The sequence below is a fragment of the Dama dama genome, chromosome 27, assembly GCF_033118175.1.
Source record: "Dama dama isolate Ldn47 chromosome 27, ASM3311817v1, whole genome shotgun sequence".
Lineage (NCBI taxonomy): Eukaryota > Metazoa > Chordata > Mammalia > Artiodactyla > Cervidae > Dama > Dama dama.
The window spans coordinates 24,040,133-24,172,784 of NC_083707.1; the positions used below are offsets into that span (position 1 = coordinate 24,040,133).

At 39.5% G+C, this 132,652-nt stretch overlaps 1 pseudogene; it reads left to right on the forward strand.

Annotated features, from left to right (window-relative positions):
* The first annotated feature begins 21,189 nt into the window (after positions 1 to 21,189).
* LOC133047614 (protein maestro-like) lies at positions 21,190 to 118,942 on the forward strand (annotated as a pseudogene).
* The last annotated feature ends 13,710 nt before the right edge of the window (positions 118,943 to 132,652 follow it).

The window sequence follows — 132,652 nt, forward strand, 5'->3', positions numbered from 1 at the left end:
ATGATGAAGGAGTCTATGGCATACATTTTTGATAATTTTGAAAATTAATTTTGGACTACAAATTATCCATATTTTTCTTAGTCACATCTATATGTTCTGCTTTATAGCCTAATATCAGAGGCTGGTTTAGTAATCATGTCACTGTGATTCATCCTGGGATACTTCTGTCACAGCACTTACTATCAGTACACTGTATCTTAATTTTTCACTTATTTGTTTATTCCACTGGGTTTGAAGTAGGAAGTCTTCCCTTTCAATTTCCCCCCAGTCTAAGAATAATTCACATTCCCTACCTTGTGGCCTATCCTCTGGTCTATTTAGAAATCTATTATAGCATCCATAGTAGATTGTGGTAGTTAACTTATTTACAAGTTTCAAGATTTGGTTGCTAGATCATAAGCCAGTTGATGATTTGGACCGCTATTTATTGACCTTATGTTCCCAGCGCTTGACATTTTTGTCAACAGTTGTTGAATGTTAGAATCCACAAATTGCCTGCTTCTTCAATTTCATCACCCCAACTTGTCTTAACAAGCTACACTAAAGTAGTTCCCTACATATGTTTTATACCTCCATTCCTGTAACATAGCTCCCATCCTTGCTTCTTGGGCACACGGACTACTACTTTTTCATACTCCGTAATAACTCTGTGCCTCTTGCTTGCCTCATCACTAATTCACTGTTTCATCATATTATTCATTCAGCTCACAGCATCAATTGCCTACTACCAGACATGGAACAGAAGCTCACCTGAATGGGCTTTTCTGCATTGATCTCTGCTTTGGGTATCTGCAATACTGAAAGTCTTAGAGAATCTGTACATTTGGGCAGCATTTATGATATCTGAAATAAATACACAGCTACATCCACCTGGAACATCCACAAGCTATTCTGTGTATAATTATATCATTTTCCTTGTCTCTCTAATAGTAGTGAAGATTAGGACTAAATTAAAAAACATCTAAAGGTAATGTAACAGCCACAGTGTATCTTTGATTTAAAAAATTGAATGTACAAAATAATCATTGCATTTCATCATATCAAAGTTAATTATAAAGTCAAAGGTAGCATTGACTATAAGATTATGTCCAAGGAACCTGAATGGATAATTTTTTTCTTCAGTGAGACTTGCTCATTTTTGTTCCTTCAATATTCATTATCTGCTGCATCCCAGATGTTGTTTTAGCAATCAAGCATTTTTCTTGCCCTCCTGGAGTTCACAGTATGGATGGCTAAACATACTATGTATAAAACTCATTATATACAGTGCAATAATGGCCATGATATTTATTCATGTATTCATTCAAAATATATTGTTTGAACCTGTAGTATGTGCCAAACCCTGTCATGATTTTAATGAATTATGATTTTTCTACTTAGAAGTTATGTGGGCTTTAAATATTTGATTAGTCATCCCTGTTAAATCTCTTCATTCTTTTTTATTAATAGCTTCAAAAATAATTAAAAATTCACTGAAATGGTGAAGTCTTAGTAAATAATAGCGAGTTTAAAAGATGGGTTATATTTCATTAAGAGAAATTAGCTCTTCATCCATTTTGTAAGGGGGAAAATGGTCACACTGAAGAATTTTAATTCTGCTGTCTAAAAGGGGACCACAATAGCATTGTCCTTGAGTCCTAGAAAAAGAAAATTATTTTAAGTGGATCCTTTGAAATATTAAAAAAAAAAGTGGTTTACTTGCTTAAATGAGGTATTATTGCAGTGGACTTCAGAAGAATTAGCTAGTCTGACATTAGGAGAAATGTTTAAATTACATTATTTTCCAATAAAGATTATAATTTGCCATGCTCTCAGCATGAAAGTATTTGAGTGGCACAAACAAAATTAAGGATGATTTCAAGTCAGGTGAAGATTGTGCATGGGTATGGCTATGAACTGTTATTTCTTATGGAACAAAATAAAAAAGCTTCTATGTTCATCAGTACATATACACCATGGAATATTACTCAGCCATTAAAAAGAATTCATTTGAACCAGTCCTAATGAGATGGATGAAGCTGGAGCCCCTTATACAGAGTGAAGTAAGCCAGAAAGATAAAGAACATTACAGCATACTAACACATATATATGGAATTTAGAAAGATGGTAACGATAACCCTATATGCAAAACAGAAAAAGAGACACAGAAATACACAACAGACTTTTGAACTCTGTGGGAGAAGGCGAGGGTGGGATGTTTCGAGAGGAATCGGGTGGAGAGGGAGGTGGGAGCGGGGATTGGGATGGGGAAGACGTGTAAATCCATGGCTGATTCATATCAATGTATGACAAAACCCAATGAAATGTTGTGAAGTAAATGGCCTCCAACTAATAAAAAAATTAAAAAAAAAATAAATAAAGCCTCCTCAACCATTAAAAAAAAAAAAAAAGCTTAGTATCTTTTTGATGTATATACTTACTTCCTGCATCAAAAGAGTATTCTGGTAGGAAAATAATGGCTATTTTTGCTTCTAGTAACAAAGGACAGCTTTCAAGTAGAGAAATGAAAATTGGCTTGATAACTCAGAATCAAAAAGAATTACCTTTGCCTAAAATATCCAGAGGCTCAGAATTGGAAACCTAGAAGCTTCTGCTAGCATTGTCTGGTGAAGCTAGAGGCATCTGAGCCTTAAAGCAGGGGAGACATCTAATGGTATTTCTCACTGCAGACCAAGAAAAAAAGAGCAAGTCAAACATCATGTGCAATATTTATTTTTGATTAAATAAGTTATTGGAAAATTGAAACTTCTCTCAAGTTTGAAGTCATAAGATTTGTGAGAGTACCATATTCAGGAAGATGATTTCCTAGACATGTAAGAAAATAGACCATTACTTCTATTGTGTGTTAGTCACTTAGTCTTGTCCTACTCTTTGCAACGCCATGGTCTATAGCCTGCCAGGCTTCTCTGTCCATGGGATTTCTCAGGCAAGAATACTGGAGTGGGTTGCCATGCCTTCCTCCAGCGGATCTTCCCAGCCCAGATATTGAACTTACGTCTCCTGCATTGCAGGCAGATTCTTTACCATCTGAGCCACCAGGGAAACATTAAGCATTTTGACCTACTTGATTTCAGAAACCAAAGAATAGAGTTGCTTTTTAATTCTTTTGGATTTATGCATAATATTATATTAATTTCTGCCTTCTTGGCTGCTTCAGTTTCATTACCTCTGGGTATATTAACTGAAAAGATTAAAAACATAAATTATCATAACTAATAAAATGATTCCACAGGCAGTGTAAGAGAAAAACTATATTTTTTTAGGGATGTGGTTTATACTGACCATGCTAATTACTACTCTGTCCAAAATTACATTTTCCTTTGGTGGGTGTTTATTTTGTAGCATAAGGAAAATAGTAACAAGTCTTTGTCCTTACCCACTATTTAATTATTCATAGCCATTGTAATAGCTTATATATTTTTCTTTTTCCAGTTATGTGAATCAGGATTTAAATAGATTATATTTGGGGAATTGGTTGACATTTCTCTCTAGACTTTCCTGTAGTCTGGATTGTGTAGATTATGTCCTTGTAGAATTGTTTTAACATATTTCTCTGTATTATGAATTTCCTATAAATTAAAGGTAGCTCTAGAGGTTTGATCAGATTCTGGTTGAATTGCCTTGGCAAGACAATGAATTCTCCCATCAGGAATTACTAATGTCTGGCTGTTTCTCTTTTGGTGATGTCAGTAATCATTAATACTTACTGCATAAGTCCAATTGGGGGCTTAGAAAATGGTGACATTCCAGAAATATTGAACTATCATTTCTTCTGATCTTTTGTACTTGGAATACTTTTATACGGATTTATTCTTGCCCTCTTTTATTTGGTTTTGCCCAGTGGTAAAGTTCCGTAGCATGCACAGAATAAATGCTTGGTGTGCTCCCTTTACCTTTCAATGTTCAAGATAATGAATTGATTTTTCATCGTTCTCCAAAGGTGACCGGTTAGGGTTTTGTTTTTGTTTTAACCCCCTTATGAACTTAACTATACCTGATTTCTCCATTCACAGTAACTATCATTTTTAAAGCTAAACATAGCCCATATTTAGCCAGTTTGCACCTCCTTAAGCTGAACCCTAAGTTCTATTGACATGACTTTAGTATCTGTTAATAGCTTCCTTGTTAACTGATACTGGCGAGATGGTTCAGATTTATATTTTGCTTATTGCAAGTCTGGAATTAGCATATCTCTAAGGATGTGTTTTCTTTTAGTGAGGGATGTACTTGGAGACCACAATCTGGGTGCTAAAGGTGCTCGTTGCTATTGGGTTCGTCATTGTTTTCAACTGTTTTAAGTAATAAAGTGAAGAAATGCATATACACACAAAACTATATATACAAGTGTAGATAGATATTAATATGAACAAGTATGTATATGTAATCATGAATTCTATTGATACATTTAATTCAATATCAGGATTACTATGTTTTTTATTTTTTAATTTTTATTTTATTTTTGCCTAATGTCTTCTATATGCACCTCTTTTGTTCCTCTCCCCCAACAAGAATTAAGAATTCTGGTTCATAACAACATCATGAATATAACTAGAATGTCATATAATTACTCAATTAGTTTATTCCACAATCCATATATAACTGTTCCAGGGTAACAATATAGCCTGCCAACTACCAACACTACTGCCAGAAGTATGATTAATGGAGAGAGTTTAATATCCTGGCTTTTTTTTTTTTTTTAACATTTTTTATCCTTAAATTATATCTCAATCGGCAATGAAATTACTGTGAGCAGTTTCCATGTGATTATGCCACAAACAGGATACACATTTATTTTCTTTTCTGTTTTTAAGGACTTAAAATTTTTACATTTTATTTTCTAAGGGCTAAATTTAATTTTCACAGGTTTTTTCAGGGGAGGAGCAAGTTAAAGAAAGAAAGCAGGGGAAAGAAAACTCTAGGTTCAGAGAAATCTAATAAATCATCCAAGTCAAACTGCTAGAATTTAAACCTACATTTCTGGAGAAGTTCAATGTTTTAAGTTCAATGTTTAATGACTTTGAATAAATTTCATGTTAGTCTAAGTAAACTATCAAATTATAATCAGTAAATTATTTTCTGATTTTGAGTATAGCTTTAGCTGAATATTTAAAGAAAAATTAATTTTTGCTTTCAGTCTAGTGACAAAATTTTTTGTAAAATTATACACATTTTATATATTTGTTATTTTAATTTTACATTTATAGCAGACATGTTTGTAGGCATATGTCTTTACTGTCAGTCTCTTTATCTGTAAAGAGGTACCAGCCTTAATTCGTATACTTATTTAGCAACTATTTATTGCATTCATACTGTTCTAGGTAACATGCTAATTATTGATGTGCTGTGCTTCGTCTCTCAGTTGTGTCAACTCTTTGCAACCCCTTGGACTGCAGCCTGCCAGGCTCCTCTGCTCATGGGGATGCTCCAGGCAAGAATATTGAAGTGGGTTGCCATGCCCTCCTCCAGGGAATCTTCCTAACCCAGGTATCCAACCCAGGTCTTCCCATATTGCAGGCAAATTCTTTACCATCTGAGCCGAGAATAATAAATAAGATGTCCTCTACTTTCAAGGAGATTGCACTCTAGAACTGCAAACAAGCAGTTCAGTGGGGATTAATATATAACAACAGCACTTAGTAATTATATATATAACAACAACACTTTGGTGTTGTTCAGTCTCCCAGTCGTGTCCACCTCTTTGCGACCCCGTGGACTGAGGCACGCCAGCCCTCACCGACCCTCTCCATTTCCCGAAGTTTGCCCAAGTCCATGCCCATTGCATTGGTGATGCCATCCAGCCAGCTCATCCTCTGATGCCCTCTTCTCCTTCTACCTTCACTCTTTCCCAGTTTCAGGGAATTTTCCAGTGAGTTAGCTGTTCACATCAGAAGACCAAAATACTGGAGTTTCAGCTTCAGCATCCGTCCTTCCAATGAGTATTCAGGTTTTATTTCCCTTAAGATTGACTAGTTTGATCTCCTTGCTGTCTAGGGGACTCTCAGGAGTCTTCTCCATCACCACAGTTCGAAGGCATTGATTCTTTGGCAGAGTGCCAAAGAATTGATATACACAATACTATATATAAAATAAATAACAAGGACCTACTCATAGTATATGGAATTATATTCAATATCTTATAATAACCTATAATGGAAAATAATTTTTAAAATAACTACATATATATATAGCTGAGTCACTTTGCTATATACCTGAAATTACCACAAAATTGTAAATTAATTACATGTCAATTTAAAAAAATGGTTAAAGTTAAGGAAAATTCACCAGGTTGGAGGATGAGAAGAATGAGATATTTTCTGTGTAAAAATGTATAGAGGGTTAATATTGTAAAATATCATCTAATGTACGTTTCTGTCTCTGTGATTTCTTTCCCCCTGAAGCCTTTCTAACATTAAAAATCAGATTTTGAAATAATAAAAAACTCCATATATTAATGCTCTTAAAATTAATGTTAAAATGGGTTTTCCTAACTTATTAGAATTAAATTATTGTAAAGAAAAGTATTACTGTCCTACTTTTTTTTTAAAGAGGTAGACAGAGAAAAGCAGGATTTGTTCATAAAGCACAAAATAAGGTTTTGGAAATATTTATTTAATTTCATCATTTCTGACAAAGCTGAACAAACCACTGTGATAAAATTTACTCTGTAATACTGTATCATTCTTGGTGTCATTATATAAGAAAGACACATTTGTTTTACTATCTTTTTTATATCCTGTTCATTTTCTATCACTGTACAAAAGTTCTTATTGAAAGTCTAAAATCATAATTATCTGTTGCCATGAATATCTGTTCAGTTCAGTTACTCAGTCATGCCCGACTCTTTGCGACCCCATGGATTGCAGTTCGCCAGGCCTCCCTGTCCATCACCAACTCCTGGAGTTTACTCAAATTCATGTCCATTGAGTCAGTGATGCCATCCAACCATCTTATCCTCTGTCAGCCCCTTCTCCTCCTGCCTTCAATCTTTCCCAGCATCAGGGCCTTTTCTAATGAGTCAGCTCTTTGCACAAGGTGGTCAAAGTATTGGAGTTTCAGCTTCAGCATCAGTCCTTCCAATGAATATCCAGGGCTGATTTCCTTTAGGATGGATTGCTGGATCTTCTTGCAGTCCAAGGGACTCTCAAGAGTCTTCTCCAACACCACAGTTCAAAAGCCTCAATTTTTTGGTGCTCAGCTTTCTTTATAGTCCAACTCTCACATCCATACATGACTACTGGAAAAACCATAGCTTTGACTAGACAGACCTTTGTTGGCAAAGTAATGTCTCTGATCTTTAATATGCTGTCTAGATTGGTCATAGCTTTTCTTCCAAGGAGCAAGTGTCTTTTAATTTCATTGCTGCAGTCACCATCTGCAGTGACTTTGGAGCCCAAAAAAATAAAGTCTGTCACTGTTTCCATTTTTTCCCCATCTATTTGCCATGAAGTGATGCGACCGATGCCATGATCTTAGTTTTCTGAATGTTGAGCTTTAAGCCAGGTTTTTCACTCTCCTTTTTCACTTTCATCAAGAGGCTCTTTAGTTCCTTTTCGATTTCTATCATAAGAGTAGTGTCAGCTGCATATTGGAAATTATTGGTATTTCTCCTGGCAATCTTGATTCCAGTTTGTGCTTCATCCAGCCTGGCATTTCACATGATATACTCTGCATATAAGTTAAATAAGCAGGGTGACAATATACAGCCTTGTCGTAATTCTTTCCTGATTTTAAACATGTCCGTTGCTTCATGTCCAGTTCTAACTGTTGCTTCTTGACCTGCATACAGATTTCTCAGGAGACAGGTAAGGTGGTCTGGTATTCCCATCTCTTAAATAATTTTCCTTAGTTTGCTGTGATCCACACAGTCAAAGGCTTTAGCATAGTCAATGAAGCAGAAGTAGATGCTTTTTCTGGAACTCTCTTGCTTTTTCGATGATCCAACAGATGTTGGCAATTTGATCACTGGTTCCTCTGCGTTTTCTAAATCCAGCTTAAACATCTGGAAATTCTCAGTTCATGTACTATTGAAGCCTGGCTTGGAGCATTTTGAGCATTGGAGTAATTTTGAGCATTACTTTACTAGCATGTGAGATGTGTGCAACTGTGTGGTAGTTTGAGCATTCTTTGGCATTGCCTTTTTTTGGGATTGGAATGAAAACTGACCTTTTGCAGTCCTGTGGCCACTGCTGAGTTTTCCAAATTTGCTGGCATATTGAGTGCAGCACTTTCACAGCAACATCTTTTAGGATTTGAAATAGCTCTGACTCAATGGACATGAGTTTGAGTAAACTCCTGGAGTTGGTATTGGACAGGGAGCCCTGGTGTGCTGCAGTCCATGGGGTCGCAAATAGTCTGACACGATTGAACAACTGAACTGAACTAATAGCTCAACTGGAATTCCATCACCTCCACTAGCTTTGTTCATAGTGATGCTACCTAAGGTCCCCTTGACTTCGCATTCTAGGATGTCTGGCTCTAGGTGAGTGATCACACCATCATGATTATCTGGGTCATGAAGATCTTTTGTGTATAGTTCTTCTGTGTATTCTTGTCACCTCTTCTTAATATCTTCTGCTTCTGTTAGGTCCATACCATTTCTGTCCTTTATTGTGCCCATCTTTGCATAAAATGTCCCCTTGGTATCTCTAATTTTCTTGAAGAGATCTCTAGTTTTTCCCCTTCTAATGTTTTCCTCTATTTCTTTGCACTGATCACTAAGGAAGGCTTTCTTGTCTCTCCTTGCTATTCTTTGGAACTCTGCATTCAAATGGGTGTATCTTTCCTTTTCTCCTTTGCCTTTCACTTTTCTTTTCACAGCTATTGGTAAGGCCTCCTCAGACTACCATTTTGCCTTTTTGCATTTCTTTTCCTTGGGGATGGTCTTGAGCCTTAAGTATGTGACTGTCAAAATGAACCTGTCTCAGTAAATGACTCAATCTATGTTCTAGGTAAGTAACATTTGTTCATATGCTTGTGCATGCCTGCATAGTCAGTTGCTTCAGTATATCCAACCCTATGCAACTCTATGGACTCTAAGCCTACCAGGCTCCTCAGTCCTTTGGATTCACCAGGCAGGAATATTGAAGTAGGTTTCCATGCCTTCCTCCAGGGGATCTTTCCAACCCAGGGACTGAATCCACTTCTTCTGAGTCTCCTGCATTGCAGGCAAATTCTATACCCACTGGAATCTTAAAATTTTATAGAATGTAAAATGGATTCTAACATATTTTGCTTTGGACATTTTGAATTACTGTAAATATATGTAGTCTTTTTAAAAAGACTTTAGAATTATTACCCAATAAGGAGAGGAAAAGAATCCAAGAAGAATGAAGAACCAGTGTTTTTGACTTTCATTATGTATTTTTTTGATAAGGCCATAGCAGGCAGTATCTTAAAAGCGACTCTAAATGGAAAGAGGTAAGCACTTGAGAAGAAAAAGTGCTTTGGAATGTTAAGGGCTTTTCTTTGCATGTCAAGTATAAAGTCTGGCTGAATCAGGGCATTGCGTTCCATATCTAATATCTCAGAAAAGAGAATAACGTGTAACAACAAAACATAGTTTTCCACTATTCAGGGAGCACATTCTGAATTGGGGTGAGATCTGAAGAACACTGCTAAGGATAAAAAGAACATTTTAGATCAGTGTAAGAGCTCTGATACCATTCTCTGGCCTCTTAGAAGGGGAAGCTTGTAGAAAGAGGGTCAATAGCAGTTCTAGGTAGATTTGGAGACGGGAATTCTGGTGAGAGGCAATATTGCAACCTGACCTCATTCTAGCAGAATAGAGGTGGTAAGGATGGCGAGATAAAGTACCTCCTCAAGTCTTTGATTCCTGTGGGACAGAATAGAGAGCAACAAATTTCACTAGAGACTTCCCTGGTGGTCCAGTGGCTAAGACTGTGCTCTCAATGCAGGTGACCCAGGTTCAGTCCCTGGTCAGGGAACTAGATCCCACATGCCATATACTAAAAGATTCCACATGCCAAAATGAAGGTGGAAGATTCTGCATGCTGCAACAAAGACCTGGTGCTGACAAATGAATACATATTTTTTTTAATTCCACTGGGCCAATGCAGGGTTCAGAAGATAGTTGAAGATAGCTGAGAATTAAGAGCCACTCTGCCTCTTGGGGTTTCCCCTAACCCAGAGAAATAGTAATAAGATATGAGATATGAACTGAATCAGTAGGAAAGATCATTAAGTGCTCGTTTCCAACTCAGTGACCACCCATAATTTGCGCAGAGAAAACAAAAGTTCTTAGAGTAGTTAGGGTCATCAGGAGAGCAAGCTGAGGGCAACCACAGAGATGAGACAGGATAATCTTCCCATCTCCAGAGGTGAGGCATAGAGGAGCTCACTGGAACCCGGTGTCCCTCTCTAAATAGGAGGAGGGCATATATCACTATGCTGACAAGAGAAACACGGTGATTGAGAATTCTAGAAGTTTGCTTAAGCCTGAAGTCTCCTTCCCAAGACTCATTCCTTAAAAGTATGTACTTTCCAGGGTCCTGACCCTACCCCTTGTCTCCTTAATTATGAACTCCTCCTGGGTCATCACATTTAGGCCCATCCTGCACGCTCATCCTTCGTGCACTAATGATACCCAAATCTCCCTCTCTAGACTAGAGAGGTTTTCAGTTCAGACCCATGTATGAACTTGACCTGTCCAAAAGGAAACTCATCTTTGCCTCTAAGCCTCTAAAGTTTCTCATTTCAGTGAGGACCCTCCTTATACTGATGTGTCCAGACTGCTTGCTTTATACCCTCTCTCACTGCATCATCCATCATTCAATCACTACCCTTAACAACCTCAAATGTTCCCACTCTTGCCCACCCCTCTTTGTCCCTACCTCAGTTCAGACCAGATCTAAGGTCTCATCCATGTGTTAAACAGTCCAATTATAATCCAAAACAATCCTGTTTTAAGCATTGCTTTTACTCAGTATGCCTTAAACCAAAATCAGAGTGATATTTTGCAAATTCAATTCTGATTAAATTGCTTGTGACTTAACCTCTCTCCATTTTCAACAACTCCAATTGCTCTCAGGAGAAACTTTTAAGCTCTTTGGCTTGATAAGTCTGTGTGTGTTATGATCCCAAGTAACTTTCCATTCCTATTTTCCTATTCACCACCTTAAACTGTGAGCCCCCAGTATATGGACTGTCTTTTGTATTTCAGAATCCCTTGGCTTTCTGCACATGCTATTTCAGTCACCTGAAGGATTCCCTAATCACCCTTCCCCACACGGACAAATAAGTGCCACAGTTTCCCATCTTGATGTTTCACATGAATGATTTTGCTGTTTTGTTTCTTGTTGGCAGTCTGTACTTCCTCATTTGAACACATCAATCTGAATAACCATCTTTGGGACATAATCTGGGACTTATGTGTATTTATATATATATAACTACATATATTAATAATATATGATATATATATATTTATATTTATATAGTTTTCCTAAGTGATAGAAGAAAAGGGAAAAGGTTTAGCCCTTGTCTTGGTTAATGGCACCATAAATCATCCTGAAAGCAAATCAGAAGCTAAGGTCTCCTCTTCCTTTCACCCTTTATATTGAGATCATCATGACACTTTATTAGTTCTCCATATAGGTGTGGCTGATACCTGACATATATTTACACATAATCCAATATTAGTTAGGTAAATATTACTCCAGAGTGGGTGGATATTTTATTTCATTGATGAAGATAATAAACCTGGAAAAAGGAGAAGGTGTTTTTCTACATTGCCTTGGGTCTTTATTTAAATCATCTTTTTATAAGCTGTAGAGAAAAATCAGTGTTCTTCAGTGGGTTGCTTCATCTTTACACCTGAATTTTCTTTACATGGTTGACCCTCAGTAACTTTGGTTCTTCAATGTTATCACCACCATATGAAAAATAACTAATTATGTCAGGAGATGTGCTATGCTGTATAGTCATTCAGTCATTCCCGACTCTTTGCAACCCGCTAGGCTCCTCTGTCCATGGGGATTCTCCAGGCAAGAATATTGGAGTGGGTTGCCATGCCCTCCTCCAGGGGATCTTCCCAACCCAGGGATTAAACCCAGGTCTCCCACATTGCAGGCGGATTCTTTACCATCTGTGTCATCAGGGAAGCCCATGTCAGGTGATAGCTGATATTAGATAACCAAACATTCCCCTTTGATTCTACTATAATTGTTTTAGCTCAGACCCTCACCATCACAGCACTGGCCATCTAACAGTTCCCTTTGTTTCTAGTTTTGTTCTCCAAACTACCTAAGTGGAAATCCAACATTGTTGCTATACTCTTTAAAACTTTCCTGTTTCACTGGCTCTTCATCACCTATTGTCCACATTCATGCTATCAAGAAAGGAAAACCCTCATTATTTCTCTTGCTTCTCTTGTGTCTCACTACTTCCTCCAGACTTTCTGCTCAAGTCTCATAAAGGAAGCCATGGCACACTTTCTCTAAAGAACCAGATAGTAAATATTTTAGGCTCTGTGGACAAAAGGGCTTTGTCCCAACTATTCAGCTCTGCCATTGTAGCACAAAAACAGCCAATGACAATACACAGAGGAACTGGCATGGATGTATTCCCATAAAACTTTATTTATGGACACTGAAATTTTAATTTCGTGTAATTTTCATCTGCTCTTATTATTCTTTTGATTTTTCCCCCAGCATTTAAAATTTTAAAGCACATTCTTAGCTTACAGGCTGTATGAAAACAGGTGGCAGATTTGGCCTGTGAACTATAATTTGCCCACCCTTTCACTAAGAGCACTGAAAATACCGTGAGTTTTCAGGCACAGGTATTCTTTGCCTAACACAGCCCTATTGTTTAGACAGGAAAACTTTAACCTAAGTGGAGCTCAAGGAGAAGGTAAGCTTCCTCAGCATCTCGTGTGCGGTGTTCCCTAATCTTTATACCCCAAGATGGGGACAGGTTGATTACATCTTTCATATTCTTTAAATATCTTGTAGATACTTCTACTGTATAGTTCTTTTCATGCTTTAGTGAAGCTATTTGTGTGTCTCCACCACTCACTGAGAGTAATAGGTTATGCTTAATCTATTTTCTTTCTTTTTTTATCTATTTTCAAATTTCTGGCTCCTTGGCATATAAAGCCACTTAACAGTTTTGTTTTATGGGGTCATCAGGGAAAAGGACAGCTGGAGACTAAGTCCTATTTTGTAGATAATCATCTCATGAGCAGGAAAATTTCAGTATGTGCCGTGAGAAAAGTGTTGGGATGAGGATAGAAAATAATCCAAATGAGAGTTAAAATTAGTGCCTGGGTGAGTGGTATCTAACATAAAGTTGACTAGAATGTACATTAAAATAACATTCCTTTTAAATGGAAAAATGCCTTGGAAGTTAAAAGCAAAAGTTCTCTTCAATTGTGCAAAATTAAACAAGATGTGTCTCTTTCTGCCTTACCTTTTCTTGCATTTTATAGTTCATCAAAAACACATCAGTTTTTGAAACTTTTTTAGGTAACAGAAATAATAAAGTACATCTAACCTCTTTAGTCTAGAGTTAAATTTTCATATTGTCAAGTTAGAAAAGTCATTTCTCTTGTGATGTATTATTTTAAATGAAATTGATAAGGAAGATAAAGGTGCAGAGACTTTCATGTAACTTTTCCATCGAGATATTTTTCAACATATAATTTGTAATATAATATATGTAATTATGTATGGAATTTTGCAGCCTGTCAGGCAGATTGTCAAAAACTTTGTAAAAATATATATTCTCATGGTAGATAGCTGTTATTATACCAACAAGCAGAGGGCCATGAGTAAATGAGCACCAGCCCAATGAAATTATTTATAAGTAAAACATCTGAAAGATTTTTTACTTCTTCACAACATGTGTCTAATGTGACACTCAAACTTTTTCCTTATTTATAGTTTTTCACTTCTCCCCCCAATTTTAGTGGAAGGAATGGAATTTTCAAAAATAAAATGGATTGGGGCTTCCCTAGCTGTCCAGTGGTTAAGACTCCATGCTTCCACTGCAGAGGACATGGGTTCGATTCCCACATGCCTGTGATGTGACCAAAAAGTAAAACAAACAAACAAAAAAATGGTCTTTGACTGAGGGTAGACACTGAGGTCACTGAGACCTTATTTTGATTTGAATGTATTAGACTGATGTTGCCTCACCTAGAGAACTAACTTACAAAATGTCTTCCTCTCCCTAATTTATGAGTTTTTGAGGGCACTAATTGGGTCTTTTAAAACCCTTTCTCCTCTGTGCCAAATATCTAACATGGTAGACTGGAATCTCCTTATAAAAGATAGGTCAGTAGCAAGTTGGTGTGGAGGTGAGTGTTTATAGGGCTTCCCAGGTGGTGCTAGTGGTAAAGAAGCTGCCTGCCAATGCAGGAGACACAAGAGATGCTGGTTTGATCCCTGGGTCAGGAAGATCCCATGGAGGAGGGCCTGGCAACCCACTGTAGTACTCTTTCTTGGAAACATCCCAAGGACAGTGGGACCTGGAGGGCTATAGTCCATAGGGTTGCAAAGAGAGCTGGATATAACTGAGCACTCAAGCATGGACATGTGACCTTGTACATAATAGGGGCTCAATGATTATTTGTTGAATAATTGATGGATTGGGGAAATTAAAATGTTACTTTTTTTTCTAGAAGATAACAGTTAAGTATTGTACAAAATTTCCCTGATACTTTTGTCAGTCTTCTCTCTGGTATAGGGAATTTATGATAAGTTCAGCTCATGCTCTTTATCAAAAAGGTTGAGGCATTTGTTTGGAAGCATGGTATTATTCTGCAACTCAGGGAAACTAGGCATCCAGTCCCCTGAAGCTCTGACTGTTAATGTCAGCTACAGACATGACTTCAATTTTACTGGCAGATTTACAGTTGAGGAACCACTAAATGTGCATACTTACTCTGGCCAAATCCCATAGATTATTTCAGCCTTTGGGGAAGTGAGGTTTTTGCAACTTTGCTAAGATGTCCATGCCCATCATCAGGTGCCAGACCTACACTTGTCCTTTTATTTTTTCTTTTTAATATTTACTTTTATAGATTTATCTATTTGGCTGTGGGGCTTCCCTGATAGCTCAGTTGGTAAAGAATCCGCCTGCAATGCAGGAGACCATGGTTCAGTTCCTGGGTTGGGAAGATCCACTGGAGAAGGGAAAAAGCTACCCACTCCAGTATTTTGGCCTGGAGAACTCCACGGACTGTATAGTACATGAGATCACAAAGAGTCAAACTGGACTGAGCAACTTTCACTTTCATTTTGGGGCTTCCCTGATAGCTCAGTTGGTAAAGAATTTGCCTGCAGTGCAGGAGACCCTGGTTAGATTCCAGGGTCGGGAAGATCTGCTTGTGAAGAGATAGGCTACCCACTCCAGTATTCTTGGCCTTCCCTTGTGGCTCAGCTGGTAAAGAATCTGCCTGCAATGCAGGAGACCTGGGTTCAATTTGGCTGCACCAGGTATTAGCTGTGGCACACAGGATCTTCAGTCTTTGTTATAGCATGCAGGACCTTTACTTGCAGCATATGAACTTTTAGTTGCAGCAAGTAGGATCTAGTTTCCTGACCAGGGATCAAACCCAGACCCACTGAATTGAGAGCATGTATTCTTAGCCACTGAACCCCAGGGAAGTCCTTCACTTGTTAATAATGCTTGGAAAATCTGATATTTTCAGAATCCAGTGCAACGCGGTTGGCATTATTCCATAACCCGAAGTCTTGTTAAAGAAATCCAGAAACGGGACTTCCCTGGCAGTCTAGTGGTTAAGACTCCACCTTCCAATGCAGGGGGTACAAGTTTGATCCCTGGTCAGGGAACTAAGATCCCACATGCTACATGCTGCAGCCAATAAATAAATAAACATAATATTTTTTTAAAAAAGAAAAGAAATCCAGAAACATAATTTGAAATATTAAGAGAAATACCAGTGCTATTAATTTTTCTTTGTTATTATTCTGTAATAGAGTTCCCAAACTCATTGAGTTTATTAAGAAAGTGACTGCCCTCATATGAATATTAAGGAAATGTGATTTATTATTTTATGGGGAAGAGATGAACAAGGACAAGCATTGAAGACAGGTATCTCTGAAAAACTTACTATCAAGGAAGCCCATAGATTTTTCTCCCTAATGTAAAAATCAAACAAAACTCTGAGCCACAGTCATCAAGACAGTATGGTACTGGCACAAAGACAGAAATATAGATCAATGGAACAGAATAGAAAGCCCAGAGATAAATCCACGAACCTATGGACACCTTATCTTTGACAAAGGAGGCAAGGATATACAATGGAAAAAAGACAACCTCTTTAACAAGTGGTGCTGGGAAAACTGGTCAACCACTTGTAAAAGAATGAAACTAGAACACTTTCTAACACCATACACAAAAATAAACTCAAAATGGATTAAAGATCTAAATGTAAGACCAGAAACTATAAAACTCCTAGAGGAGAACATAGGCAAAACACTCTCCGACATAAATCAAAGCAAGATCCTCTATGACCCACCTCCCAGAATATTGGAAATAAAAGCAAAACTAAACAAATGGGACCTAATGAAACTTAAAAGCTTTTGCACTACAAAGGAAACTATAAGTAAGGTGAAAAGACAGCCCTCAGATTGGGAGAAAATAATAGCAAATGAAGAAACAGACAAAGGATTAATCTCAAAAATATACAAGCAACTCCTGCAGCTCAATTCCAGAAAAATAAATGACCCAATCAAAAAATGGGCCAAAGAACTAAACAGACACTTCTCCAAAGAAGACATACAGATGGCTAACAAACACATGAAAAGATGCTCAACATCACTCATTATTAGAGAAATGCAAATCAAAACCACAATGAGGTACCATTACACGCCAGTCAGGATGGCTGCTATCCAAAAGTCTACAAGCAATAAATGCTGGAGAGGGTGTGGAGAAAAGGGAACCCTCTTACACTGTTGGTGGGAATGCAAACTAGTACAGCCGCTATGGAAAACAGTGTGGAGATTTCTTAAAAAACTGGACATAGAACTGCCATATGACCCAGCAATCCCACTTCTGGGCATACACACTGAGGAAACCAGATCTGAAAGAGACACGTGCACCCCAATGTTCATTGCAGCACTGTTTATAATAGCCAGGACATGGAAGCAACCTAGATGCCCATCAGCAGATGAATGGATAAGGAAGCTGTGGTACATATACACCATGGAATATTACTCAGCCATTAAAAAGAATTCATTTGAACCAGTCCTAATGAGATGGATGAAGCTGGAGCCCATTATACAGAGTGAAGTAAGCCAGAAAGATAAAGAACATTACAGCATACTGACACATGTATATGGAATTTAGAAAGGTGATAACGATAACCCTATATTCAGAACAGAAAAAGAGACACAGAAATACAGAACAGACTTTTGAACTTTGTGGGAGAATGTGAGGGTGGGATATTTCAAAAGAACAGCATGTATACTATCTATGGTGAAACAGATCACCAGCCCAGGAGGGATGCACGAGACAAGTGCTCCGGCCTGGTGCACTGGGAAGACCCAGAGGAATCGGGTGGAGAGGGAGGTGGGAGGGGGGATCGGGATGAGGAATACATGTAAATCCATGGCTGATTCATATCAATGTATGACAAAACCCACTGGAAAAAAAATAATAATAATAATAAAAAAAAAATTAAAAAAAAAAAAAAATCAAACAAAACTCTGAACATAACCTGTAGTAAAAGACAGTAGTAGGATTATTGGTAATGTTTTTTAAAGAATGTATTGGAGTAGAGTTGATTGACAATGTTGTGTTAGTTTCAAGCATACACTAATGTGAATCAGTTATACATATCTCTACTCTTTTTTAGGTTCTTTTCCCAATATAGTCATTACGTAGTTTTGAACAGAGTTCCCTGTGCCATACAGTTGGTTCTTACTAGTTATCTATTTGGTATATAGCAGTGTGTACATGTCAATCCCCATCTCCCAATTTACCCCTCCTCCCCTCCTTTTCCCCTCTGGTAACCATAAGTTTGTTTTCTGTGTCTGTGACTCTATTTCTGTTTCATAAATAAATTCATTTGTACCATTGCTTTGGCATTCACATAAAAGTGATACAATATAATGTTTGTCCTTGTCTAACTTCACTCAGCATCACAGTCTCTAAGTCCAGTCATGTTGCTGCAAATGGCATTATTCTTTTTTATGGCTGAGTAATATTCCATTGTATATATGTACTGTATCTTCTTTATCCACTTGTACGGGCATTTAGGTTACTTCCATGTCTTGGCTATTATAAATAGTGCTTTAGTGAACATTGGGGTGTGTGTATCTTTTCAAATTATGGTTTCCTCCAGAAATATGCCCAGGAGTGAAATTGCTGGATCATATGGTAGTTCTATGTTTAGTTTCTTAAGTAACTTCTATACTGTTCTCCATAATTGTACCTATTTGCATTCCTACCAGCAGTGTAGGAGGATTCCCTTTTCTCCAGACCCCCTCCAGTATTTACTGTTCATAGATTTTCTGATGATGGCCATACTGACTGATGTGAGGTGATGCCTCATTGTATTTTTATTTGCATTTCTCTAATTAGTGATGTTGAGCATTTTTTCATGTGCTTTTTGGCCATCTGTATGATTTCTTTGGAAAAATGTCTATTTAAATCTTCCAGCCATTTTTTTTTTCTATTGGGTTGATCTTTTTTTTTTAATTGAGCTGCTTGAGCTGTTTGTATGTTTTGGAAATTAATCCCTTGTCTGTTGATTAATTTGCAAATATTTTCTTCGATTCTATAGGTTGTCTTTTTGTGTTGTTTACAGCTTCCTTTGCTGTGTAAAAGTTTTAAAGTTTGATTAGGTTCCATTTGTTTCTTTTTGTTTTTATTTTAATTACTCTAGGAGGTGAATCAAAAAAGACATTGCTGTGATTTATGTCAGAGGGTATTCTGCCTATGTTTTCCTCTTAGAGTTTTATAGTATCTGGCCTTACAGTTAGGTCTTTAATCTACTTTGACTTTATTTTTGTGTATGGTGTTAGAGAGTATTCTAATTTCATTCTTTTACATGAAGCTGTCCCATTTTCACAGGACCACTTATTGAAGAGACGATCTCTTTTTTGATGTATATTCTTACCTCCTTTGTCATAGATTAGTTGACCATAGGTGGGTGGGTTTATCTCCAGACTTTCTGTCTTGCTCCATTGGTCTGTGTTTCTGTTTTAGTGCCAGTACTTAATGGCAATTTTAAAAAGAACATTTTGCCATGAAAAGCTTGCTTTTCCATTCTTGAGAGGCTCAATGTTCATTTAAAAAGAATGTTGGCTACAAAAACCTGCTTTCTCAATTATCATAATGGATTTACAAATATAAAGACCATGAACACCTAGTCCACTCTTTAGAGAAAAAATAAATCACCATGATAAATAGGAAACTGTCATTTTCTTTTTGGTAGTTAGTATCTTAGTCATGAAGCATTTTTTTTTTGTCTTGTGTGAAATCTTTCATAAACCTAAATGGATTTTTTGTGATGGAGATAGTTTTTGAAACTGTCATTAACTTTGAAACAAGATGATAACAATTTATGTTCTGTCTGCCTTCAGATAGGTTGATTTTTATTAATTCAGAGACAAAACTACTCAAAAAATTCAGCAGAAAAATATTTTATAGCCAGATGAAGTTGTTATTTTGTGTTGCATAAAAGACAAACTCAGATAAGGAAAAAGAAATCTTGTGTTTGGGTTGTTTTTTCTTTTGGACAGATTGATTTCTGGTTAGGGAAATATATCTGCCACATTTAGGTACTTTTGCTTGAGTTTCATGCAACTAATTTCCATAAAAATAAAAATTTCACTCATATAATGGGAGAAACAGAGAGATACATGCAATAAATGTCATTCCCTTAATTTTTCAGTGTTATTTATTTTGGAATGGAGAATACAAAATACGGGAAACACCTAAAAATACTGTATAAATCATAAAGTCATTTCTACAGCTTGCATGAATCCCTTGAATGTGTATTTCTTTTAGTATATAAAAAGATCATTTGGAAAATCAAGATAAGTGTTTGCTAAACAAATTATAGAATCAATCACCTAGTAATAATAAACATTTCATATTTATATAGTGCTTTACAAGTTACAATGTACTTGCATATATGTCATCATTGTTTTAAGCAATATCTTTCCTTTAAAAATAAACATTTATATCAAAAGTTATCCAGGTACCACAGGTGAAAGAAATTGAAAAGAGAAAAGCCAAAGAAAGATGACGAATGTATTAACCAGAAGATTGATGTTTTAAAAACCAACCTGGAGGATTTCAAAGCACAGATGGTCAATGATATCCGTTATCAGTTACAGGGGAGAAGTCAAGTAAGACTCAGACTTATCCACTAGATTTGACAATTGGAGAGCAAATAGGGGGAGCGGTTAGAGAGAAATTGTGGGCAAAGGAGGATTTACTATGAGGGAAGGGAGTTTCAGCACCAGGTCCACTCAAATGCAAATTCTCTTTCATATTCCTAAACTAACAGTCATATTTTGTAATCTGTTTTCTTAAAGTTAGCCTCAAAACTATATAAGCTTTTGGTCCTGCAATGCCTGATCCACTTCTGATTTTGAAGATGGAAACCTGATGCAATGGTTTGAGATATAAATGGGAGAGGAGAAGAGTAGATAGGGAGTATGAGTTATTCTTTCAAGAAACTTGCCTAGGGACTTCCCTGGTGGTCCAGTGGTTAAGACTCTGTGCTTCCACTGCAGGAGGCATGGGTTTGACCCCTGGTTGGGGCCACATGCCGTGCAGCTAGATCGAAAATAAATAAATAAATAAAATAAGGACCTTGCCTGTGGTCAAGTGAGTCATGTGTGTGCGAAGAACCAGGGTAAGTGTCCAGCACATTAACACAGAGGCCCATGCTCAGAAGGGCAGCACACTTGGGGTTTAATGCTCTCCCATTGCTGTCTTGATTTTCTTAACTCTTTCAACTTACGTTTTATGAATGATGTCTGATCAGACAGTGAAAGAGCACAGAGCCCCATCTCCTCACACCTCCCTCCCCCAGGAGAGGTTCTCTGCCACTTGCCCGCCAACCCCCTGGGTCTCCAGGCCCACTTGGCCTCTGTCTCCCTGCTGCCACCCCACCACCCCACAAGGGTTGTGTCCCTGCCCCTAGAAGGAGCCTGAACATGGGCGCAGGAAGGGTCAGGGGTGGAGATGTTCATCCTGCCACACCTTGGGGCTGGGAATGGTGACAGCCGGCACATCCAGGCTGGCAGCATCATGGGGTGTTGGGTGGATGGCCGGTCAGAGGCCATCTGTCAGCGGAGACCAGCATGCAGTCCACCTGGGACCCAGGTACTTACTGCTCTCGGCGTGAGGTTTAAGGATCACTGGGTTTGCATATGTTAATCCCATCCTCCTGGTCTGTCCCTCCTGTTTTCTGTGTTTGTGGATCACTACTAGGAAAGATTGAGAGCAGGAAGAGAAGGGGGAGACGGAGGATGAGCTGGTTGGATGGCATCACTGACTAAATGGACATGAGTCTGAGCAAATTCCAAGAGATAGTGAAGGACAGGGAAGCCTGGCATGCTGCAGTCCATGGGATCACAGAGTAGGACATGACTTAATGATTGAACAACAACCTCTGTATATACAATGGATGAACAGCAAGGACCTACTATAGAGCATAGTCATGAACTACTATTGAACTATACTTGGTAGTTTGTAATAACCTATAAGGAAAAACAATCTGGAAAACAACATATATTACTAAATTGCTGTGCTGTACATCTGAAACTAACAAGACATTGTAAATCAAGTATGTTTCAATTTAAAAAATCATTGAGCTTCATCTATTTGTGTGGCTTGTGGTGACAGGCCTGTGGGAAGGGAAGATGACAGGCTAGCCTGTCCCAGGCCATACTCCTCTCTGGGCTGCAGTGTGTGGATTGAGGGTGATGCAAGGGGATCCTGGCAGTCCTAAGGCTGGGCAGAATGCAAATACCTCACATGGTAAGACAGGACCCCTGGGTGCCTCTGAGGGTCTTCATGTCAAGGCTCTGTGACTGGAGGGAGCCTCTCTTCCTCCCAACAAATTCCCTGATTCTGGCATGGACTTGTCTCTCTGGGCCAGCTCAAGGCACCCTCTGGGGATGAGCCACAGAATACAAATTTTATCATTTTGGTGATGTTACATACAAGGTAAATACTGTGCCATTTGTACTTAAAACTAGCATGACACAATATAAATATGAATGGTAAAATTTATGCTAAAATTTAGTATTTTAATTTGATGGTATTTAGAATGACATTAAATAGCAAAGACAAAACAGCATGCAAGTCGAGAGAAGGAGAAAGAGAGGACAGAAGACAGTAAAAATGTTTTACATGTACCTTTAAGAGCACTTTTCTCTAGTTTTTGAACATAAGGCTATATTTTCACCTTGCACTGGCAGATACAAATTTTGTAGCTAGCCTTGTGTGTATATGTTCAGCAGAAAAGGTAGGAGAAAGAAGACACTTGGGAAAACCATCTGCTTGATGTGAAATTTGATTTGGATTAATCAGTACCATTACCTCTGATTGAATGAGAGAGTTTTACTGAGCTTCTTGCTTAAATTATTCAAGTGTGTCTGATTGCTAGAGCCTGGTTCATACCCTGAGCCCTAGCTGCAAGGGAAATGGGCATTTCACATTCTGGTTCTATATTACTGGGTACTTTCTGTTTCCTGCCATGAGGGATTATCCAAACCTAGGAGGTAGTTTAGATGCTGTAGGAAAAAATGTAAACACCTCATTCATCACTCATATCCCTTGAGCCTTACCCTTTCACTATGCTCTGACTGACCGTGACATCCAGTTGCCACTGTCTGTGTTATTATTGTTTAGGGGCTAAGTTGTGTCTGACTTTTTACAACCTCATAGACTGAAGCCCGCCAGGCTCCTCTGTCCATGGGATTTCCCAGGCCAGAACACTGGAATGGGTTGCCATATCCATCTCTGGGGGATCTTCCCGACCCAGGGACTGAACCTGCATCTCCTGCAGGTGAATTCTTTACCACTGAGCCGCCAGGGAAGCCCCGCCACTGTCTTTGTTTGAAGCCATTTCCAAAGCCAGTAAAAAAGGTTCTGCTCATTTCATAGGGCTGGCTGGAAGTGCTGAGGGGAATTGGGTGTCTTGGGTGAAGAACTCTCAGCCAGTGACTGATTGGAGCTCCCTCCAATCTTCCGTCTGTGCGTAGGAGGTGACAATGAGAAGTGGTGTTAGTATTCAGTAGCTAAGTCATGTCTGACTCTTTGCAACCCCATGAACTGCAGCACGCCAGGCTTCCCTGTCTTTTACTGTCTCCCAGAGTTTGCTTAAGCTCATGTCCATTGAGTTGGAGAGATGTATTTGATACCATTGCCTAGAATTTCCAAGTGGGATTATGCTTTCATGTCTCACTGTAGGAGCTGGCTTTATAACATCACATTTGTTGACTGCCTTCCTTTCTCTGATCCAACTCCCCTCCCCTAGTCATGTTTCCTTTACTTCCTATATAATCGCCTTGCCCTTGAATCATTTCCTAAAGGTCAGTGTCTAAAGGAACTCAAACTAATACAGACACTGGACAGCAGAAAGAGTAACAGATGTCTAGCTTTCCTCATGACATAAGTTTGTGCTTCTCTGCTTCCATAATGACTATCTGGGCACATTTCTGTAATAATACTTACCTCTCTGTAATGTAAAATTTCTCTGTCCCCTGATTAGACTCACAAGATCTAGGACCATGTACCTGTGACTGTGTATCCCTGGAATTCATTGCAGAGGCTACATGTAATGGTGCTCCATTGCTATCTACCAGTACACAGGTGAACAAACTCATAAATGGTTATGTGTTTATCCCAACATAACAGCTCATGAAATATTTACATGCAAATGTTCACTTTATTACTGTTATCTGAGATCCTGATTGAAATGATTGTGGTTATCTTTATATTTTTCAATGTGCCCAATTTTATTTTTGGCTTGGTTGCTGTGTAGATGTAGGCATGTGATCCCATTAATCTGTGCATGTGAGGGTGTGCAAAGAACAATGCCTTATTGTGGCTTTATTTTTCGCTTGAAAATTACAGAGAAATGTCTCCCAAATCTGTCTTCAACCTGGCAAACAACATTAAGCAGACCCAAAATGGGTGGCAAACCTAGTTTCTCATCCCTAATGCCTGAAAATTTTTGAGAAATCCAGGAGAATGGGGGAGAAATCTAGGATGATTCTGATAAGAATGAGTATGTCTTATCAGAGACTCAGCCCATACTGTTCTATCCCATGAATTTGGTTCTAGCATTTTCCACAGAGGTGTCCTTTAACATTTTCTTACTGCATTTTTGTGTTGAATTTAAAGTCAATGAAATATGCCAGCTCAGGGCTTCTCAAATCTGAGGATCTCTGTTTCCTAGAGAATAGATTTGGCTCACCAAAGCTAATGCCACCCACATTCTAGAACCCGACCAGAACATGGCTCCAAGCCAACTTCTTTGCCTCCCTTTCACCTTCCATGAAGAACAGCTTTGAAAGTTTGTCAGTGTGGAGGTCAAATCTCCTTTCTTTATCTTTTCGCTATTAATGTCACAATTATTCTTTTCCTTCTCTTTCTTAAAACAATGAACAGGAAATCATACAGATGGCAGAATGTGTTAAAGGCTTTGAGCAAGTGTGTGTTAATAGCAGAGGAAGCAGCAATAAGTTTTCCAGGCACTTCCATACAGAAAAATTTGCTAAAGCAATGAAAGAAAAATATGCTTTTCAGTGTTCCAAGTTAGAGATTGTTGCTACTTTGAATAATGGAACATGAAAATGTGAATGGATAGATGGGGCAATAAAATCTCTAGGATAATCAACCCTCTTTTTTTTTCCAAGTTACTGGCAAGATTTTTTTATTAAACTTTTTATTGTATATTGTGTATTTTATTGAGTATAACTGATTATACTGCAGCCATGAAATTAAAAGACACTTGCTCATTGAAAGGAAGATTCTGACAAACCTAGATAGCATGTTAAAAAGCAGAGACATTACTTTGCTGACAAAGATCCATATAGTCAAAACTATGGTTTTTCCAGTAGTCATGTACAGATATGAGAGTTGGACCATAAAGAAGGCTGAGCATCAGGGAATTGATGCTTTCAAATTGTGGTGCTGGAGAAGACTCTTGAGAGTCCCTTGGACTGCAAGGAGATCAAAGTAGTCAATCCTAAAGGAAATCAACACTGAATATTCAATGGAAGGACTGATGCTGAAGCTCCAATACTTTGTCCGTCTGATGCAAAGAGTGGATTCACTGGAAAACATCCTGATGCTGGAAAAGATTGAGAGCAAGAGGGGAAGGGGGAGACAGAGGATGAGATGGTTAGATAGCATCACTGACTCAATGGACATGAATTTGAGCAAGCTTCAGGAGATGGTGGAGGACAGAAGAGCTGGGCATGCTGCAGTCTATGGGGTTGCAAAGAGTTGAACACAACTTAGGGACTGAGCAGCAACAAATCGATGATTGGCAATGTTGTGAGTTTCAGGGGGACAGCAAAGGGACTCGGCCACACATATATGTGTATCCATTCTCTCCCAAACTGCCCTCCCATCCAGGCTGCCACAGAACATTGAGCAGAGTTCCCTGTGCTATACAGGAGGTCCTTATTTGTTATCCATTTTAAATATAAGTGAATAAATGACGAGCTGAAATTTCAGTTCTGAAGCAATTTTGGAATTTCCTATTCTGATTTCCTAAAGGAAATCAGTCCTGAATGTTCTTTGGAAGGACTGATGTTGAAGCTGAAACTCCAATATTTTGGCCACCTGATACGAATAACTGACTCACTGGAAAAGTCCCAGATGCTGGGAAAGATTGAAGGCAGGAGGAGAAGGGGACGACAGAGGATGAGATGGTTGGATGGCATCACCGACTCAATGGACATGAGTTTGAATAAGCTTTGGCAGTTGGTGATGGACAGGGAGGCCTGGCGTGCTGGAGTCCATGAGGTCACAAAGAGTCAGACACGACTGAGTGACTGAACTGAACTGATTCTGATTTAATTTGAACTTAGACATACGCTGTTAGCATATTTTTTGACCATTTTCAGTGAATTTTTGTTTATACTTTTATTTCAAAATCATCAAGTTCCCCAAATGTTTTAATATTATATTAGTTTCCCATGACTATTGTAATAAATTACCAAAAACTTAGTGGCTTAAAAACAATACAATTTTATTTTATTGTCTTAAAATCCTACAGGTCAGAAATCTGGTATGCGCTTCATTGGTCTTAAGTTAGGGTGTCAGCAAGGTTTTATTCCTTCTGGAGCCTGGAGAGGAAGATCTTTTTGTTTTTGTTTTTTTTTTTCTAGTTTCTTGAGGCTGTCAGCATTCCTTGAACTCATGGCCTCTATCCTCCACCTCCCAAGTCAGCAAAGATAGGTTGAGTTTCCACATTAAATCACTCTGATTCTTATACTCTTCCCACTGTCTTTCTTTCTCAGAGACCCTTCTGATTACATTGGGCTGACCTACATAATCCAAAATAAAGTTCCTAGCTCATGGTCAGCTGATTAGCAACCCTAAATCCATCTACAACCTCAAAACTCCCCTTGCCATAAGCATAACATATTCACAGATTCCAGGGATTGTGATGTGGACATCATTGTACACTCTTATTTTACCTACTATAAGGTGATTTTTAAAAACACATAAAACTAGCCAAAGAACATAAATCACAACTGAGAATGATACAATAAAGAAATAATTGATAGGGACGTAGAATGGTGCAGATGGAGTAGAAATATTGGAGTGGGTTACTATTTCTTTTTCAAGGGATCTTCCTGAACTAGGGATCAACTGGGTATCCTGCTTTGGCAGGTGAATTATTTGTCACTGAGTTACCTGAGACGCCTGTGTTTAAGCATAGGTATTGCTTAAATAGAACTGTTTGCTGCTTATACCTAATTCTCCTATGAAATAATGAGGCTAAGGTCTTGTGTGTTCTAGAAAATCTTCCTTTTCATGTGAACCTAATTTTTCTTTATGCCTCTCTCATCTTAGGACAGCATGATGAACCCCAGTGTATATTCTATTGAATGATTTGCTCAGTACAGTGTTCCACTTGGTAAACATTTCCATGACAACAGGTATATTCAACTATAATACAAGAAAAATCTCAGTGCTGATCAACATATAGTATACATCCATGCCATACCAGAAGATCAAAGAATACCAGTCCTAAGGTCTCTGTCATTAAATACAAACATAGATATATATGCCGTGTGCATTTGATCTGTAACATAATTCATAACATGTGTAGGGAAAAAAACAGAATAAATTCATAACAGAAAGCCAACTACTCCTGATAATAGTTAATATTCCTCTTCAACTTGCTTTCTGTCCGATATGCCTGACCCTTTTCTAAGTGCCTTCATATGAGGAATAGGGTACTGTGTCCTAACTTGCTTTAGTCATGTCCAAGTCTTTGTGACACTATGGACTGTAGCCCTCCAGGCCCCTCTGTCCATGGGATTCTCCAGGCAAGAATGCCAGAGTGGGCTGCCGTACTCTCTTCAGGGGATCTTCCTGACCCAGGGGTCGAAGCCATGCCTCTTAGTCTCCTGCATTGACAGGTGAATTCTTTACCACGGAAGATACCTATGTACTTTAACTGATTCAATCTGTATATGAGTGGCTTCTGTTTCTATTTCCATTTTTCAAATGAAGGCATCGAGAGGCTGACTGACCTCTCCAAGGTCAACTAATAAGTAGCTAATGTGTGATAATTTGGGATTTGAATCTACTTCGTCTGGCTTCAACTCTGGGCTTTTACCATATAGTATTGCTCCTAAAACAAAACCAAAAAATGTATCCTCACATTCCTCCAAAAGAAGACAGTGTGTCAGGTTTTCTATGAAACTTACTGCTTTGCATAACTTGGTCAATTGGATATTTTTACCGGTGAAATGTTGAGGAGAAAAATGATACCTTTATCATTGAAGGAGATGTTATATTCTTCTAGAAATCCCCTTTGCTAGAATGTGCTCCTCTTTTCTTCCTCCCCTCTTCATTGGTTAACTCTTTCTAATGCAGATCGTACAAGGAGTGTTATTATTATTTATTATTTTTCATTGAAGTTTATTTGTAATATTATGTTCATTTTAGGTGTACAACACAGTGATTCAATATCATACTCTCTTTAAAGTTATTACCAAATAATGACCATATTTTCCTGAATTGTATATTATTTCTTTGTTGCTTATCTATTTTGAACATAGTGGTTTATATCCCTTTTTAATCCCATATCTCTATCTTGCGTCTTCCCTCTTCTCTCTTCCCTGCCCCATAACACTATTTTGCTGTATATGTTTGTTTGTTTTACTTTTAGACTCCACATGTAAGTGTTAACATAGAGTACTTGTCTTTCTTTGAATTATTTCACTTAGCATAATACTCTCTAGGTCCATGCCCATTGTGGCAAATGGCAGGATGTCATTCTTTTTTATGGCTGAGTAATATTCCATTGTGTACTGCATCTTCTTTATTCAATCATCTGTTGATGGACATTTAGGTTGCTTCCATATCTTGACTGTTTTATATAGTGCTGCTATGAACATTTGGTTTTATAAATCTTTTCTATTTAATGTTTTCCTTTTTATTCAGATATATGCTCAGAATTGAAATTTTTGGATCATGTAGCAGTCGTATTTTTAGTCTTTTAAAGAACCTTGGTATTAGTAGCAGCATGAATTTATTAATGCATTCCCACCAACAGTGTACAAGTATTCCATTTTCTCCATATCCTTTCCAACATCTGTTATTTGTGGTCTTTTTTATGATAGCCTTTCTGACAAGTGTGACAATATTTTATTTCTGAAACTTTATATTTATTAAATTTCCCCAAACATAATTTTTACATAGATACAGGATGAAGTAGTGTTGATCACACTACTATTCACTGTTCCTTGCACATACGCTCAAGTCCCATGCATCTCACTTACTTGCTTAGCTAAATCAAAGTCCACCTAAATCCAATACTTTGCCTCCACCGTGCCTTCACCTGAAGCCCTGACCAATGCTGAACAGAAGCACAACCATGGCAACTGGTGATATCTTATTTCTATGATTCCTGACTGTAAGTGCCTGACTATTTCTGGCAATTATACCATAGTCTGTCATCCCTTCACTCACATTCTTCTAAAAGACTATTTCTCCTCTCTATGTGAACATTGAACACTGCTTCACTTTTCCTCAATTTAACTGATGTGTCGGTTCTTATTTTGCTGAAGGAAAATTCCCTCAAGGTCACATGACCACCTCTGTCCACCTACACGTGTCTGTGCTTGTAACTCTCTGCCTTCCCTCCCGCTACACCAGTAAAGTATCTTACTCTTCCACTAGATCGTGAAAATTCAAGCTGAGTCCTCCAGCGAGTCTTCCTTTTCCCCCCAAAACTTCAGTTATTTCCCCTTCTACTGAAGCATCATCCTTCCAGTCTTTGCTCAAACATCACTTTCCATTTGAGGACTTTTTCCACAACTTCGTGTCCAATTGCATACCAGATTTCCTATTCCCCTTTTCTACTTTATTTACCTTTATTGTAATTATCACTATTTAACAGGCTGTATAGTTTACTGATTTGATTATTGCCTGCTTGTCCCCTCCCCCACCACTTCCAAATTAAGTTGCTCAAGATGGGGATATTTTATGCTTTACTCACTGCTGTATGCTAGTACCTAGAACAGTGTGGAGCAGAAGTAAGTGTTCAATATATACTTGGTGCATGAATGGCTGAAGGAAGGCAATGATACTTTGTATAATTTACAGGCTGTTTTCATAGCCATTCTCTCAGTAATCACAACCACTCAGTCCCTGGTGGTTCCATGGTAAGGGATCCACCTGCCAATGCAGGAGACATGGGTTTGATCCCTGGGTGGGGAAGATCCCCTGAAGAAGGAAATGGTAACCCACTCTAATATTCTTGCTTGGGAAATCCCCTGGACAGAGGAAGATGGTGGCCTCTAGTCCATGGGGTCCTAAAGAGTTGGACATGACTTAGTGACTCAAACAACAACAATTCAGTAAATATAAAATGACTGATATCATTAGTTCCACTTTATAAAAATAAAAATTGAACCTTAGAGAGTTGGAGAAAAACTAGCATTGGATCCTTGGTATCCAGCTCCTAATTTATTGTACTTCCTACCATTCACTTATTCAATAAATAAATATTGAATGCCTGCTGTGTAGCAGACACTGTGCTGTGTGCTGGGGGTATGGAGATGGACAAAACACAGTCTCTACCTTCCAGGGTGGGCTTCCCAGGTGGCTCAGATGATCAAGAATCCACCTTCAATGCATGAAAGTGGGGTTCAATCCCTGGGTCAGGAAGATCCCCTGGAGTAGGAAATGGCAACCCACTCCAGTAGTCTTGCCTGGAGAATTCCATGGACAGAGGAGACTGGCAGACTAAAGTCCATGGGGTTGCAAAGAGTCAGACACTACTGAACGATTAATACTTTCACTTTCACATTCCAGGAGCCCAGAGTCTGTAAAGCTCCCCAGATACTCAGGTTCTAGGAAAGTCTGAATGAGGGTAGGATGAGGATGGCGGAAGAAACACATGGGGAGTGGTGGCCAATTCTACCTGGTGGATCAAGAAAGGTTATACTTATGCTGAGTCTTGAAAATGGAGGCCCAGTTTGCCAGGTAAGTAGAGAACAGAAAAAAAAAAAATCTAGACAAAGGTATAAATGAGAATAAAGACATCATCATTCTGCTTATTATATTAACGGTGACATTTAAAGTTCACTGCAATGAATGAAATCTCTTTGGTCTGGGTATAAAAAATTTGTAAAGAATGGGAATTAAAAAGACTGACTGTGTAATGAATATTTTAGTAACTACTCTGGGGAAAGAAAGCCCTTATGGGGATATGCAGAGTTCTGATTTTTTAAAAAAATCAAAACTTTTTATTGGAATTTACAGGTGAATAGGCTCTGAGCAAGGAATTAAGTAGCCCAAGCAGAAACTTTAAGCAGGTTGATCTCCAAGGGGATATTGATTTGAGTACAAATGTGAAATCAACTTTTCTGTCAATTTGTCAAAACCCAACTTTAGCTGGAAGAGGGTAGTTGTGATTGTGCTAAGGCTTTAACAGACACATGCTGTACTCTGTACACTGTGGACCCTGTGGGTGGAAATACCTACCTCAAGATGCATCCAATATCTAACTCTTTACTAGCAAAATCCTTCCCTGAATTTGGCCCCTTGATGATAAATGAGCTTTTCTTGCATGAGCTTTTTTTTGGTAGTATGGTTAGAATCACCCAGAAGGAGGCAAGAGAGACCTAACCTTGGGTGAGGATATAGGAAAAGTGAATGAAGACCTCAAAAAAGTTGAAAGTTTTGATCACCAAAATTTGAAATTGAATTTGAAATTGAAATTCTAATGTACTTAGAATTCAAAACTGAGTGAGTTTCTTAGTGTTTCTTTATAAAATTTAAATTTATTTTTATCAAGGTCATACATATTCAAAAAAGTTTTTAAAACAAGTTTATGAATAACAGTAGTTTGCCTGCTTGTCTCCTCCTCACTCCTCATTCAGACATTCTAGAGGCAGCCACTTTGAACTCTTTGATCTGTTTCTTCTGTTATTTTCTTCTGTATTTCTAAATAATACACTCATATTGTTCTTTCTTTATTTTTCAACTTCAAACATGTTTTATTGACTCCTACTCGAAGAGAGAAACAATTAACCCTCCAACCACTGCACTCCCCACCAACATGCAACTTTGCTTTTTCCCATTTTCCAAATTCAGTTATTCTGCAATTGGGGCTGAGGTCAATATTGCACTGTTTACATTTTAAGATTGTGGGTGGGCATTTTGTGTATGTTCATAATAGAAATCTGTGTACATTTAAAACAATATCTGTTTTTTTTATTTGGGATTTCTTAATGTTATAAATTTTAAATATTTACTTTAAGCTTTTGAATTCAAGTTACAAATTTTATTATTCTGTCTCTAATCAATTACTATTAATAGTTATTTATAAGAGAGACTTTTACTGATGTTTGGCATGTTTACATATTTAGCTCATTTAAATCCTATAAACAGCTTTAAACTTTACTTTCTATTTAGTATTTTCAAGTGTTTCATTTTGCTGACTAGGAAACCAAACCAATAATTTAAACAATCTGAATAAACTAGCAAGTACTGCAGTGGACTGCCATTCTCTCCTCCAGAGGATCTTCCCAACCCAGGAATCAAACCCAGGTCTCCTGCATTGCAACTGAGCTACCAGGGAAGCCCAATCAATTAGTATTAATAGTTATTTATAAGAGAGCCTTTTACTAATGTTTGTCATATCTACAAATTTAGCTCATTTAAATCTTGCAAACAGATTTAAACTTTACTTTCTATTTAGTGTTTTCAAGTGTTTCATTTTGCTGACTAGGAAACCAAACCAATAATTTAAACAATCTGAATAAACCTAGCCCAGTAAACTTATAAATATTGTGACACTCCACTTATCCTAAACATTTTAACATGGTTGATATACTTTCTAAAATTCTGTTATACTTTCCAACTGAAAGCCTCAAGATAAAATCAGATACCCTAGAATATTAGGACTAATCTGTTGGATTAACTAATTGGTTGGAATGCCAAATTCTCAAATTCCAAATTAAAACAGAGATGTTACTGTGTCTGTCACGGGCTAAAATGAGTATATTATAAGTAAGTAAGTGTTAGTCACTCTTTCATGCCCGACTCTTTGCAACCCCATGAACTGCAGCCCACCAGGCTCCGCTGTCCATGAAATTTTCCAGGCCAAGGATACTGGAGTGGGTTGCCATTTCCTTCTCCAGGGGATCTTCCCAACCCAGGGATTGAATCTGGGTCTCCTGCACTGCAGGCAGATTCTTTACCAACTGAGATACAAGGGAAACCCTTAGTATATTATAATTTACCCTAAATTTCCCAGAGTTAAAGACACTTACACAAGAAAATTACCTTTTTTTCTGAGCAAAGTGGAATTCCTATATTGGTTGACAGTACTGGCGTAAGCTAAAACCTAAAATTACTACTTTTTAAAGGTAAATTTAAAAAAAAATTGATCTTGGTCCATGTGCCTGGGACTCTAGTAACTGATTAATTTTTGTTTAATTTGACTCTGAATCTCTCCATCCAGGCCACCAAAATCAGGTTGTTTCATCATGTGATTGGATTATTCTGGTTGATAATATTCTGAATTCTTTTAATAGTCTCCACTTTTGGTAAGGTCACAACATCTACAGATGTTAAATAACATCTAATTTTACTTTATATACTTCTCTTGTATATAAGAGGTTGTCATTCTAAATAACAATCACTATAGAAATATTACTCCAGGTGAACTGCATCATGTTCTATTATTAGATTTCTTAACCTAAAAATATTATTTTTCATTGTTTTTACATTTGCTTTGTGATTTTGTTTCTACTATAGTTTATGGAACTAAGACATGCTCGTTTTTTTTTAACAATATAATATATCTGAAATTAAAACTCCAAAAATAAAAGTTTACAAAGACTTTGATCAGTTTGTATTTTCTCTTTACATATAGTGTAATAGAAATCCATGTCTATATATTATTAAGTCTAAAGTTCAATAAATATAGAAGAAAACAGAGTTATATTTAATTGGTTATCTTTCTTTTCTTAGTAGTATATAAAATAATGGATGATAAGTTTTATTCTTAAAATGTATTTTATTGAAGTATAGTTGATTTACAATGTTGTGTTAATTTCTGCTATACAGCAAAGTGATTCATTTTCATATAAATATATAAATATGCATTCTTTTTCATATTCTTTTCCATTACAGTTTATCATAGGATATTGAATATAGTTTCCTATGTTAAATATCAGGCCTTTGCTGTTTATCTATTCTAGATATAATAGTTTGTATCTGCTAAGACCAAACTACCAATCCATCCCTTCCCCTCCCCTTTGGCAAGCATAAGTATGTTCTCTGTGTTTGTGAGTCTGTTTCTGTTTCATAGATAAGTTCATTTGTGTCACATTATAAATTACACATATAAATGATATTATATGGTATTTGTCTTTCTGTTCTTGACTTACTTCACTTAGTACAATAATCTCTAGGGCCATCTGTGTTGCTGCAAATGGCATTATTTCATTCTTTTTAGGTCTGAGCAGTATTCCATTGTGTATAGGTACCATTTCTTCTTTATCCATTCATTTGTTGATGAATGTTTAGGTTGCTTCTGTGTCTTGGCTATTGGAATAGTGCTGCTTATGAATGGTGCATTTTAGAATCTATGATATCTTCAGTTGAGTTCAGTTCAGTCACTCAGCTGTTTCCAACTCTTTGTGACCCCATGGACTGCAGCACATCAGGCCTCCCTGTCCATCATCAACTCCCGGAGCTTGCTCAAACTCATGTCCATAGAGTCGGTGATGCTATCCAACCATCTCATCCTCTGTTGTCCCCTTCTCCTGCCTTCAACATTTCCCAGCATCAGAGTCTTTTCCAATAAGTCAGTTCTTCACATCAGGTGGCCAAAGTATTGGAGCTTCAGTTTCAGCATCAGTCCTTCAAATGAACACCCAGGACTGATCTCCTTTAGGATGGACTGGTTGGATCTCCTTGCAGTCCAAGGGACTCTCAAGAGTCCTCTCCAACACCACAGTTCAAAAGCATCAATTCTTCAGCACTCAGCTTTCTTTATAGTCCAACTCTCACATCTATACTTGACTACTGTAAAAACCATATCTTTGACTAGACAGACCTTTGTTGACAAAGTAATGTCTCTGCTTTTTAATATGCTGTCTAAGTTGGTCACAACTTTTCTTCCAAGGGGCAAGCATCTTTTAATTTCATGGCTGCAGTCACCATCTGCAGTGATTTTGGAGCCCCCAAAAGTAAAGTCTCTCACTGTTTCTATTGTTTCCCCATCTATTTGCCATGAAGTTATGGAACCAGATGCCATGATCTTAGTTTTCTGAATGTTGAGTTTTAAGCCAGATTTTTTACTCTCCTCTTTCACTTTCATCAAGAGGCTCTTTAGCTCATTAGATTTGGTAAAATCCACTGTCACTTAATTTACTGTAAAACTCTCTGAAAGAAATGAAAATTTTCTTTCAATATTTTCAAGCACATGGATCCTACCTTGACATCTCTCTCTGTTCTAGTCTGTTCTGATTGTTCTGAGTCTGCTCCCCAGCTGTTGTGGATCTGCCTTTCACTATTATCACTGGAAGTTCCTTCTCCCTCCTTCCTTGAATTCTCTATTCCTGGAATCACACATTTCCTTCTTCCTTGGTTTATCCCATCATTTGGGAGAGCTCATCTTTGAGATCTTGAATTTCTAGAAAAATTTTAGTCTAGTCTCCTTCTTACTATTATTATAATTATTGATAATTTCCTCTTCCCTGTATTCCCTTTTGAAAAATGTTTTATTCTTTATTATTTGAGGAAATATTTATCATTTAGATGATAAACCCTAGATTGACCCTCTCTTTTTCTTCTCTTGTTTCCTATTTTCTGTTTTTTTTATATTCCTCCTATTTTCTGATTGATTTTTCCCATATTTATCTTCCAAATATTTGAATTTTTTCTTTCTGCTCTTCTGTTTAACTTCTGAGCTTTTTAAAACTATTTTTCAAAGATTCTTAAAAAAATTGTATTACTTTTTTGTTCTCTTTTACAATGTTAAATTTATTACATTGTAAACATTACTTTTGCTGCCTGGTTGTTCCTATTTCATTCAAGTTCCTTTATTTGTTTGTTTGTTTTGCTCTCTCTCTCACATTAAATGCTTTCTTCAAAGATCAGGATCATAAGCCAGTAGTTTGCCCAGATAGGAATCCTCCAACCTTTGTCTGTAGGCTACAAGCCCATTGCTAGTGATCAGTGAGCTAGTGTGGGAAGGGTGATGGAGAGAGGGATCAGTTAATCTCACTGTCCCATCATGGTGCCATACCTCACCCCAGTCATATCTCTGGGTCTCAGGTAGAGCCTATCAGTTCAGTCTATCCAGAGAGAAAGCCTCTGTCTTTAGTCTAGATCCTGGGAACAATATGGCTTGAGTTAATGGGTGAGGACCTCATGCTTCTGATGGGGTATTTGGATAGAGGAGAAATGTACAAAATACATTTTATTAACTAAGTAGAAACGTTAAAGACAAATAACACCAGAGGAAAGACAAGATCCAGTCATGCAAATCTCCTTTCTTTTCCTCTTTTATTCACAAGTATTTACTTAGTATTTACTTTGACTTAGAAAAGATAGCAGGAAGACACCCTGAAGCCATTCAAATCAGGTGGCCAAAGTATCAGAACTTCAGCTTCAGCATCAGTCCTTCCATTGAATATAACCCTTGAGAAAAAAACCAAAGGTCCTTGACTTTGTTTCATGACTAAACTCTTATTATTTTGTCTTGCTTAACTGTGTTCCTTTGTTTCTGCATTTTCTAACTTCTCTGAACTAAATTTTCTGTTTAGGACTCAGGGAAGGCCCAGGAGGCTAAAGCTTTTCTACAAACAGGAGATGTGTGAGTGTGTCGGGGGTGGGGATGGGGGGTCCATCCCTAGGAAGGCCTCCAGGGTCCTGCTGGGTTTCAGTTTCACGTGATAGGCATGGATCGACCACATCAGAAACAGCTCTAAAGACTATAAATCTCAAAGACAGAAGTTGCGAGTTACTGATGTGTTGCATAAAATATTCACAGGCTTGCTTGGGGAGCAGGTTGTTCTATTCCCTGAAAGACTTAGAGCTGAGAAAAGGAAGAAGCAGCCTGAGAGAAGAAGCAGATGGCAGGAAGGAACTAAAAGACCTCAATCCTTGGGAGAAAAATAGAGCCTTCATTTGCAAGTACCAAGCAAGTCTTATTGGCGCCATATTTCCAAAGGCATTTTATGTGGAAAATGAGTAGACACTGACTCAAGGCCAAGCAGTTCTCTCCTTGATAATTCAGGAGTTATACTTGCTTAGTGCCCCAGGGCATCTGCTCCCATCCAGCTAGTACCTACTGACAGTTCACTAACTGATGGTCTGGAAACCTGTAGGGGATTGAGATGTTCAGCAAGATTCTGTCTAGAATAGACTCAGTGGATCAACAGCTTCTCCTGTTACAGGAGCATAGAAATAAAGGAGAAGAAATATAGCTAAACCTTGGAGATATTGTGAGTTTGGTTCCAGACCACCACAATGAAGCAAAAATATCAACAAAGCAAGTCACATAATTTTTTTGGTTTCCCAGTGCATATAAAAGTTAATGCTTATGTTATGCTACAGTCTATTAAGTGTGCAGTAGCATTATGTTTAAAAAATAATTTAAAAATTCTTCATTGCTAAAAAATGCTATCATCTGAGTATTCAAGAGTCATAATCTTTTTGCTGATGGAAAGACTTGCTTCTGTGTTGATGGCTGCTGACTGATCAAGATGGTAATTGCTGAAGGTTGGGTGGCTTTGGCAATTTCTTTAGAATAAGACAATGAAGTTTGTCACATTTATTAACTTTCCTTTCACTTGAATGCTTATTGGAGAAGGAAATGACAACCCACTCCAGTGTTCTTGCCTGGAGAATCCCAGGGACAGGGGAGCCTGGTAGGCTGCCGTCTATGGGGTCGCACAGGGTCGGACACGACTGAAGCGACTTAGCAGCAGCAGCAGCAGCACTTGAATGCTTAGAGGTCATAGCAGTGTTATTCATTGACCTAATTTCAGTACTGTTGTGTCTCAGGGAATAGGGAGGCCTGAGATTAGGAGAAAGATAGGTGAATTGCCAGTTGGTGGAGCGATCAGAACACACACATTTGTCATTAAGTTCCCTGTCTTACATGGGCTTGGCTTGTGGCACCCCAGAACACTTACAACAGTAACATCAAAGATCAGTGATCACCATAACAAGTATAAAAATAATTTTTTTAAAAGTTCGAAATATTGCAAGGATTACCAAAATGTGATGCAGAGACAGAAAATGAGTAAGTTCTATTAGAATATTGGTGCCAATAGACTTGCCTGGGGGCTTCCCCAATGGTTGAGTGGGTAAAAAATCCACCTGCAGTGCAGGAGACATGGGTTTGATTCCTGGGTGGGGAAGATCCCCTGGAGAAGGAAATGGCAACCCACTCCAGTATTCTTGCCTGGAAATCCCCACGGCCAGAAGGAGCCTGGCAGGCTACAGTTCATGGGGTTGCAAAGAGTTGGACACGACTGAGAACAACAACAACAAGATTTGCCTGGCACTTGAGTTACCACAAACTTTCAATTTGTATAAAATATAATACCCATTTTTTTAAAAAAGCACAATAAAATGAGATATGCCTTGCAGAAAACTGTCAGCCATGCTCACACATTGCTGGTAATCTTATTTTCTTCCTTTACTTATTTGTATTTTCAAAATAGTCTATGATGTATAATAATTCTAATCAGAAAAAAATTTAAAATGAAGGCAAAAAAAAAATTAACTATCTTCATCGGGGTTTTGTGCCTGATATTTGGCAACTCTATCTCCATGTTGGGTTGGGCCAAGAGAGTACCTATGCCAGTGCCAAGACTTTTCTTTGAAAGTCCACCTGAGTTCAATACAGTTTACAAGCAGAATTTTAGATTGGACACCCAAAGGCATAGTCTAGAAAGAGGGGAGCAGTCTGAGGGGTCTTAACTTCAAAGAGAAGATGAATTTAAAATTCTTCCTGTGTTGTCCTCTGTACTGGTGACCTGAATTATGGTCCATAATCTCTTCTGAAGACCTTTCTCCAGAATAGTTATTCCAGTTGTGCTTAGAGTTATTCATGTGATAATTCCTTCAGTTGACTTTAAACTCCACAAGAGCAGAAACACCATCATCTTCTTTCTTTTTTCTCTTTTTTACCGTTGAAAACCCAACCCAGAGACTATACTTGGTACATCGTTGTTGCTCAGTAAACAATGGTTGACAGGCTGAAACCCCAGAGCCCATTCACATATAGGTAAAGGGAGGTTTCCCCATGGTATTTTAGAGATCAGTGACGTTAAATCTAACTCTGAAAGCTTCTGATTGGTGATCATGTTACATGCAGACGTATTGCTAGGCAGGACACTGCTTCATTCTCTCTGGTATAGGTCCCAGGAGACTTCCTGGAGGCCCTGGAGCCTAAAGTGAGTCTAAACAGATAAAGAAGAATTAGTCAGTTAGAGCACAGTGGACTTAGTATGTTTAAAGCCTTGTAGTGAGGGTGAGAGATTTAGGGACTAATCAAGGAAACAGGTTTGACGATGAGGTTGCAGTAGCACATAAAATCTTTATGGATGACACTACCTGGAGGTATAGAAGAAAAGTCTCTCACAGTAGGAACCTGCCCAAAGGTGACTCAGAAGGGGACTTAGAGGGAGACCATTAGCCCATTTAGATCTGGCCTAAATCAAATCGTTTAATGATTATAGAGTGGAAGTGACAAATAGATTCAAGGAATTAGATTCACTAGACAGAGTGCCTAAAGAACTATGGACAGAAGTTCCTAACTTTGTACAGGAGGTAGTGATCAAAACTATCCCCAAGAAAAAGACATGCAAAAAAGGCAAAACCGTTGTCTGAGGAGGCCTTAGAAATAGCTGAGAAGAGAAGCAAAAGGCAAAGGAGAAAAGGAAAGATATACCCATCTAAATGCATAGTTCCAAAGAATAGCAGGAGAGATAAGCAAGCCTTCCTAAGTGAACAATACAAAAAAAAAAAAAAAAAGAAAAAAAAAAAAACCAGAGGAAAACAATAGAATGGAAAGATTAGAGATCTCTTTAAGAAAATTAGACATACCAAGGGAACATTTCATGCAAAGATGGGTATAATAAAGGACAGAAATGGTATGGACCTAAAAGAAGCAGAAGATATTAAAATGAGGTGGCAAGAATACACATAAGAACTATGCAAAAAAGATCTTAATGACCCAGATAACCACAATGGTGTGATCACTCACCTAGAGCCAGACATCTTGGAGTGTAAAGATAAGTAGGCCTTAGGAAGCATCACTACTAACAAAGCTAGTGGAGGTGATGGAACTCCAACTGAGCTATTTCAAATCCTAAATGATGATGCTATTAAAGTCTCCACTCAATATGCCAGCAAATTTGGAAAACTCAGCAGTGGCCACAGGACTGGAAAAGGTCAGTTTTCATTCCAATCCCAAAGAAAGGCAGTGCCAAAGAATGTTCAAACTACTGCACAATTGCACTCATTTCACATGCTAGCAAAATAATGGTCAAAATTTGCCAAGCTAGGGTCCATAGTACATGAACTGGGAACTTCCAGATGTTCAAGCTGGATTTGGAAAAGGCAGAGGAACCAGAGATCAAATTGTCAACATCCATTGGATCATAGAAAACCCAAGACGATTCCAGAAAAACATCTACTTCTGCTTCATTGACTACACTAAAGCCTTTGACTGTGTGGATCACAGCAAACTGAGGAAAATTTATTTAAGAGATGGGAATACCAGACTACCTTACTTGCATTCTGAGAAATCTGTATGCAGGTCAAGAGGCAACAGTCAGAACCGGACATGGAGCAATGGACTGGTTTAAAATCGGGGAAGAATTATGACAAGGCTGTATATTGTCACCTTGCTTATTTAACTTATATATGTAGAGTACATCATGTGAAATACCAGGCTGGATGAAACACAAGCTGGAATCAAGACAGCCAGTAGGAATACCAATAACTTCTGATATGCAGATGACACCACCCTTATGGTAGAAATTGAAGAGAAAATAGAGAGCCTCTTGATGAAAGTGAAAGAGGAGAGTGAAATAGCTGGCTTAAAATTCAACAATCAAAACACAAAGATCATGGCATGTGGTCCGATCACTTCTTGGTAAATAGATGGGGAAACAACAGAAACAGTGAGAGACTTTATTTTCTTGGACTCCAAAGTCACTGCAGATGGTGACTGAAGCCATGAAATTAAAAGACGCTTGCTCCTTGGAAGAAAAACTGTGACCAACCTAGACAACATATTAAAAAGCAGAGACATTACATTGCTGACAAAGGTCCGTATGGTCAAAGCTATGGTTTTTCCAGTAGTCATGCATGGATGTGAGAGTTGGACCATAAGAAAGCTGAGTGCTGAAGAATTAATGCTTTTGAACTATGGTTTTGGAGAAGATGCTTGAGAGTCCCATGGACTGTAAGATCAAACCAGTGAACCCTAAAGGAAATCAAGCCTGAATATTCTTTGGAAGAATGATTCTGAAGCTTAAACTCCAATACTTTGGCTACCTGATGTGAAGAGCTAATTCATTATAAAAGACTGTCCTGCTGGGAAAGATTGAAGGCGGGAGGAGAAGGGGATGCCAGAGGATGAGATGGTTGGATGACATCACTGACTCAATGGACATGAGTTTGAGCAAACTCTGGGAGATGGTGAAGGACGGGGAAACCTGGGGTGCTGCAGCCCATGGAGGTCACAAAGAGTCAGACACGACTGAGTTACCAAACAATAACCTTAGAGAGTGGAGAGGAGAGTCATGTGTCAGCAGCTTTGAGAAGCTGTGGGTTGAAAAAGGGATCTCTGTGGCTCAGGGTTTGTCTTACTTATTGCCAACATTATGTGGAGTGAGGGTTGGAGGGTACGCAAATGTCATTTAGACTCTAAATGACTAAAAATATGCTTATTTGGGAATTTTTAAAAATGATTGTTTAAAATAAATAAATAAAATATAAGTTTAGCACTGGCTGACTTTTGAGCTAACAGATTGTAGCCTGTTGTAGAGAAATCAACAACCTCCGGGCCAATACACAGAGGCCATCTATGGCTCAGTTATGCAGTGGGTACTCTGGGCTCCTTGCATAATGTCAGTCATTGGAATTGTTGGTAGAAATAGGGCAGTGGCAGCAAAGCAGAACAAGAATTGTGTATGAATGAGCCTTGTGTATCATTCTGAGGCTTGAACTCTAGGTTAAAAGCAATATGGAGGTCACTGAAGGAATTTAAGTTCCTAACCATTTGTACTTCTTTTTTTTTTTTTTTAAGCTGTTCATGTAGCTGAAACATGGTGCTTGAGTTGAAAATACTGTCTAGAGCCTTGCTTCTCAAAATGTGGTCCATGGCCCAGTTGGACTAGCATTTGAGAGTTTGTGCACTGGTAAGTGCACAATATTGGTCCTACTCCAGACTGGCATTTTAAAGAAGATACCAGCTGATTCCTGGGCACATCTTACTTTGAGAAGCAATGGCCCGGAGTACATGGCCATAGACTTACTTTTATACTTCAAATACAGAATTACTCAGTAGCAATTCTCAATAATAATTATGCATATTATATATGCATAATATTTAAATGATAGAGTGATTCTGCAAGGCTTGTGATGAGAAACAGCAGTATCCCTCCTACTCTTCTATTCTGGCTCCCCAAAAGCAATCACTTTTCCATTCATTTGGGGTAATTATTTCAAACCCACTGATACTATGTTTCTACTTCTATATTTTAATATTAGGCTTTATCTACTAATCTTTTTACTATAAATGAATATTTAGTACTCTTTCTGCTTTACCTGCCACCCCACATCATCAGAATTCCCTTATTTCTAGTTAAAGAGTTATAATTTTTATTTAAATTAATATTCACTTTTTATGGCTGTAAAATCCTATTTTCAACCATAAGTGAGAACAATTTCCTTTCCTTTTTTGCACAGTTTTTTGTTATTTCTTTGGAGTTTTCTTTGTCCATGAATGGTTATTTATTCATCCACTAGCCCTTGTCATAATTATGCAAATTTCTCAAACAAATTAGATTTTTTTTTTTCCTCTCTCTTTCCTTGTTCAGTATCATCTGACATGCTCTATGGACTTCCCTGGTAGCTCAGATGGTAAAGAGTCTGCCTACAATGCGGGAGACCTGGGTTCAATCCCTGGGTTGGGAAGATCTCCTGGAGAAGAAAATGGCAACCCACTCCAGTATTCATGCCTGGAAAATCCCATGCACAGAGGAGTCTGGTAGACTACAGTCGATGGGGTCTCAAAGAGTTGGACACGACTGTGCGACTTCGCTTTCTTTCTTTTAAGGTATTTCCAGGTGGCACAGATGATGAAATATCTGCCTGCAATGCAGGAGACCTGGGTTTGATCCCTGGGTTGGGAAGATCCCCTGGAGAAGGGAATGGCTGCCCATTTCAGTATTCTTGCCTGGAAAATCCCAGGGACAGAGGATGCTGGTGGGCTATAGTCCATAGGGTTGCAAAGAGTCCGACAAGCTGATCTGATTTTTCTCTCCCCTACCAGGTAACCTTCATCCTGAAAAATCCTCTTGCAACCATTGTGGGAACACGCTCTTGTTTCTTATTCTGGGTTCTGCCTCCTATTATACATTCCATATCTTCCTTTTCTTTGTTTACTCCATCTTTTTTGTGGCACTTGTCATTAATAGATACTGGAGAAATGAAATATTGGAAATTTTGCATGTCTTTATTCTAGAGTAGATGCTTTTAATCTCTTTCCCCAAAAGCTTTTAATTTCTTCTCTCTGTCCCCACTCAAGTTCCCTCAATTCTGCAGTCATGTGCTTTGCTGTAGATCCATTTTTCTTTATCATGGGATACTCAGTGGGCCTCTTATTAGTTTCCTTTGTTGCTTGTTGTTGCTCAGTCAACAACAACAAGCAAGTGTTGTTCAGTCTCTCAGTCATGTCCAACTCTCTGCAACCCCATGGACAGCAGCACACGCCAGGCTTCCCTGTCCTTCACTTTCTCCCAGAGTTTGCTCAAACTCATGTCCATTGAGTCGGTGATGCCATCCAGCCATCTCATCCTCTGTCATCCCCTTCTCCTCCTGCCTTCAATCTTTCCCAGCATCAGGGTCTTTTCCAGTGAGTCAGCATTTCATATCAGGTAGCCAAAGTATTGGAGCTTCAGCTTCAGAATCATTCCTTCCAATGAATATTCAGGGGTGATTTCCTTTAGGATTGACTGGTTTGATCTCCTTGCAGTCCAAGGGACTCTCAAGAGTCTTCTCCAACACCATAACTGGGAACCATCAATTCTTTGGTGCTCAGCCTTCTTTCTGGTCCAACTCTCACATCCATACACGACTACTGGAAAAACCATAGCTTTGACTATATGGACTTTTGTTGGCAAAGTGATATCACTGCTTTTTAGTACACTGTCTAGGTTTATCACAGCTTTTCTTCCAAGGAGCAAGCATCTTTTAATTTCATGGGTGCAGTCACTGTGTGCAGTGATTTTGGAGCCCAAGAAAATAAAGTCTGTCACTGTTCCCATTTTTTCCCATCTATTTGAAGTGATGGGACTGGGTGCCATGATCTTAGTTTTTTGCATGCTGACTTTTAAGCCAGCTTTCCTCTTTCACCTTCATCAAGAGGCTCTTTAGTTCCTCTTCTCTTTCTGCCATTGGGGTGGTATTTTCTGCATATCTGAGGTTATTGATATTTCTTCCTGCAATCTTGATTCCAGCTTGTGCTTCATCCATCCTGGCATTTCACGTGATGTACTCTGCATATAAGTTAAATAAACATGGTGGTAATATACAGCCTTGACATACTCCTTTCCCAACTTTGAAGTCATCCCTTCTTCCATGCCCAGTTCTAACTGTTGCTTCCCAGCTAACTGTAGATTTCCCAGGGGGCAGGTAAGGTGGTCTGGTATTCCTATCTCTTGAAGAATTTTCCACAGTTTGTTGTGATCCACACAGTCAGACTTTAGCGTAGTCAATGAAGCAGATGTTTTTCTCTAATTCCCTTGCTTTTTCTATGATTCAGTGAATGTTGGCAATTAGTTTCCTAGTTCTGCCATAACAGAGTACTACAGAGGGGAGGGTTTGACCACAGAAATTGGTTATTTCACAGTTCTGGAGACAGGAAATCTGAGATTAAGATGCTGGTGAGGTTGATTGCTTCTGAAGTTTGTGAGGGAGTGTCTGCTCCATAATGATCTCCTGGCTTCTGGAGGTTTACTGGCAACCTTTGGCATTCTTAGGACTTCCTTGGTAATTCAGCTGGTAAAGAATATGCCTGCAATGCAGGAGATCCCAGTTAGACTCCTAGGTCAGAAGGATTCCCCAGAGAAAGGATAGGCTACCCACTCCAGTATTCTTGGGCTTCCCTGGTGGTTCACCTTGTAAAGAATTCACCTGCAATGTGGGAGTCCTGGGTTCGATCCCTGGGTTGGGAAGATCCCCTGGAGAAAGGAACAACTACCCACTCTAGTATTCTGGTCTAGAGAATTCCATGGACTGTATATGGTCACATGGACATGAGGTTGCAAAGAGTTGGACAGGGCTGAGAGACTTTCACTTCACTTTGACATTCTTGGCTGGCAGATGATTGACCCAAATTTCTGCCTTCATCTTCAAGTGGCCTTCTCCCTGTGTACCTCTATATCTATGTCCAGATTTTCTCTTTCTGTAAGGACACCATAATGGATTATGGCCTACTTTCATCTTATATTTTTGATATCTGCAAGGACATTATTTCCAAATAAGGTCACATGATGAGGTATTGGGGGTTAGGATGTAATTCAACCCTTAACAGCCCCCTTTCAATTAGAAATTCAATTCTTTAGTCCTGGAAATTTTTCCTGTTTCTTTGGAAATATTCCTTCCAGATGAGCAGGTCAGCTCCCACCTGTGGGTGGTAGAGAGGGTTGAGTCCCATAGTAGGCAGAGTGGCCACGCCCCTCATTTAGGTAATTGTGCAGTCAGGGTGCTACATGTGAGTTCTTGGGCAGGTCCAAGTAGGTAGTTGGCAGAGAGGTTTCCACTTGTCAGTAGTTGGGCAAGAAGGGACCCTCAATTACATAGTTGGACAGGGAGGGTCCCACAGATGTAATTGAGCTGATTGAGGGCACACATGAATATAGGTGGGCAGGGAGGGTCCCACTTGTCAGTGGTTGGGCAAGTCAGGTCCCACAGGTGAGTGGTTAAGCAGGTAGGGTCCTACCTATAGGCAGTTTAGTGGGGTGGGTCTCGTGTATGTATCTGGGCACTTAGGGTACCACGTGTCTGTAGTTGACTGGAAGGGTCCCACTTGTAGGTATCTGGGTAGGCTAGGGCCCTCATTTAGATAATTGGGCAGATAGGGTGCCTCATATGCGAGCCAACTCATTGGAAAAGATACTGATGCTGGGAAAGATTGAAGGCAAAAGGAGAGGGGTGACAGAGGATGAGATGGTTAGATAGCATCACCGACTCAATGGACATGAGCTTGAGCAAACTCCGAGAGATAGTGGAGGACAGGGGAGCTTGGTGTGCTGGTGTCCATTGGGTTGAAAAGAGTCGAACACAACTGAGCAACTGAACAACGAAATGTGCTCTTGAGCAGGTCTAAGCACACTAGTAAGTAGTTAGCAAGGAGGGTCCCTTGCAGGCAGTTGTCCAGGGAGGATCCCTTGTTTAGCTAATTTGGCATTAATACATGTGGGGTCTTGAGCGGATCTAAGCCCACCTGCAGGTAGTTGCCAGGGAGAGTCCCACTTGTAGGTAGCTAACAGGGAGGTTACCCCGCCTCAAAAAAAAAAAAAGAAAAAGAAAAAAATATTTTCCTACCTGTTTTTTGTTCTGTTCTCTCTGGAACTTTTGTTATTTGGATCATGGAATTTGTGAAATGTTCTTCTCAGATTAAGGAAATTAAAATTATTTCTTAATCTGTTAATACATAACAAATCACTTTCACTTTCTTTTCACATTTTGGAAAGTGCTTTGTTGTGTGCCAACAGATTAAGAAACATCAGCTGCTCACAAGACCTCTGATTCTTTCTTCTCCAAAGAATAAATCTCCAAAGTTATGTTGAGGTGGAGCAGAGGTAGTTGCCTAGATATGCGAAGTCAGGGTGGGGACCTGAGGGTCTACCTGCTCCTCCAAATGGCATTTCAATGATCCCCTGCTGTTTAATCACACGGTGACTCTTACTGCCATCAATTTGTGAACCCTGTAGAAGGTCTTTAGTTATTTCATGTTACCATGCAGCTTCTACCATTAAAGCTTGGAATTAATCTTTCTCAAGTTTTTTAGACAGTTACCCCATATCCATCTGCTTTCCAGATTCCAGAATTCTGCTTTGGTTATTTTCCTATTCTTTTTGTCTCTGGTTTTATGGCTTCTAAGGATTACTATATTATGGTGGAGTATCTTTAATCAAAAGTCCCTAGAAATCACTTTATTGAAAAGCATTACTCAGAGTAAAACATCATAAGCAGAATTAATAGGGCTTTCAAACAGAAAAAGTAATGACTTAAAAAGATGTATGTTTAAAGACCTACTTTATAAAATTTGGGACATTAGCTTTAACAACTGGATTTCCCTGAAGGGCTAGCCCAGGTACTTTTAAAATTCCATACTTATAAAAAACAATACACAAGGTCAGACTTAAAAGTACCCTGCCAGTGATTGTGAGCTAAAGAACCTCTTGATGAAAGTGAAAGAGGAGAGTGAAAAAGTTGGCTTAAAGCCCAACATTCAGAAAACTAAGATCATGGCATCCGGTCCCATCACTTCATGGCAAATAGATGGGGAAACGGTGGAAACAGTGGCTGACTTTATTTTTCTGGGCTCCAAAATCACTGCAGATGGTGATTGCAGCCATGAAATTAAAAGACGCTTACTCCTTGGAAGGAAGGTTATGACCAACCTAGACAGCATATTAAAAAGCAGAGACATTACTTTGCCAACAAAGGTCCGTCTGGTCAAGGCTATGGTTTTTCCAGTGGTCATGTATGGATGTGAGAGTTGGACTATAAAGAAAGCTGAGTGCTGAAGAATTGATGCTTTTGAACTGTGGTGTTGAGAAGACTCTTGAGAGTCCCTTGGACTGCAAGGAGATCCAACCAGTCCATCCTAAAGGAGATCAGTCCTGGGTATTCATTGGAAAGACTGATGTTGAAGCTGAAACTCCAATACTTTGGCCACCTGATGTGAAGAGCTGACTCACTGGAAAAGACCCTGATGCTGGGAAAGATTGAGGGCAGGAGGAGAAGGGAACGACAGAGGATGAGATGGCTGGATGGCATCATCGACTCGATGGACATGGGTTTGGCTGGTTTCCAAGAGTTGGTGATGGACAGGGAGGCCTGGCATGATGCGGTTCATGGTATTGCAAAGAGTTGGACACGACTAAGCGAATGAACTGAACTGAACTGATTGTGAATAAATATTAGTTGAACTTACATTAAGTTTTCAGAAGGATTCAATATGGCTCCTTTTTCTCTCACTGGCTCTTCCTTTCCTTGAAACAGTCCTGCCACAATGCAGTTCTGTATTACATTTTTACTTAATGTCATTCTCAGAAGTAATTTGCTGTCAATCCTAAAGGAAATCAACCCTGAATATTCTTTGGAAGGACTGCTGCTGAAGCTCCAACACTTTGGTCATTGACTCAACAGACATGAATTTGAGGAGATATCTCTGGGAGATAGAGAAGGATAGGGAAGCCTAGTGTGCTGCATTTCATGGGGGTCACAAAGAGTCAGACACGGCTTAGGGACCGGACAACAGAAACAACTTTGCTACAGCTTATTATGGAAGCATTTGTATTTTCATAGGCAACAAAATGGCATCTCCCATTGTTTTCAAGATGAGTCCCAAATTTTGAAAACATAGTCACATATTCTTAAATTTTAAAAATATCTTATTTTTCTTATAAAAGGCAATGTGACTGTCCACAAATGGTTCAAGAGAGCAAGGAAACTTAGGGGAGTTATAAAGGACAGAATTAGATGGCAGATAATTTAAGCAACACCAACCTACTAGGATGTTGCTTCGATTTTTATATCTGGAAATAGAGTTTTAGTTTACTTGAGTCCTTAATATGATTTAATAAGAAACTCTCAGACAAATCTTTACTTCTAAATGTAGTGTAACATGGTTATCACAAGGCTTTAATTTTGAGTTAATTATCATAATATGCTTGTAGCTTTCATAAAAATCCTCTGGAATCTCTTGGGAATGAAAGTATTACATTATGCTGCCCCCTGGCAGATATTTTGTTTACTGAATATTGTCAACTGCCCTAAGGAAAATGAAACATGAATAGAGGCTGCCCTGTCTATCTCCACAGAAGACAGAATATAATTTTAGGTGTTTGTTGTCCTGCAAACAAATTTTATCACTGGAATGAAATTCGATTGAATTAGGACTTGGCTGAAGTAGAATCAGCTCATCTAAATTCTTGGTTTTGCTTTCTCTGTTTGAGTGGGAATCGTTAATATTAAATGAATGCCAAATGAGGATAAGTATTATAAGTAATAACAGAGAAATACTACAGTTAATGTTCTAGGCATTTTATCATAAATTAATCTTAATAAGTTAATCTTAAAATTAAATACAGGTAGAGTTGAGGTTCATGTTTATTCTCAAATGTTCCTGGGATAAAGAACATTTTAAACCACAGAAATTGTGTGCACATATACCAGCAGAGATGCTAGTCAAAATTACGTTGTTTCCAGTAGTTAAAGCTGTGGTTTTTCTAGTAGTCATTTATGGATGTGAGAATTGGACTATAAAGAAAGTTGAGTACTGAAGAATTGATGCTTTTGAACTGTGGTATTGGAGAAGACTCTTGAGAGTCCCTTGGACAGCAAGGAGATCAAACCAGTGAATCCTAATGGAAATCAGTCCTGAATGTTCATTGGAAGGACTGACGCTGAAGCTGAAGCTCAAGCTCCAATACTTTGGCCATCTGACGTGAAAGGCTGACTGACTCCTTGTAAAAGACCCTGATGCTGGGAAAGATTGAAGGCGGGAAGAGAAGGGGACGACAGAGGATGAGGTGGTTGGATGGCATCACCGACTTGATGGACATGAGTCTGAGCAAATCTGAGAGCTGGTGATGGACAGAGAAACCTGGTGTGCTGCAGTACCTGGGGGTCACAAAGAGTTGGACACAACTGAGCAACTGAACTGAACTGATAGTAGCAGAGAAGAGGAAGTATGATGAGCTAGTGAAAATAGTATAGATATCACGCCTTGCATCATGCCCTGCATGTTAAATTGATCCTGGAACATATAATAAGTTATGTGTGATATGCAAATCATCCACATGAGGTTTGAGTCCATGTGATCAGAGATCAGTACATGATTTATAAAGCAAGTGCAAAATAAGATATGCTGCTGCTGCTGCTATGTCACTTCAGTCATGTCTGACTCTGTGCAACCCCATAGATGGCAGCTCACCAGGCTCCCCTGTCCCTGGGATTCTCCAGGCAAGAACACTGGAGTGGGTTGCCATTTCCTTCTCCAATGCATGAAAGTGAAAAGTGAAAGGGAAGCCGCTCAGTCATGTACAACTCTTAGCGACCCCATGGACTGCAGCCTGCCAGGCTCCTCCATCCATGGAATTTTCCAGGCAAGAGCACTGGAGTGGGTTGCCATTGCGTTCTCCAGCTAAGGTCCATAGTTTATATTAAGATTCACTCTTTGTACTGTGTAATTAGATAGCTTTTGACAAATGTGTAATACCACATTTTCGTCATACCATATTGTATAGAATAGTTTCCCTGACCTAAAAATCTCCTGTGCTTCACTTTTTCATCCATCACTTCCCTGTTTCCTCAAAATCTCTGGCAACCATTGATATTCTTATTTGTCTGCATAGTTTTGCCTTTTCTAAGGGCTTCCCTTGTGGCTCGGCTGGTAAAGGATCAGCCTGCAATGCAGGAGACCTGGGTTCGATCCCTGGGTTTAGAAGATACCCTGGAGAAGGGAAAGGCTACCCACTCTAGTATTCTGGCTTAGAGAATTCCATGGACAGTCCATGGGGTCACAAAGAGACATGACTGAGTGACTTTCACTCACTTACTCACTCAGGATGTCATATATTTAGAATCATACAGTACTACCTTTCTGGATTGACTTTTATCACTTAGCATTATTTATTTAAGATTCCTCCACATCTTTTCCTGGCTTTTTATCACTGAATAATGTTCTGTTGTATGACACATGATGGGTTTCCCAGGTGGCACTAGTGGTAAAGAACCCATCTGCCAATGCAGGAGACACATGGGTTCGATCCCTGTGTTGGGAAGATCCCCTGGAGGAAGGCATGGCAACCAACTCCAGTATTCTTGCCTGGAGAATCCCATGGGCAGAGGAGCCTGGTGGGCTACAGTTCAAAGGGTCACAAAGAGTCGGACGCGACTGAAGTGACTTCGCACACACACATGACATACAATAGTTAATCTGCTCACCTATTGAATTATATTGGTTGCTTCTACCATTTTCAGTTATGAATAAAACTGATGTAAATATTTTTGTTCAGAATTTTGGACAAAGGGACATAAGCTTTCAGCTCATTTGGGTAAATACCTAGGAGGATTCAACTGGATCGAATGGGAAGCCTATGTTTAGTTTTATAAAAAACCGCCATATTGTCTTCCTGCACCATTTTGCATTCCCATCAGCAATGAAAGAGGGTTTTGTTGCTCTACATTCTCACCAGCATTTGGTGTTCCTGTTTGAGATTTTAACTTTTCTAGTAACTGTGTAGAACAGCATTCAATAATTTGTTTTATTTGCATTTTCCTGATGACATACCATGTGGGGCATCTTTTCATATGCTTATTTGCCATCCATTTAACCTCTTTGTTGAAGTCTGTGTTCAGACCTTTGCCATTTTTTAATTGGGTTGTTTGTTTTCTTATTATTGAGTTTTTAAAGTTCTTTATATATTTTGAACACAGTTCTTTTATCAGATATGTGTTATACAAATATTTTATCTTCATCTATGATTTGCTTTTTTTTTGTTTTAATTCTCTAACAGTGTCTTTCACAGAGTGAAAGTTTTATATTTTAATGATGTTCAAATCATTATTTCTTTCATGGTTGTATCTTTGATATTGTGTTTAAAAAAAAATCATCTTCATACTTAAGGTCATCTAGATTTTCTCCTATATTATCTTCTAGGAGTGCTGTAGTTTTTCATTTTACATTTATGCTTATAATACATATTGAGTTAATTTTTGTAAAAGGCAGAAATCTGTGTCTAGATTTTTTTTTGAGTGAGGATGTCTAGTTATTCTAGTGCCAGTTTCCTCTCTCTATTGAACTGCCTTTGCTTTTTCATTGAACATCAGTTGACTATATTTTTGTGAACCTATTTCTGGGCTCTCTAAGTTTTTCCACTGATATATTTGTCTATTCTTTTGTTTATACCACACTTTCTTGATTACTATAGTAAGTCTTGAAGTCATAAGCTCTCATACTTTGTCCTGCTTTAGAATTGTGCTGGCCATTCTTTGTCTTTTGCCTTTCCATAAAAGATTTAGAATCATTTGATATCCACAAAATAACTGCTGGGATTTTGTGTGGGATTGCACTGAATCTAGAGATCAAGTTGGAGAGAATAGACATCTTAACAATACTGACTCTTCCTTTCTATGAACATGAAATGCCTCTCCATTTACTTAGGTATTTAATTTCTTTCATCAGTATTTTGTAGTTTTCATTATAAAGAACTTGTACATACTATGTTAGACTTTTACGTAAGTATTTCATTGTTCATGCTAATGTAAATGGTGTTATTAGATGGTTAGATAGCAACATCAATTCAATGGAGATGAATTTAACCAAACTCCAGGAGATAGTGGAGGACAGAGGAGCCTGGTGTGCTACAATCCATGGGGTTGCGAAGAGCTGGACATGACTTAGTGACTAAACAACAACAACAAATGGTGTTGTATTTTAAAATTCAAATTACATTTGTTCATTGTGATATATATATAAATAATTGATAAATGATTATATATTAATATTCTATCTTGCCACCTTGCTGTAATCTCATTATTCCAGAGCTTGTTGTTATTGATTCTTGGGAGTTTTCTACAAAGACCATCATGTCGCCCCTGAACAAAGCTTTATTTCCTTCTCTTCCATATTGGAATATCACTTAATGTTGGATGACAGTGGTGCGAAGGGGCATCCTTGCCTTCTTCCTGATTTAGAAAGCATTTAGAAAGTCTGATGTTAGCTATAGGTTTTTGTAGATATTCTTTATCAAGTTGAGAAAGTTTCTACTACTTTGCTCAGAGTTTTTATTATGAATGGCTGTTGGATTTTTCCAAATGCTTTAAAAAGTCTATTGATACAATTATAATATTTCTTTAGTCTGTTGATTACATTAATAATTGATTTTCTGAATGCTTAACAAGCCTTTCATACTTAGAATAAATTCCACTTGATTATGGTGTATAAATCTTTTTATATATTGTTGAACTCGACTTGCTAATGTTATGTTTATGAGAGAGTTCTCCTTTCTTGTAATGTCTTTGGCTGGTTTTGGCGTTAGGCAGATGGTGGCCTCATAGAATGAGCTTGGAAGTGTTTCCTCTTCTATTTTCTGGAAGAAATTGTAAAGTATTGCTCTCATTTCTTCCTTAACTGTTTGATAGAATTCAGGAGTGAAACCATATGGGCCTAGCATTTTCTGTTTTAAAAGTTTATTACTTATTGATTCACTTCCTTTAATCTATAAACGTCTTTTCAGATGATCTATTTCTCCTTGTATGAGTTTTGGTAGAGTGTGTCTTTCAAGGAGTTGGTGTATTTTACCTAAATTATCAAATTTCTGGACATAGAATTGCTTATCATATTTTATTTATTTATTCATTTGACTGCATCGGGATCTTTGTTGCATCATGCAGGATCTTTTGTTGCAGTCTGGGCTTAGGAGTTGTGGTGCGCAGGTTAAGTTGCTCCACAGCATATGGGATCTTAGTTCTCTGACCAGAGATCTAACCCACATCCCCTACATTGCAAGGCAGATTCCTAACCACTGGGCCACCAGCAGAGTCCTTGCTTGTACTATTCTTTTATCATTCTTTTAAGGTCTATATGATCAGTAGTGACAGTTCATTTTTCATTTCTGATATTAGTAACTTGTGTTTGCTCCCTTTTAGAATTTTTTTCTCTTGATTAACATCACTAGAGATTTGTCAATTGTATTGATCTAGCCAAAGAACAGCTTTTAGTTTCATTGCTTTTTCTCTATTGATTTTCTGGTTTTGATTTTATTTATTTGTGACTGAATATTTATTCTACCCTTTCTTATGCTTAACTTGGATTTAATTTGCTCTTCTTTTTCTAGTTTCCTGAGGCTAAGTTCAGCTACTGATTTTATTTCTTTTTTCTGTAGTAACATGTGCATCCAGTGCTATAATTTCCCACAAAGCAATGTTTTTGTTGCATCCCACAAATCTTAATAGGTTGTATTTTCATTTTCATATATTCAAAATATTTAAACATTTTTTTCTTGAGACTTCTTTTTTGACTCATGTGTTATTTTGAAGTGGTATTTAATATCAAAATATTTTTGGATTTTCTAGTTATCCTTCTGTTATTGATTCCTAGTTTAATTCCACTGTGGCCTGAAAGTATACTTTCTATGATTTCTTTTCTTCTAAATTTGTCTACAATGATGGCCAACCTCATTGGCCCAGAAACACACCGCAGGATCTTTGTAAACAGCCCCATTCCCTGGCTATCACAGCCAGTCGGAGACCATGCCCCACTCTGGAAGTGCTGCTGTGTGGCCTGCATAAACATCTACCACTTGCAAAAGTAACAGTGACAGGCAGCAGTCATAGCTGCTACCCTGGCTCTAGGCAACCTCCTCATCTGGCTCATCAGCATGTTGAGTTTGGGATTCTGGAGTGCAACCCGTGATAGGACTTCCTTGGTGGCCCAATGGCTAAGACTTCATGCTCTCAATGCAAGGGGCCTAGATTTGATCCCTGGTCAGGGAGCTAGATCCCACACACCAGACTGAAGATCCCACATTCTGCAACTAATACCAGGCACAGCCACATAAATAAATGAATCCTAAAGCAAATCAACCCTGAATACTCATTGGAAGGACTGATGCGGAAGTTGAAGCTCCAATACTTTGACCACCTGATGCGAAGAACTGACTCATTGGAAAAGACCCTGATGCTGGGAAAGATTGAAGGCAGGAGGAGATGGGGATGACAGAGGATGAGATGGTTGGATGGCATCCCCAACTCAATGGATATGAGTTTGAGTAAGCTCTGGGAGATAGTGAAGGACAGGGAAGCCTGGCATGCTGGGGTTGCAAAGAGTGAGACACAACTTAGCTACTGAACAACAACCCTTTTGCTTCCGCCACCTCCCAGGGCCTCAAGCAGCTATGTAAATGTTACCATGTTTATGCAGATTGGCATATCAAGCCCAGAGGCCTTCAGAAGTCACCACTACCTGTCTCTTGGCTCTGATTTCCCACCATTTTTGTTCATTCTTGGCTCTGGGGGTTGATGAGGGCAGAATGGGAAGACTCCCATTGCCATATTGCTGCTGCAGTGGACACTTTAGGACATACCTTCTGGTATTCCAAGGGCATTTGGGGCTTTCCAGCGTATGCAGGAAGCCTCAGACTCCAGCTGATTAATTCCCAGATGCCTGGATGATTCAGGGTACCCCTCTCTCTGGATCACAGGGAGCAGAATGTGGGCTCACCAAAGGGGCTTCTAAGTAGGGTGGGGATTTCCACCCACCTACCCATGACCCCTTTGAAGAAGGCATTGTTAACTGAGCCTGTCTGGAGACCCAGCCATAGGATTGTGTGGCCAGACCCAGACCTGTGAGGGCAGTAAGTCTGTCCAGCTGGCCAAAGTCTGTCCAGGGTTACAAAGGTCCCACTGGGGCCTGGTGTGCCTGGTGATGGGCAAGTGTCTGAGTTCCCTGTGTGGGGACTCTGTTGATGCATTTTTTAAAAAACGCCACCTGCAGGCAAGGATTGTGAATCAAACCAAATGTGGTCTATTTTGGTGAATGTTCCATATGAGCTTGAGAAGAATGAATATATATTCTGCTTTTGGTGGATGACGTATTCTAAAACCATTTGATTAATGATTTTGGCCAGTCTATGTGTGCCTTTTTCTCTGTTTATTGTGTATGGACATTAAATTTTATCAATTTTTAATTTTTTTTTTAGTAGTAGATTTTTAGTAATTATAACTACCATTTACTGGTATATTCCATGTGGTTTATTTTTGGTGGAAAACCTTCACTGAAGTTGATGGTAGTTTTTATAAAGCTAGCTTCACGATACCTATGTGTTCATATAGGACTCCATGCTCAGGAGGGCTTCACACTTGATTTCATGCTCTTATTGTTTCTGTGTTTAAATTCTTAATTATTTTGTATTTGAACTTGTGACTTGTAACTGAAGTCCAGCTGGACAGTGATTCATGGCTATGAACCCAGGAGGTAACGTTTATCTACCTTACTTTGGCACTTCATCACAATCTTAAAGATTCCCATAAGCACAGAATTTTGGTGGGACCACTGCATGTAGAGTTTTAACAAGACTGAAAGGAAGTGAAAGTTAAGCACATTCCATAGAGTAAGCAAGAGGCACTAGGGTGCCAGAGAGGTCATGCTTTCCTTTGGAGTAGGAACTTCAAACAGAGAGAAGGCAATGGAATTCTAAAACCAAACAACCAAGGAACTCTATCACATCCTTTCTTACTTATGCTATCCCTTCTATTAGCCAAAAGAAAAAGAAAAGAAATGATAACATAGAGGGAAGGGCAAACATAGGACAATCCATTGTTCTTTTTCTTGCTGATCTTTTCTGAAGGTAGAGAATGTTAGTAGAATGTAAAGATGCAAAATAAGAACAGTGGAGTTCAGACTTCCCTGGTGATCCAGTGGTTAAAGACTCCTCCTTCCAATGCAAGGAGTGTGGGTTCAATCCCTGGTCAGGGAGTTAAGATCCAACATTCCTCAGGGCCAAAAAACTAAAACATAAAACAGCAACAATATTGTGACAAATTTAATAATGACTTAAAAAATAGTCCATATAAAAAAATTTTTTTTTTTTTAAAGAACAGTGGAGTTAGTTTTGTACATCATCATCAGCATTTGGTAAGAAGAAAATACATAAGTTTGTGTGAGCTATAAATATGCATATTGAAATTTTAGTGACTTATTGTGCAAGTTAAATGCTCTTATATTTGCATTTAAAACTGCTATTGAACAACATAAAGACAAATGATAAAATTCATGTTAATACTTTAAAGCTTTCAGTTTTTTTTCATTACTATAAAAATAGATAGCAAATAAAAAGCCCCATGATAATTTAAGAAAAACATCAGGAAATAAGGAGGATATATTTTAGGACCTTTAACATTTACCCTTCTTTTTTCACAAATATTGCAGTTTTTCATTTTGCACAGGGCCCTGCAAATAATGTAACCAGCCCTGAATTTTTAAAGAACAGATATTTATTATATACAACAAAGGAGTTAGTAGTACTGAAATGAAGATTTCATTAAAACATTTGCTGAGATTTATGACTTAACGGAACAACAGAGCAGCTGTGCAAGAAATTACAAAGAAATGATAGATTTATTTGACAATTCCAAATTTAAAACTTTTGTACTTGAAGAAAAACACAAAATTAATGATGAATTGGCAAACTATTAATACTTATAAAAGTGACAGGTAAAAGATTAATAATTTTCTTTTCTATATGATGAGTTTTTCCAAATCAATATATAAAACATCCTTGTAGACAAATTGGCAACACTTATCAACAGGCAATTCATAAAAGAAAAATATAAAATTTAATCATCATAAAAATTACAACCACCAGTAATACTGAAAATGTAAACAAATATGTATATTTTTAATACTAAGTTGACATTGACTGACATGCCGGGAAATAACCATACACATCATTGCTTGGGGACAAATCCAACTTGGTAAAGACTCGTTTTGCAATGTGTGTGCTTAGATCCTATAGTTAATTTCTAGGAATTTTGTCTAAGCAAGTTATGAGGAATATGTTGAAGGATTTTTGTATGAGGCTGATGATTTTTATTTTTCAATAATGTAAATAAGGTATGGTGGTATTAAAAAAAAATAAGTTGATAGATGTTTTAACTCCTCCCTCCAAAATGTGAAGCCCAACTCACTTCCTACTGAGTGAGGGCAGGAATTAGTGCCTTGCTTCTGAGTACAACATGGTGGAAGTGATGGTGTGTGACTAGGTTATAAAGTGCATCACTGTTTCATCCTTGCTTGCTCTCTCAGTTTATCTGCTCTGAGGGTAGACATTCAGGCAGCCCATAGAGAGGCCCAGTTGGCAAAGAACTGAAATGTTCAGCCAAGAGCCTTGTGAATGAATCTTAGAAGGAAATCTTCTAGCTCAACAAGTCCTCCAGCAGATTGAATACAACCTGAAATGTCAATGGTATATGGGCAGCTATGGGCAGTCTTTGCCAGGATCCCATAGGTGAATCACAGAGAAGGTTATTACAAGGTTGGAGCAAAGCTTTCCCATTTTCTATGTCAGAAACGTCCTCTCTCCTGTTGAGAAACACCTTTTGGTTTGCTACCAACCTTTATCAGAAACACACTTGATGACCAGCCTCCAAATTACCATGTAACCTGTGCTGCCCTTCACAACCTGGTGTTGTTAGACCTGCCAAGCTGTAAATCTGGGCACAGGCAGTAGCACTCTATTATCAGATGGAAGGGGTATCTACCAGATTAGTCTCAAATAGTTCCTGAAGGCACAAGTAAGTTGCATGAAGAAGTGGTCCAAATCTCCATGGCCTTTATTCAACTACATTGCCATCTTTCTCCCAACCTTCTCCACCTGTGGTCTCATAGGGAGTTTTCTGTGACAGTTGACTATGGGAGAAAGAGAGTGGGCTAGGTTTTACAATTAGTTCTACAAAATACACAAAAGTTAGTGGTTACAACATGCCCCTGAAAGATGGTGATAAAAGACAAAACTTCCTAAAAATAGAGCCGATCATAGCTGTGAGTATATATCTATTTCTGGATTGGGCTAAAGGGTTGGCAGGATAATCAGGGATGTGGGAAGAATATGATTAGAAAATTGATGGCAGGGATGTCTGGGGAAAAGAAGTGGATAGACATATCTGAATGGACACCCAGCATGGAAATATTTGTGTCTCATATGACTATTCCCCAAAGGGTGACCCCAACAGAAGAGGGTTTTAGTAACAAAACAGATAGGATAGTGCGTTTTGTGAATGTCAGTGAGCCTCCTTCCCTAGCCACTTCAGTCACTGATTAATTGGGCTCAGGAAAAAGAGGCTATGGTAACAGGAAGACATGGACTCAGCGACATGATCTTTCACTCTCCCGGGCCAACCTGGCCAGAGCCATTTCTGAGTCTCAACTGCCTTCCAGTTTGCCTTCCCTGCTGGCAGTCTTTCTGCCCAAACTGTCATCTATGTGCTTACAGAATGCCTTCTGCATCCACATGACATTCCCACAGCATTGCTCATGACTAAGGCAATCCCTTCACAGCAGTAGGCTCAAGCTTATAGACTTCACTAATATTATCAAGTTCACTGTTGCCCTGAAACAACTGATTTGGCAGAATGGTGGAATGACCTTTGAAAGATTCAGTTAGGGCGTCAGCTTGGGTATAATAATTTGTGGGGGTGGGGCAGTGTCCTCCAGGATGTAGCATATGCCCTAGATCAGTAAAATATGCCCTAAATCCAGTATTTGGTACTGGTGTTTCTCCCATAGCCAAGATTTGTGGATCCAGAAGTCATGGGATTGAACTTTGGGCTCTGCTTGCTAGAGTCTGCAATTATAAAGGGAGGAAAGCTTCCACTGAAGGAGATAATTTCACTGAATTGGAAAATAAGGCTGCTATCTGACCACTTTGGGCATCTAATGACATTGACTTAAAGAAGGGGATTACTGTGCTGGATGGGGTAAATGTCCCTGATTATTAAGGGAAAGTTGGTTGCTGCCAAATAATGAGAGTAAGGAGTGTGTCTGGAATTCCTGACCGCTGACCTTTCTCTTCCTTTTTAATTTGAATGCAGCTTGCTCTCCTGAAGATGATGCTTGTGTGTTCTGCTTTTTTTAAACAACTTTTTTCACCATTTCTTAAGTGTACATTTGGAGTCAGAAATTACTCAACACAGTGGAATGAATCAAGATGTGTTTTTTTTTCCCTAAAATCACGATTCCTAGTTCTCCATTGTAACTGGCCATCTATTTCCAGAGTAAGGAGATAAAATGCTCCGTGAGCAGGCACGCCTTCCTATGGTTGCTTTAATTCTGCACACGTTCTTCTACATTTTTGATCCTTTGTAGCTGCCCTCAGTGCTCCTTTCCTTTATCGCTACCTTAGCAGTGTGGTTGCCGAACAAATCGCTTCAGGCTGTTCAGGGGAACAGACAAGACTGCTTTTTGTCACGATTAACTTTGGGGATTTATGCGGGAAGCTGCTTGTGAAGTGTAGGCAGAAATCGTCCACTGCCCATATGTTGCTGGCTCTGATAACATGGAGAATCTATGGGGTAAGTCTGCACAGTCAAGCCTTCTTAACGATTAAGAACACTTCATTTGAAGGTTGCAGATTTCGTTTGATGTCCTCTGATATTTTTCTTACCAATTACCGAACCTCCAAAGTAGTTACCACCATCTATCTTTGTCTTGGAAAATATTTCAAAATAAGGTGAAAGCAGGAAGATTTCAATGGATATGGTGAGAGTGAGCTGGCAAATCTGAATCCCATTCAGTTTTTAGAAAATTCATAAGATAGATCAACTTGGGTGAGGTGGTACTTAGGATATAAGGGAAAAAAGACTTCATTTTTTTTGCAGGTGGAAATGTTGCTAGAGCTGCTATTGATGTCATTAAATATGACTGATATTCTGTTATTTATACCTTATCATATCTCTTAAAGGTATTTCAAGGAAAAAGTCTGATCCAAGTCCTACAGGCAAAATATTCTATTCCCATGTTGAAAAGGAGAGACTACTAAAGTTCAGGGAGCTATTAATAAAACAGTGTGTCCCAGAGTCACATATGTGCAGGATGAGTCCCAGAATCCAGATTCTTTCCACCTGTGCCTTCTTTTGGTGACTAGTTGCTTTTACACTCAAGGCACAAGGGCCAAATGCTTTTCTTCAATAGCTTGTCTTTGATCATTTCCTAGGTTCTCACCTAAGATTATTGTGAGGAGTGATGACTGGCAAATTTGCTCTTCAGAAGGTGCAGAACAGAGTGACTGTAAATGTAAGAGTAGGAGGAGGTGGAGATGGTAGGGCAGCTTGTTGAGAAGGGCAGTCATCCTTTCCTATTCTCTTGGGAGAAACCAAAGTAGAGGCCACTGAATTAGTTTCTGAAACATGTAGGCCATTTTCAATTCCTTAGTTGTACCTGATTTTTTTTCCTGTTTGATTCCAACTTGAGAGGCTGGTGCCTCTTGAGTCTACAACACTACCACCTAGGTCTCAAGGAAGCAAGTATTTAAGTGAGTGATCTTTAGGTTGTTGATTTGTTCAGTCACTCAGTCGTGTCTGACTCTTTGCAGCTCCATGGACTACACATGCCAGGCTTCCCTGTCCTTCACCATCTCCCAGAGCTTGCTCAAACCTTTGTCCATTGAGTCAGTGATGCCATCCAACCATCTCATCCTCTGTTGTTCTCTTCTCCTCCTGCCTTCAATCTTTCTCAGCATCAGGTTCTTCTCTAATGAGTCAGCTAGACAGGATATATTGTACACACAGAGATCAATAAGATAAGGAAAGATACAAGTCTAAAAGAGAATGTGTATAAACTTTAACATGGTAGACCATTTGAACAAAATGTTGACTACATTATGAGTAATTTTGCAATTTAACATTCAATGACATAATTTTAAACAACTAGTTGACTAAAGAAACTAAATATCAACCTCATTATTTGGACTCCTTTGACAATAATTATGTAGCATAAAGTGAGGTTCTGTATGGTTTAAATATAGGCTTCACCACTTAACACTTGCGTGACCTTAAGTAAGGTATTCACCTCTCAAATCTTCATTTTCCTCATCTGTAAAATGGGAATGATAGCTGCAGCTGCCTCTTGAGTTTGGTGTGAAGCTTAAGTAACAGTTTTCATTAAATATAAGATGCATTACATTATATTTACTTTTTGTGGCTCATGCAACATACTATTGGCAAATAATTAGGAATGTATTGATTCCCTTCCTGACTTCAAAGCCAAATCAGATGCTGTGAATGTAAATATCACAGAAGGTGAGAGCGGAGTTGTCAGACAGTTGGCTTGATTAGTTGTTGGGTGTTTGCAGAGCAAGTGCATCCAAATAAGGGGAAAGGGCAGAGAGGGATGATGAGGACATGATTAACATAATATGCTAAATGGACTAGGCTGAATATATGGAAGGAAGTGAAGCCCTTCACAGGGTGAGATACAAGAGAAATCAAAGCAGTTCAGAGACTGGGCCAAACACTAGGTGCAGACTGGAGTTATGGGAGGTGAGAGCTGGAAAGACAGGCCATTATGCTGAGCAGGCTGAATACTGGGGCACACGGTTTTCAAAGGTGGAACAGCTGTGACTAATGGCAAAGTCCACGTGGTTATGCTGAAAAGAAGGGGAGAAGGGGATAACTAGAATTAATTAATATTGGAAGGTCAAATAACCATGAAGCCAAGGTAACAGATGGGTGATTTACATATTCATAGATGTCCCCGAAATGATGAGAGAAGACGGCTTGGAAAATGAGCAGGAGGTGGAAAACTAATATCAATGGGGAAGGGTAAAGGGTGTAGTAGCTGGGCAGCTCAGAGCTCGGTGGAGGAAGGGTCACTGTAGAAGGTTCAGTCAACATTTTGTAGCTATAAGAGTGACACTGAGAAAGGCTGGGACCTGAACCTGGGAACTTCCATACTTTCATCTGGAGAGTCTCCTCCAGCGTCAGATTACAAAGTAGCTATAAGAGATGAGAATAACTGTACACTTGGAAGGAAATTAAGAACAGTAAGATACAAAAATGCTACAAATCAATGGCCACCTTTGAGCAAAACCAAGGTACTGTGCCTGATCCCTGCACGCAGCACCACCAAGGGGGTAGGCAGACCACCTAAGCCACCCCTCCAGCCCAACCCTCCAATCTGCCTCTTTGTTGATTTTTAGTTGCTGTTGTGTCCAGCTATTTTGCAACCCCATGGACTGTAGCCCACCTGGCTCCTCTGTCCAAGGGATTTCCCAGGCCATAATACTGAAGTGGGTTGTCATTTCCTTCTCCAGGGGAATCTTCCTGATCGAGGGATCAAACCCACATCTCCTGCACTGGTAGGTAAGTTCTTTACCACAGAGCCACCTGGGAAGCCCCGATCTCCCCCTACCCTCACCCCATTTAAGGAACCAGCCCCAGAACAAGGGCACCTGTTACTTGCTTTCTCTTTCCTGAGCTGTAGCAGGAATCCCAGTAAGGCATTGCCTGAATGCCTCATGGGGCCTCTTGTTAATTTCTGTTAATTTCAGAGTCCTAGTTCTCCAGCCCATGGCAACACCCCTTGCCCTTAGGCATTTAGATTTTTGAGAAACAGTCTGCACACAAATGTGGTTGCAGGAAAGCAGTGGTTGGAGGGGGAAGCCACTTTCAGAGAAGACTCAGAGGCCAAGAGGCGGAGTAAATATTCTCACCTGACTATGTTAGAATCACTCCAGGGCTTTTAAAAACAATCATCCAGGATTGGGCATTTGCCCAAACTGATGGAATCGAATTCTCACAGATTGGGGTTGTCAGCTGTACTTTGTAAAAGACTTAATGGGATATGAGACGTTGCTTAGATCAAGCATGAGCCAGCTGGGAGGAAGAATCAGGTAGAAAGAGGGGGCTGACCTCAGAGGCCAGCATTTTGAAGCTGCAGTAAGGATGAGAAGCCTGGAGTTCACTGTTCTCTGACCGTGGAAGGAGACTTGGCCTCCTTGTACTTTCCTGGGCGCTTTCTTTACTCCTGAAGTGGAGATTGTGTGGGCGAGAAGTGAGGAAGGCAGCACTGCTGTGGGGAAAACTTAGGATGAAAGGTCAGAAACTTATTTATTTACTTTTTTCTCCTTTGCACTCTCATTCTCTTTCTCTCTCCTAGTTTCTCTCTCTAAAGCCCAGAGGTCAGTGGAACATCACCGCCCTGTGTAATAAAATCAGCTTTTTTAGGGACTTCCCTCGTGGCACCCTGGTAAAGAATCTGCCTGTCAATGCAAAAGATGCCTATTTGATTCCTGGGCAGACAGCTAAGATCCTACATGCCTCCTGGCCCAAAAAAGCCAAAACATAAAACAGAAACAATATTGTAACGCATTTAATGTTGTTGCTGAGTCGTGTCTGACTCTTTGTGACCCCATGGACTGCAGCACACCAGGCTTCCCTGTCCTTCACTATCTCCCAGAGCTTGCTCAAACTCATGTCCACTGAGTCAATGATGCCATCAAAAAAGACATTAAAAATGGTCCACATTAAAAAAAAAAATCTTCCAGTAAAAAAACGACGCTTATTAGCTTAGGGTCATTGAACACGGTGAATCCGGCATTTCTGTGTGCTATTCTTTCTGTTTTCAGAGACAAGGCCCAGGGCCTTCACCAGTTTTCTCAGCATCTCTGTTCCCAGTGCACTGAGCTAGGCTTCTCAAGTGGTAGTATTTGGATTTAAAGGTGAACTGGATGGCAGATGGGACTCCCAGCAGGAGATACTTCAAAATGTCACAAGCCATGGACACACCCCAGACTGGGAGGGAAAAATGCCAGGTAGTTCCTGGGTCACCTAAGGCCCTTTATTCAGAGTCCTAGGCACCCACACCCTTCTAATCAAGCTAATGAAGACTTTCTTCTCATATGGCTGTACATACATCTATCTGTATACTTCCTCAGAAATCTACCTTGACCATAAAGTTCTTATGCCCTGAACAGTCATAAAGAAGCTTGCTAGACCTTTTATTTTCACAGATAGAATACATATATAATTTTTTTCACCTGGAGCTATTTTGTTCTAAATTGTCTGTGTTCACAGGCATGCTCAGCCCTGTCCAACTCTTTGTGACCCCATGGACTGTGGCCTGCCAGGCTCCTCTGTCCATGGAATTTTCCAGGTGAGAATACTGGAGCAGGATGCCATTTCCTACTCCAGGGGATATTCCCGACCCAGGGATTGAACCTGCGCCTCTTGCATCTTCCGCATTGACAGGCAGATTCTTTACCATGGCGCCACCTGGGAAACCCTTTTATTCTAAATGAGGGCTAATAAATACAAAGGTCAAAGTACCCATATAACTGGATCTTTCTGATTATGACCAGGGTCCTACATTTCAAGCCAGTGGAAGGATGTGAATTCTGACCAAACCCTCAGACTGTTCTGGGGAACTCATATTTTATACTTCATCTATATATAAAAAAATTACTTGGATAAATCTAGTAATGAAAGATTCAAAAATTTCTATTAATCACGTATCAGCAAAATGTTGTAAGTTAAAACTAGGATAATTAGGAGTAGGTAACAGCTGCACAAACTTGATGGGGAAAAATTCTCAGGATACTTTTAAAGCAAATTATACAAATAGAATATGTAGGAAGTCTGAACTAAACACCATAGAAAGAGGTCTATCGGTCACTTCAGAAAGCATATTAAACATGAGTCCGTACAGAGATTCTTTCTTGAAAAGGTAATTATGGCCTTGAAATGCTAAATGAGAATTCACATGTAGGAGACACTTGGCACCTTTCCCATTAGGTGCTCAAAACTGTCAAAGTCTCTCCATGCTCAGTTCTGCTTCTGTAATTAGATGAGGCAATGAACATGGCGAATAATCAAAGGATGCCAATTTAGGACAAGGTAAACAATAAGGAAGTTAACAAGTTGATACTGTCTATCTGAGGGAAGACATGACATAAGAGGTTTGATAATTATCAGTTTGCTGGAAAAGAAGGTCCTTCATCGAAGAAAAAACCACTTTATAGTGGGAAATAATGCTGAATTTCAGAGCCAAATAAGCATAGAGAACAATCCTGGCTCTCCTATTGTATGACTCTGAGAAAGGAACTTGACATCCCCTAGCTTCTTCAGCTTCAGATGGGGATAAAACACAGCCCTCCAGCATTACTGTAATGGATGAGATTAAATTAAGTAATGTAAGTAGAACACCGAGCAAAATGTCTGATAGAGCGCAATAATGGGGTGACGGGGATAAATTAATAAAGCCTGGGATGGGTGTTTACCTTCTCCTGGCAGTCTAGGGTGGATGGTGGTTAAGAACGTGATTTCTGAAGCTATGCTGCCTGCGTTCAAATTCCAGATAAATGTCTTCCTCACTGTGGGACTGTGGGCTAATTATTTAAATTCTCTCATTTTTGTCATTTCTTAACCCGAGATTGTTGATAGATTTTTGTGAGGATGACATCATTTAACATGTGTAAAATGTTTAGAGTTATTGCAGAGGCTGTTCTCTTCTGTCTCTTCCACTTTTTCTCCTTCTTCGTTTAATTAGCATGGTTCACGGGCAATACTTTTGACATTCCTAAGTTGTGAGCAAATAGTGAACAAATACTGGTCCCATTTGTCTGGCCAGTCCTTTCTTTCCTTCTATTCCATGTACTAATTCCAAGAGCACTTCCTCATAAACTTTCTGCAAACTCCTCTCTATCCAGACTTTCTGGGGAATGCAGCATGTGGCATTCACCACCACCATCCTCCCATCAATAATATTTTCACTGTGATAATAATAAACATCTGAATATTATGTGCTGAACACTATGCTAAACACTTCATGTGTATTATCTAGGATAACTTTCAACAGTTGGGTACTACTAATACTTCCATTTTATATATGTGGCAACTGTGGCTCAGAGAGGTTAAGATATTTTCCTTGGTGACCCAGCTGTGAAATCATGGGGTCAGGATCTGAAACCATGTACTTCAACAGCTAAGATGTCACGTTTGACCATGATGCTGTGCTGTCATTGAGCTCAATAAATATTTGTGGACTATTTGAAGGTGACTGGGTGTTTTCATGGGGTTGTTTACTGAATCTTCTCATCATGATACCTCCCTGCCCTGAATGGACCCATTATTGTTGATAATAAATGCAAACAATTGGGTGAATGGGTAGTAAAAATGGGAAGAGGAGCAGAGAAATGTCAAGTCAAGACGTTTCTCTAAGGGAATGTCTAGCTCAGAAGATAAATGTATTTAAGGATATTGAATGCACAGTATGCATATAAAAAAGTATGCTCAGTGTCATAAGTAATAGAGGAGATACCCATTAAAATGACACCAAGATATCAGATTCACATGATTTGTAAAAAACTGATAATGTCAGTGTTGGCAAAAATATGGGAAACTGGACATTAACATCCACTGCTGATTAGTTTTAATCAGTTCTTTGTAGAGTCATTTGACACTAATAATTTTTTAGTTAAACTCAACTAAAGAAATTCTTAAATGTGCATTAAGAGGAAAATACAAGGATGCTTTAGCAGCATTTTTTTGTGAAAGAAACAATTTTTTAAAAGTTCAAGTATCGTTATCACCTTTCTAAATTCCGTGTGGAATTTAGAAAGGTGATAACGATAACCCTATATGCAGAACAGAAAAAGAGACACAGAAATACAGAACAGACTTTTGAACTTTGTGGGAGAATGTGAGGGTGGGATATTTCAAAAGAACAGCATGTATACTATCTATGGTGAAACAGATCACCAGCCCAGGTGGGATGCACGAGACAAGTGCTCCGGCCTGGTGCACTGGGAAGACCCAGAGGAATCGGGTGGAGAGGGAGGTGGGAGCGGGGATCGGGATTGGGAATACATGTAAATCCATGGCTGATTCATATCAATGTATGACAAAACCCACTGGAAAAAAAAAAATAATAATAATAAAAAAAAAAAAAAAAAAGTTCAAGTATCTATCAGGGCATGAATAGTATATTTTTGTTGCATGTTTATATGTCAAGATACTCATACAGTATTTTAAATGAATGAATCCATTGTGTATGTATGTGTGTGTGTGTGTGTATATATATATATATATATATATAAACATGGATAGATCTTGAAAATGTTGAAAGAAAAAAGCAAGTTTGAGTGTTCAATACAGCATGGTATCATTTTTAAAAACCATCAGTCTGTGTACATAGTTAATGGATATAGTTGTGGAGTGAAAGTATAAAATTGTAGACTTTATATAGCAAGTCTGTGGTAGCGTTTATCTTGTTGGCAGAAGGAGAGACAGTGTGTAGAACAGAACTGGTGAGAGAAATAGAGGAAATTTCTTCAGTTTTATTTCTCAAACTACAGTAATAAGATCTAAGGCTAATTCTGTTTTGGGACAATGAGTTCTTTAATACTTTGCTATATTTTATTTATGCTTTTCAAAATACATCACAGTAAAAAAATAACAGAGCATATATGTAGTTTTGCTAATGAATTACTTTGTGAAGTGAAATCTTAATCTAAATGTAACTATTTAAATTCAACCTATATATATATATATATATTTCTAGGTGGACTTTAAAGTGTAAATCAATTTTATACTGAAAAACTAGGGAATCTCCTTCTTTGAAAAAGGTTTGATCACTGGGGAGTGGTTTAGAAGTGGCCTTTCATGATGGAGAGAGAATGAGATGGACCCTGGTGTCTCAGCTGATAAAGAATTCGTCTGCAATGCGGAAGACCTGGGTTGGATCCCTGGGTTGGGAAGATCCCCTGGAGAAGGGAATGGCTATGCACTCCAATATTCTGACCTGGAGAATTCCATGGACTGTATAGTCCATGGGGTCATAAAGAGTAGGACATGACCGAATGACCTTCACTTTCACAACTGGCTGGTCTTTAGAATCACCTGTTGGGGGGTGCAGGGCTCTGATTTGCAAAATGGTTAGCCACACCCCCAAGTTTATCTGTTCTCTGAGGGTTGAGTCCAAATACTGGTTTCCTTTCTGCCTTTGATAACTCAGCAGAGTCTGGTAATTTGCTGGGCTTGGCAATCTGTCTCCAGATGTCCTTTTAAGTTGTCTGCCTCCGAATTATTATTTTAAAGATTAATTCGTTCAGTTTAGAAGTGGAGGTGGTTGTTTCTGAGACTGACTGAAAGGGGGCGATAGAAAAGTTTTCCAGTTTATAAAGTCGATATTACGGTCTAAAAGTGACCCCACTCAGGCAAAGTCCTCCTCACCTTGTAAATCAGCCTGGGTTTAACGCAGCTGATGCTTCATAAAAAACATACATCCAGCATCCTCTTTACAGTATAAAGTCTGGAATGCTTTTTTTTTTTACTTTGTAGGTTGCTTAGTCATTCCCCCTCCCCGCCCTTTTAACTCCAAGAATTACAGTTGAATATCAGAGTGTTACAATTTTGGCATAATTGTGGTTCTATTTGTATGGAACTCCTTGTCAATACAAAGAGTAACTAGTAAGTGCCGATCTTTGATTCTGAATTTCCGTGTCCTTTGTACTCGACGGGCAGGTGAATATAATCTCCATCCGTACCCGCAAAATGAAAACGGTAATGATTTGTGTCTGTGAGGCATTTTCGTTTTGAGAGAGGCCTCACTATAAATCCTTCTGTACATTACTGGACAAGTTATATGTCTTGCAGTGCTTGAGACTATAAATATATGGGTCGTAAAGGGCCTCCTGACAGAGACTTCTTGTCTGTATCTGGTCCATAGGGTTTTTCTAGGGGCCGGAAAAAGGGAGAACAGAGAAAAAAATGTCAGAAGTTACCTTGTGGAAGCATTTTATTTTTACTGGTTTTTAAAGACCATTTCCTAGGAAGTGGCCTAAATTTATATATTCCTAGTTTTCAACTGGAGGAGGCAATGGCACCCCACTCCAGTACTCTTGCCTGGAAAATCCCATGGACAGAGGAGCCTGGTAGGCTGCAGTCCCTGGGGTCGTGAAGAGTCAGACATGACTGAGCGACTTCACTTTCACTTTTCACTTTCATGCATTGGAGAAGGAAATGGCAGCCCACTCCAGTGTTCTTGCCTGGAGAATCCCAGGGACGGGGGAGCCTGGTGGGCTGCCGTCTATGGGGTCGCACGGAGTCGGACACAACTGAAGTGACTTAGCAGCAGCAGCAGTAGTTTTTCAACATGAAAAGGTTATTAATAAGAATGATTGTTTCGATGTTCTCTATTACTTTGGTTTTAGCCTATGCTGACGCACACTCCCTCCACCTCTTCCACATCTAATAAAATGGAACTCTAGGAGCCCCCAAATTTGGGTCCATCTTCCTTTATTCGGTCTTGTCCCCTGTCCTGCTTCTATGCCCACTAAGCTCCTGACCTGTGACTTTCCTGCTAACAGCCTAACGCTTGTTGCCAAGATCTCGTTCTAGATTCAGTGTTTTCAACTAGACTGTCAAATCTGCTCTTAGGCTCCGGTCTGCCTGCCCATTGTAATGGTACCTGTTCTGTTTCTGGCTCCTTTCTACCATCCCAGGGTTGTCTAGGCTCTTGTTACTGGTCCCTGAAGAGGGGAAGGACCCCCCACCCCCACTCTCACCCCCAACCCCATCTGATGGCAGATGTAGGTGTGTGCTCAGTTGCTCGGTCATATCTGAATCTTTGGGACCCCGTGCACTGTAACCTGTCAGGCTCCTCTGTCCATGGAGTTTTTCAGGCAAGAATACTGGAGTGGGCTGTCCATTTCCTCCATCAGGGGATCTTCCCAAACCAGGGATCAAACCTCCATTTCCTGCATTGGCAGGCCATCAGATTCTTTACCACTATGCCAATGCATAGTGGTAATGCTTTCTTGTCTAAATTTGGCAGATGGTCTAAGTAAGAGGTTTTCGTATGAGTCTACCGGTTGTATCTGAATCTGTGTTGCTAGGTTTCCTTTGTAAAATGTTTATTATGTGCATTACCAAGCGCAAGTTTATGTACCTGACACACGTGAGGCCAAAGTGAAACTTTTGAGTTTGAAAGAGAAAGGTTTATTGCAGGACGAAGTATAGCAAAGCATTTTTAAAGGCCAGGTGAGGAAGGGATGTCCCAGAGAATGTGATCAGCTTGTGCACAATTCACTGATGGGTTGGCATTGAGGTAACAGGGCAATTATCAATCCTCAGGCACCTGGTGGGCTGCAGTCCGTGGGGTCGCTAAGAGTCGGACTTGACTGAGCGACTTCACTTTCACTTTTCACTTTCCTGCATTGGAGAAGGAAATGGCAACCTACTCCAGTGTTCTTGCCTGGAGAATCCCAGGGGTGGGGGAGCCTGGTGGGCTGCCGTTTATGAGGTCGCACAGAGTCGGACACGACTGAAGTGACTTAGCAGCAGCAGACACCAGAGGTGGTGGCGGAGGCTGCTTGCTCATGATCATCAAGTAGTTAATTTCTTCCATGTGGTGGTTTTTCAGCATCTAAGAAACTCAGGATATGTGCATCAGATACTATTAGCTGGGTACATCAGAGAGGTGCTCCAGGGACATGGGGGAGGGGTCTGTGTCAGGAAGACTCCGTAGGGTCTGGCTTGGTTACTATGCTTGCAGGGCTTCACATGTATTCTTATGATGCTGCTATTCTCAGAATATATTTAAAACACCTCACTTGGATTGCTTTCTGAACATAGTGCCTTATACAATAAGAACTCAGTTGGTGTTTGCGTGCATGTGTGCTCAGTCATATCTGACTCTGTTATCCCATAGTATGTAGCCCATCAGGCTCCTCTGTGGGATTCTCCAGTCAAGAATACTGGAGTGGGTTGCGTTTTCCTCCTTCAGGGGATCTTCCCAATCCAGGGATTGAACCAGCATCTCCTGCCTTGACAGGTGGATTCTTTATTGCTGAGCCATCTTTACCACTGAGCTTCCCATGGGGGAAGCCTCATTTGTTGCTTTGGGAAGGACAGACACATCAACAAATTTGCAAACAGTGGTGTTAAAAGTTGCCTTTTAGTGTCTGGTCATGAATGGTTTGTGATTACAGAAATGATCGTCATTCATAATAGACTAAGATGGAGTAATTACTTCACAGGAAAAGTGGCATTGATGTACATCAGAGGTCAGCAAGTCTTTTTGTAAAGGGTATGATAGTAGATACTTTAGGCTTTGGGACCAGACTGTCTCTGTTCTAACTACTCAGTTTGGCAGTTGTAGTGTGAACATAGTCATAGGCTACATGTAGATGGCTGTGTTTGGATAAAACTTTATTCTATGAAAAGAGGCAGAACAACAGATCAGGTCTGCTCCACGAGCCATAGTTTACTGACCACTGATCTAGGTGATGAGGGATGAGTAAGGTGAAAGTATTTCTGGTACAGGGTACAACATGATAAAAGATTTAAAGCAAGAGAGCCTGTGTATCCCTGGGTGATAGGAACATGAAGATAGCCAGAGCAGAAAGTGCTGAAAATGAGCTGCATAAGAGTGACTAAGGCTGTGTTGCAAAACGCCTCATATGTCAATTTAAAGAGTTGGATTTTACCCTGTGGGGAGTCACAAAATGAGCTTCTGCCTTGTAAAACTGCTATAAATCAACTTGTTCACCTTCAAAAGTCAGTAATGCAGTCTATTTGAAGAAAACGCACACGGTGAATACAAATTCTTCTATTGAACACTTTTAATCATTAGCTGTGGCTAGATTATTGGACACATTATCGTCTTTTTTCTTCAGTTGTGTACTGTTTTTCCTACGCAGCAATTACCAAGAACCTGACAAAGTCGGTACACTCATACATCAGTGGTACATCTCCTCAGCCTATTCTGTCTTCCACCAGCAACTTGTTTTTGCTGTTCGCCTGGAAATAATGGGACATTTTGGAGAAAATTACACTCTTAATGACCTTCCTATAGAAAGTTTTTAAAAAGCTACTGGAGAGAGCAGTATTTAGATGAAATGCTAAAAAGAGTCAGCTACAGAAATGAAAAATTGCCCTGTAGCTCAGTAGGTTTTATAACAGGACAGTTTGTCTTAAAGAGAGTTGAGAAAGCAATTCTCCAAGAAAAGGAGTCTCTCTGAAATCAACTGTTTAGAATCTGTAATAATAAGAGAATCATGGAATTGTTTTCTGCCCAGAAATTGGCTGAATCTAAAAGTGACCATGTATAAAGGGATTTGAAAGCTAATTGATAGTATTCATGCATATGTTTAACCATCCCTTTAAAAAAATATTTAAATGTTTAAATTTAATAATTTAAATATTATTGATTTTAATCATTTAGTCTTTAATGTTAATTATTTTATGTAATTTTAGTTTTACTAATTTTTATTTCCATGATTTTACTAATCCTTATTTCTACAATTTTGTAACATAAAATTAATGGCATGGAGACATCAGTAAGAGAAGTGATCAGGGCTATGGAGAAGCAGTCTGTGGAAAGAGCCCTGGCCTGAGTCTGAAGCCTGGAGTTCTCGTGCTGTCTGAGAGCAAGTCAGGCCATCTTTCTGAGGCCAGAACGTACTGAGTCCTTGATTGCACTGAAATAGGGATTGTGAAATTCCAAGAAACTGCTGTGGAGGTCGAATCAGGGAGGCCTGGAGGCTGTGAATGAATTCTGGTACAACTGGCTGATTGCTGGGGAGGCAGAGAGGTGGGAGGCAGGAATGGTCTGACTCCCTGTATAGTTACATCTAGGCAGTAAATTCAAGGGTCACAGTGATGCTTTATAACAAGACCACCTGCTCTTCCTTGACTTGGACCACAGTGATGCTTTATAAGGAAACAACCTGCTCTTCCTTCACTTGGGACACTGATCCCAAGGATTCTCCCTAATCTGTGCAGAGACTACACAATATCTAAAGAGTAAACCGTCATAGTCCTCAAAGAAAGGAAGGTTTCTTGGCAAAGAACATTCAAACACGGTATAAATATCAAAGAAAAATTTTTCCTAAGAGATCCTCAGACACTCCATGAGTCTTTTTCATCACAGGCAAGTCTGTTCTTAGAAGGGACAAAGACATCAGACACTTGATACAAAAGTGGCAGTGATAGTATTATTGATGCCTTAACCTTCCTGCAAAAGGAAAAAAGAAAAATCCTTCAAGTGTCAGAGGGTCCTTTCAGCAGACATTTTCCTGGTGTTTCTCATCATAGTGGGGGAAAATGAAGATTTAGGTTAACATGTAGCATCGGAAACAAAGCACCAAGGGTTTTCAGGTCTGAAGTGATGCTAGGACACTAGGTCTTCTCTGGGAGGCTTATATTCGAGTGGCAGGTGACCTCACAGTGAAGTCATAACTAAGGAGCCCACACTGGCAAAATACCTGTGAACCAGAAGATTTCCGACAGATTGTAATGATCTCTGTATCGCTGATCGGGAAGTCAGTAGGTAGACACCAAACGTTATGGCACATACGCCATGCTTTTGGTCTGCCTCAGTGTCTGATGGTGGACTGGTTCTTGAAATGGCATGAAGTGTATTTGTCATTTGCTGGGTTTTTTTGCCTGTCACCTTGCTACTTTTGGCCTAGTTTTCCTTTTGGCTACCACTTCTTTGCATATAGTCTGGATCAGACTATAAGGTCCCTGCATGAAAGTTGATGAGAATATTAAGCAAAGCTAATCAAGCATTCTTTTCCAGAATTTAAACCCAGAGCAGAGTGATGTAGAACACAAATTGGATTGGAACGAATCATTCCAATTGAGGAATGGGGTGACTTTTTTCCTATCTGCTCGAAAACAACCACAGCCCCACAACCAAACAAGCCCCACATCCACCAATACCACCACCACCAAAAACGCTCAAGGTGTTAGCTGATAGATGTGGGCTTCCCTGACGGCTTTGATGGTAAAAAAAAAAATCCACCTGCAATGCAGGACACCTGGGTTCAATCCCTGGGTCAGGAAGATCCCCTGAATAAGGGAATGATTTACCCACTCCAGTATTCTTGCCTGGCGAATTCCATGGACAGAGGAGCCTGGTGGGTTACAATCCATGTGGTCACAAAGAGTCAGACACAGCTGAGTAACTAACACTTTCACTTTTCATGAGGAATTTGCATAAATGTGATGATTCCTGAACCAGAGCAAATGTAGTATGTACTCCTGAACCAAAGCATAGTACTATTCTGTACTATGATGAATGCTAGGGCTGGTCGTTTTGTTTTTGAAAATAATCAAGGCAATTAAGTAACTTCACTCTACAAATCACATCAATGCTAAGTTTGTCGTGTTAAATACAAAACCCCTTTAGGAATAAGATCTTAAAAAAAAAATCCTGTTATCAAGCTTTGGAAGATACCCAAGCACGATCTTAAGCATTAAGTTTTCTGGCTTTTGTCATAATGTGTCAGCCCACTCTTAAAGTTTTCTTCCCTTGCAGCGCTCTGGCTGCAAGCCTACTGCCAGCCCTTATTGGTCCATAAAGACTCCACCACATGGTGGCGCTCTGGTTGTGCCTTTACTGAACTCGCTAGCGTTTTCTTTTTAGAAAAAGGGTTGACAAATCATGAAGTTTAAAACAACTAAAAGCACCCACTCCTGATCTTAGGGGGGAAAAAATACTCTCTTTAGTGTTTTCTTTACATCCCTCTGTATCGCTCTGTTTCAGAGGCCGGCAGGTGCCCTCGACTTTGGTTCTTGCAGCTGCAACCCCCAGGGCCCAAAGGTGGAGACCTGGCACAAACTGCCCGATTCTGAACAATCAGAGGCTGGCTTGAAGATAACATGAACCCTTTCTCACCTCTGGTGGCTCAGAAGGGCAAGAATCCATCTGCAATACAGGAGACCTGGATTCAATCCCTGGGTCTGGAAGATCCCCTGGAGGGGAGGAAATGGCAACCCACTCTAATATTCTTGCCTGGAAAATTCTGTGGACAGAGGAGCCTGGCAGGCTACAGTCCGTGTAGTTGCAAAGAGTCAGACACGACTGAGCAAATAACATTTTCACTAACATGTTTCTCACCTCACAACTGTTTCTCTTTGCCCATTCACAGCCCCTGTCCTCCTCTCCCAAAAGAATCACTGGGGAATTTCTAGCACACTGCAGCTTCCTGACCAATAGCTTGCTCACTTGTTCTGACCAACCTTAAATAAGATGTATGATAAAGAAAAAGAGTCTGATGGAGGGAGTCCCAGGATGCAGTGATTCCAATTTAGACTCCAAATCTGCTGAAAGCACATACTCCGAGACTGGGATAGCAGTGTCTTTTGCCTGTGGGGAACCTGTGTTTCCTCTTGAGAGAAAAGTCCCCTTAAGGTAGAGGAAGCTCTAGTTCACACCTGGAGCAAGGCTGGCCTTCTGATTTCTGCTAGATAATGCACAGGCGGCAGAGAACATTTCAGTTGAGCTATATGAAAAGGAAATTTATAAACTGATTATTCAAGAAGTCTTTTTTTTCTTTTTAATATGAGGCTTTTTAAAAAAATTTAATTCAGAGTGAAACAGGAATTGCTTCTCTGCCTTTTGTCTAAGATCAAGTGCAGAGTGAAACAGGATGCCAGTGTCTTGGAATCATTCAGTTTCAGTGTATTCATTTACTGTTGCTGCAAAACAAATAACCGCAAACTCACAGGCTAAAAACAATACATTTCCTGTGATTGTGTTTTCTGATTCTTGTCGTGTATGAGAAAGCCATCAATTATCTCAAAGTTTCCGCACATCAGGATTACAGGCACATCTTCACTGGAGCTTAGGTCCTTGGCTCACAAGACTGTTGTCAAGGTGTCCATCAGCCTACATTGTGTATGTATGCTAAGTGGCTTCAGTCGTAGCTGACTCTTTGTGACCCCATGGACTGTAGCTCTCCAGGCTCCTCTGTCCATGGGATTCTCCAAGGCAAGAGTACTGAAGTGGGTTGGCATGCCCTCTTCCAGGGGATCTTCCTGACCCGGGGTCGAACCCTCATCTCTTATATCTCCTGCATTGGCAGGCGGGTTCTTTACCACAATGGGGCTCAACTGGGGATGAATCTGCCTCCAAGTTCATGTGTGTTGTTGGCAGAATTCATTTCCTTGCAGTAGGAGGACAGAGGTCTTGGCTTTTTGCAGACTGTAGGCTTGAGGCCACCTGCAGGTCCCTATACTGTGGCCCTCTTTGTAGGCAGTTCACAGCATGGTTGTTTTCTTGAAAAGTAATTTTTGATATGAGAAAAGGCTATTAAATTATCTGTTATTTTCTCTAGTTGTGAAAGTTATTAGATTTCTACTTCAGTGTAACTAATTTCCATGAGCTGAGTGCCTTGAAGATACCCACTTATTGATTCAGTTTTGTACACCAGAAGTCTGGGCATGGCGGGACTGGGTTGTATGCTCAGAGTATTACAAAGTTGATATGCCAGCAGGACTGATTTTTCTTCTGGAGGCTCTGAAGGAAAAATCTGCATCTAGATTCAGTGGTTGTTGGCAGAATTCATTTCCTTGTGGTTGTAGGACTAAGGTTCATGCTTTCTGGCTATCAGTCAGCCAGGGACCACTCATAGCTGCTAGGGGCCACTCATAACTCCTTGCACGTGGCTTCCATGGGCAGTTCACAGCCTGGTGTTTTCTTCTTCCAGGCCATGGAGAAAATGACTTTCTGGCTTCTCCCTGTAAAACCAGGCAAAAGGAAAATAATCTCCTCACTTTTAAAGGGTTCAAGTGATTGATTAGGTCATACCCAGCCAGATAATTTCCCTTTCTTGAGATTAAATGATATGGATTCTTCATTATATCTGCAAAATATTTTCCCAGTAGCACTTAGGTTAGTGTTTGATAGAATATCTGGGAGAAGGGATGTATACACCAGGGCTTGTCTCAAAATAGTGGTTTTCTCATAACGTCAGCTGTTCTGATATCAGTACCTAGCAGGGTGATTGGCTCTCTCCAGTGCACTCTGTCTTAGGAGGAGTTATGGAGAGTTATGGGACAGTAAAGAATCCTCCTGCCAATGCAGGAGACCCAGGTTTGATCCCTGGGTCAGGAAGATCCCCTGGAGGTGAGCACGGCAACCCACTCCAGTATTCTTGCCTGGAGAATCCCATGGACAGAGGAGACTGGAGTCCATGGGGTCTCAAAGAGTCAGACACAGCTGACATGACTGAGCATGCACGCATGGAGAGTTACAGTGTTCACCCTCTGCACCCTCCTGGGCTGAGTCAGAGGATACAAGAGAGCTGGAAAAGTTGTTAGAGATGAAGGCCAATCTATGGGAGACCATAAGAGGTGGGGCCAGAAACAACAAGTCACACTGAGGGTAGCCCTTCTGTCTCTGGCCAACACCTTCTGACTTCTGGGCCAGCCTCCAGCCTCCTCCACTCAGCAGTGCTGCTGCTTGGGTAGGGAAAATTAGTAAAATTAGTAAGTCTTTAATTTTACTAAAATTTTTATTTAATTAGAGTCCATTATTAGGAGATAATATTACCTACTTTTTTCTTTGTCTTTTTGGTAGTGGTGAGAGATGAACTAGTCAAAGCACAGCAAAATAATTTGCATGGTTTTTCCAGAATTCTTTTTTTTTTTTTTTTAGTCATGGATGTAATAGAGGTCTTTTGATTTGTATAGTTCAGGACTTAAGTATGAAAGATCATGCTCTTTAGAGCATCAGAGAGATCCTTTAAAAGAAGGAAAAATAAAAACCATGTCAAAAGTGAACATATTTTGCTCCAACTCTTTCAAGTACTTAGTCTACTTTGGAGAGCAGGAGAAGGGGGCGACAGAGGATGAGATGGTTGGATGGCATCATCAACTCAATGGACATGAGTTTGAGCAAGCTCCAGAAGTTGGTGATGGACAGGGAAGCCTAGCGTGCTGCAGTCCATGGGGTCACAGAGTCAGACTTGACTGAGTGTCTGAACAACAAAAAAGTCTGCTTTTTAGTTATTATTCACTAGTGTTCTTAAGAAAGTTCATTGCCGTTTACATTTTCAGATTTATGTTACAACTTCCCACCCCAACACGTACTACATACTAGGTAGTGGTGATGAAATTTAGGCACAGTAGAGTCAGATATCATTCTTACAGTCACTGACATTCTGGTGACTGTTGGGATGGAGCCACGGAGTCCCTGAATTTTTAATCTGTTTTATCACCTTAGTTTCGGACATGTTCAGAAAACATGAACATGATAATTATTTTTCCTACTGGATTCATAAGTGCATTTATAGGGATTATTAAGAATTAGTAGCAGGATAAAGAAAATGGATAAATACGTAAAAGCTGTCATTTAGTGATGACTGCTATGTGCTGCCTGGCATGCAGAATCATTTTCTCTAATTCACTCATCAAGGTAGATATTATCCTCTCCATGCCACATGTGGATAACAATTTTCAGAGAGATTAAATAACTTGGTCACAGCCAGAAATCTACGAAAGGGCAAAAGTATAATTTGATTTCAGGACTCTGTAGGCCAGGTTCATTTTGCTGTGTGACCGTTAGTAAGCCACTTTCAAGAGCAAGTGGATATCTTTTTCCCACCACATCAGAATGATTCTATTCAGAGATGAGATATTATACTGCTGCTAAGAAGCTCTAAACCTGGAATTGGGAATGGGCTGTAGGCTTGACACTGCCAGTCATTGTGATGAAGTTGGGTGAGTCGCATTGTTCTATAAAGCTCAGTTTCCTTGTCGGTACAACAAAGTGATGGGATAAAGTGATTCCCACCAGTGGCGACTGACCTGATAGGCTGGCACGCTTACACCGAGATTAATTTGTCTTGCTTTGTTTATTCAATCACTTCCTCCCTCCTTCTGCTGTTTATTTCTGTGCCTGTTACCATTTCTCCTGCTGAGGCAAACATTGCTGTGGCTACTATCGATATCACTACGTGGCTGTTGTATTTAGCACTGTGGTGACAGCCTGCAGTATCGCTAGTAAGTTCTATGACAATCCAGTCTCTTATGTGAATTTCAAAATTTCTGTGAGATAAGTTGTTATTACCTCAATTTTTACAACTGAGAATGCAAATGTTTGGAGACATTTTTAAAACTTACTAGCGATCACGTGACTAATCAGTGGTTAAGTACAGAATTTAAAATGGTCCTCAGAGCCTGAGATCTTTATCATAACTACCAATGTGACATGTATTAGATTCTCTTTATCCAGCACTAGCTTTCAGAGAAAAATAATCTTTTAATTGTGACTTGACAGAAAGTGGACTTTCTAGGATGATGGACTCTGTTCTGCCTGTGACTTAGGCTCCTCCTGGTCCACAGAGACACCTTCCTGCAAGTATGTTCTATGCTCAGTCATGTCTGATTCCTTGTGGCCCCGTGGACTGAAGCCCGCTGGGTTTCTCTGTCCGTGGGATTCTCAGGTGAGAATACTGGAGTGGGTTGCCATTTCCTTCTCCAGAGAATCTTCCCACCCAGGGACCAAATCCTCGTCTCTTGCCTGCGGGATTCCCTACCATTAGCACCCGCTGGGAATCCTGGGAGTATGGTTACGCAGATTTGAGAAACTGGGGGGAGAATCAGCTCCTGGAATTTCGTTTTTCAGCAGATCTTTACTGGCTTCTGTTCTCTGACAGGCACTGTGCTAGGCACTGCAGATGCAAAGATGAGTAAGAGTATCCCTGCCCTGAGGACAGTAAGAAAATGGACTTATTTTTTCCAGGAGCTGCTCAGCTGTCTTCCTGGGGGACCAGGAAAGGGAGGAGGTTCCAGCAGCTGTCTGTCTCCTGCAGAGGAGGGCTGGGGTCTCTGGGTCACCTTCCTGTATCTCGGGGAATGATGTACAAAGCTGGTCAGTCCTCAAACCTGGCTACAGAGAGAGGCTGCCCAGTTTAGGGCTAGAGATTTCTCTTTGAAATGGAAAGGTTTGACTGTGGGCCTAAAACAGGAAGGGGATGTGGAGGCAGCTGGTAGGAATGAACTTTCCCTGAGGCACTGAGAAGAGAGTGCTGAAGATTATTATCTTCCAAGATGGAAATGAGCATATAGCTCAGAAACCTGAAGCAGGGCTGGGAAGCCAGGGCCCTTCTCTTCTGACCAGCCAGGGAGTATGTGTGTGCACACATGTACACATGTGTGTACGTGCAGCTGCGCACGCATGGGAACATATATGAATTGAGCATGCATGCACATGTGTGTTTATACTTATGCAAGCATATGAGTGTAGGTAGGTGTGTATGTGCCCGGGCACCTAATTTGTTGTGTGCCTGTTCTTGCGTGTATATAAAGGTGTGTAGGTCTGTGCACGGTGTTCACATGTGTATTGTGTGTGCAGATCTGTGTGCATGTGCTCTGCAGAAGGGATGCTTGCGGAATGTATTTCTGTCGATGGAGTCAGATGCCTATTTGTTCTTAGTCCATGATGGACAGATACTAGGAAATCTATGAATGGATGTGGCTGAACCCATAAGAGTGAAAAAGCAAGGCACGTTTTGGAGATGAACAATATTTTTAATGTCTAATGTTTCCCCAAAACAACTTACACAGCTGAGAAATTTAGCCACCAAGATCCCCAAGGTATGTGAAGGAGTGGTTTGGAGAGAAAAGGAGCTTATCCTGTGAGCATCTATGCTTTCTATAACACAGGATCTACATCTCTGCGTGCCCCCTGCTTGCCAGAAAAATTGCTTCCTTTGTCTGAACTTGTTTACAACAGATGCCTTATTACAGACTGGGTTTTAATTGTCCTTGTGAACACTGGAAACAAAATGAAGGCAGCAAAAAAACAACAAACAGTATCTATCTATAAATAGTTTTAAACAGAGCCCGAAGACATGATACATTTATTTCAAAGGATTTTAGTTTGATAAGGAGGTTGGAAGCCGAGCCTTTTCCCTAAGGGGTTAAGTCCCTGGGGCATGGATAATTACTATGTTCGTTATACACACAGAGCGGTAAGAATCTGTTGTCTTTCTCTCTGGTTGATGATTTCTATTCCAGTGAGCTTCTGTGAAAACAGAGCTTTTATATCTATTTCTGAAACTGATTTTAGGCCTTTTGCTTTCAGCATAAACCAAAATATTGTGTTTCAGGTACTGGTTTGATAAGAGCGACATTCCAGACCTAGAATACAGCTTATGTTTTTATTTAGAATCAAGAGTGAATTTTCATCTGGGCATATAAATGTGATGTTTTGTTAAAAAGAAAGCGCCTTTCTTCCTTCTTGTACAGTTGATTAAAAACAATGTTAAATGTTAAATATAAATCTGAAGTCAGACATCATCAGGCTTTGGATGGCTCATTTGTAAGAGGGTCTCTGATTCTCAGAAAGCAGTCTTTTTGTACAGCTTTGACAGGCCTTCTGGAAGTCCCAGAACAATTGTGGCCCAGGCTGCAGTGGCAGCTGCCATGGCCCAATCCAGCTTTCAGGGCGAGAAGTGCACCTCTTAGCTACGTAATCAGTAACTCTGAGAACCCACCAATAAGAAGGAGTACTAGATATGTCCCGCCTTCACTTCATTTGGCAATGGATCATGTTAAAGTAGCTTAGAGTCGTGGAACATTTAGTCTGTACTGCAGTGAAAAATCAGTATTTTGGGAAAAGAGGGAGAGACTGAATATCTTGGTGCCTTTGGGTTCTGAGAGCACCTTGCAGTCTAAAATACATCGGTGCACGCACGTCTGCTCAGTCGCTCAGTCACGTCTGACTCTGTGACTGCATGGACTGTAGGCCACCAGGCCACTCTGTCCATGGGATTTCCTAGGCTAGAATACTGGACTGGGTTGCCATTTCCTTCTGCAGGGGATCTCCCCGATCCAGGGATCGAACCCATGTCTCCTCCATTGGCAGGCAGATTCTTTACCACTGAGCCACCTGGGAAGCCTGAAATACATTGATATTAAAGATAAACTCCATGTGCAGCCCATGAAATATCCTTGACACTCCATGCTTGAGGATAAAGAACTCCAATCAATAAGACATTAGAATACTCCTGAGTGTAGGGAGGACACAGGGGAAAGAAGGGTGGTCGGAGGGGCCTCTGATGGATGGGCCAGGGAACTTCTATGTAAGCAAACATGAAGAGCAGAGCCAGTTAAACTTCAAAAAAAGCTATTCAAAGGACAAACAAGCTGGGATGGCTTCCACAGTGAGGAAGCTGGCCCAAAGGCAGGGGGCAGAGAATTAATCTCTGAAAATGTCTGACCATCAGCAAAATTGTGGACAATTCATGAAAATCTAGGCTGGATGAAATATTCCTTAACTAGATGCTGATTTATGGATAGAGGTGAATCATGAACCAGGAACAAGGGAAGGAAATGCAAATTCAGGGAAAGTGGGATTAAGACTATGTTTGGGGGACTTCTCTGGTGGTCAAGCGGTTAAGACTTTACCTTCCAGTGCAGGGGATATGGGTTCAATCTCTGATCTGGGAGCTAAGATCCTGTGTGCTTCACAGCCAGGAAAAAAAAAAAAAAAAGAACATAAAAAAGAAGGACTATTGTAACAGATTCAATTAAGAGTTTAAAATGGTCCACATAAAAAAATTCTTAAAAAAGACTGTGCAGGTGGCTGCAAGCCAGAAAGCGGTTTTCAAATGGGAGAGAGGTCTCAGATTTTCTTCAAATACCTGATCAATGTCACTGCTGCCTTCCCATTTGGGAGGAAGCTTTGGGGACCCTGAGTCACCACTGGTTAAGCTATAGAATTACATTGCTGGTATATGAATGAAGGCTAAAGACAGATGATGAGATGGGGTTCCTGGGGTCTCTGACTGTTGGAGCCAGAAGGAACTTTGTATATCATCTCATTCAATCATGGATGTGGAAACTGAGGGTCCACAAAGTGAGAAGACTAAAATCCACTCAGCCAAGAGGTGGCAGAATTGGTGTGAGAATGGGTCTCCTGTTCTCTCTCTCTCCTAAAACAAAAAATTTTCCTATTCCTCTGAAACAAAACTTACATTCCCTCTAGTGACCAATGAGCGCAATTGATTTTTAATAGATAAGACACCTGTCTAAACACTAACAGAAAACACTCAAGTCTCTATTATTGTTTTCTGCTCACGCTCCCGGGTACCACATCATCCAAAACCAGGAGGCAGCATTTTCACCCTCGGAATGATTCCAACCACCCTGTGGTTTTATACAGTATGCCACACAAATAGCAGTCAGTTAAACCTGATCCAACAGGTGCTCCCATAATAGGTTCATCCAACCTCCAAACCTATTTACTTAAACCTTGCTTAGAGATATGAAACCATGACTTTCCCCCAAATGGTTCATCTGCTCTCTATCCCTCTGAGCTCATCTGAGCCATTACCCAGTGATGTGCCAGAGTAAACTGAAGACCTGCAGTTCCCATCACACACATGACATGGAACATGCAGTCTGGCAGGGAGAGCTATTTGTGTAAAGCCACCAATGTGTATCGGGAACACATGCTAAGAAGGGCTATGAGCTGATCAGTGATTTCTTCTTTAGTATTTTTATGCATGAAATCTCAACTTATTACAGCTTATGGACTAATGAAAGGCTAGCTAGAAAGTTTATCTCCAAATAAGCATGCTACCAATAGCATGAGTATAAGAAAGATCTCATTTATGGCTTTTTAAAATGTGTCTCCACTTCCCTGGTGGCTCAGATGGTAAAGAATCTGCTTGCAATGCGGGATACCCAGGTTCAATCCCTGAGTCGGGAAGATCCCCTGGAGAAGGGAATGGCAACCCACTCCATTATTCTTGCCTGCAGAATTCCATGGACAGAGGAGCCTGGCCAACTACAATCCACAGAGTCTGCAAAGAGTTTGGCATGATTGACCGACAAACACTGGCCCCTGGCCACTTACTTGTTTGACTTGAGCTTGCCATTTTCTATTGTCAAAGAACTAATACAAGCCAGTTAACTCCACAGTCCTTACATTTATCAGTGTCCTTGAATTGTCGAAGTACCTCAGCTATTACAAAAGCCAATGCTTCCTCTTCCATTGCACTCAGCCCAATCCACTGCCTATGAACATTTTGGTAAGTTAGGGCATGACACCACCACTTTACAGATCTCAGCCAGTTCTCAGACCCAGACTTATTGTTTGAGGTGGAAGCACGGTCCCCTTGAGGAAGAATATATACAATCATCATTCCCATAATGTTCCCCCCAAAGGCACCTTCAGAGGAAATACTTTGACATTTTGAGAGTTTTTAGGACCAGATGTGATCTGAGATTTAGAAACCCAACAGTTTTTAGGGTGGTTACAGTGATTAGAGACCAGGAGATAAACCAGGTCCTGACCCAAGTCTGTCTGTCTGTCTATTTGACTGCGCTGGATCTTAGTTGCGGCATGTGGGATCTTCTATGTTGCAGCATGTGGGATATAGTTCCCTGACCAGGGATCGAGCCTGGGCCCCCTGCATTGGGATCCCAGTATGTTAGCCACTGGACTGCCAGGGAAAATCCTGGTTCAAGTCTCTTCATTATTGAGTTTGTTGGGTTTATGGATCCATTCTGTGGGTATTGACTCATTTTGCTACTGCATGGTTAGTATGGATATACTTAGCAGCTGGTTGTCATTGTTGTTCAGTCGCTTAATTGTGTCCAACTCTTTGTGACCCCATGGACTGCAGCACGCCAGGATTCCCTGTCCTTCGCCATCTCCCAGAGCCTCCATTGAGTCAGTGATGCCATCCAACCATCTCACCCTCTGTCATCCCCTTCTCTTACCTTCGATCTTTCCCAACATCAGAATGTTTTCTAATGAGTTGGTTCTTCATATCAGGTGGCCAAAGGATTGGAGCTTCAGCTTCAGCACCAGTCCTTCCAATGAATTTTCAGGGTTGATTTCCTTTAGGATCAACTGGTTTGATCTCCTTGCTGTCCAAGGGACTCTCAAGAGTCTTCTCCAACACCATAGTTCAAAAGCATAAATTCTTCGGTGCTCAGCCTTCTTTATAATCCAACTCTCACATTCATTCATGACCACTGGAAAAATCATAGCCTTGACTAGACGGACCTTTGTTGGCAAAGTAATGTCTCTGCTTTTTAATACGCTTCTAGGTTTGTTATAGCTTTTCTTTCAAGGAGCAAGTGTCTTTTAATTTAATGGCTGCAGTCACCATCTTCAGTGATTTTGGAGCCCAAGAAATTAAAGTCTGTCACTCTTTCCATTATTTCCTCATCTATTTGCCATAAAATGATGGGACCGGATGCCATGATCTTCGTCTTTTTAATGTTGAGTTTTAAGCCAGCCTTTTCACTCTCTTCTTTCACCTTCATCAAGAGACACTTTAGTTCCTCTTCACTTTCTGCCATAAGGGTGGTGTCATCTGCATATCTGAGATTATTACTATTTCTCCCAGCAGTCTTGATTCCAGCTTGTGCTTCATCCAGCCCAGCATTTCTCATGGTGTACTCTGTATGTAAGTTAAATAAGCAGGGTGACGATATACAGCCTTGATGTACTCCTTTCCCAATTTTGAACCAGTCTTTTGTTCCATGTCTGCTTCTAACTGTTGCTTCTAGACGTAGATACAGGTTTCTCAGGAGGCAGGTAAGGTGGTACTCTTATATTGGTTCCCTAATCTATGGAGTAATAACTGTTATTGTAGGAAAGGCCAAGTGGAAGCCCCAGAAGCTGTCTCACTGCTTCCCCCAACTCCCAGCCCAGCCAAGATGGTAAATTACACCCTAGGAGGAATTGAAGGGATTAGAGCCAACAGGAAAGACTTAAAGGATAGAGTGGTGGTTACCATTTTTGTCTTCATTCCATTTAGTTATATGGAGAAGGCAATGACAACCTACTCGAGTACTGTTACCTGGAAAATCCCATGGACGGAGTAGCCTGGTGGGTTGCAGTCCATGGGGTCGCTAAGAGTCGGACACGACTGAGAGACTTCACTTTCACTTTTCACTTTCATGCATTGGAGAAGGAAATGGCAACCCACTCCAGTGTTCTTGCCTGGAGAATTCCAGGGACAGGGGAGCCTGGTGGGCTGCCGTCTATGGGGTCGCACAGAGTCGGACACGACTGAAGCGACTTAGCAGCAGCAGCATTTAGTTGTATTGCTTTTGTGTTAGTCGCTAAGTTGTATCTGACTTGTTTTGACACCCCATAAACTGTGGCTCACCAGGCTTCTCTATCCATGGGATTTCCCAAGCAAGAATACTGGAGTGGGTTGCCATTTCCTTTTCCAGGGGATCTTCCTGACCCAGGGATTGAACCTGTGTTTCCTGAATTAGCAGGTGGATTCTTTACTACTGAGCCATCTGGGAAGCCTCATTTAATTGTAAAGCCTCCATGGAACTCCTGTGGGTTGTGGTTCGTGATTGGGTTTGACATAAACTTAAGCAAATGATAGTCCTAATTGTTGTGCTGGATAGGAACTCTTACTAGAACAGTCTCAGGAATTACATATGTGGCTATTGCATTGGTATTTTCCCCCAGTTATTAACACAGAAGATCCAGAAAAATTGTATTAGGTAAGAAGACCAAAAACCTCCCTAGTGTAATCTTCATGAATTCCCTTGTTTTTGGCCACAGTTCAGTTCTCATAAACCCTGATCAATTCGATATCCTGAGGAATGTCACATTGGTCCATTATATTGGTAACAATACACTAGTTTGGCTTGATGATCAGAAAGTGGCAAGTACTGTGTATTCGCTGGTAAGACACACGTAGGCCAGAAAATGAGAATAACACCAGTGGAGATTCAGAGACCTGCAGGATCAGTGGAAATGTTGGGTCCCTGATGGTCTGGAGTATATTGCCATTCCTCTGATACAAAGGGCAAGTTATTGCACCATCTGGCGATGCCAACCAGAGGGCATTCGTGTTGGAGGAGGCACTCACCCTCCAGGGTGACGAGATGACTGGTCCAGTGGTTATGAGTCAGTGTTTGTCCTCATAGTGCTTTGACAAACGCAGCAGTCCACATGGCCGGAATGGAGGCTTTGCAGAGGCTCCAAAGTGTGGGCCCTGTCACTAAAACTGATCTATCAGTACTTGCAGCTGGGCTTATTGCACCAGGCTCCAAAAACATCATCATCAGAGAGCTTACTGCATATCTGACTTAATAACAGACCCATTTGCTCCTTATACCTAGTCCAAGATGGTGTCCACCTGCAATATCTACAGAAAATACTTACTGATAGGGGAACAAGCTATAGCCCCAACAGCTATGACCAACCCCAGTGCCATAATTCATTTAGAATGAAATAAATGGAACAAAATCTTCCTGAATACTCATTTTTTTTTTTTTTTCTGTTTTTGTCCCTTTTCTGGAACATGGGAGTGGACGTGTGTTTTCGTGCTTATGTATTTGCTATGTGTTCAGACACTCCTGCTCTGGCTATGCTTTGTATTTTTTATTACTTAACTCCACTGGGTTTTGCTTTGCCCTGAGTGCTCTATTTTTCTCCCCTGTCCTAGATTTTTTTCCCTCCCAGGAAGACTTTACTATTTCCCCTTAAAATTTCCCCAGATGCTGGGCTCTTATATCTATGTATAAAGTAGAATCATTTATGAAGATATATGTGAGATGAAATTCTTTTGTTTTCCCTTTCTTTTCCATCCCTAGAAGTAACTGGGAATGGTGTATTCATTTGAAAAGGAAAAAATTACTTATGGTCTATTCAGAATATTTTGGAATATATTTAGGTATAGTTTGATAATCATATAGATGGGTGTGGCCATCCTAATTTAAATAGCCAGCTTACCCATGCTGCAATATGATTTCTTAGGTTTTAGAGACACAGCCTGATTCTCTATAAATAATTGTGCTGAATTGATTATTCAGGAAGATTTTATTTCATTCTAGATGGATTTGCATCTGTTCTAAATCAGTGAGTAGCAATTCAAAAGAGCTACCACTTGATTTCCAGTATCAATCAGAATTCAGAAAACCAAAGCCACACGTTCCATGTAGCTCCGGTGCTGATTAATCACTTAATAGTGTTATTTAAATAGTGTCAGAGAGAGAAGAGCATAGCCCCATTTCTCCTTTAGCCGTGTACACATATCTATAGCCTGTGTAATGATGTGTGTGGTGGAATCAATCTCAGGCAATTAAGCTCCCCTTCAATAGTATCTTTCAAGTGATGAATACCAGAGTGTGTTATAAATGGCTGATAAAATGTGTGTTGCAAAAATTCTACAAGAATGTAAGTCAAATGGAATAACTTGAGATCCAATTTAAAGTATGCAATTGAAAGAAACTATTATCAAAGTAGCCCCAAAGAGACAGTTTCAAAAGAGAAGTGCATGGCAAGATCTTATCTCATGTGTTAAGCTAGCAGAGTCACAGATGACTCCAGGATCAGTGGACTTCCAGATATGTCATCTATCAATACCACATGATATCACTTATATGTGGAATCTAAAATATGACACAGATGAACACATCTACGAAACAAAATCTCACTCAGATACAGAGAACAGACTTCTGGTTGCCAAGGGGAAGAGGAGTAGAGGAGGGAAATATTGGGAGTCTTGGGATTAGCAAATACAAACTATTATTATTGTATTGGCTTCCCTGATAGCTCAGCTGGTGAAGAATCTGCCTGCAATGCAGGAGACCCCGGTTCCATTCCTGGGTTGGGAAGATCTGCTGGAGAAGGGATAGGCTGCCCACTCCAATATTCTTGGGCTTCCCTTGTGGCTCAGCTGGTAAAGAATCCGTCTGCAGTGCAGGAGACTGGGTTTGATCTCTGGGTTGGGAAGATCCCCTGCAGAAGGGAAAGGCTACCCCCTCCAGTATTCTGATGTGAATTCCATGGACTGTACAATCCATGGGGTCACAAAGAGTCGGACACGACTGAGCGACTTTCACTTCACTTCAAAATTTTGTATATAGGATGGATAAACAACAAGTTCTTCCTGTATAGCACAGGCAGCTATATTTAATATCGTGTGATAAACCATAATGGAAAAGAATATGAAAAAATGTATAACCAAGTCACTACGGCAGAAATTAACATAATGTTGTAAATCAACTACACTTGAATAAACTTTTTAAAAAGATGATATCTAATAGAAAAGTTGAGGGAGACTCAGCACTGTCCCTATGTCAGTTTTAGAATACGATATCAAAGACTATTTATGAGAGCATTTTAACATATTTATAGGCAGGGGGGAGGGGAAGGGCGCGGCGAGACAAAGGGCGCAGGCACCTGACCGGCGCGGGCGGGGACTGGGGCTGGGGACGCGGAGGGCAGAAGGCGCGCGCACCCGACTGGCGCCAGCGGAAACTGAGACTGGGTCCGCGGAAGGGAGTGGGCGCGCCACACCTGGGGAGAGTGCGCCCACCAAGCCCCTGGCTGCCTGGACCGCTCTGACGGGGAAGGCACAGAGAGCAGGCGCAGCTTTTCCTTCCGCGCTTTTGTGGAACACCCGAGGGCTGGAACCTCGCGCAGCGCGGGCGCGCTCCATATAGAACAGCCGGGAGCCTGAGCAGCGCAGACGGAGAGAGCAGCGTCAGCCCCTCCCGGGAGCGCCAGCCCGTCCCCGCGGCGCAAGCCCGTCCCCACAGCGCCAGCCTCTCCCTGCAGAGCGACGGAACTAGCTACCTGAATGAGTCCACCTCCGCCCGCCTGTGTCAGGGCGGAAATGAGGCTCTGAAGAGACCGGCAAACAGAAGCCAAATAAACAAAGGGAACCGCTTCAGAAGGGACTGGTGCAACAGATTAAAATCCCTCTAGGAAACATTGACTACACCGGAGGAGCCTGTAGATATCGAGAAGCGTAAGCTGGAACGAGGAGCTATCTGAAACTGAGCCGAACCCACACTGACCGCAACAGCTCCAGAGAAACGCCTAGATATAATTTTACTTTTTTCTCTTTTTTTTTTATTTTTTTAATTTATTTCTTTTTTTTTCTTTTTTCTTTTTTCTCTTTTATTTTCCTTTAAAATCCCCTATTACTCCCCCATTACTCCTTAACTTTCATTTCCATAGACTTTTACGATTTTTTAATTAGGGGGGAAAAAAAATTTTTTTTTTCTTTTCTTTTTTTTTTTTTTTCTTTTTCTTTCTTTTTTTTCTTTCCTTTTTCTCTTCTATTTTCTATTTTTCTTTTTCTCTTATTTCTTTTAAAGTCCTCTAGTACTCCTCTACTACTCCTTAATTTTCATTTTCAATACACTATAACCTTACAAAAAAAAAAAAAAAAGAAGAGAAGCCCTATTTTTAAACCGAAGATTATTCTCTCCCAATCTTGACTCTCTGTTTTCTACCTCAGAACACCTCTATTTCCTCCTTTCCCCTTCTCTTCCCAATCCAATTCTGTGAATCTTTGTAGGTGACTGGGCTACGGAGAACACTCTGGGAACAGACAGCTGTGTAGATATGTCTCTCTCCTCTTGAGTCCCCCCTTTTCTCCTCCTGTTCATCTCTATCTCCCTCCTCCCTCTCCTCTTCTTCATGTGACTCTGTGAACCTCTCTGGGTGTCCCTAACGGGGGAGAATCTTTTAGCCATTAACCTAGAAGTTTTCTTATCAGGGCTGTATAGTTGGAGAAGTCCTGAGACTACAGGAAGAATAAAACTGAAATCCAGAGGCAGGAGACTTAAGCCCAAAACCTGAGAACACCAGAAAACTCCTGACTACATGGAACTTTAAGTAATAAGTGACTGTCCAAAAGCCTCCATACCTACACTGAAACCAACCACCACCCAAGAGCCAATAAGTTTTAGAGCAAGACATACCACGCAAATTCTCCAGCAACGCAGGAACATAGCCCTGAACATCAACATACAGGCTGCCCAAGGTCACACCTAACACATAGACCCATCTCAAAACTCATTACTAGGCACTCCACTGCTCTCCAAAGAGAAGAAATCAAGTTCCACGCACCAGAACACTGACGCAAGCTTCCCTAACCAGGAAATCTTGACAAGCCAATCGTCTAACCCCACCCACTGGGTTAATCCTCCACAACAAAAAGGAACCACAGACCTCCAGAATACAGAAAGCCCACTCCAGATACAGCAATCTAAACAAGATGAAAAGGCAAAGAAATACCCAACAGGTAAAGGAACATGAAAAATGCCCACCAAGTCAAACAAAAGAGGAGGAGATAGGGAATCTACCTGAAAAAGAATTTAGAATAATGATAATAAAAATGATCCAAAATCTTGAAAACAAAATGGAGTTACAGATAAATAGCCTGGAAACAAAGATTGAAAAGATTCAAGAACTGTTTAATAAAGACCTAGAAGAAATAAAAAAGAGTCAATTAAAAATGAATAATGCAATGAATGAGATAAAAAACACATGGGAGGGAACCAAGAGTAGAATAACGGAGGCAGAAGATAGGATAAGTGAGGTAGAAGATAAAATGGTGGAAATAAATGAAGCAGAGAGGAAAAAAGAAAAAAGGATCAAAAGAAATGAGGACAACCTCAGGGACCTCTGGGACACTGTGAAATGCCCCAACATTCGAATCATAGGAGTTCCAGAAGAAGAAGACAAAAAGAAAGGCCATGAGAAAATACTTGAGGAGATAATAGCTGAAAACTTCCCTAAAATGGGGAAGGAAATAGCCACCCAAATCCAAGAAACCCAGAGAGTCCCAAACAGGATAAACCCAAGGCGAAACACCCCAAGACACATATTAATCAAATTAACAAAGATCAAACACAGAGAACAAATATTAAAAGCAGCAAGGGAGAAACAACAAATAACACACAAAGGGATTCCCATAAGGATAACAGCTGATCTATCAATAGAAACCCTCCAGGCCAGAAGGGAATGGCAGGACGTACTGAAAGTAATGAAAGAGAATAACCTACAACCTAGATTACTGTATCCAGCAAGGATCTCATTCAGATATGAAGGAGAATTCAAAAGCTTTACAGATAAGCAAAAGCTGAGAGAATTCAGCACCACCAAACCAGCTCTTCAACAAATGCTAAAGGATCTTCTCTAGACAGGAAATGCAGAAAGGCTGTATAAACGTGAACCCAAAACAACAAAGTAAATGGCAACGGGACCACACCTATCAATAATTACCCTAAATGTAAATGGGTTGAATGCCCCAACCAAAAGACAAAGATTGGCTGAATGGATAAAAAAATAAGACCCCTATATATGCTGTCTACAAGCGACCCACCTCAAAACAAGAGACACATACAGACTAAAAGTGAAGGGCTGGAAAAAAATATTTCATGCAAACGGAGACCAAAAGAAAGCAGGAGTCGCAATACTCATATCAGATGAAATAGACTTTCAAATAAAGGAAGTGAAAAGAGACAAAGAAGGACACTACATAATGATCAAAGGATCAATCAAAGAAGAAGATATAACAATTATAAATATATATGCACCCAACATAGGAGCACCGCAATATGTACGGCAAATGCTAACGAGTATGAAAGAGGAAATTAATAGTAACACAATAATAGTGGGAGACTTTAATACCCCACTCACAACTATGGATAGATCAACTAAATAGAAAATTAACAAGGAAACACAAACCGTAAATGACACAATGGCCCAGCTAGACCTAATTGATATCTATAGGACATTTCACCCCAAAACAATCAACTTCACCTTTTTCTCAAGTGCACACGGAACATTCTCCAGAATAGATCACATCCTGGGCCATAAATCTGGTCTTGGAAAATTCAAAAAAATTGAAATCATTCCAGTCATCTTTTCTGACCACAGTGCAGTAAGATTAGATCTCAATCACAGGAAAAAAATTGTTAAAACTTCAAACATATGGAGGCTAAATAACACACTTCTGAATAACCAACAAATCATAGAAGAAATCAAAAAAGAAATCAAAATATGTATAGAAATGAATGAAAATGAAAACACAACAACCCAAAACCTATGGGACACTGTAAAAGCAGTGCTAAGGGGAAGGTTCATAGCATTACAGGCTTACATCAAGAAACAAGGAAAAAACCAAATAAATAACCTAACTCTACACCTAAAGCAATTAGAGAAGGAAGAAATGAAGAACCCCAGAGTTAGCAGAAGGAAAGAAATCTTAAAAATCAGGGCAGAAATAAATGCAAAAGAAACTAAAGAGACCATAGCAAAAATCAACAAAGCTAAAAGCTGGTTTTTTGAAAAAACAAAATTGACAAACCATTAGCAAGACTCATTAAGAAACAAAGAGAGAAGAACCAAATTAACAAAATTAGAAATGAAAATGGAGAGATCACAACAGACAACACTGAAATACAAAGGATCATAAGAGACTACTACCAGCAGCTCTATGCCAATAAAATGGACAATTTGGATGAAATGGACAAATTCTTAGAAAAGTACAACTTTCCAAAACTGAACCAGGAAGAAATAGAAGATCTTAACAGACCCATCACAAGCAAGGAAATCGAAACTGTCATCAAAAATCTTCCAGCAAACAAAAGCCCAGGACCAGATGGCTTCACAGCTGAATTCTACCAAAAATTTAGAGAAGAGCTAACACCTATCTTACTCAAACTCTTCCAGAAAATTGCAGAAGAAGATAAGCTTCCAAACTCATTCTATGAGGCCACCATCACCCTAATTCCAAAACCAGACAAAGATGCCACAAAAAAAGGAAAACTACAGGCCAATATCACTGTGAACATAGATGCAAAAATCCTTAACAAAATTCTAGCAAACAGAATCCAACAACATATTAAAAAAATCATACACCATGACCAAGTGGGCTTTATCCCAGGGATGCAAGGATTCTTTAATATCCGCAAATCAATCAATGTAATACACCACATTAACAAATTGAAAGATAAAAACCATATGATTATCTCAATAGATGCAGAGAAAGCCTTTGACAAAATTCAACACTCATTTATGATTAAAACTCTCCAAAAAGCAGGAATAGAAGGAATATACCTCAACATAATAAAAGCTATATATGACAAACCCACAGCAAGCATCACCCTCAATGGTGAAAAATTGAAAGCATTTCCCCTGAAATCAGGAACAAGACAAGGGTGCCCACTCTCACCACTACTATTCAACATAGTGTTGGAAGTTTTGGCCACAGCAATCAGAGCAGAAAAAGAAGTAAAAGGAATCCAGATAGGAAAAGAAGAAGTAAAACTCTCACTGTTTGCAGATGACATGATCCTCTACATAGAAAACCCTAAAGGCTCTACCAGAAAATTACTAGAGCTAATCAATGAATATAGGAAAGTTGCAGGATATAAAATTAACACACAGAAATCCCTTGCATTCCTATATACTAACAATGAAAAAACAGAAAGAGAAATTAAGGAAACAATACCATTCACCATTGCAACAAAAAGAATGAAATACTTAGGAGTATATCTACCTAAAGAAACAAAAGACCTATACATAGAAAACTATAAAACACTGATGAACGAAATCAAAGAGGACACAAACAGATGGAGAAACATACCGTGTTCATGGATTGGAAGAATCAATATTGTCAAAATGGCTATTCTACCCAAAGCAATCTATAGATTCAATGCAATCCCTATCAAGCTACCAACGATATTTTTCACAGAACTAGACCAAAGAATTTCACAATATGTATGGAAATACAAAAAAACCTCGAATAGCCAAAGTAATCTTGAGAAAGAAGAATGGAACAGGAGGAATCAACCTGCCTGACTTCAGACTCTACTACAAAGCCGCAGTCATCAAGACAGTATGGTACTGGCACAAAGACAGAAATATAGATGAATGGAACAGAATAGAAAGCCCAGAGATAAATCCACGAACCTATGGACACCTTATCTTTGACAAAGGAGGCAAGGATATACAATGGAAAAAAGACAACCTCTTTAACAAGTGGTGCTGGGAAAACTGGTCAACCACTTGTAAAAGAATGAAACTAGAACACTTTCTGACACCATACACAAAAATAAACTCAAAATGGATTAAAGATCTAAATGTAAGACCAGAAACTATAAAACTCCTAGAGGAGAACATAGGCAAAACACTCTCCGACATAAATCACAGCAAGATCCTCTATGACCCACCCCCCAGAATATTGGAAATAAAAGCGAAACTAAACAAATGGGACCTAATGAAACTTAAAAGCTTTTGCACTACAAAGGAAACTATAAGTAAGGTGAACAGACAGCCCTCAGATTGGGAGAAAATAATAGCAAATGAAGAAACAGACAAAGGATTAATCTCAAAAATATGCAAGCAACTCCTGCAGCTCAATTCCAGAAAAATAAATGACCCAATCAAAAAATGGGCCAAAGAACTAAACAGACATTTCTCCAAAGAAGACATACAGATGGCTAGCAAACACATGAAAAGATGCTCAACATCACTCATTATTAGAGAAATGCAAATCAAAACCACAATGAGGTACCATTACACGCCAGTCAGGGTGGCTGCTATCCAAAAGTCTACAAGCGATAAATGCTGGAGAGGGTGTGGAGAAAAGGGAACCCTCTTACACTGTTGGTGGGAATGCAAACTAGTACAGCCGCTATGGAAAACAGTGTGGAGATTTCTTAAAAAACTGGAAATAGAACTGCCATATGACCCAGCAATCCCACTTCTGGGCATACATACTGAGGAAACCAGATCTGAAAGAGACACGTGCACCACAATGTTCATCGCAGCACTGTTTATAATAGCCAGGACATGGAAGCAACCTAGATGCCCATCAGCAGATGAATGGATAAGGAAGCTGTGGTACATATACACCATGGAATATTACTCAGCCATTAAAAAGAATTCATTTGAACCAGTCCTAATGAGATGGATGAAACTGGAGCCCATTATACAGAGTGAAGTAAGCCAGAAAGATAAAGACCAATACAGTATACTAACACATATATATGGAATTTAGAAAGATGGTAACGATAACCCTATATGCAAAACAGAAAAAGAGACACAGAAATACAGAACAGACTTTTGAACTCTGTGGGAGAAGGTGAGGGTGGGATGTTTTGAAAGAACAGCATGTATATTATCTATGGTGAAACAGATCACCAGCCCAGGTGGGATGCATGAGACAAGTGCTCGGGCCTGGTGCACTGGGAAGACCCAGAGGAATCGGGTGGAGAGGGAGGTGGGAGGGGGGATCGGGATGGGGAATATGTGTAAATCTATGGCTGATTCATATCAATGTATGACAAAACCCACTGAAATGTTGTGAAGTAATTAGCCTCCAACTAATAAAAAAAGAAAAAAATAATAAAGTCAAGTTTCTGGTGTGCAAAAATAGAGAAGATACAAGGAATGGAAGAAATAAAGAATGAGAAGTCAAGATGAAGGAAAGGAATGGATTCCCACAGAGTAGAGGAAATGCAAGATAGTGGCAATTGAAAAAAGTGGGACTCAAGTTCAAATGACATCCCCACGCTTACCTCTGTGGTGCCCCAGGGCCACAGGAAAGAGTAAGATTGGGGAATCTCTATAGGTATGCAGATGGATCCTTATACCACAATAGAAAACATTTAGAGAGGAGGCAAGCTAAATTCCATTCTTTGTGATTGTCTCAAAGCATGCCAATAGTCACTGCCATACTTAAGGCAACTCTACAGCTGTCTGTGGCCCATTTTCCATTGTTCAGAGAAAAGATAACCTTAATAGGGTAAAGTGCAGATGTTGTTAGAGCTGTAACCGGGTGTTACATAGAAACTGTCCTACCCTATGATCCAAAACTTCCCCCCTGCTGCCAGCAAACACCTCTCTCTGCACTCCATGCAAATTGGGAAAGCAAAGGATTTTATATACAAATGTTGCTGAGTTGTGTGAGACTAAACATTAGAACCTTGGTGTAACTGGTTAAAAAAAAAAACAGAAACAGTCATGAAGTTACAGAACAATTTTTCATCTTTCTCCCAGACCCACCCCAAACAGTCTAACCATTTAAATATAATAGTTCTTTTCAATGCTGATAAAATTGGCTTGTTTAGGCAAAGCTTGCTAAATTCTAGTCTAGCAGGGGGCCAGTGAATCAAGTGCCTGAGGGCTTGAGAAGAAAAAGAAAAGGCTGACTACTATTATATGTGCAAATATTTTAGGCTTCGACAAAATAAACCCCCTGATGATGGGTAAATTCTGTTCTAAAATGGTCATAGGTGTCATCACCCTTGCTGTACTGTTTAATAGACTGTGAACTCATAAAGGGACATAGCATTGTTCAATTCCCTTTACATTTTGTCACTTAATTTCTTGATCCCAGATCCCAGGGAGTGGACGCAAGTAAACTGCCCATCCAGAGAAAAGGGCAGAGGAAATTGTTCTGGGTAGGGTTTTAATACCAGAAATCCCACATCCTGGGAAGCTGTCAGTCCCTGCAAACCAGGATCTTGTTCACTCTAGTTTCTGCTTTATTTGTCCTTCATTTTCAGGGGTAATTTGCAGATGTACAGCAGAAACCTAAGAAATAGTGAAATGCAGTTGATCCAACATAAGGAGCATAATCTCAAAAAAGGAAGAAATGAGCAGCATTTGGTTATGGGGTGGTGATTCCCAACCTTGGTTGTGTGTTAGATTACCCTGAGTTTTCAAACCTACCTGTGTCCCGCCACCAGGAGCCTTGATGTAATTGTTCAGGGGCGTGACCTGGATAAGTTTCTCAGGTGAGTCCAACATGCAGCCAAGATTGAGACGCACTGACATGGGCTGACTTCATGAAGCAGATTCCTATATAGCACCAATTACTGAGAGAAGGATATTTAAATTTTGCTATATTTGATATAAGGAATCACACAAAATAGACTGTAAGAAAGACAACATGGACTAGTTATACAGAATTCCGGTTCTATCTTCAACAAAGAAAACCATGTATTTATTAATCTATAATAAACTATATTTAATAATTATAGTTATAATTAATAAGTAAACCATTTAGTTATTAATCTGATTAATTGCAATTGAATTACCTGAATTATGAATTTTTGTGGTTCAGCTTTTTTAAACACATGACCCTTTTATATTTCTCAACTAATAGTTCAGTTCAGGTCAGTTGCTCAGTCGTGTCCGACTCTTTGCGACCCCATGGACCACAGCACGCCAGGCCTCCCTGTCCATCACCAACTCCTGGAGTTTACTCAGCCTCATCTCCATCGAATCGGTGATGCCATCCAATCATCTCATCCTCTGCCGCCCCCTTCTCCTATCTTCAATCTTTCCCAGCATCAGGGTCTTTTCCAATGAGTCAGCTCTTTGCATCAGGTGGCCAAAGTATTGGAGTTTCAGCTTCAACATCAGTCCTTCCAATGAACACTCGGGACTGATCTCCTTTAGGATGGACTGGTTGGGTCTCCTTGCAGCCCAAGGGACTCTCAAGAGTCTTCTCCAACACCACAGTTCAAAAGCAACAATTCTTCAGTGCTCAGCTTTCTTTAGACTCCAACGCTCACGTCCATACATGACTACTGGAAAAACCATAGCCTTGACGAGACCTTTGTAGGCAAAGTAATGTCTCTACTTTTTAATATGCTGTCTAGGTTGGTCATAACTTTCCTCCAAAGAGTAAGTGTCTTTTAATTTCATGGCTGCAGTCACCATCTGCAGTGATTTTGGAGCCCAGAATAACAGTGTCAGCCACTGTTTCCCATCTATTGGCCATGAAGTGATGGGACCAGATGCCATGATCTTAGTTTTCTGCCAACTTTTTCGCTCTCCTCTTTCACTTGCATCAAGAGGTTCTTTAGTTCTTCTTCCCTTTCTGCCATAAGGGTGATGTCATCTGCATATCTGAGGTTATTGATATTTCTCCTGGAAATCTTGATTCCAGCTTGTGGTGGTGATATACAGCCTTGACGTACTCCTTTTCCTATTTGGAAACAGTCTGTTGTTCCATGTCTAGTTCTAACTGTTGCTTCCTGACCTGCATACAGATTTCTCAAGAGGCAAGTCAGGTGGTCTGTTATTCCCATCTCTTTCAGAATTTCTCACAGTTTATTGTGATCCACACAGTCAAAGGCTTTGGCATAGTCAATAAAGCAGAAACAGATGTTTTTCTGGAATTCGCTTGCTTTTTCAATGCTCCAGTGTATGTTGGCAATTTGACCTCTGGATCCTCTGACTTTCCTAAAACCAGCTTGAACAACTGGAAGTTCACAGTTCACATATTGTTAAAGCCTGACTTGGAGAATTTTGAGCTTTACTGTACTAGCGTGTGAGATGAATGCAATTGTGCGGTAGTTTGAGCATTCTTTGGAATTTACCTTTCTTTGGGACTGGAATGAGAAACTGACCTCTTCCAGTCCTGTGGCCACTGCTGAGTTTTCCAAATTTGCTAGCATGTTGAGTGCAGCACTTTCACAGCATCATCTTTCAGGATTTGTAATAGCTCAACTGGAATTCCATCACCTCTACTAGCTTTGTTCATAGTGATTCTTCCTAAGGCCCACTTGACTTCACATTCCAGGATGTCTGGCTCTAAGTAAGTGATCACACCTTCGTGATTATCTGGGTTGTGAATATCTTTTTTTGTTCAGTTCTTCTGTGTATTCTTGCCACCTCTTCTTAATATCTTCTGCTTCTGTTAGGTCCATATCATTTCTCTCCTTTTTTTGTGCCCATCTTTGCATGAAATATTCCCTTGGTATCTCTAATTTTCTTGAAGAGATCTCTAGTCTTTTCTATTCTATTGTATTCCTTTATTTCTTTCCACTGATCACTGAGGAAGGCTTTCTTATCTCTCCTTGCTATTCTTTGGAACTCTGCATTCAGATGGGTGTACATTTCCTTTTCTCCTTTGCTTTTCGCTTCTCTTCTTTTCACAGCTAGCCATTTTGCTTTTTTGCATTTCTTTTTCTTGGGGATGGTGTTGATCCCTGTCTCCTGGACAATGTCACGAACCTCCATCCATAGTTCATCAGGCACTGTCTATCAGATCTAGTCCCTTAAATCTATTTCTCACTTCCACTGTATAATTGTAAGGGGTTTGGTTTAGGTCATACCTGAATGGTCTAGTGGTTTTCCCTACTTACTTTCTTCAATTTACATCTGAATTTGGCAATAAGGAGTTCATGATCTGAGCTACAGTCAGCTCCCGGTCTTGTTTTTGCTGACTGTAGTTAACTTATCTTAATTTTCTGATGAACTGTTTCTGTTCCAGTTGAATATTCCCTTCAGACTAAGTTTTAATCTCAACTTAGCCCGTTTGTGACTCAACAATTATTGATTGGAGTGATATTTAGAATATTTAACAAACCAGTGAAGACAGGCACTGACCAACGGCCAATGACATGGTCCTGGCATTAACCCTAATGACATTAACCCTAATAGGGTAGAATTAACACATTCATTGCTGAATCAAAATGCAGACCAGTGGGTCCTCAACCATGTCTAAAAGGGGACCTTGGTGGGCTTTAAGCAATGAATATTTACCAAGCAAAAACAAATGTTTTAAAATATTTGGCAATTGATATTATTTTTCCACTTTTCATACACTGAAACTGGCCCTAGTAAAGGGTTCCTTAAAGCCTCTAATTTTAAGTGTCCACAAGTCAAAAAATCCTGGTGAAGTCAATGTAGGAGGGTATTAATCCAACGCTTCTCACTTGCCATGTGAAATCATTTTATTGCTTTCATTTTGTTTTTCATTGGAAACCCTGGACTTTGAATTTGGACAGACCTAGATAGGAGTTTTAGCTTTGTCACTGATTGCTGTATAATCTTGGGTAAAGTGCCTCTTTGAGCCACAGTTTTGACCGTTGCTTAGGTTTCATGAAGATTAAATGGTGGCAGGGATTTAGTATCTTATCAGGTACATTATACATGGTAGCTGTATTTATGATCATGACTATTTTTCAGTGCCTTTTGAGCTATTTTTATTAGTCACTGCACAGCTATTCAGCTCTAATTGCTAGAAAGTTACACTTAATTATGGTTGGTTGTATTTTTTTAATTCATTTATTTTTTACTGAAGGATAATTGCTTTACAGAATTTTGTTTTCTGTCACACCTCAACATGAATCAGCCATCAGTTCAGTTCAGTCGCTCAGTCGTGTCTGACTCTTTGCGACCCCATGAATCGCAGCACGCCAGGCCTCCCTGTCCATCACAAACTCCCGGAGTTTACTCAAACTCGAGCCCACCGAGTCGGTGATGCCATCCTGCCATCTCATCCTCTGTCGTCCCCTTCTCCTCCTGCCCCCAATCCCTCCCAGCATCAGGATCTTTTCCAACGAGTCAACTCTTCATATGAGGTGGCCAAAGTATTGGAGTTTCAGCTTCAGCATCAGTCCTTCCAATGAACACCCAGGACTTATCTCCTTCAGGATGGACTGGTTGGATCTCCTTGCAGTCCAAGGGACTCTCAAGAGTCTTCTCCAACACCACAGTTCAAAAGCATCAATTTTTCGGCGCTCAGCTTTCTTCACAGTCCAACTCTCACATCCATACATGACCACTGGAAAAACCATAGCCTTGACCAGACAGACCTTTGTTGGCAAAGTAATGTCTCTGCTTTTTAATATGCTATCTAGGTTGGTCATAACTTTCCTTCCAAGGAGTAAGCGTCTTTTAATTTCATGGCTACAGTCACCATCTGCAGTGATTTTGGAGCCCACAGAAATAAAGTCTGACACGGTTTCCACTGTCTCCCCATCTGTTTCCCATGAGGTGATGGGACCAGATGCCATGATCTTAGTTTTCTGAATATTAAGCTTTAAGCCAACTTTTTTTTTTTTCCCATGTATTTTATTTTATTTTTTTAAATTTATTTATTTTTTTTTATTAGTTGGAGGCCAATCACTTCACAACATTTCAGTGGGTTTTGTCATACATTGATATGAATCAGCCATGGATTTACACGTATTCCCCATCCCGATCCCCCCTCCCACCTCCCTCTCCACCCGATTCCCCCGAGTCCTCCCAGTGCACCAGGCTGGAGCACTTGTCTCATGCATCCCACCTGGGCTGGTGATCTGTTTCACCATAGATAGTATATACGCTGTTCTTTTGAAATATCCCACCCTCACATTCTCCCACAGAGTTCAAAAGTCTGTTCTGTATTTCTGTGTCTCTTTTTCTGTTTTGCATATAGGGTTATCGTTACCATCTTTCTAAGTTCCATATATATGTGATAGTATGCTGTCATGTTCTTTATCTTTCTGGTTTTAAGCCAACTTTTTCACTCTCCTCTTTCACTTTCATCAAGAGGCTTTTTAGTTCCTCTTCACTCTCTGCCATAAGGGTGGTTTCATCTGCATATCTGAGGTTATTGATATTTCTCCCAGCAATCTTGATTCCAGCTTGTGCTTCTTCCAGCCCAGTGTCTCTCATGATGTACTCTGCATAGAAGTTAAATAAGCAGGGTGACAATACACAGCCTTGATGTACTCCTTTTCCTATTTGGAACCAATCAGCCATAGGTATACATATATCCATCCCCTTTGAACCTCCCTCCATCACCCTCCCCACCCCACCCTTCTAGGTTGAGAGAGCCACTGTTTGAATTTCCTGAGCCATACAGCACATTCCCTTTGGCTATCTATTTTACATATGGTAATGTAAGTTTCCATGTTACTCTCTCCATACATCTCACCCAGTCCTCCCCTCTCCACCTGTCCATAAGTCTGTTCTCTATGTCTATTTCTCCATTGTTGCCCTGTAAATAAATTCTTCAGTGCCATTTTTGTAGAGTCTGTATATATGCATTAGAATATACTATTTATCTTTCTCTTCCTAACTTACTTCACTCTGTGTAATAGGTTCCAGGTTCATTCACCTCATTAGCACTGACTCAGATGTATTCCTTTTTATGGCTGAGTAATATTCCATGTGTATATGTACCACATATACATTTTTTCTTGATGAGTCTGGCTAAGGGTTTGTCAATTTTGTTTATCTTCTCAAAGAACCAGCTTTTTGTGTTATTAATCTTTACTATTGTTTCTTTCATTTCTTTTTATTTTTGCATGGATCTTTATGATTTCTTTCCTTCTACTAATTTTGGGTTTTTTTGTTCTTCTTTTTCCAGTTGTTTTAGGTGTGAAGTTAGGTTGTCTGTTCAGTGTTTTTCTTGTTTCTTGAAGTAGGATTGAATTCTGTAAAATTCCCTCTAATAACTGCTTTTGCTGCATCCCAGGGGTTTTGAGTTGTGTTTTCATTGTCATTTGTTTCTAGAAAGTTTTTTATTTCCCTTTTGATTTCTCCAGTAACCTGTTGGTTATTTAGAAATGTGTTGTTTAATCTCCATGTGTTTGTATTTCTTACAGTTTTCTCCTTGTTGTTGATATCTAGTCTCATAGCACTGTGGTCAAGAAGATGCTTGATAGAATTTCCATTTTCTTAAATTTACTGAGCTTTGCTTAGTGACCCAATATTTCATCTATCCAGGAGAATGTTCCATGTGCACTTGAGAAGAAGGTGTATTCTTCTGCATTTGGATAGAATGTCCTGAAGATATAAATGTGATCCATCTAATCTAATGTATCATTTAAGACTTGTGTTTCTTTATGGATTTTCAGTTTTTATGATCTGTCTATTGGTGTGAGTGGGATGTTAAAGTCTCCTACTATTATGGTGTTATTGTCAGTTTCTCCTTTTATGTCTGTTAGTGTTTGTCTTATGCATTGAGGTGCTCCTATGTTGGGTGCACAGATATTTACAATTGTTATGTCTTCCTCTTGGATTGATCCCTTGATCATTATGTAATGTCCTTCCTTATCTCTTGTAATCTTCTTTATTCTAAGGTCTATTTTGTCTGATATGAGGGTTGCTACTCCAGCTTTCTTTTGCTCCCCATTTGCATGGAATATATTTTTCCATCCTCTCACTTTCAGTCTATATGTGTCTTTAGGTAGGTCTGAAGTGGGTTTCTTGTAGACAGCATATATATGGGTCTTGTTTTTGTATCTATTCAGCCAGTCTGTGTCTTTTGGTTGGGGCATTTAATCCATTTACATTTAAAGTAATATTTATATATATGTTCCTATTGCTATTTTCTTAATTGTTTGGGGTTGATTTTGTAGATCTTTCTTCTTCTCTTGTATTTCTTGACCATATAAGTCCCTTTAACATTTTTTGTAAAGCTGGTTTGGTCGTACTGAATTTCCTTATCTTTTGCTTGTCTGAAAAGCTTTTTATTTCTCTGTCAATTTTGAATGAGATCCTTGCTGGGTACAGTAATCTTGGTTGTAGATTTTTCCCTTTCAGTATTTTAAATATATCCTTCCATTACTTTCTGGCCCACAGAGTTTCTGTTGAATGATCAGCTGTTAAACATATGGGATTTCCCCTGTATGTTACTTGTTGCTTCTCCCTTGCTGCTTTTAATAATCATTCTTCGTGTTTAGTCATTTTTTGTTGGATTAGTATGTGTCTTGGCATGTTTCTCCTTGGGTTTATCCTGTGTGGGACTCTTTGTGCCTTTCCTCTTGGACTTGATTGACTATTTCCTTTTCCATGTTGTGGAAATTTTCAACTAGAATCTCTTCAAAAATCTTCTCATGTCCTTTCTTTTTCACTTATTCTGGGACCCCTATAATTCAAATGTTGGCACATTTGATATTATCCCAGAGGTCTCTGAGACTATCCTCAGTTTTTTTCATTCTTTTTACTTTATTCTGCTTTTCAGAAGTTATTTCCACCATATTATCTTCCAGCTCATTGTTTCATTCTTCCACTTCAGATATTCTGCTATTGATTCCTTCTAGAATATTTTTAATTTCAGTAAATATGTTGTTTGTCTCTGTTTGTGTATTCTTTAATTCTTGTAGGTCTTTTTATATTGATTTTTGTATTTTCTCCATTTTGTTTTCAAGGTTTTTGATCATCTTTACTGTCATTATTCTGAATTCTTTTTCAGGTAGTTTGTCTATTTCCTCTTTATTTATTTGGACTTTTGTGTTTCTAGTTTGTTCCTTCATTTGTGTAGGATTTCTCTGCCTTTTCATTATGTTTTTTAACTTATTGTTTTGGACATTTCCTTTTCCTAGGCTTCAAGGAAAGTTGAATTCTTTCCTTGAAGAAGGTTGAATTCTTTCTTCCTTTTGGTTTCTGACTCCTAAGGTTGGTCTAGTGGTTTGTGTAAGCTTTGTATAGGGTGATATTTGTGCCTAGTTTTTGTTTGTTTTTCCTCTGATGGGCGAGGCTGAGTGAGGTGGTAATCCTTTCTGCTGGTGATTGGGTTTGTATTTTTGTCTTGTTTGTTGTTTAGATGAGGCATCCCTGAACCTTCTGTACAGGGTGCTACTGGTGGTTGGGTGATACTGGGTCTTTTATTCAAGTGGTTTTGTTTGTGTGAATTCTTACTATTTGATACTCCCTAGGGTTAGTTCTCTGGAACTCTAGGGTCCTGGAGTCAGTGGTCCCACTCCAAAGGCTCAGGACTTGATCTCTGGCTCTGAGGACATGCAGCTGAGTGTAGTGGCTATGACTGTGACACAGATGCATGGCACAGTCCTCGTCATACGTCAGGCTTGGGACGTACCCCACTTGTCTGGATACGGTTATGAGAGTCGAGCTGAAGCTCATGTCGGGCACCACAATGATGCACACAGCGTGCAGGTCTGGCACTGCCTTGTACACAGTCTGAATAAACTCTTTGCAGCAGCCTTGAATACTCGTCCATGGCCACAAAGAGGTGCATGAACAGTGTGTTCAGAGGGTGCAGAAGAGGTTCTATTTTTCGTTAAAACATTCTCTGTCCCTCTCCATGATAGGAATATTTCTCTCCATCCAACTGACGTTAAGTTTGACCATGGGACTTGCTTTGGCCAATGAAATATGAACACAAGTGCTATGTGTCACTTTCAGAGACTAGCTTGAAGCACCAAAATTTACTTCTGCCTTTTTTTTCTCTTGATTAGCAACATGTACTTAATCTTACCATATGTAAGTTACAGCTCAAGGTTTTCTTTAAGCCATGAATATTTTTCTTGCCCCTTGCCCCACAAATCTCATGCTGTCTTGGGCTTTAACAGTTTTGAAACACTTCTTACAGGCTCTTAAAAATATTTGATTGTATTTTAACATTTTTATGACATTTTCCATTTTATGGTCCTCTCTTTTTTAATATATGAATTCATCTTAATGTTTCTAATGCGTTTTCTCTGGTTTCCTTAATCATATTGTTCCCCCCCCCCCCCCCCCCCCCCCGGCCATTGGAACTAGTCCTTCAGGTCAGAATTTCATTTTAGATTTTCTTATCCTTCTGGAGCTTTAGTTTCTTTTTTGGGGGGCTGTTTGAAATACATATATAATTTTTAATTTGAATTTGAACCCTGATTTCCCAAACCTTTGATTTCAAAGGACCCATAGCTGGTATTGTTTCTCTTGTTGTTGTTCAGTCACTGTTGTGTCTAACTCTTTGAGACCCCAAGGACTGCTATGACATCATAAATTTCAATGTGACACTGTAACTTTCTGCAAGAATTCTTTCACTTCCCCATTGGCAATCAATCCTCTCCCAGTGGCTTCTTTGTTTGTAGCACTGATAGGGAAATCAGAGGGTAGATCTGATTCTGTGACTTGTTCTACAAGGGGATCCTTACTGAGTGGTGTGCTTCTGCCCTGGGGAGTTTCTATGTGGGTCACTCTATGAAACTGCAGTGCTGGATGTCCTAGCTGATGCCATACAGAGGACTGCTTGCTTGAATGAGCATCATACAGAAATGAGAATCATCCTTGATCCCACCTCAAAGAAACTCTTGGTCTGGACAGAATTTTGCATCAGTAATAGCGGAGGCTATAAGAGCATGGAGGCTTTGTCTCAGCCTTCATGCTTATGTGCTTAGTCACTCAGGCTTGCCTGACTCTTTGCAACCCAATGGATTGTAGCCTGCCAGGCTTCTCTGTCCATGGGATTCTCCAGGCAAGAATACTGGAGTGGGTTGCCATTTCCCTCTCCAGGGGATCTTCCCAACCCAGGGAAGAGTCATCAAACGTATGACTCTTGCATCTCTTGCATTGGCAGGTGGATTCTTTACCACTTAGCCACCTGGGAATTCCTCAGTCCTTGCATCTGAGGCAAAGTAAGAGTCATAATATTCCAACAGGTGGTTGTTGTTATTGAGTCACTAAGTCTGTGTCCAACTCTTTGTGATTCCATGGACTATAGCCTGCCAGGCTCCTCTGTCCTTGGGACTTCCCAAGCAAGAATACTGGAGTGGGCTGCCATTTCTTTCTCCAACTCGAACAGAGTAGCAGCAGGCTTCTACACATAGTCTGTCTTTTGGTTATGGTACAAGACTCTTTCTTGTGTGGGAGAGAAAGTGGGGTCCTGGGAGCACATTCTGGAGTAACTAGATCCTGGTGGGGTTTTAGGAGTCCCTCTCCTCCTTCACCAAAGGGTTACATTTGAGTTCCATTTCCAGAGATGAAGTAAAAGCAAGTTGAATTGGTCTTTTGAATACATGTAAGAATCCTTAGAGTATTGGGGATATGTATGAAGAATTTCAGACAAAGGCCATGAAAAATAGACTAGGCTGCATTTTCTACTCAACTGTAAATTGGACCATCTTAGTTACATAATTTTAGGCATATAAATCTTATTATAGACTCCTTTTCTTAGTAATTTTCCATAGATTATGAACATCAATTTCATCACAATGAAAGCGTTATTGCAGAGTAGTTATAAACCTACAGTTTGGAGTGAAATATACCTAGCATGAACCCCAGCTTCTAACTATTAACTGGTGATTTTAGATAGATTATTTATTGTCTCAGACACCCAGTTTCCTCAATTATAAATTAATATGAGTAGATTAAATGAGATAATTTATGTGAAGTGTTTAGCAGAATGTATGGAACATATTAAAAGTTCTGAAAGTGGTTACTATTACTGTAATTATTATTCCATGAAATATCTATTATCTTCCATAGTGTTTGTTTTTTACTTTTACATGGAGCATTTCCATCCTCCCACCCTCACATTTCAGTTTTGACATATCTCAGTAATATTGATAAACCTGCTTCCAGTTTTCATGCAATACACATTAGCTCTTGGCATAGAATAATCTGAGTACTTCATATGTTTTGAGATAGAATATGCTTCATTTTTAAAACTTGAAGTTGGAAAAATTACTTAAAGTTATGTTTACAGCTATTTGATAATAGATAGAATTACTGCTGTTAAAGAATAAAACTAATTCACCATGCAATTTAAAATGTTCAGAGTGGTAATAAAAATGAGGAAGAGATCTCTTTAAAGAAAATGGTATGCCTTTTATAATTCCTCATATATTAAGTAAATGTTCCTAGAGGATTTGATGTGATTTGAACTTTTGTAATGTTTTTAAATCAAGTATTTATAAACAAAAGGAGACATGGTCTCAATATAGTATATATTTAATGCATCTTGATAAGTAAGTGAATTAACAAAAGAGTCTGTAAATACAGTTTTTTGTTCAGTAGGTGAAACTTACCAGTATGAAGCAAAAAACCCGGTAAAACAATACCCGTAACCAGATCTAATGATTAATCTTGGCAATTATATTTAAAAATTGCAAATGGCCCTGTTTTAAAAGGCAAATCATATTTATAAAATGAAATAGTTATTCTGATTCTATTAAAAAGGAAAATAATAAACATATGCTAAACTATGATATGAGTAATATTCAGGATCTTGTCTTATTAATTATATTTGCTAAATTTATTGAGATTGGATAAGATTCAAGTACCATTTCAAGGACTGAACTCTGGATGATGGATAAGACACACAGTTAATAATAAATGGCAATGTCAAGATAAGGTGTGATGGCTAAAGATATGGGTTTATGGCTTGCCTTATTTAACATCTGTGTTAAGTATTGAAGTGCCCAGTGTGTTAATTAAGTTTACAGATGGCTCTAAATTAGGAGATGCTACAAATACCACCGAAAACCAAGGAGTAATCTCAGAAATAAAAGGAATTCATAAACAGAACTGCCATTAAATAATACTGAAGGAAAATAAATGAGTATGAGTGAAGATTTCAAATACTCTTGCTCTCACTTTCTGGTCTTCTGAGGCAAAAGCTAAGTACAAATCATAAAACAAGCATAAAATGACTTTTGAGGCTAATGATCTTTAACTTTGAAAGAGGATCATAAATGAGTATCTTTTAGAGCTCATCACTGTCAAGTAGGTACTTAAAACTATGCTTAGAGAACAACTTGGTATAATGAATTTCACTGTGTTTGACTGCAGAGAATACTGACTTGGATTCTGCTGGTTCATATCCTAAACTCTAGTACACAAGTTCTTATTTTGTTGTCTAGACGGTTACTCTGAATTCTGAAAAGTGAAACTCTAGCTCTGAACTGCTATCTCTGGAGGCTGGGTTTCTCTTACTTTGTCGTCTTATCAACATGTTTGTCTGAACCTCTGTTAACAATTTTCTGACTTGCTGAGTGTTCATCTCATCTTCCTCCTATCATCAGTTGCTAGGCAATTTTTAGTCTTCTCATTTCCCTCTGGGGGCTCTGTGTAGACTCAACATCTTACCTGTTGCCTTCAGAGTGCTCAAGTCTCCGTCTGAGAGCTTCCAACTGCGCCTGGACATAACTATTTGGAAATTTGTTGCTTCATACTCAGTGTTTCTAAAGAAAATTCATTATCATTCTGTCCTTGAAGAAGACCCCTCTCCTGATTTCTTCATCAATGTCAGTGCTGATAGATTTCACCTAGGTCAGTGGGGTTAGTTGCTCAGTTGTGTCTGACACTTTGTGGCCCCAAGGACTATAGCCCACCAGGTTCCTCTGTCCATGGAATTCTCCAGACAAGAATACAGGAGTGGGTTCCCATTCCCTTCTCCAGGGGAATGGAACCTGGGTATCCCACACTGTGGGTAGATCCTTTCTCATCTGAGCCACCAAGCATTGTCTGTGACATTTTCATATTCAAGATCCTCTGATTTCTATTGTTTACTCAGTCTCTTTGAGTCCTCTTTCCAAATTCATATTAATTTTCCTCTTTCCTCTCTTACTTCCATTCTCCTTGTCCATGCCTGTATCATTTATATTTTTATGATTATAATAGCCTTTTGGGAGGTAGTACAAATAATAAGAATAGGTTTTATGTTCTTATAAAAGTAAACACATATAACTAAGGGAAACTGAATTGCAATACCACCCTTCCAAGAATGAATACTCAAATATTCAAGAAACACTGGAGTAAAAGCAAAACAAACATAACCATGTCAGGTTAACACCATCTAGAAACTTCTGGATTGTAAATTATATGTGGAAGTGAAGGTTTGGTTCTTGCATGATTTTGATCATACATTATTGCATATTCTTAGGAGAAAAGCAACCAGTAGTAATATTATCAACAAAGAAAAACTGGACTGTTTCCACATAGACATAAGATAATGACGTGGTTGCATGATGGAAGTATTAGCTATTGCTACAGTGGTAATTGTTTTGCAATATACAAGTATACCCTTTAAACTTACACAATGTTATATATTAGATATATCTCAGTAAAGTGGAAGAAACTGAAAGTTGCTCAGTCCTGTGTCTGAATCTTTGCAACCCCATGCAATAGTCCATGGAATTCTCCAGGCCAGAATACTAGAGTGGGTAGCCATGCCCTCCTCCAGGGGATTTCCCAACCTAGGGATTGAACCCAGGTCTCCTGCATTGCAGGCAGATTCTTTACCTGCTGAGCTTCCAGGGAAGCCCTCATCTCAGTAAAGCTAGGGAGTAAAGTCATGGTCTTGAATTATGGGTGTGTTCATAGGTGTGTCATGTAAGAAAATAACAAGTTTGAATTGAAATGGTACAGCCAGGAAGTTTAAAAAATATACATATATACATACCATATCATTGAATGAAAAAGCAAGTTACACTGTAGTGTATGTAGATGACAGAGCCATTTTATGTTTATATATTTTTTGTGCGTGTGAATTCATACCAAAGTATTAATGACAGCCATCTTTGGAGAGTAGGACTTGGGATGAAAATAAAATTTATATTTAAATTTGCTACTTGTTAAACTATTTTTATTAAGAGTACAGTGACTTTTGTAATATAAGTTAGTTATCCATATTAATTTTAGAAAAATTGAAGAAAAAGATATATAATCATGGAATACAGATGTAACTACTGTTCATACCAGGCTGTGTTTCCCGCTACAATTTTTATGCTTACATACAGTTGTTTGAATATATTTCAGATCATATCATTTATCCATTTGATAATCAGCATCTTTGTATGGAAAACTGTGGTTCATAAAGTGGTGAATGCAAGAGGAAAAAAATGAGAGGAGACGAAATCTGCCATCCAAATACGTTATATTTACCAAATTTATTCATTCAGCAAGTATTTATCATCGAGAGCATTTTATGTACTGGCACTGTTCTAGATATGACAAGCATGTAACCAGGCAATCTTCTGTTCTTAATGGAAATAGAAACCAGCAAAATCCATTTGAAATGTCTTAGTTTTAAAGTGCTTAAAGACATATCTGGTGTTCAGATAACCTATTAGGCATTTAGCACACTAACTATGTTAAATTTTTTTAAATGAGTAGGGTTTTTTTTTTTTCTCTTTGAGTTTAAGGTCACAATCACTTAAATATCTTCCAGTGAACATATGCTTGCAAACTCATGCCAGCTGACTTAATGAGTAGAAGATAAATGTGTTCATGAGTAGAAGAGAAGGGGACCAACAAAAAGACACATGTAGCCAGGAAATGGATTCAACAAACAGATTCGACAATCACCTTTGTTCCAGGCGCCAAAAAGTGGGATGAAGGCAAAGACAGAATGGAAGAAAGGTTAGAAATTAACATCAATCATAATATGGTAACTATAAACAGATTCTTTCAGCTACATGCTTTGATATTCCCGATTGCTCCTCTTTCTTGTGCTGGGGAATTGGCTTCTCTGATGACAAATGCAGGTGTCGATAGGCTGGATGGAGCCAGAGATTATGGTGACAAAAGAGAGGCTGTGATCCAGGAACCAGGCAGGTCCTGGCAGGGGACTGTGGCAAGGCAATGAGAAAGGTAGGCATGCTGAATTTCAAGGGATGGTCTGAGACATCAAAAAGTACAGTAGGTGGGGCCAACATGGGACCTACATGTCTCCAGAATAAAGCAGTGGCTTAGTTACTAGAACAGAACATGATGCTAGAGAGACACTGATTCTGGCTTGACTCCTTTTTTGTTCCCCTTAGCAATCTGGCCCCAGGCCTACAGATGTGAATTACTCTGCAAATAGAGCTTCATTCTACTCCTCTATGGAACCTGACTTTGGCAGAAGCTCATTAAATAGGGTGGTCACACCTCTCCATGGTATGAAATCCAAGAACTTGTAGCAAATTGGAAAACATGTTGCTTAAGAATCATACCTTTCTAGATTTTTCGAATGACCAGTTGTGACCCATGACCTTCTCTTTGTGCACTATCTTTCCACACTGCGGCACTAATCTGAGGACTCCTTTTCCTTTCTTTCTACTTTCATTTTGGACAAAGATGAGAACTATATTGAAAATGTTATGATGGAAGAGATGGTTAATTATAAATTGCTATCTGTGTCAAACAAAAGCTAACAACTGCTTGCTCCCTAGGAAGGGTTTTTAAATAATTTTATACTCTGCTTATGCTGGACCAGTTATCTAGATAAATTGGATTTAATATAAAAGGCATTTTATTTTCTCAAAATAGGAGACTCTACATGCTCAAATCCAGGATTTCCATTTTGAGTCTTGGGTATGTTGAAGTGCACTGAAATTGTACCATGTACAGCCTGTATGACTGTGGGTTGTGATTTTGTATAGCTTCATCATGTTATTGGTCAAATTTAATTTCCCAGAGGTTAGAAAACTGAATTATTTCATGTTTGCACACCTTACCCTTGGAAAGAGAAGATGGCAGTCAATCTGTTTTTCCATTTATTCAATTTTTCCTTTGGAACCTCTCAACTGGTGATAAAGAAAACTGCTTTGTTTTAAGTGGAAGGAGCTTAATTGAGTGTGTTGGTTTTGTTATAGATGGCTATTTGTGAGTATGCAGAAACCAAATGCCACCTGGGAAGTAAAAGTCATTTTTTTTCCAGTGCAGTATTTTTAATTATGTCTTTTCACCAGAGCTCCAGGGCAAAAGTTCCATTTTTCTCCCTGCTCATTATTAGTAAAACCCACAAGGACAAGGTTTTCTAATTTCATATTTTTAAGTGAATTTAGCATGCAAAGTGTTCTGAAATGACATGAGATGTGTAGTTAAGATAACACCTAGGCTCTGGAATTTCTTGGCTTCACACAAATCTTTATATTCTACCCAGACTAACTCTGTTCACACAGAAATACTTAGCCACACAACCTGCCTGTTACTGAAAGTGTATTCAGTCACTTGTTGTAATTATTGTTTGTATGCTACACACATTTGAAACATATGGTAGCTATTATGAGAACTATATATATATTGTTGTTGTTGTTGTTTGTTTTCATTTGTGTTGAGTGTGATTTAGTGCAGTATGCAGGCTTGTAAACGTTTTGAAATTAATTAACCTGAACACAGTTGAATTCACCCGTCTGGGTTCCTACTAATACACTGGCTAAGACACTGAATAACAAATGAGGGAAAAATGGAAGCGGTGAGATTCCAAGGAGAGAGAACAAGGACTTATGCCTCCAGAGTGTGTAATCCCTATCTTGCCATTGTTTTCCTCTGGGAAGAGTCTGCCCTTCTTTGCTTTTGTTTTTCTGGCTTTGGCAGGAGAGTAATAGCAAGCACAGGCAGGGTGGTAGTGAGGATGAATGAATGCCTAAAATGTTCTTTGGGAGCCTCCAGTAAAACACACTGGGCCACATGTGGAAATTATTATTAGTTCATTCTCATGCACTTTTAATCCCTGCCCTCTAGGCTCAGACTGGCAGCCAAGGCACCAATTACTGTCGATGGGGCTGTTGGTTCTTGTGATGTGAACACCTGTCCTCCAGCAAATGAACTGAGATAATACACACCAATTTACTATGTGTGTCATATACCCTGCAAATTGAATCTCCAAAATACACTCTGAGTTGAATAATACATGACACTGGGTTGAAATGACAGGAAATAGGCTCAGTACAATTGCTGGGGCATCTGTGTCCATCCCAGGCCTTTGTCCATCCAGCCTGCTGCTGCAACGCCAAGCCAGACCTCCCTCCACATTCTCAGAGCTAACTAAGGGGGGCCATCCATATGGGGAAAGTCACTGCAGAATTGCTGGCTTTCGTGGGACAGCCTCGGGCTGACTCATCCAGTCAAGCCAGGGCTTGGCAGACCCAGCCCCACACTGTTCATCAGTTACAACGAAATTGCGACTATGTACAATTCCAGGGTCTCTCCAGTTCATATTTAAAGAAATAGTCATTGGATGCTGGATGATCTGCCCCATGTAAATTGCTGCCCTGAAATTTACAAGAGAGAAAATTTCAGAGTGAAAAAGGGAATGAAATCACAGTCTAGGATAAGCGGTTGAGGGAATGAGTTTTAAAGGTCAGACACTGGTGTGAATCTTGCCTCCACTTTGACAAGCTGTGCGATTTCTGGCAAGTTCCAAACTATAATCTCTCTAAACTTCAGTTTCTTCATTGGCCTTTAAAGTCAGGACCGTACCTAACTTGCTTTGCATTCATATCCCCAGTGACCGGCACATTATCTGGCACATAGAAGGTACTGAAAAGCCCTGGATGATTCAAGAATTTTCTGGAATTGTTTTTCTTAACTGCTTGGGGCGTGTTCAGTCATTTCCCACTCTTTGTGATCTCATGGACTGTAGCCAGCCAGGCTTCTCTGTCCATGGGATTCTCCAGGCAAGAATACTGAAGCGGTTTGCCATTTCCTCCTCAAGGAGAATCTTCCAAACTCAGCCATCAAACCCACGTCTCTTGCATCTCTTGTATTGGCCGGCGGATTCTTTACTGCTGTGCCTTCTGGGAAGCCCACTGCTTGTTACAGCGACTGGTGTGACAGCCAGCAAAAGCAGTGCTGGTGCACAGCCCTCTGATTCAAGTCGCCCCTGTGCCTTCCTGGTAGGATCTAGGGGATCTAGGGGAGAAGGAGAAAACTGGGCTCTTGGTGTTTGGCCCGCTGTGCCTGATGCCTAGCCAGCAGGTTCATCGTGACACTTAAGCTTGTTTTGTGCAACTCAAATCTCCTTCCTCAAAGAAGGTATTTTGCACAGCCAGAGCTGCATATTTTGATACATTTTACTTGTATATTTGTAGAACTGTGTACATGTAGAATTTTATAGTGTGTCTGTTGTGTTCTTCTCAGTTTGATAACATGATTCTCACATAAATATGGGTCTATTCACTTGCATGGTTGTATTTGATATTGCACATAAGTATGTACAATTTCCCTTTCTTTCATGTTTAATTATATGTTAATCAGTCAGAACTATCTTGATCCAGATACTCTCTAATTTCTTTTTTTTTTTTTTTTAAGTATAGTTGATTTACAATATTAGTTCAGGTGTACAACCTAGTGAGTGACTATTTTAATAGGCTATACTCCATTTAAAGTTCAAAATAGTGGCTATAATCCCTCATGCCATACAATATATCCTTGTTGCTTACCTACTTTATACATAATAGTTTGTATCTCTTAATCCTGTACCCCTATTTTGCCCCTCCCCATATCTTCTCTTCACTGGTAACCACAAGTTTGTTCTCTGTATTTGTGAGTCAGTTTCTGTTTTGTTAAATACATTTATTTTTTAGATTTCACATATAAGGGATAATATAGATTCTATATCTTGCTCCATCTGACTAATTTCACTAAACATAATACTCACTAGATCCATCCACATTTATTGCAAGTGGCAGAATCCCATTATATTTTATGTCTGAGTAATATTCCACTGTATATATGGATGCCAATCATCTGTTGATGGACACTTAGGTTGCTTCCATGCATTGGCTATTGTAAATGGTGCTTCTGAGAACATTGGGGTGCATGTTTCTTTTTGAACTAGTGTTTTCATTTTCTTCAGATATATACCCAGGAGTGGAACTGCTGGATCATATGGTGGCTCTATTTTTAGTTTTTTGAGAAACCTCCATACTATTTTTCACAGTGGCTGCACCAACTTACATTCCCATTAGCAGTCTACTAAGGTTCCGTTTTCTCCACATCCACACCAACATTTGTTATTTGTCATCCTTTTGGTGATAGCCATTATGACAGGTGTGAGGTGTGATACCTCACTGTGGTTTTGCTTTGAATTTCCCTAATGATTAGTGATGTTGGGTATCTTTTCATATGCTTGTTTACTATCTATATATTTTCTTTGGAGAAATATCTATGTGGAGAAATATCTGCATTTCTTTGACTTTGCATCCCCTGCTCATTTCAGAGGACTTCAAATAGAATGCAAGCTTAATCAGTGTCTATGGGTGGACTTGCTAGTGAAAGCGTGATTGTATCCTTTCCAGAAAGCGTGTTTGCACTTTTATCTGGATAGATCTGACCCGTTAGGGATCCATGCTGCCAGTAGCGGGTCCTGATGAACGTGTAGTGTGGTGAAGAGGAGACTGGAGAAAAGACCAACTAAAAATTATTCACAGTTTTTCAAAAAGTTCTACTAACCTGGACAGAGGGCAGATTAGTTTGACAGCACAAAATAGGAATGAGATTTTAGAGAGTGCAGGATGTTGAGAGACGACTGGGTGGGGTGGGGCGGTGTCATGGGCCTGGACAGACAAACGGCATGAGTCCCTGACGTTACAGGTTAATGTAGGGAAAGAGGCACTGCCATAAAAATGAATCTACAAACCATGAAGCTGGTATCAGAGATAAAACCACATTAAATTCACTATGGCAACCCACTCCAGTATTCTTGCCTGGGAAATCGCATGGACAGAGGAGCCTGGCAGGCTACAGTCCTTAGGGTTGCAAAGAGCCAGAAACAACTTGCAACATTCATTGCCTTGGATCAACCTCATAAGATCCCCCTCGCCCTGTCCTCGTTTGTTATATTCTTCTCTGCAGCAAAATACTCTATCCTCTATTTACAACAGTACCTGGCAGAGGAATATGAGTTGAGTGAAAATTATGTAGAGGGAAAGGAAGTATAAGTGCAGAACCATATTTACATGTAGGTTCACTTTCATCCAGAAGCCAGGATTATAAAAGCATGTGTAGCTAGCGATTTTTTTTTTGTACTATTTTTCTTTTAAAAACACTCACACTCTGTCTCTGAGGAATCATTAAAAATAGTCACCAGAGGCTCTCTCCCTGGGCCCTTGGAGAAACAGGAAACTAACACGAGAATTTTCAAAGTTGGTAAAACAGCATGGCCTGTAATGAATCTCTAGCAACTATCAGGGGCAGATAGCCGGAAAAGGTCTTATTAGGGACTTCCCTGGTGGCTCAGATGGTAGAGCGTCTGCCTACAATGCAGGAGACCCGGGTTCGATCCCTGGATCGGAAAGATCCTCTGGAGAAGGAAATGGCAACCCACTCGTGTACTCTTGCCTGGAGAATCCTGTGGACAGAGGAGCCTCGTGGGCTACAGTCCGTGGGGTCGCAAAGAATCAGACACTACTGAGCGACTTCACTTATGTATTTCCTACTCGCGATGAAACGCCGATCTGTTCTGTATTTCATCTTCAAGGACAAAATGCAACTGACAGCCAGCCCCGAGCTTGTTTAAAGGACAGCGATGTACCTGGGAGTGATCACTTCTTCTTTCACTAGGATGAGTTCTGAGGAGGAGGCCTCATCATCCTGCTCAGGAATTCACCTTTGAGAAAATTGAGCCGAGTCATCCCATCTGGCTGCTACCCCGGGAACAGCAGCTCTGCGTGCCGCGTGGTGACCTGTGCTCCGGCCACACCTGCCGCATCACCACGTGACCACAGTTCCGTGGACCAGACAAGGAGAAGAATACGGGCCCAGCCCCGCCACCCAGCCCAAGAAAAAAAGGATATCAAAGATGTCTTTCTTTTCCAAGGTCTCTTGGAATCTCAGGCTCCAGGAGCAGGAACCTCTGAAGAATGTGTTTTTCATCTTGGCAGAGACAGCCTGGGACCCAAGTGTTAAAAAGCGTTATATAGCAATGAGAGGCCTGGGAACCATGACCTGTGAGACCCTGGACAAGGCGAGAAAATAAACGAAGGTTGTTCTAGGCCTGCTGCTGCATGGTCTGTATGACCCGGTAAGTTCTGAAGTCATCCGCGAGAGCATGAAGATCCTGACACCATCATCCTGGGCAAGATGCAGGGGAAAGGCCTGCGCTCCTTCTTCATAGATACCACCCTCCAGACCAGGGCTTTGCTTGATGACGAGAATGACAGCCTGAGATACTTGACCTTTGTCTCGTTTGGACAACTGGTTACCCTTGCTGGATGGAAATGGAGGAGGTTCTTCACCCATCCGGTGAAGCAGACTCAGGACTCCCTCCCGTCCCACTTACAGGACAGGAATCCCCAGCTGGCCATGGCTGGCAAAACAACTTTTTGAGCCTGTTCCCTGTATCTGAGACAAAGCAAGGACTGCAGCTTCCAGAATGAGGAGGATCAAAGGAACCCTAAACTCTGCCAGCAGCTGAGCTACTACCATCCAGAGCTCCTGCAGTTCTTCTATGTAAATAAAATCCTGTAAATACAAAGAGACAGGGAGGTGGGTCCAGTGAGCCCTTGGCTAGGGACTGATAGTCCCCTCTTTTAACCCTTTGGAGGCTCTGTTGCCTCTAGTGATTGTGATAGAAAATGGGATGTTGGAAGACCAATTGATGGCAAACATAAGACCGTGGAATTGTATAATTATATCCAAAGTAAACTCTAAATAGCTTATGTCTCATTTCCTTCCATACATATTTGATGGTAAAGTTCATCCTTTCTTTAAAATATTTAAGGTACATGTGGATTCAGTGCTTTTGTTTTCACCATTTTTCTTCTTAAGGATATCTCTGTCACCAACCTTTCTTTTTAATTTTTAAGGCTCAGGAGAATATTACCTGAAGTTTTTTTTTTTTTTTTAAATCTTTTTATTTTTTTTGTTTGTTTTTATAGACTTGATATATATTTTTTTCATGTATTTTTATTAGTTGGAGGCTAATTACTTTACAATATTATAGTGGGTTTTGTCATACATCGACATGAATCAGCCATGGAGTTACATGTATTCCCCATCCCGATCCCCCCTCCCACCTCCCTCTCTACCCAATCCCTCTGGGTCTTCCCAGTGCACCAGGCCCAAGCACTTGTCTCATGCATCCAACCTGGTCTGGTGATCTGTTTCACCATAGATAACATACATGTTTCGATGCTATTCTCTCAAAACATCCCACCCTCGCCTTCTCGCCATTTGCTATTAAAATCTTTTTCTGGTGATATCTATTTAAACTTGGCCAAGCTGCCAAAATTTAGTGTGGAGGGCAATTTCTAGCTGCTCATCATCTTTGACAGTCAGTGCCTCCAAGATCATTCCAAACAAGAGTTAATAAAGAGAAAAAAAAAATGAAAAAAAGAAGTCGCCAGAACACATTATTTTAACCTTCTTTAGCTTTGTGTGTGTGTGTGTGCACGTGTGTGCGTTCTCTCAGTCACTTCAGTTGTGTCTGACTCTTTGCCACTCTATGGACTGTAGCCCACCAGGCTTCTCTGTCCATGGGATGGGATTCTCCAGGTAAGATCCCTGGAATGGATTCTCTACCCACCAAGCCACCTGAGAAGCCCCTTCTTTAGCTTAGCAAAAGGTAAATGGAAAAATTTAGCTTAAATCTCATACGCTAGATACATTGTTCTTTATATCTGTGACACATTATGTATTCACTAATTACATTTTCCTTTCATTTCTGCTGAGTAAGCCATAGCTTTCTCATTCCGTTACTTTTGGTTTGGTCATGTGATTTGTTTTGCCTGATGGAATGTGAGCAGATGTGATATGCAGTCATCCCTTTGTGTCCACTAGGAGTTGGTTCCAGGACTCCCTCAGATATCAAAATCCAAGGATGCTCAAGTTCTTTGTATAAAATGGGTAGTATGAATACAGTTGGCCGCCTATATCCATGGTTTCTGGGTCCACCATACAAGGGCTAACTGCACTCCACATCAGAGCACATCTTCAAATATGCTGGTATTTTGTTTCTTTTATGCCCACCCTTTACTTGAAAAGAACGTGGCCCAGACAGTAGTTGTCTTTGAACTGGGTTCCAAAATGAGAAAACTAATAGAGAAGAACTGAACAGAAACTATCAGAGCCACAGCTGACTTGCTGACCTCAGATATTTGAACAAGAAGTAAGCATTTGCCATTGTAAACTAATAAGGTCTATGTATTTGATCATTATTGCTGCAGTAACAAATTAACACCAACTTTGCAGCATAAACAGCACAAATTTATCTTATAGTTCTATAGATAAAGTCCAACATGAGTCTAACTGGTTAAAATCAAGGTGTTGGCAGGGCTAGGTCCATTTCTGGAGGTTTTAGGGGAGAATCTGTTTCTTTGCCTTGTCCAGCTTCTAGAGGTGGTGCATATCCCTTGGTTGGTGGTTTCCTTCCAACTTCTTCAGTCAATGACATTTCATCTATTTTCCCACAGCCACATCTCCCTGCTGATTGTCTTTTTCTGCCTTCCTCTTTCACTTTTAAGTATTCTTATGATTTCACTGGGCTCATTCACTGAATTTGGATGATCTCTGAAACTTTAAGGTCAGCTGCATAGCAACCTTAATTTCCATTTGTCCTGTGACATTAACATATTCAAAAATTCTAAGGATTATGACAGGGATATCTTTGGGGGCAATTATTTTGCAGTGTGGGTATCATACTCAAGGATGATATTACTAAGATAGCAGAGAACTAGCAACTACTTTGTAAATGTAGATAAAACAGTGACTTCCTGTGGTTGCTTGAAGTCATAAGAGAAAACATGCAAGCAGAGTCACATTGACTCTGATGGTCTGGTTCCGTGTCTTATACTGACCCCAGCTGTGGGACCCTGGGCAGGTCATTTGATTTATTTCACTCTTAGTTTCTTTACTTTTAACATGGAAATACTCAACGTTGGTGCTGTTTATCTTTCAGGGTTACTAGGATCAAATGAAATAATGTATTATAAGGATATCTATCTATCTATCTATCTATATATATATATGTATTTCATTTTTTCTTTATTATGGCTGAATAATATACCATTGTACACACACGTGATATTTTTATATCTGTTAATCGGTGAAAACTTAGATTGTTTACATATCTTGGCTCTTTTTTTAAATTGAAGTATAGAAAACCTCGAATAGCCAAAGCAATCTTGAGAAAGAAGAATGAAACTGGAGAAATCAATCTGCCTGACTTCAGGCTCTACTACAAAGCCACAGTCATCAAGACAGTATGGTACTGGCACAAAGACAGAAATATAGATCAAATGGAACAGAATTGAAAGCCCAGAGATAAATCCACGTACCCATGGACATCTTATCTTCGACAAAGGAGGCAAGGATATACAATGGAAAAAAGACAACCTCTTTAACAAGTGGTGCTGAGAAAACTGGTCAACCACTTGTAAAAGAATGAAACTAGAACACCTTCTAACACCATACACAAAAATAAACTCAAAATGGATTAAAGATCTAAATGTAAGACCAGAAACTATAAAACTCCTAGAGGAGAACATAGGCAAAACATTCTCCGACCTGAATCACGGCAAGATCCTCTATGACCCACCTCCCAGAATATTGGAAATAAAAGCAAAAATACACAAATGGGACCTAATTAAACTTAAAAGCTTTTACACAACAAAGGAAACTATAAGCAAGGTTAAAGACAGCCCTCAGAATGGGAGAAAATAATAGCAAACGAAGCAACAGACAAAGGATTAATCTCAAAAATATACAAGCAGCTCCTGCAGCTCAATTCCAGAAAAATAAATGACCCAATCAAAAAATGGGCCAAAGAACTAAACAGACATTTCTCCAAAGAAGACATAAAGATGGCTAACAAACACATGAAAAAATGCTCAACATCACTCATTATCAGAGAAATGCAAATCAAAACCACAATGAGGTACCATTACACGCCTGTCAGGATGGCTGCTATCAAAGAGTCTACAAGCAATAAATGCTGGAGAGGGTGTGGAGAAAAGGGAACCCTCTTACACTGTTGGTGGGAATGCAAACTAGTACAGCCACTATGGAGAACAGTGTGGAGATTCCTTAAAAAACTGGAAATAGAACTGCCATATGACCCAGCAATCCCACTTCTGGGCATACACACTGAGGAAACCAGAATTGAAAGGGACACGTGCACCCCAATGTTCATTGCAGCACTGTTTATAATAGCCAGGACATGGAAGCAACCTAGATGCCCATCAGCAGATGAATGGATAAGGAAGCTGTGGTACATATACACCATGGAATATTACTCAGCCGTTAAAAAGAATTCATTTGAATCAGTTCTAATGAGATGGATGAAACTGGAGCCCCTTATACAGAGTGAAGTAAGCCAGAAAGATAAAGAACATTACAGCATACTAACACATACATATGGAATTTAAAAAGGTGGTAATGATAACCCAATATGCAAAACAGAAAAAGAGACACAGATGTACAGAACAGACTTTTGGACTCTGTGGGAGAAGCCGAGGGTGGGATGTTCAGAGAGAACAGCATTGAAACAAGTATACTATCAAGGGTGAAACAGACCACCAGCCCACGTTGGATGCATGAGACAAGTGCTCAGGGCTGGTGCACTGGGAAGACCCAGAGGGATGGGATGGGGAGGGAGGTGGGAGGAGGGATTGGGATGGGGAACACGTGTAAATCCATGGCTGATTCATGTCAATGTATGGCAAAAACCACTACAATATTGTAAAGTAATTAGCCTCCAACTAAGAAAAATAAATGAAAAAAAATGAAGTATAGTTGCTGTGCAACATAAATTACAGGTGCACAGTGCAGTAATTCACAATTTTAAAGGTTATATTCCAATTATACTTATAAAATATTGGCTATATTCCCTATATTGTCAAATATATCTTTGTAGTTTATTTTATACCTAATAGTTTGTACCTGTTACTCTGCCTCTCCTGTGTTATTTCCCCCTCTTCCCTCTCCCCACTGGTCACCACTAGTTTGTATCTGTAGTCTGTTTCTTTTTTGTTCTATTCACTAGTTTATTGTATTTTTTTTAGATTCTACACGTAAGTGATATCATACAGTATTTGTCTTTCTCTGTCTGACTTATTTCACTTAGCATAATGCCCTCCAAGTCCATCTATGTTGCTGTAATTGCAAAAATTCATTTCTGATGGCTGAGTTCTGTTCAGTTGCTCAGTTGTGTCCAACTCTTTGAGACCCCGTGAACCACAGCACGCCAGTCCTCCTTGTCCATCACCAACTCTCGGAGTCCACCCAAACCCATGTCCATTGAGTCGGTGATACCATCCAACCATCTCAACCTCTGTCGTCCCTTCTTCTCCTGCCCTCAATCTTTCCCAGCATCAGGGTCTTTTCAAATGAGTCAGCACTTCTCATCAGGTGGCCAAAGTATTGGAATTTCAGCTTCAACATCAGTCCTTCCAATGAACACCCAGGACTGATTTCCTTTAGGATAGACTGGTTGGATCTGCTGAGTAGTATATATTTATACCACACCTTATTTATCCAATTACCTGTTGTTAGATGCTTAGGTTGCTTCCATATCTCTGCAATTGTGAATAATGTTTCCATGAACATTAGGGTGCACATACCCTTAAGAATTAGTGCAAGACTTTATTCTTTTTTTCTCTATAATAGGATATATAGGTTGGTAATAGGGTCATCAGATTCAATCTTGCCGCAAATACTCTTTTATATGGACCATGACTTCTGTGTCTATGTATGCATGTTTGTGTGCTTATAACTATGCTGTGACTACACATTCAGCTAACTCACCTTTCCAGTGAAACATTACTGCAGGTTTCAAAGGTGCATACCATCTTCATTTCTTCACCAGTGAGGAACATTAATGAATAGTAATAAATGGGTAAAATTAAGATCTTGTTTTTTAGTCACTAAGTCATGTCCAACTCTTGTGACCCTGTGGACTGTAGCTCTCCAGGCACCTCTGTTCATGGGAATTCCCAGGCAAGAATACTGGAGTGGGTTGCTATTTCCTTCCCCAGGGTATCTTCCCAACCCAGCAAGGGGACCCAACCACAGCTCCTGCATTGCAAGTGAATTCTTTACCACTGAGAAACCAGGGAAACCATCAAAATTAAGATACCAATTTCCATTAATGGAAAGTCCCATGTTTTCAGAGAGATATGTATATGCCTATGTCTGCTTTTGTTGTATATTATATAAAGTTTTTCTTTTGTTTAGCCTTCCATATCATATCACAGCATGGTCTTGACATTCTAAGTTTTCAGTTTCATAGGTTTTTTGAGAAGAAACTCACAAATAGAATGATATATAAAATTGCTTTTTCCTTTTGTTGGGAGTTCAGTTTGGTGCTGATCCTCTTAGCTGGTTCCTAAGGCTTCCCTGGCTAAGTAGCAGCTGTCTCTTCCAATGGCAGCTAGATGCTCTTGATATTTTGGTGTCTGAAGGATGGAAGAATTTATCTTACCATTATACATGGGTTCATGAGAGATCATACTTTTATAGATATTTAAAGAGTTTATGTCTTTCTACATCTTTTATTCTTTTTGCCTGCTTTCACATATTCTTTACTATTTAGATATATTTTAGATACAATTTATTTAAATGCATTCTTGTGTGTTTTTACTGGTGTATATATGCACAAGTTATATGTGCTGTTATTTCAGGTCAAATTATGATACTTGTCCAATGACAGAGCCACTTTTTAAATAAGCTGTTTTCAAGAGATCACAAATTTGTTGGCTGCAAACTGAATTTTTTCAGCAAAGCAATGCATCAGAGAAAACCATCACTTGTAAAAACATTTTCACATTTAGTACAGGAGCCTACAACCATTCCATGAAAGTATGCTGTGCTATGCTAAGTACAAACATGAGAATTAGTCCAAAGCATGGCAGTAATAAATCAAAAAGTCCTATGATATTCAAATTAAAAATTCAGAAGAAGAAGAATGAAATTTCAGTGGTATGCATGCCTTCCAAAATAAAAGGAGTTAATCATTCAGAGAAAGAGTTATCTTGAAAATTCTGCTGCTGCTAAGTTGCTTCAGTAGTGTCCGACTCTGTGCGACCCCATAGACGGCAATTAGTGCCTAGTAAAGTGAAAGATCTCTATTCTCTTGTTGAGTTCTATTCTCTAAAACTAAATATTCTAAAATAGTTTTTGTTTTGAACTTCACTTTGATGTTAATCATTATATTGATAGTTTATAAGACAATAACTGCCTAAAATAAGATATTATAATTATTATAATTAGTAATTATCAAACACAATGCCTTTTAAACAAATTAAAATTACAGGCATACACAATAGCTCATAAAAATACAACTAAAAGGGTATGCATTAAAAACAATAGGACGGTTGGGAAGAATGGAAAATGGGATTATGGGAAGACAATAAAGGAATACGTAAATTAATAAATGAATAAAACAGGGGAATATTTAATGTGGTGTGAATTAAGGAGCATGATTAACTTAACCTCTGCACCAGGGGTTCAAAAATACTAATCTGTTTGCATTTCACCTTCTTTTGGAGGCAGTGTTTCAATTTAGGATGCAAATTATAATGACCTGAGGCTCTTTAAAATATGCCCACACTTGTACCCAACCCCTAGATTGTCCGACTTTAATAAGGCTGGGGGAGAAATTTGTTGTTCAGTCGCTCAGTCATGTCCGACTCTTTGCGATCTCATGGACTGCAGAACACCAGGCTTCCCTGTCCTTCACCATCTCTCGGAGCTTGCTCCAACTCCTGTCCATTGAGTTGGTGATGCCATCCAACCATCTCGTCCTCTGTTGTCCCCTTCTCCTCCTGCCCCCAATCCCTCCCAGCATCAGAGTCTTTTCCAATGAGTCAACTCTTTGCATGAGGTGGCCAAAGTATTGGAGTTTCAGCTTCAGCATCAGTCCTTCCAATGAACACCCAGGACTGATCTCCTTTAGGATGGACTGGTTGGATCTCCTTGCAGTCCAAGGGACTCTCAAGAGTCTTCTCCAACACCACAGTTCAAAAGCATCAATTCTTCGGTGCTCAGCTTTCTTTATAGTCTAACTCTCACATCCATACATGACCACTGGAAAAACCATAGCCTTGACTAGATGGATCTTTGTTGGCAAAGTAATGTCTCTGCTTTTTAATATGCTATCTAGGTTGGTGATAACTTTCCTTCCAAGGAGTAAGTGTCTTTTAATTTCATGGCTGCAATCACCATCAGAAATTAGGTATGTGTATTTTTTGTGACTAAATATTATAAAGTGAACACATCTGTGCATGGTTAATTGAAAACATAGAACATCATAAACATCCCAGATGACATTCTCTTTGAAAAAATAGTACTTTTGAAAGCTCCAGATCTGATTCTAATGTTTGCATAGGGTTAAGAACCATTCTTCTGGCTCATATTCAGGCTGATGCCGCCTTCTCTCATGGCTTTCTTTCCCTTGCATTTGTTTTACTTATTTTGCAGTTTTCCAAGCATTCATAGTAAGTAGTGATGATCTATAAACCTTCTCGGTCCTTTTATCTTATAAATGTATCTATTTTCTTGTTTGATAGATTTACTACATGTAGAATTATTATTTCAAATCATTTTTCCATTCAAATTTGATAGCATTTTCCACTGTCTTTGAGCCTCTAATTTTGGTGAAATCAGTTTGATGTCATTTGTTGTATATATCTTTTTTTTTTATTATCTCTTCCTTGGAAGTTTTCTTGATTTCCTCTGAATCCTTGAAGCCCTGAAATTTCACTGTAATATATTGATGTGTGCTTGATTCTGCTACCCAGCTGAATATCTGATAGGTCCTTAAGTTAAAAATATTTGCATTATTTCTTTATTTCCTTCCCTTTGCTAATCACTGACTCCTTCCAAGAATGCCTGTTAGATCAACATTGGCATTCTGGAATTGAATCTCAATGTTGTAAAGAAAAAAATTACATATGTGTATTATATATAACAAAAATATATTTATATATAACATAATTATATTCTACAGTATGAGAAATTTCTTAAATGTAATATTTCCAGTACTAACTTTGGTCTTAACTGGATTATTCCTTTATTCAGTTCATTGACTAACATTCCATAATCACATATTTTTTAATTCCACAAATTTATTCTCTGGTAGTTCCCTTTTGGGCTCCTATAGGAATGGTAGGTTTATTCCCTAGGCAGATCAACTCCTTCTTTTAGAAAGTTGTTTTGCTCTGAGTTGGCTTAGTTAATTAAAACATTATTTATAAAGCATTTTAATTAAGTGGTCCATTCCAGCTTTTTGTCCTTGCTGAGTTGGAATTTGGAGCTAGTTCTTGGTTATCTTGTGGACAGAACTTTCATTTAGTGTTTAGGTCTAAGGTTTCTCCATCCCGTTTTACCCTTCAGTCTGATTCTTTTTATTAGCTAGGATTCCCTTAAGCTTTCTTCTATACTGATGGCTCACTTTTTTATTTTTAAATATGGTGATTTTCATTAAAAACATATATATATACGTAATTATGTGTGTGCATGTGTATATTTGTTGTTGTTCCATCTCTAAATCATGTCCAACTCTGTGACTCCATGAACTGCAGTATACCAGGCTTCCCTGTCCTTCACTGTCTCCCTGAGTTTGCTCAAACTAGTATCCATTGAGTCAGTGTTGCCAGTCAGTCATCTTATCCTCTGTCGCCCCCTTCTCCTCTTGCCCTCAATCTTTCCCAGCATCAGGGTCTTTTCTAATGAGTCAGCTCTTCACATCAGGTGGCCAAAGTATTAGAGCTTCAGCTGAAGCACCAGTACTTCCAATGAATATTCAGGATTGATCTCCTTTAGGATCAACTGGTTTGATCTCCTTGTTGTCTAAGGGACTCTGAAGAGTCTTCTCCAGCACCACAGTTAGAAAGCATCAATTCTTTGGTGCTCAGCCTTCTTTATGGCCCACTCTCACATCCATACATGACTACGGGGTAAAAACCACAGCTTTGACTATGAGTATGTATATATATATGTGTGTGTGTATATGTATGTATATATATATATACACTTCGTCACTCAGTCATGTCCAACTCTTTGTGACCTCATGGACTGTAGCCCATCAGGCTCTTCTGTCCATGGGGATGTTCCAGGAAAGAATACTGCAGTGGGTTTCCATGCCTTTCTCCAGGGGATCATCCCAACTTGGGGATTGAACCCAGGTCTCTTGCATTGCGGGTGGATTCTTTACAAACTGAGCCACTGGGGAAGCCATATGTGTGTGTGTGTGTGTGTGTGTGTGTGTGTGTGTGTTTGTGTCTGAAGATAAAGTGGACAGAGTTGTTTGCATAAATCTGACATCTTTCACTGGAAGTCCTGATGAGTATATAATAGATTTTCATTAATCAAAAGGAAAGTACATATAGATATTGGAAAATTCTGTTATATCAGTGGCCATATTCAGTAAGTTTATTGCCTTAACAGGACAATATACTGCTAAGAGAAAGCAATAGTGAAAATATCTGAGATATTTCAATGGTAATTTAGAGGTATTAAGTAAATAAACCCAAAATGATCTAATATATACAGTCAATGTGTTTTCAAGACAATAGACCAAGATTTTATACATATGCATATCTAATTGTCTACTCATTCATTTGCCCATTTGTTTCTCTTTGTCCTGCTTTCCAGCTCTCCAGCAAGTCTTAAAGCAACAATAAAAAATGCTCAAGTATCTTAGCCTTCCAGATAGAGAAGAAGACAATGGCTCTAAAACTCTTTAACTCAATATTTAAATTACACCAATAATTTATAACACTTTTGTACCATGAATCCCTTTGATAGTCTGATAACACTTATGAACCCTTTTATGAATTAATATTTTTAAATGCATAAAATAAAACATATAACACTAGGAACTGAGTATATTGAAATATATTTGTTATAGTAACAAATCTGTTATATATTTCAAATTTCTGATGACTGTTCTGCCTCTTAATTAGTAATACCAGGTGATAATCAGATTATCTGTCTTTTCTAACAAATATCCACATAAAATAATATTGTTCTTATTTTTCATTAATTTCAGAGCTTTCATATTTCCCTTTTTTCTTCTATCATGACCTGTATTCTAATTTATTCTATTGTTATTTTTCTAGCATATTTAAGTGGAATGTTATTTTCTAGCATATTTAAGTGGAATGTTATTAATTTCCAGCTTTTCTTCTTATCAATATGAGAACATTAAGTCCATAAATGTTCCTCTGAATAAATCTTTACTGCATCCCATATTTTTGATACGTAGTGATATTATCATTGTCCCAGTGTATTTTTCTGTTTCTTTCAGGATTTAATCATTGACTGAAGAGTTATTTAATAGCATATTTTTAAATGTTCAGTGAATGATCAAAGTTAGTTGTTGTCCCTTCTCTAGAAACCACTTTGAAGTATATTCACATTGTTTGTTTTTTTTTTTTTTTTTCATTTCATGGCTGCCGTCACCACCTGCAGTGATTTTGGAGCCCAAGAAAATAGTCTCTCATTGTTTCCATTGCTTCTCCATCTATTTGCTATGAAGTGATAGGATCAAATGCCATGATCTTCATTGTTTGAATGATTTTAAGCCAGCTTTTTCACTCTCCTCTTTCACTTTCATCAAGAGGCTCTTTAGTTCTTTGCTTTCTGCTATAAGGGTGGTGTCATCTGCATATCTGAGGTTATTGATATTTCTCCCAGCAATCTTGATTCCAGCTTGTGCTTCATCCAGTCCAGCATTTCTCATGATGTACTCTGCATTTAAGTTAAATAAGCAGGTGACAGTATATAGCCTTGATGTACTCCTTTCCCAATTTCGAACCAGTCTGTTGTTCCATATCTGGTTCTAACTGTTGCTTCTTGGCCTTCATACAGATTTCTCAGGAGGCAGGTCAGGTGGTATGGTATTCTCATCTCTTGAAGAATTTTCCAATTTGTTGTGATCCACACAGTCAAAGGCTTTGGCATAGTCAATAAAGCAGAAGTCGATGTGTTTCTAGAACTCTCTTGCTTTTTCTATGATCCAATGGATGTTGGCAATTTGATCTCTGGTTCTTCTGCCTTTTCGAAATCCAGCTTGAACATCTGAAAGTTCATGGTTCACGTACTGTTGAAGGCTGGCCTGGAGAATTTTGAGCATTACTGTGCTAACATGTGAGAGGAGTACAATTTTGTGGTACTTTGAACCTTCTTTGGGCACTGCCTTTCTTTGGGATTGGAATGAAAACTGACCTTTTCCAGTCCTGTGGCCACAGCTGAGTTTTCCAAATTTGCTGGCATGTTGAATGTATCACTTTAACAGCATCATCTTTTAGGATTTGAAATAGCTCAACTGGAATTCCATCACCTCCACTAGATTTGTTCCTAGTGATGCTTCCTAAGACCCACTTCACTTCCCATTCCAGGATGTCTGGCTCTAGGTGGGTGATCATACATACCATTGTGGTTATCTGAGTCATGAAGATCTTTTTTGTATACTTCTGTGTATTCTTGCCACCTCTTCTTAATATCTTCTGCTTCTATTAGGTCCATACCATTTCTGTCCTTTATTGTGCCCATTTTTGCATAAAATATTCCCTTGGAATTTCTAATTTTCTTGAAGAGATCTCTAAGTCTTTGCCATTCTATTGTTTTCCTCTATTTCTTTGCATTGATCACTGAGGAAGGCTTTCATATTTCTTCTTGCTATTCTTTGGAACTCTGTAATCAAATGGGTATATCTTTACCTTTCTCCTTTGCCTTTTGCTTCTCTCCTTTTCTCAGCTATTTGTAAGGCCTCCTCCAACAATCATTTTGCCTTTTTGCATTCCTCTTTTGGGGGATAGTCTTGATCCCTGCCTCCTGTACAATGTCATGAACTGCCATCCATAGTTCTTCAGGCACTCTGTCTATCAGATCTAATCCCTTGAATCTATTTACCGCTTCCAGTGTATAATCATAATGAATCGTCTAGTGGTTTTCCCTACTTTCTTCAATTTACGTCTAAAATTTTCAATAAGGAGTTCATTATTTGAGCTACAGTTAGCTCCTGGTCTTATCTTTGCTGACTGTATAGAGTTTCTCCATCATTGGCTGCAAAGAATATAATCAATCTGGTTTTGGTATTGACCATCTGGTGATGTCCATGTGTAGAGTCTTGTGTTGTTGGAAGAGGGTGTTTGCTGTGACCAGTGCATTCTCTTGGCAAAACTCTGTTAGCCTTTGCCCTGCTTCATTTTGTACTCCAAGGCCAAACTTGCCTCTTACTCCAGGTATCTCTTGACTTCCTACTTTTGCATTCCAGTCCCCTATGATGAAAAGGACATCTTTCTCAGGTGTTAGTTCTAGAAGGTCTTGTATGTCTTCATAGAACCATTCAACTTCAGCTTCTTCAGCATCACTAGTTGGGGCATAGACTTGGATTTCTGTGATATTGAATGGTTTACCTTGGAAATGAAGAAAAGTTGTGACCAAACTAGACAGCATATTAAAAAGCATAGACATTACTTTGCTGACAAAGGTCCATCTAGTCAAAGCTATGGGTTTTCCAGTAGTCATATATGGATGTGAGAGTTGGACTATAAAGAAAGCTAAGCGCTGAAGAATTGATGCTTTTGAACTATGGTGTTGGAGAAGACTCTTGAGAGTCCCTTGGACTGCAAGGAGATCCAACCAGTCCATCCTAAAGGAGATCAGTCCTGGGTGTTCATTGGAAGCACTGATGCTGAAGCTGAAACTCTCATACTTTGGCCAGCTGATGTGAAGAACTGACTCATTGGAAAATCCCCTGATGCTTAGAAAGATTGAAGGAAGGAGGAGAAGGGGATGACAGAGGATGAGATGGTTGGATAGCATCACCGACTTGATGCACGTGTGTTTGAACAGCTCCGGGAATTGGTCATGGGCAGGGAAGCTTGGCGCTCTGCAGTCCATGTGGTCACAAAGAGTAGGACATAACTGAGTGACTGAACTGACTGATTCACATTGTTCTCTTAGTTTTTCTTTTGGCTTGCTTTTGTCTGAAACTAAGCTTTATTTCATCTTCACTGTTTTTTTGTTTGCCAAACATCTGTATATAACATTCATTCCTAAATGATAGTTTTGGGTAGAGATGAAATTCTGACTGCTATCTATTTTTCTTCTTTGAATATCCTTTCAGCTGTCTTCTGGCTTCTAGTTTTGTTCTTGAGAACTTGTCTTTTTTTTTCTTTTTTCCTCCACAGAAAAGTGTTTTTTTTTTTTTTTTTGCCTTTGAATGCTTTAAAG